Here is a 111473-nt window from a genome sequence, read left to right as displayed (position 1 = left end):
GAATGGTCTAGTTTGTATAAAAACTAGGAATAATTATGAAAATGATGCAGTGGCCTTCACAGTCACTGTGATAAGACCACTGAACATCTATAGGCTCTTTCAAGTGCATTCAATCATTAATAAAACTAATAGTACAAAGAAATTAAGGAAATATGAATTAAAAAGAGCAAGTCTCATGTTTCAAGTTTCATGGTGACATCTAGTGGTTAAAATGTGAAATACAACAACTTCCCCTTAAATAATATGTACTATCTATTGTTTATTATTTGGTCTTTAAAAGGTATTTCATTTTCAAACATTAAGTATTGTATTATTATTATATTATTATTATTGTTGTTGTTCTTGTAAACAATAACAACATATTTGTGTGTATATATATATATGTGTGTGTGTGTGTGTGTGTGTGTGTGTGTATAATATGTATAGAGTGAAAAAAGTTCTCCTCCCATTCAGTGTGGAAGTGGTAAGTTTTTGGCTTCTTTGTCCTTCTTCCCCACTCCGTTTGAAACCCTTTCTTATGTTTAGAATAAATAAAATGGAGTTTAGCTCAATCGCATGCTATGTGTTAAGCGGCGGCTATCTTTTGTGTCGCAGCAGTGATCTCGTAGCCTCAGTATTACGGTTGGACAACGTATTGTAAACAAAGAGTAATAGGAGTGTAAAGGGGACAATAGGGGTGTTATTTCATGTCTACAGGGCTCTAATAATGGTAAAAATCACATTTACAAAGTCAGAAACAGACTATTATTAAGAAAATGTTCAATTTATTAAAACTAAATTCTACTTTGCGGAAATTCACTTTTGCGGACCAATTAACTGTGATAAACGAGGGACTACTGTATATATTATTATTATTATAGAAGTATTATTTATACACACCTATTTTCTATACTGCTTGTCCTCGTCCTTGTGACCGAGTCCCAATGAAGCTTCAGTATAATGAGCAGTCATTTAAAGACGATTTACAAACATTTACATTGAATCGGTATCGGACAATTTCACTCATGGATGATCAGTATCAGAATTGGCAGCATAAAACCCTGCTCGGAAAATCCCTAATCATAATTAGGATTAACATCAGCAATAATAATACTAATAATAATTGCATTGCTGCGGTTGACCGCCAACCATTCGAGGGTGTATTCCGCCTCTCGTCCGAAGATAACTGGGATACGCTCCAGCATACTAGCGACCCTAGAAAGGACAGGCAGCACAGAAAATGGATGGATGGATGGATGGATGGATGGATGGATGTATATCTACATTGTTATAATAAAAATATGCCTAGTACAATAATAGTTATATATTAATATTACACAGCCTAAATAAATCCACAGATTCAGTTGACAAGTTGTCACGTTTACTTTTATTGTAAAGGTGACGTTATTCCAAAATATTAATACTGTATGTCAGAGGAAGAAAGAGAAAGAAAAAGGGAAGTGGAATACATCTCAAAAACATCTACACACCACTTTAGTAAGAATCTTAGGACACCTTCTCACCAAAAAAAAAAAAAGAATCCACAGAGAGGATTAAATCTTTTAGGAATGTTGCAAATGACTTCAATCCCAAATGCGGTGCATCTACTTACCAATATTTCTGCGTAAAATCAGCAATGTGTGACCCAGGGACAACAACTGAAGGCAGTACAAAACACTGGAATGGTTGGGTACCTGTGCTTGAAAATGACTACAGTGTAATACTAAATATATCACAAGATAGAATAATGTAGGTCTTTATTTATGAAATCAATTCAGAATATTTCCAAGATATATGGTACCACAACACGTTTACAGTAACCTTGCCAAAGTGTATCAGAGCTACAGTACAGGAGAATCAGTCAGCAGATCTCAATGTTCCTCTACTAACTTTAAAACAAACTTGAAAACACTTACTGTAAACCTCCAATAGGACCATGGAATGAAACCTAATCAGATTGAATTGTGTTACAGCACATGGAATGCCTCAAAAATGACCTGAAGAAAGCAGAGCGGACAGGAGAGGGGATTACTAGGACTTTAGTAACACCAATTCAAGGAGTTGGTCCAAAAATATCTCACCCACTCCTCTCGTGGTCGTCTCGTGAATTTCAATTTGTGATGTGAAGTCAAATGGAACATAATTTCCTTATACTGAGCACTTTGATGCAAGATGTATGGTAGGACTGACACATTGTACTAAGCGCCGTCAGCACCCTAAATAGAGTCCACTGACAGCATACCATGCCTGGTCTTTTCTTCTCAGCCCGCCCACCCCAAACTGCCATCCCACACTTGCTTCCTAACAAGGGTGGACGTTACAAGCGCGGATCTCCTTCCTGTCCTTGCAGCTGGACAACTGTGCGGTCTTGAACCTTTGCTTGACCGTCATGAGCCGTTCTTGAATACCTCCTCCACACACCTTGGTACATTCTGTCCAACTTGACCACGGCCTCATTTTACATCCTAGAAGAGAGTAATAGGTAAAGAATGATAGCTTGCTTGTCAACATATTTGACAGGTTGCCACTGAAGGCCATGTATCGGACAAACTAGGGATGGGCTTTGGCAACAACTTCCTGAGTCTATAAATAGTAAACTAACAATTAACTAGATATGTATGGTTATAGACTCCTGAGCATCCTCAAATTCTTTGTTACTGTAAAAAAACATCTTACATTTCAACATAAAGTACCTTGTTCTAACACAAAATAAAATGTCTTTGTAGTGGAACCTTGGTTAGTGTGTGCCCCAGTTAGCGTGTGTTTTGGTTTTGATTGTCAGTGATTATTTTGGTTTGTGTACATTTTCCAGTACAAATTGTCAATGGGTGTACAATACCTTCAAGAAGAGCAGGGACTTCAGGTGAGAAACATTACTGAAATCAAGAAATAACTCATAGCAAAACACCAAGGTGGTGTCCGTGTTGATCATCGCTGCCACATCGTGACTTTTGTCTCACGTCTTCAATAAAGGTAAAAGTAACATTGTTTGTTGATCCCTTTCATTTGTCATTTATATGTACTGTATGCATTTTGAAATGTTTTCTGCATGTAAACTATCATTGTAAATCTCTAAAAACATGTTTTGTGTTAACATTTCTGGTTTTCTGGATTGGATTTACATGGGAATGGGAAAAATTGATTTGTTTAGTGTCCGTTTCGGTTAGAGTCTAACCTTATTGATTAATGAGGCTAACAAAGGTTCCACTGTATCTGTATATCCACCAGTTTGGGATGCAAGAATATATGATATAAAGTGTACAGTATTGTTTGTTTTTGTTTGTCTTTCACTTTCGGCTTTGGCTTTGTTTTTACACTGATGCAACCCTGACCAGGAATCGAACCCATGCTCTCTGCCAAAAGGCAGAAGTTGGTTCCATTACACCAACAGGGAACATACAGTGTATATGTTATAGAAACAATTTGCATCTTTTTGGAACAAAGAGTATGACTTCCCATTTAATTTTTTTTCTGCAGCCTGTTTAGGCAGAAAACTAGTTGGTCCTGAATCCTCTGCTGGTTGCTGCCAAGAAGTGAAATCTAAAGTGAAATCTGCAATGTCGTTGTTGACCACACAACATAACCCCAGTGATCAAATTCCCCATGGCCACCCCAATGCCCAATAATAATAATAATAATAATAATAATAATAATAATAATAATAATAATAATAATAATAATAATAATACCGGTAATAATATAATTTCACATCATGTCACATAATATAATATTATATAACGTACCATTATGCTGCATATTTATATATGATATTTTAATATCAGGCCCTTCCTGAGTTTGAACAACCTTGTGAAAGTTTGTTGAAAGATCTTTAAAATCACCTGAAATTACAGACAAAGAAAAATATATAATTAGACATTCAAATGTAATTATTGCTTTTACGGTTCTGTACTGTTATTGTGATGCATTCATGAATGTAATCCAAGACGATGGAGGTGTTGGCATTTCCATATCTGAATGCGGTCTTTAGTGTTTGCATCCTTTTCATCTAACTTTTCTTGACGTGTCCTTGATTAAAATGTGATCAATGGAGTATAAGAGAAACACCAACCTGGATGCTCAGCAGCGACCTCAGTCCTGCTCTGTTTGCTCCTCCTCTTTTCCCGTTGCTCCTTGCGGCGTTTCTTCTCATCGCTGTTCCCTTGTCCTCCTCTGGTGCATTTCCTGACCTTACACTTCTTCCTCTGGATGCTTTCAGGACAGGGGTCCCCTCCGAACTGAGGCTCCATATTTACAGTGCGTGTTCGGATGGTGTGACCTTTCCCGCAGGACTTATTACACTCGGACCACTCGCTCCACTCTGACATGCCGCAGTCTATTGCTGAGAATGGAACAGGACATGATTTTGGCGGATAGATTTTTATGACACATCTCACCTTGAGAAGCACTTTACAGTTCATTTCATGCTCAAAACAGAAAAAAAACAGAGAAAGCTATTGAGAAAAAGAATGTGTAGACCACGTGCTGCAACCTCCTGACAAGAAACATGGCTATACTTCCTGGATTATGACTTTGAACTTTTGGGTCAGGGTCAAAGGCAAATATCTGTCGTTATGATACAGTTCAGTTCAACACTATTGCAAATTACACACAAAAACATATAAACCAAACACCTTTGTTTTTGTTCCTCTCAAAGATATTTTTTTTTCTATGTACACAAAATGCTCATTAGTGACCACTTCTCCCTTGCTGAGATAATCCATCTACTTCTTAGTTGTGGCATATCAGGATGCTGATTAGACACCATGATTATTGCACAGGTGTGACTTAGGCTGGCCACAATAAAAGGCCACTCCAAAATGTGCATTTTTACTGTATTTACTGTATGGTGTTTGTATTTTTGTATTTGTGTATAATCACAATAACAAACGCGTAGTTAAATTATACCTCTCTGACAGTCTCAATCAAAACTTCAAAAAAATGTAAATTCAGTGAGAGTAACTTATAACTTATATGTATAAAAATGTGTACAACTTACGACATTCAGGCAGCATGCACTTCTCCACCTGGTCCAACTCTTCAGTGCAGTCGCCGAGCTCAACAGGTGACTTGAGCATACGCTGGCGTGTTCTTAGTCCCTTTCCACAGCTGACACTGCAGTCACTCCAGTCAGACCACATGGTCAGCATACAGGGGATTGTATCTAGAAGCGACAAAACACACATTTGTACAGATGGGAACTGTTTTCTTACGATGTGGCTCTGAATTCTTCTCAATGTCCTCTCACACATGGTTACATATGGTATCTCACAAAAGTGAGTAGAGTATATCGCTCAAGGAATCATAAAAATTGATATACTGTATCTCATCATCATGCGGCCCAGTTTCCTAAAGGAGGAGATCATGCTCCGCTTCACAATGTTGGAATTCATTCATTCCTTCAATCGACCGCGGAAGCAACACTCATGCAGCCCCAGACCATGGTGTACGATCACCATACCAACAAATAGAATGATTTTCGTAATTAGAGCATGGAAAACCTGTTTACATTTTTTAACATAATTTTTAACATTATTAGAGCCCTCTAGACAATCACCTTTACGCTGCTATTACTCAATATGGTAGACATAAGAGTAAGTAAGCCATTTAAGACTTCAGTAAGACTGTTTCGGTGCTAGAGGAGCTGAGTGAGGGATGGATAGGAAGTGACGTCAGGGGTTCATAGTTGATTTCAGCTTGGCTTGGGTTATAGCCGCAACAGTAGCCCGTGTTATTATTAGGGATTTTTGTAATGCATTATTGGGCCTCTTAGATAATTGAAACCTGCCACAAAAGCCTGTCTTTGTTTGGACAAATATAACAATGACAACAAAAATATCTCATAAGAGTTCCATTTGTTGGCAGTACAATGCTTTAGCTATCCATGTAAGAACTTAAGTGATTTTGGTTATTATCAAGAAAACCACCGAGGTTCCTAGATATCAGATCTTAAATGAAACTCTTATGAGCTATGTTTGTTATCATCATTATATTTGTCCAAACAAATGTACTTTTAGTTGTACCTGGCATTAAAATGGATCAATAACCTGAAGAAAAAAGAGTGTTGTCATAATTGTTTCCATTACTGTAATTAAAGTGTCCAAGTTTAGTAGCTTTAGTGTTGAAGATGTAATAAAAGTGGTTGCTGACATGTCTGGCTTGTACTCACTTTGAGAAATACTACACTGATATGTCGAGTATTGCTTTTGCATATTGACTTACGACATTCTGGCATCATGCACTTCTCCACTTCCAGCACCTCGGCTCCACAAATGGAACCATCTGCAGGAGGCATCTTCACCATGCGTTCCCTTCTCTTCATGCCAAGACCGCAAGTGGCGCTGCAGGCATCCCATTCCCCCCATTCGGTTACCAGGCAGCTGCTGGGAACTGAGACCCAGAGGGGACGTTAGTTAAAAAGACACAGACACCTTAGTTTTTTGTGAAACGCTGCGTTTCCATCTTACAGCATTCCTCGTTGACCACACAGTCTTCTGTCTCTTCTGTGGGCAGAGTGCAGATTGAGCCGTCATCTGGAAACTGCTTAACGTAACGCTCTCGTGAACGTGTGCCCTGTCCACAGGACACACTGCATGGAGACCAGGTAATCCATTCTGACATCATACATGTGGATGCATCTAAAGAGTCAAGTACATTAAACCTTGAACATACAGAGGGCAAAGCAGATGTAAAAGTATATTTAACTCAACTTGCAATACATATAAAAGCCTCCCAGAAACAGTGTTCCTTCTAATTTATCTCAAACATTATCTATAGCCTTATTCTAATAAAGTCCAGTTATAAACCTTCACTTTGTGAACCGTCACTGCAGTGATGTAAGTAATGATACACAACTCTCAATAAAACCAAGAGAACGTGATTGAAATGGTTATAAAGCAGCATAGACAGGCGTCATCCTACAGGATTGAATATCTGAAAATATGACTTCATCATCTACGTGTAAATCTAAATAAATCTCAGTGAACTTCAGTTTTTATATACATACCCTCATCACTGCATCCTGGCCCCATGCAAGGCTCAAAATCCTGTGTGTGAGGACACGGAACGCTAAGGTCCAACTGGGCCTTGAGCATCCTCTGCCTCATCCGCTTGCCCTTTTCACAAGTGGCCGAGCTGCAGGCCGACCATGGAGACCAATTGGAGTAGATACATGTCTCGGGGGTGTCATCTGCAGGGCGGAGAAATAATAAATTCTCTGTGCTTTTAATCTAGTTTAAAGGAAAAGTGGTTTATATCCAGACCTTCTTCTTTCTCCTCCTGGGCAATGTCTGCCACAATGTCATCCACGTTGTCTGGCACAATGTTGCACTGCTCCCCCTGTGGACATAAACATAACACTCATTGTTTTGAACTTTTCTACGACCTTGGACAATAACGAGTGCAGGTACGTTGAATATGGAAGCATAAAATAATGTATTAACCAGCCTGAGGCAAATGGATAGGGCATAAAGTGATCAAAAATTCCCCACGCTGCCTCTAGATGACACTAAAGGACTTCTGTCTACTTGCTGTGCGTGTGAAAGGGTTTCACCTCCAGACAAATAGTAAAAAGGTTGCAGTGGAATTATATACCATTTTTTTTCTGTAAAGTTGCTCAGTTGAAAAACACCAGACACACAACAGAGCATGTTTCTGGTATTACCATGCTTTGGACTTCATTTTTCTTCAGCTCAAACTGGTCAAGGTGGAGGGATTTACAGTTAAAACGGAATATATTAATGTACCGCCCAATAATTGTTTGTTGAATGCCTGTCATTGTTGAATGTATCTTCTGGTTGGAAATTGCACATGAAGGTGTCAAAACACTATTAATGACAAATATTCACCATTTTCATCTGTTCTAAAGGATCCTGGTAACTTTTCGAGTTAGTAGTAAGCGCAAGAGTGATCAGACATAGTATTGTATGTACACAGTAGTTCAGGACTCTTCTTCCTCCTACTTTGTAAACATCAACTGCTTGTACTGTTTCTTGAAATGGCTTATTTTAGTGCATTGTTTGAGTTCTTTACTCTCCATAACTTGATTCCACATACTGATATGCTCAAGGTTTTTAGCGTCGTTCTCGCATATAAGTGTTTTCAGTTAGATTTTTCCCCAAGATCATATTTCTCCTCACTTGTTGAAAAGAACGTTTTTGGGTAGCAGCAGTGGCGGTTCTAGCTATGGGCCACATGGGCAATTGCCCAGGGTAGCATTCTCTAGGGGTACCACAAGGGGGGGAAGAAAAACGAAATCCCATTTACTAATGCTAGTCAGCTCACATATGTGGCAGATGGGCAACCTCTACAGGCACCCCCATACAGGTGTTGTACTTGAAGGATTTGTGCACTGTAAAAAAATAATTTTTCATTCTATTTGTGTTGTGTTTAATACTTTTTTCCCATATTTATTTATATATTTTCTAGGCATTTATGGCCATGTACAACGTAGTTGTGTGTGTGTGTGTGTGTGTGTGTGTGTGTGTGTGTGTGTGTGTGTGACGCCCAGGGCGCATTCAAGCCAGAACCGCCACTCGGTAGCAGGTTATTGTTTGCTTTCAGCAGATCAGCAAATTTTAATCATTGAGGTTTATAAAAGTAATAAAGGGTTTGTATGTTCTCTATAAGTGGCATAATGGATTTTCCTAAATGATCTTTTTTGTAGCACGGTTAGCGAGTTAAGCGTACTTTTACAGTTATTACCCCATATCTCCCCACAATTAGTTAGATGTGGTAATACCAAAGAACAATAGAGCGTATGAAGTGATTTTTGGTCAAGAACAAATTTCGCTTTATTCAGTATAGAGGTATTTCATGACACTTTATGATGTACATTTTTTATGTGAGATTTCCAGGTCATACTGTCATCTATTATGACCCCCAGAAATGTATTTTCCTTCACCCTGTCAATGTCACTTTATATTTGCGCATAAATATCCTTTCTGCTATTACCAAATAACATTATTTTAGTTTTCCTTAGGTTCAGGGATAACCTGTTTTTATCAAACTATCTTTTTATGTAGTCAATTCATCTGTGACTTTTTTTTTCGTAGCTCTTGTGTGCTTTCTCCAGAATAAAATGCAGTAGTATCATCTGCAAATAAGACTAGTTTTAGGTCTTTCATGACTTTACATATGTCATTAATATATAGGTTGAACAGTTTTGGTTGCGGTATATTTAAGCTCGCAGATAAACACCATAACGTCATACCTGCTCCTCTTCTCTACTTCATCTTCTCTGCTTTGATGGTGTACAAAAGTATATTAAAATGAAACCAGTTCCACTTTTATGTGACATCTAATGCGCTTTTAGTAGCAGTGGGATAGTGCATTAGGCATGGGTAATAAAACCTGTACCTGTATTAGTGTAGTCATAAATACTGCAGTGTGTTGTATAAGTTCAATTTCATGTACAGTAATAGATGAATGCCAACTGTAAAGCAGGTAAGCAATATGTGAAGTCTAGTTGCATGAAATGACCCGACACTCAATGCTCTTTACATTTATTAGCTGTGTTGGTCACACCATTATCTCAACAAACCAGTTTTTTAAAAATTTATTATTTGACTGTATGTCTGGATGATTACATTAGCCCTGCTCATTGTGGAAACAATTCTGAGTAATTGCAATTAGAAAATCAACTAAGCACTGATGTTTTCCTTCACACATGATGGAAGACATCAAACAGTGACCACACACAACAAATAAACACTAAGCTAAGAAAAGAATTGATGGCGACAAGATAGGATGGCTAATAATTAAACTGGTTAAATGTAAACTAAGATGATTACAGGGGAAATTGTTTTTTCCTCAGGATGACTGCTCCAGAGGGTCATTCGATTGTTTGAGCTGCTTTTTCATTTCTCGTCTTTCTTTCAGTTGATAACAATGATTTAAGAGTAAGGCCCTTTTTTATTGTCATGAACATGCACACATGACATTTTGCCTCTGTTCTGAAGCGCAAACCTTTTGATATGATTTATATATCTTACTTAAGATATAGAATTATATAGAATGTGGATAGCAATCTTACAAGGGGAAGCAGTATGTGCAAGTCAAGGTACGGTGTAAGAACCCGAAACCAAAATAGAAGCACAATCAAATATTCAGGACTTGATCCATCTATGACATCTGAAATTCAAACCTTGCATCATACGGCTACGTTCTATGTATTTTAGTGTAGCCTTGTGACTAGCATGTGACTAGTGGTAACATGGTACATGTTAAACTAGGGGTGTCTCAGAATAGTCGGTAATCGATTGAGAGGACTGTGATTCAATGATCAATCTCACCACGACTGCTGCTGCGCATAAATTTTTACAAAGAATGTCTGTTTTTGTTATAAATGGCTAATTTTGACATAAAAAAACGCCTAATTTGATCAAATAAATAACTGAATATGATGTGTGTGTTGAACAGAAGACCTACACTTACCCCACATTAATAAAATCACCCGCTTGAGTGGCACAAGCCAAAGGAGCGGAGGTGAGCACTAGCTTTGAAAGCTAGAAAGATCGTCGACATCGACAAACTTATTAGCTGGTAATGACTACTACAAAAATCATCCGAAGTGTGGAAGTATTTTCAAAAGGTTAAAAATGACTCCAGGAAGTGAAGTGCAATTTGTGGCAGCAGCTTCTTGCATATCACGCCACAACTACCAACATCACTGGATCTTCATTGAACATCATTTAAAACGGGTAAGGCTGTTACGCCAACTTCATTTCATATCCCGACAGTAATTATTACTATCGGTGTATAAGCCCATACTTTCTTCTCACACTTTGAACCCTGCAGCTTATGCAGTGATGTGGCTAATTTGTAGTCGCGACGTCTTGTATGTTTTGGAGGAGTCATTTTGCGCTTCGTGCATGCACCTTCAACATGGAGAACGTGTAGAGATGTCCATGTGATGCAGCTCTCAGGTTGAAGGCGATCAATCTAGCGGGTTTTGCTTGGGCTGGACCGCTGCACGGTGGGGAGGACAGCACAGGCTCAGTGCCTGATTTGCCTCGGGGTGGGGGTGGTGCTGGGAGAGACAACGAAAGACGGAGAGAGGCTGGCGAGCTGTGTGGTGAGGGAATTGTGGGGCTGGTCGGTTTCGACACTGAAGAAGACGACTTTAGTGTTTTTAGTGCAGAAGGACGAGGATGAAGACAGCGATGACAGAAACTTTTTTTGGTGGGCTACTGTTTAACCGACCGTGTTACACGCACTGTACGGCATTGTTAAGCATTTTCAAAATAAACTAAACCTTTACCATTTCCAACAACGTACCTTTCTGGCAATACGTTCCACCACTATCCTGGCCACAGGGCTGATGGCGCCCCCTTCAGGATCATAAAAAGGGCTTTGAGGGTGGTCCAGACTGGTCAGAGGACGGATCTTATCCTGAGGCACAGAGGGCTTGTTGGGAGACTGAAAGACGGAGACAAACATATGGAAATTCAGCAATGATAACTATAATTAGCCAACTAGAACTAGGCATCCATCTGTTTTCAAAACCCCTTGTTCCCATTACAGTCTATCTCAGCCTATCTCAGCTGAAGTTGGTCGGAGGACACATTGACAAACATTCACACTCACATTCACACCTGTCTACAATTTATTTAAAGTCTCCAATTAACCTAACATCTATATTTTTGGAATGTGGAAGGAAGCTGGAGTACCCAGAGAAAACCCATGCACAGGGAGAACATGCAAACGCCACACGGAGATGCCCAAACAGAGATTTGAACCGTGAATATCCTGGCTGTGCCTTCCAACATGGTAATCACAATGTGGCCCAGAGCTAGGCATAAAAATCTTAAATGTGCCTGTTCCACTACAGTCCTGTAGGTTTTTAAGTTAGAGCATCATAGACGAACTGCGGTCAACTTTGGCTGAAGTTCCACGGCACTATGAAGTTTAGTAGTAGTACTAGTTGAGTACAAATCTTTGCGAATGCATAACAACCGTGCTCTGTCGTAAAGAAAAAGAAGTAAAAGTATTCCTGTCTGCCGCCGGGTAAGGTAGAGAGTTCAGTGGGATAAACCAAGGATTTCATACACACAGTCAGAGTTTGGTCAAACACACACACACACACACACATATATATCTCAGTGCTGACAGAAGGCACTGATCACACAGAAGACAGCACCTCAAGGTGAGGGCAGGAGAGAAAATGTCCTCGTCAGTTTTAGGAGAAGCGGATGGCCGATGCTCTGACTTGATTTGTTGCAGACAGGCAGCGCAAATATGAAGAAGTGAGGGAGGTAGCAAGACAAGGCGTAATCACAAAGTCAAAGTCTGCTGGGTGTCTGTGTTGAGAGGTATCCAAGGGGAAGAAGTAGAGGGGAAAGTTTTTGTGACTACAACTATTTGAAGGTCTGAAAAAATGTGACAGAGGAGTAGACTGAAAAAAGTGTGCTGTAGGTGGCTGTGATGCATTTTGTGGATCAGAAATGTCACAATGATTAAGAATTCCTGTATCCTCTACAATGGGTAGATATAGATACTGTATAATAATAATAATAATATAGTACTAATAGTGCTTTTTTGCATTGGAAATGATCAGTTTTAACTATACTTGCCCATGCTGGCTTTGCATAAACATTGCACTGAATTAATACTCACCAGCCATTACATTTGGTACAGACAATTTGATCATATGTACAACCTTCCATCCATCCATTTTCTATACCGCTTCTCCTCATTAGGGTCGCGGGGGCATGCTGGAGCCTATTCCAGCTGACTTCGGGCGACAGGCGAGGTACACCCTGGACTGGTCGCCAGCCAATCGCAGGGCACATATAAACAAACAACCATTCACACTCACACCTATGGACAATTTAGAGTCACCAATTAACCTCACCTGCATGTTTTTGGAATGTGGGAGGAAGCCAAAGTACCCGGAGAAAACCCACACGCACACAGGGAGAACATGCAAACTCCACACAGAAATGCCCAAGGAAGAATCGAACCGATCCCCAGGCTGTTACTGTGTTGGCCAACGTGCTAACCACTAGACCACCGTGCGGCCCGAGATGTACAACCTATCCCAGATAATTTTGGGTGGGAGACGCGGTACAACCGGGACTGGCCACCCGTCAGTTACAGGGCGCATACAGACAAACAACCAGTAACACTCCCATTCCCTGTGGACAACAAGTCTACAACTAACCTAACGTGTGATTTTTGGGATGTGGGAGGAAGGAATGTAAAGTAGTAGAAAACATACGCAAACACGGGGAGAACATGTAAACTTCACACAGAGACGTTCAAACAAAGATTCAAACCCGAATCTTTTGATTGTATGGCATCTAAATGTAATATTAATAATAATACATTACATAAATATATGTTACTGACCTCATAAGACACCCCACTGTCAGTGCCTGCATCCCAAGGTATGAGGTCCTGGACTACTCTCTGAGCCCATCCACACTCTTTGGTACACAAGTCCTCTGCAGACAGACCTACGTTCCAGTCCGGACTGGGCCCCAACATGGTCAGGAATGACATGAGGTGACGTGTTCGATCCACTGAGAACTCAGCTGAGGGTGCGGCCCGCCTAGGGAAGAGTGACAATTTACTATTGGTTATATATATAACTAATATAAATATGACTATATAAGATTTGGTTTCAGTCGGCCATATCCATTCAGGTTTTCGATCAAAATTCAGAAAAGAACTTCTTCAAATAAAGCAATGTCCTATAGTAAAACGGAAACCCCTCCAAACTGTTACATCAAAACCGTAACAGAAGATCCAGCATTTATTGGCCTATGCCCTTCACACAGAACCCAGCAAAGTAGGATCTGATAATCAGATAGTTAAATGTGTCTGGTCTACAGGAGTCTTCTTGCATCATGGTGTGGAAAATTGCTGGGTCAATTCTGTTCTCCCATTCTGTGTCGGCCACGTTTACACAGACCAGCAACACAGAAAAAAAGCCAACTTTTATTGGCAGTGTGAAATGGGCTAGTGACTGTTTCACAGCATTTGTAGATGGTATATTGCATTCTCACAGCAGCAGGCATTTGAGAACAAATTCCATGTACACAAGATTAGAGCAAGACAGCTCTCAATATCCATCATCTGAGGCTATAAAACACTTTTTTCTGACTCATGATTTAAAATGCTGCTTATGGGAGCATTTTACGAGATGGAAGACATCAATGGCGTCTTATTGTTCAACACAAATATCTGCTTGTCTCTCTTGATCTATGATTGACAACTAAACTAATTACAAGGCTTTGTGCCTGCCAGTGCAAATTAGAAGTGAAACAATCCTTTGTGTCATATAGACAGTTAGCCAGACACACTTTTTTTGGACCTGTCATCATATAAATGCATTTGACTTGAGTGGATTCAGTCTTGCCCTTGAGCGCTCTTGCTAATGATGGCCCCTGAAGACAAGGAACAGCCCTTCTCCTTTGGGAATGTGCGAGCAGAGTCTACGTTCGGGTGGCTTTTTCTCAGAAGGTACCGGAACGCTGACATTTATCTCAAGCACCACCTGTGCTACAGAAGAAGTCACTGACAGCAAAGGAGAGACAGAGCAAGGCTGCTCGCAAATGAGAAAGGCCTTAATCACTGCAGATAACCTCAGTGAACTGCTTGTGTGATTCCACAATGCTTGGTAGCCTTGCCCCCTGGCAAGTATAAACGCGAGTAAAAAAATGTCTCATCGGTTTGTTGTTGTACGGTGAAACAGGGACAGTACACTGCTCTGCAGACATATTCACTGCAGCTTCCTCAGGTCTCCAGGTTTGATTATTAAATTACCTCAGTGCTAGACTAAAAAAAAAAATGTGTACGTGGAAAGGGATTCAAATGCCACAATTTGAATAAAATTGACATTCCTACTGCACCCACTTCGACAAATTGAAGTTCATTTGAAACTGCACTGATTATTCACCAGTGACTCTTTTAGAAGTACAGACTGGATCATGTGGAATGACCCCAATTGTTGCATAGTTGGATTTTTCATTTAATTTTGTATTCACTTTCAAGACCTTCTGCCTCCAATCTGGGCACATGGATGAAAAAAGTGTATACTGTTATACTATTAATTACTGTATTTTCTATATACTATAAGTCGCTTCAGAGTAAGTCACACCAACAGAAAATGCACAGTGAAGAAGAAAAAAACTATAATAAATAGCATTGGACAATAAGTCACATTTTTTGGGGGGGAATTTATTTTATAAAATCAGGAACCAAGAACAGACATTTCATCTTCGAACACAGTTATAGTAATAACAATAAAATGGAGAACAACAGGCTAAATAGGCGTCTGTTAATGTAACATGAATAGGTTGCATTGTCTGAACAGTTATTCAGATAACTATAGCCTAAACAACCCACAAAGTCATCTGTATTCATCGCCTTGGCACTTACCTGGGTGTGGAGACGTAACTGCACTGTTGAAAAGTCTCTCCCGGCAGCACGTTGTTCAAGCACCCATTTGTGAACTTGTTCCTCTAGCTGTGGCCATCTAGCTTTCAGCCCGCAATTAGCTTTTTTTGTTTTCTTCATTGCAGTTAGAGTATCCTCCCCTTTTCGCCAGTCCCTCACAAGTTTCTCGATCACTCCAAACTTTCTTTCTGCTGCTCGATTACCGTTTTCGGCTGCAGATTTCACTACTTGCAGCTTGTAATCTGCAGAATATGATTTTCTTTTGGGGGGCATTTGTGGTTGTCATGCGCATGCCAAAGTAAGGGGGGGTGCTGCAGCCAGAGACAGTTAAGGCAACTTTAACCAATCAGAGGCACCGATGATGTCATTTCCTTAGACGTATCATAACAAACATAGCGTTGTACAGTAGAAGCTACATGTGGATTGCTAGCGAAGTAGCATTACTTTTCAGTACATTTTTTCACTTTTGTCAGCAACATGTATTGAATATAAAACGGAAAATGAATTAAACATGCCCTTTATTTAAAATGTAGCAGATGTTGATTATCACAACAATGCTGTTAAGTGTAGTTCATTTTATCAATCAAGAATTCCATCGGCTGTGACAGTATCATTGCTGAAATAATTGTGTGTCTGGCAAATTGTCATTGTTTAATTGCCTCCATGACAATAGTTATGTAGAACAAGGCAGGCGTATATAACAGGGAAGCTTTCAATGCTCAGCCAAACACAATCATAAGCTTCTTGCCATGCTAACATTCCCACGCCATTCTTCCAAAATAACGACATGCTTGTGAAAGTTGTGCCACCGGATAAAGGTCCGATCGGGCCTTGTCCCAAATTGCCATCGTTGGTGGGGGTGCCGTAGCCGTTTAGCGAGCAAAACAGCAGCAGTATAGCGTCCTCCAAAGCCTACAATGGTGCATTTGTTCATCAATGTAAAGCGAAAGTAGGCGTATGTTTACTATTATACACACAAGAAGTCATTTCAGCATGCTTGAAAGCAGCAGTGTTATGTGTGCCATTGCTCACATTAAACTATATTTATCTAGTGTGGAAATAACTGCTCATAATTGTTAGCCAAAAGCTCAGTCTTCGCCATCCACACAAATACGCTGAAGCCGGAGTTTAAAAAAAATCTTCACCCTGGCCGGAGTTTTCCAAAAGCTCAGTTGTTAAGGACAAAAACATCTGTATGCGTGTGAATGAGAGGCCAAAACGCATAGACAAATATGCGTTTTTAAAATATCCTTCATCGTGTGGACAGGGCCTCAGTTGTCTTTATCAGTTGATGTTTACATTGTACGTTTTCAGTGGTACAGGAGTGATAGGAGTAGCAGATACTGACACACAAGCCTAGAGCGCCCTCTCGCGGCTGTCAGTGTGAAAATAAACATATATAACTCACTCCGGAGTACAAGTCTCAGCACCAGCCAAACCATGAAAAATAGTGTGACTTGTAGTCTGGAAAATACAGTTTATATTTGAAGGTATCAACTTCCATAAGAAATGGCCTGCTGTCTCACCATCTCTGTTTATGTCAGAGTTATTGTAATACTGTATGCAAATTGGTAACATATCAAAATCTGACTCATTATTTTCACATTTTCTGTATCTACTCATCATCGTCATGTTGACTCATGCTTTGACCTTTGCTGAAGGCATTATCTTGCTCATTATGACAAAATTAAACTGAGGGGCGAAGCTCACTGTTATAGAGACTGACGTTGGAGAACCAACAGACAGTACACGTTTTTCAATACAGTAAAAGTTGAGGTTAAAGTAGAATTGTATTTGTATTTGGTGGCTGTGTAGATGACTGCAATGCTAAGTAGACTGGAGTAAACTTACGACCGCACGGAGAGAACATGCAAACTCCGCACAGAGATGTCCGACAGAGATTCAAACTCAGACCTTCCAGATCTCCTGACTGTGCTAACCACTAGGCCAATGCACGGCCCATCTTTTTAAAAAAAGATAATAAAATAAAATAATACAATACATTAGTATTATTATTAAATAATAACAAAATAATAATAATAATGTATATAATAATTAATTAACTACATAAAACAGGTGGGAAGTAATCTAGAGTGTGCAGGAGTAGGGGGTCTATGGCTTCAGGTCAAATGTCTGAAGGCGTACGAGACTGTGAAAAGTTTGGGAACCACTGCTCTAGAATTGCTCTAGATCAGGGGTGGGCAAACTACGGCCCGAGGGCCACATGCGGCCCGCCAAGCGTTTGAATCCGGCCCGCCAGTTGCTTCCAAAGTATTTAAACCTTAATCATACAAGCTGGCAACATGACTTGCAAGTAGTCAGAGTCAGTCAATCTGAGACAACTTTTTGATGGTTTAAATAGCTTTTCAAACACAGCGATCCAAACAACTACCTCACCCAAACAAACACAAGTCAAAAAATATGTGACACACAATTTAACCTACCCACTGCCATGTCTGGGAAGTAAAAAGGGGGGATGTTCCACATTACTCACTGAGTTATCCAGGGTGTTATTATGTTGTTGGTTTTATTACAGCGACGGTGATATCAGCAGTACGACTATAGTTTTTTTTTTTTTTCTTTTTACAAGGATGTGTATTACAGTAATTTTCATTCTGTTCACTATCATGGATAATCATTTCATTACTACAATTATGTGTGACTGTTTCAATGCAGTATTATCATTGTGATCACTATCATAGTTCATCATTTCATGACTGCTATTATGTGTGCCTGTGTCAATGCAGTATTGTCATTGTGATCAGTGTCATAGTTCATCATTTCATGACTGCTATTATGTGTGACTGTTTCAATGCAGTATTGTCATTGTGATCACTATCATAGTTCATCATTTCATGACTGCTATTATGTGTGATTGTCATTGACAGCTTTGTCATTGTGGTTGTTGATATTGTTTTGTCCTTATGTCCTTGTTCGTCTTGATAGTTGTCACGGACATTTATTTGCTGATGTTGTCCTGCATGTTTCTGTTGTTCTATCACAATTGTTGTTGTTGCTGCTGTTGTCCTTGTCTCTTGTCTCTCTCTTTTTTTTTTTGTCCCCCTCTCGTCCCCCCCCGCCCCCCGTTTCCTTCTCTCTTCTTCTCTGTCCCCTCCTGCTCCGGTCCGGTCGCTCCAAATTTGCTTTATAACAAGCATCAAAGTCAAATAAATTTTGTATGACAGGGGAAGTGTATATCACACTTCTCCCTGGCAGAGTAAATCTGTTGAGCACTTGACGGCATTTAGATCTGCAATTCTATCTGCTTTAAAGGATGGTCAGGACAGGGGAAAAAAAAAAAAAAAAAAAAAAAAAAAGGGGGGATGTAATTTCTTAATAGTCAATGGTTCAGCGTTCATAGTTCACATTGTGTATCACATCCTTAATTCAGTAGAAAAAATGTAAAATTAAATTGTTGTTTGATGTGGTCTGATGTTTAAAGTGCTCCTGAAAAAAGGGACACAAGCACATATAGCAGATTGTATGACGCTGTAATTCCAGGTGGACTGTCAGAATTATAAGCGTAAAATAGTGTGCATGTATCAAATATATAGTCTGGCCCCCCCCGGCCAATTTTTTTAACTCAATGCGGCCCGCGAGTCAAAAAGTTTGCCCACCCCTGCTCTAGATTGTGCTAGAAATTCCCATAAATTGCCAGGGTTTAGAATGTTGCAAAAGATTGTGTTTCTTTAAAATGGTTTGATTACATTGGATACTAATGATTGTCAAAAAAAACTATACATGGTGTTGTTTTTATTTATTTCATTCACTTTCTTCCTACAAAACTATACCCATTCAACCAACAAAAAATCACTGTTGACTCATAATCTGCCCAGGGTATCAATAACTAAACTGGAATGACAGCACTTTAATTACTTGTTTTGTCAAAGAAAAAAAATCTCCAATTCTCGCTGAGAAAAGTAACTGCATTAAAACACACCGACATATAATACCTCCATCACCCACCTGTGGTTTAACTTGGCCATGGAGGCTTTTATTAATGTCAAATAAAAAATAATCAATAACGTTTATTCTCTCTGTCTTGTCACATCAAGTCTATTCTTTCAAAAAACACAGTCACACACACACAAAAACATATTAAGCCTGTCGGCATCACTGCACATATCTTAGTAAAAAACACACCCATGAATTGTGTCATTATGCTTCATAGCTAAATTAGATTTACGACTCCCTGTAAAACATAATGTTGTGTTTTTTTCTGTTTGGCATAATTGGTCAGACCATTATTTTGCTGTACAGTCGCAGGATGAAACAATTAATTGGCTGCACATATAGGGGGTAAGCTAATTATTCCCAGTGGATATCCTTGCTTCTATTCCTGGCAGTGTAATTCCCTTTGGAGATTAACGTCATTGCCCTTTTAGTCCGGGGGGAGACAACATTGCACAGGTTGTTACCGTTGGAGTTCTTTTCCTCAAGCAGAGCCAACAGGCATCTTGTTTTTTCTCATGAATAAGAGATTAAATAGCTACAAGAGCTAATGATCTCTGGAAGGATACTACAGTCGATGGCAGTTTCGGGGATGGGTTAATACTGATCAGCAATTACAGGTCCAACTTGGAGGGTGTTTAACTGACCGCAAAAAACGTAAATCATATTTTCTAGGATAAACTGATATTGGTTATTTTGGTGGCCCAGCCAGTATGCTGAGTATGTTAAGGTCAATCACTAATGATGTGCATAGCTGTGAAAAAAAACTGGTCGATCAATGAAACTCCCGCCGATTGGTCCTCGTCTGGGTTGAAAATGTTTCTACTTTCTGGGATCACGTCGCAAGCCAGCGCGCGCCCTATCGCTCGGGTTCCACTGAAAATGAATGGACGAGAGGCGATGTCGCCTCCTGCGTGTGGCGCCCATTTTAGCTCTGCGCCTCGTGCTTTTGACTTTCATTACGAAGGACCTTGGTTCCAGCCCAAAGCAGTGTGCAGTGTTGGCTGAACTAGGCATGTTACATTTAGACATTTCACTGTACCGCCAACATATGTAAACGCTCTACTAGGGGTGTCTTAGAATAGTCGACTATTCAACGATTCCATTCGAAGGAGTCTGATTCGACTATCAATCTTGTCAATGAATCATATAAAAATGGCATTTGATCAAGATTGTACCATTCTGACTAAATGGGGGTGACGTTTTTACAAAGAATGTCTTTGGTTTTGTTAGAAATAGCTTATTTTGATTAAAAAAAAAAAAAAAAAACACAGCCATAACAATGAACTCACACAAACTTCCACAGTTTCATCTGAAGGTTAGAGTGAACATTTACAAATTTGATCTTCTATACCTCCTGAGACTTCCACTGTCCAGAGACCCTGATCAAGACATGGAACCCGCTGTTGCTTCTACTGTGTCATGCTTATTAGTATCTCTTCATGGCAACATCTTCCATCATCATTAGGTGAATGAGGCAAGCGTACAGCTCTTTGACAATCTCCACGGTAGACGGCTGCTTCATAAATGCACTAACCAATTACTTCGGTAGGTTGGCTAGCCTGGATGACTGCTCCTTAATACTACAGTGGCTCACTATCTTTTGGCAGAAAGCTCCAGAGAGGTTGTTAGTTTACTACTTCAACCCCATCATAGCACACGGTTTAGCGGCTCACTGCTGCCTCTTGAGGGATAAATTGGTGTCATGAGACAGGAGGAAACACCGCTTGAATGTTCAGATACAGAGAACGTATCGATCTATTTAAGTGCAAATGTGCAAATGACATAAGGGTACTTACACATTAAGCGGTTGCCAGGCCGGCCACTGAGCTTTCATTTTGATGACGGTCAGGACGTCATCACCCTACAAAGGCAAGAGACACACCCTTAAACCAACATGTGGTGCACAGCAAGTCACAACAACACTATGATGAAAACATATGTTGCAGTATCACATGAATCGCTAATGTTCTAACTTATTGAATTTCCCTGCAACAAATGTGACAGTTTGGAGCAAGCATGGAAGACTAATCCTATTTCAAATGTAAGAGTTTTACCGAAGGCCCTGTCCCCCAGTGAGGGAACTGAATTTATTGAGACGAGAGGAAGGTGATCTCACAAATCCATCTGGCTAAGCTATAAAATGATGCAGTAATGGGCCGTCTACAAGAAAGTCTAGACCAATCAGAAGAATCAGCTGCAGGCGTGGTTTTTGGGATAACTGAAAATGAGCTACAAGCTTATGAGTCCCTGAAGAGAGCAGTTTTATCAGAAATGGGAAACAGAAGAGCAAAGAGAAGCGCTGATTATTTAATGGTGTGATTGCTTTCCCCCTTCTCTTATGATTGTTTATCTGATTACCCACCAATGAATGTGACACAGATGTATTATACATGCAAATGCACCATACACTAAGACAAGAAATGCTGGTGAGGACAATTATGTGTACTGTACCATGCTGTATCACAATTTGTTAAGGTTCATGTGATTTTCCAATTAATTACTATTGTCTCTTCCTTAGCTGGATTTGGTATGCCAGGTACGGTGATGTGAAATGTTTTGTTTTCCCAGGACATGTCCTGTTTTAACGTCCTGTCCTGGCTGTCCTGTTTATTTTTTTTTTTTTAGAAAGTGATAAAAATGTCCTGAGTTTCATTGTTTTTCATCAGGCCATGAAATTGAGCGGCATTAGGGCAATGTTGCCAAAAAGCCAAAGAAAAAGCAAGAGAGTTGATACAGACTTAATCCTTTGACACTTGAAGTCTGATAAAATTGGGGAAGTTATGCACAGTTTTTACGACATTAGAGGGAACATTTTCCTGAAAAATATTTGTTACATTCCAAAATTTAACAAGCATTTTACCTCAAGTTCAGGTCCTTCCTGTTTTGGGAATCATTTTTGTGCTGGTTTATGAACGTTTTTCATTTGGAGTTTGTGTCTTTGGTTGTAGATAATATTTTGTAATATAAGAATTTTCTATCCAGGATTCATACTTTAAATGTATTGAAATTATAAGGCATCTTTGAGCAAACATCACATATCATTTGAGTATATAATCGCCAGCCCGAGTGTCCTCGTTTAAAAATATGGCCTGTAACTCCTGGTCAGCAGTGTACAAAAGTGTAAAGAGGAAAAACGTAGTTTTTTTTTTTTTTTAATATAATGCAGATATGCTATTTAAACAGTTTAAAACTGGCTTTCCCTAAACTGGGGTCGGCAACCTTGACTATCAAAAGAGCCATAGTCTGGAGCCACAAACGTCACACAAGTTTTAGCCTTTTTAAATTTTACCCATTACAACAACAGAATGCAACAAACAGAAGTGCGGTTTGTGAGGCCTTTTTGAGTCTTTCCTGCATTAATTTACATAAAATTAAAATAAAACGTAGTCCACTTTAATATGATAAAAAAAAAAACATAGTTGCAGTTGTAAAAAATTAAGCTTAGATTTAGGAAAGTTTCTTGCCGAAGATATGACTTTGCTCTATACACAGGACTGTAGGCTCTCATTTGTGACCAAAATTGTTTTGTTTTTTTTGTGATGTATTCATGGTTAGCTTACCGCGGCTCAAGAAGGCAAGGGCCATACATAAAAATTTCTTTGAATTAGTTAAAGTTTCACTTCAAATTCCAAAATATAAAATAAACCAAAGTAAAATAATATATAGATACTAATTCTATTAATAAATAACCTTTACATAAAATACAGTAAAAATGGGCATATTTAACACAGTTGCAAATGCAGAAGAATCATGATTAATTTATTTCAAAACTATGATTAATTTGATTAAAATGTTTAAAGCCCTAATATGTAAACAAAACATTGACATCTGAGCTTTGTGTTATAGGTGACATAGCAAATTAGTGTAACATCAAATAATATATCTCATTAATACTAGGGCTGTCAATCGATTAAAATATTCACTCACAATTAATCAAATTTTGTCCATATTTCAATCATAATTAATTGCATTTAATCACAGATGATTTAAAAAAAAAATCTATAATAAGTAGGGATGTAAATATCTTTGTGGTAAACGATTCGATACACAACGATAATTACATCAAATTTTATGTAAAGGGATATCAATTTTGGAAATATGGGCAATTATTTCATTAAAAAATAATATACAGTTAGAAATCCCCCAGTTTTTGAGTGTTTAATGCGAGCGGCAATTTGTCCCACTTTGTTTGAGGGTCATTGAACGCACATTCTCACACGCTGTAGAGTTAGATACTTTATTTACCTCCAGGAGAAATTCACACAAATAGGTCATGGTCACATTGACAGAAGCCCCCACATAGCTGTCCTTGGTTATGCCTGCCGTTAACTAGCAGCTCGTACCCAAATTTTAGCTAAAATTTCAATGCAAAAAAATCAGCCGAGAGATGGCTCGCATCTAAAAAAGTAACACTCGTTAGTTGGGACACTCGTATGCTAAGGTACTACTGTATAAATGACAATAAAAAATAGCGGCAGTGCTTCAGTTCCTTTTGGCTTCTGTCTGGCAAATCGACGACAATGTAGTCCGTGACAATTCCAAACACAACGACAGTAGATACAAATAACTTTGGTCTTGTTGCAAGAGCCATCTGCCAGGGCTTTGAAGCTAAATTTAACAGTCAAAATACCCCTTTCTTTTTCCATTTCTGCTCATTATTTGCTCCCGCTTGTAGCTCCACAGTCACCGCTACTTCCTCAAACTACAGCATATGCCGAGGGTCAAACAGGACGTGTGCATGTTAATCGGAAACAAAATTGTGCCCTTAAAGGAAACTTCACGTTAACTTTGACAGCCCTAATTAATACTGAATTCATTTGACTTTTACAATATGCCAAGGGCCATTGAAAAATGAGCCGCGGGCTGAAGATGGCCCCCGTTCTGCAGTTTGCTCCCCAACATAGATTCTCAGACTGTGGTATGAGCACCACTGGTGCACTGGTGGTGCGCAGGCTCCATCTAGTACAACTAGATATTTAACCATATATTTAAAAAAAACCTAACTAAAATTCTACAGGTCACATATACATCAATTGAAATTGAATTAATCAATTGAAATTATATTCAATTTAAAGTTTTTGCTGAAATATTATTTGGCCGCATGGTGGCCGAGTGGTTAGCATGTTGGCCACACAATCAGGAGATCAGGAAGACCTGCGTTTGAATCTCCGTTAGGCTTCTCTGTGTGGAGTTTGCATGTTTTCTCCGGGTACTCCGGTTTCCTCCCACATTCCAAAAACACGCATGTTATGTTAAATGGCGACTCTAAATCCATAGGTATGAATGTTTGTTTGTCTATATGTGCCCTGCGATTGGCTGGTGACCAGCCCAGCGTGTAACCCGCCTCTGGAGCCAGGTAGAGTCAGCTGTGATAGGCTCCAGCATACCCACGACCCTAGTGAGGATAAGCGGCATAGAAAATAGATGGATGAAATAGTATTGTTCAATTCACTTCATACTCCACAAGCCAGTTACCTGGCAGTACAAGCCAGTTATTCAAAGCTACAGTACAATGTGATGCAAGTGGAGGTAGCCAAAATCATCATACTCATATATGGATATTTTTGAGGTGGTACTTGGTGTGAACCTTTTTGTCTCCTTGTCGGTCAAAGCTTATCTCCATTTCTGGAAAACACTTTGAGTGCAACCACGGATTTAGATGGATTTCACAGCAGTAAACATAATAGTTCTCCTGCACAAGATGACATCTCTTTAGAGAGAACCATGTCTGATATAAAAAAACATTCTGAGAAAATGATACCGTGCCGTAAAAGCCTTTATGACAGTGACAAGAATAGTTATTTTTATCTTCAAGCAGCCACTCACACAACAAATTCAACTGTCAAAGGACATTCAGTCGCTAACAGGGGACTCATTTCATGTTCTGCACTTGTCTTACAACAGTCATTTATATGTCAACATGTTTTTACAGCAACTTAACACTTACCGTGTCATACTTTGTCATCATATTTTACCACAATTACACATGACATCAATCTCAACAAAATTTCACCACAATTTATGATAAACTCTCACAAGTTCTTATCACGTCGATCATAAATGTCTGCAGTAAATCACATCCATAAACTCACTTCAACTACGTTACACAAGTTTGGCATTTCATTTAATGGCCGGTATCATAGAGATTTATTCGCTTAACGACAGACTGTGAAATGGATCATTACCTTGCACAGACTATAAAGCCTCTGAAAGCATTTCCCATTTAAGTATTACTGTCTTTGAGTCCCTTCTTTTTCACAAACACCATTAATTCCATGAAACTTGCAATGGTGAAATTATTATATAAAAATTATATTGTTTATTGGCAGATGTTTCCGTCACATGGAATGACAAATCGCTTGCAATGCCAAAAAACAATGTCTTTTGATTAAAATTGTTCATGAAAATACATAAATATTCTGCAAACACAATTCATTTGTTTGAATAACCCCATGAGAAGAGTCATGGAGGCAAACATTTCACAGCCACTTTACCTTGTTGTTCTACATCATTAAGGTTCCCTTCATGAAAATATATTGGGCTTAATATGCGTACATATACCAAAGGCATTACTTTCCAACAACAAATCAACAGTGTTTACAGGGACTAATGCACCATTCTACCACATATTCTTATGCTCGTAATGATGAAAGACATACTCGTATGTGTTTTAGACTGTGTGGTGTTGAAGTGCTACATCACGGTTTGAATATTGCTCCCTCTTTATGTTGTGTTTTAAAAAAAACAATGAATAAATGATTACTGTTTCGTGGTTACCCCTAGTTTTCTGGTCACTATAGGCATCAGTAATGTAATGAGACATGAAGTTAGATTACATTACCTTTCACACTGCATGGAGACTGGCAACTGAGCCAGCGGAGCCGAGCTGACATGCCATGGCTGAGATGGACATGTCACGGCTGAGATCAAATTAAAAAAAAAAAAGGTTCGCCTCTCATTCCGTGTAGAAGTGGTAAGTTTTGGGCTGGAACAACAGGCTTTTATTGCAGGTTTTAATTACCTCACAACAGGCACGATAATAATAACAACATAATCCTAATAATAACACAGGCTACTGCTGCGGTAGTAATCCATACCAAGGTAAAACTTAACTCTGAACCCCCGACGTCACTTCCTGTTCTCCACACATCCCGAACACATTTATTGAAACACACATGAGCATGTGTTAGGAATTGTGCGCTGCTCTGCTCTCTCTCTCTCTCTCTGCTCCCTGTTGCAGCGCACCTCCTACCACTAAGATCCTAATTGGCACACCTGCAACTCATTGGAAGACGCCCTTCTTAAGCAACAAGCTCCTGCATAACGACGCCAGATTGTTGCGTACCTTCACCACAACTCAGGCTCTACACCTTCCTCGTTGCTTCATTCAGCATTCCGTCCCAGCTTTACGCTGCATCTTCTGTTTATTATCCCCACACTTGCCTTCCGCAGCGTGTTGTTTCTGTTTCCAAGCCTGCCTTGTGTTTTTGCAGTGTTGCCTTATTAGACTAGTCTTTTTTTTATTAGACTAGTCTTAGTGTTGTCGTTCTACCTCTCCCCTTTTTCGGTAGCTCCTTTTGTTAGCCTTAGTGTTTTTTTTTCCCCGTGATTTCTCCGAGTGATTTTTAGTTACCCTTTTCTTGGTTGTACTTTTTGCTGCTTTGTTTGCATTCAGCATTTTTGTGTGTAATAAATATTATTACACCACCAATCGGCTCTCGCATCTTGGGGCTCTAGGTCCGGCCCTGGGCCTACACCTGACACCATGAGTCTTGTTCATGTCTTATTTTCTCTGATTATGTCTACTACATTGTGTAATACCAGTGTAAAGGTGATTATAGTGGTAACTTTCATGTCGAGAGGGCGATAATAATGTTAAAACTCATACTTAAAAGATTGTAAAACCGTTTTTTCTGTGTTCTAACTACAAAAATATTCAATTTATAAATAAGTAATCCTACTTTGTGGAAATTCACTTATCACGGCCGTGTCTGGAACCATTTAACCACAATAAACAAGGGATTACTGTGTCTGCAATTTCTATTCCATTGCCTTGACTTGATGGACATAGTCAAAAGCTACATCGCTAGTAACTTTATGGCGGCCTTTGACCTTCAGTGGGAATTAAGTAAACAGAATGAGGTAAACATTTGCCACCAGTTGGTACTAAAATAGTCGTACGTGTCATAAATTAGTGCATAAATGTACTGTACATCTGACCACAGCCATGGAGGGGGCTCTTTGGCAAGATACCCATTCACCCTTTGGGTGACTAGTTTTATGGTCAGCCTGCTTGTTTTTGTTATTTCTGGGAAGCTCATGTGTTTTTGTTGAAATTATCAGGATATTTAGGCAAATGTATGCTGTTTTTGTCTCATTTGTTACCTTTGGGCTGTTTACTTTGCATTCATTTTAGCATTGCACCACATAAAAAGTGCATTGTTGACTGACAACAAACACCCCCTAATTAGGTGTTTTACTCTAAGTGTTATTATGTCTTCCTTCCCCTTGTGTCAGAGGTAGACAGGGATATGTTTTCAAAGATTAGATGTTTGCAGATCCTCAAATGGAGTGCATTTTCACTAATGACAGAAGCCCATAGCTGTGTCCCTGGCTTCTCTTGCCAAACACATAATTATCAGCGTTCCGGAGAGCCTATCATTTGCTTCCATCAATATAATATCCACCCAAGTCAATATATCGCTTGGTTGCATCTTCTAAGATGATGCATTAGTACACCAAGCTTTACCCTTTACGTCTTTTTAATGATTCACTTGCAGTACTCCATAATCGTCATTAGTTTTATTATTTAGGATTGATTTAGTAGTTTCATGTCAACAAACCTTTTTTTTGTCAACAATATACTGTAGCGCACATTATGACACTCTTGAAGATGTGCATCTGGGAAACAGAGCAGCTTCAAAGCGTGAATAAGTGAATACTGATGCACTAGTTGATCTACACAATATCTGTTTTTAAAACTGTAATATAAAATCTATTTTTAAAAACTGCTTTCACATTTCATAGAAAACTATTGTGACTTTTTTGCACTTTGTTTGCTTTGGTTAATCATTGTTAGACTAGAACAGCAGCCACACATTGTATATCTGACCAACTGGACGGGTGCTCATGACTAACAGATGCACTCTATATTTGATTCACAAAAAAAAAAAAAGAATGCAATAAGAGCGCAATGCAAGAGTATTTGTCAATGTCAGGGTTGTGTGAATTTGGAATAATCTTCAACATTATCTTCAGTTTTGTCATACAAGGCTGCAACATTTACAATCATAATATTTCAAAGCTGGCAGCGCATCATCGAGCACAAAGTCGTCTTATTATTTACCCAAATCAAACAAAACCTAGACCAGATAAATCAATATATTCTGGACAGTAAACAACTATGATGGATTTCAACACCGTAACAATGACAGTATTAAACAGTATGTGATTGACTAGCCATATTAAATCAAGGCACTGCTTGGGATCAGATATACAGTACTTTTTATTGCATTCATGCTTACATTGAGATCAATTTAAAAAAAAAAACAAAACACTGGACTGCACCAGTATCTTGATACCAAAACAGCCGAAAAATCACACCACTCTGCTGGATACTACAACTAAAGTACATTACGACAACTTAAACAAATTGGTGGTTATTAAACACGCAATTATCAGTGTGCAAAATTAGGGTCACGTCCAGCTTTACTTATGACTGGCCTTTGGTAACTCTTTTTGTTGAGAACAGTATACTCCGAGTAAAAATATTACTAATTGTTTTCCATTAACGCATAATCTACTGAATTACTATTTAAAACGTTACAACGCCATTACCATCACAGACAATGAAATGTGGCATGTCATTATTCACTGATATCTAACAGCTGTTATCCACTCACCGGCTCGCTCAGCAAGGCACAAAACAGAAGCTGCAAATAAAAGGTGTTTTTTTTTAATTGTCTTTCTTTGGCGAGGAGTGAGGGGTGACAAACACATAAGTGATAATGATTGGCTAAAGGTGGAACACAATTTTATGATAATCCAATCAGTGCCAGAGTGGAGGCAGGTGAGTGTTGTTACAATCCTCAATATGACGCTTCCACACAAGAGAGCTTGATGCAAAAATGGCAGGGCTAAAGTGGTCTGTTGAGTTAAAGCTGGCATTTTCAAGATGGAAGTACAGACACTACTACTTCAATGTCATTAATGTAAAAGGCAAGAACATGTGAAGGGTACATTACGCCACAGAGTAAAGTGTTTGTCCGTGTCTGTTGTGAGTAACAATAATGCCATGAAATATATCTCAATGGCACACCGCTACAAAGCTAAATCTGAATCATTTTACATATTTGAAGGTTTTTCAACGAAGTAACACAATAATTACTTTCCCAGGTAACTAATTACATTTAAGAAGAAATACTTAACATTACTAATTCAACTACTTTTTACGGTAAGTAACTACTAACTATGACTAGTTTTTTCAAGTAATTTGCCCAACTCTTGACCTGAGTCATTTTATGTCTGATTCAAACATAATAATAATATTACTATAATAACAATTCAACGTGAGATATACAGTACAGTATCAGTGGTGAGAACATCAAAGCATGTGTTGTGGGTAGTGTGTTTTGACATACAAAGCTAAGGTAAACATATTTAAAGCAATACATTCATGCATTTCCATGTGTGTGATTTGTGTCCGCCACATCTGAGCCTTTTATTGACACAAAGGCTGATGATTACAAGCCTGCTTGTGCATTAATCGCCTTTCCTCCAATGCCTACCTTGTCACACACTGCGAGTCATTCTGAGCATTATGTCTGTTTGTTACAGAGGTGCAGCTCTTTTTATGCAGTCTCAAGCGTCACAATGGATCACAGAAAGCTGGCAGACAAATAGACTCATCTCAAACATGCGCTGTAAGTGTATGAACACTTGGGACTGGTTGACCGTTTTCATTTTTTCTTGGTTTGGGAAAACGTAAAGAGGATTTGTGAAAATGTACTGTCTAACATTATTCCTAACAGCATTGGAACGGGTGCTATCTGCATCTGCGATCGGTCTGCTAACATTATTATATATTAATATTATTATATTATAGTTCCCATTCACTTTAATTGGTCTTGGATCCGTAAAGGATCCGTATCCGGACCGAGGTGATGGCTGCTCTAGAAAAAAAACACCCTTGTAGTCACCTTTACACTCATATTAGCCAATATAGTAGACATAATTACAGAAAATAAGCCATTGAAGATATAAATAAGACTGCTCGTGTGTATTGCTATAAATGTATTCTGGTGCTGGGGGACATGAGAGGGGGCCAGACAGGATGTGACTTCCAGGGTTCAGTGTTGAGTTTTAGCTTGGTGAGGGTTACAGCCATAACAGTAACCCGTATTAGGATTATTGTGCCTGTCGTGAAATGATTCAAATCTGCAATAAAATAAAAGTTATTCCGGCAATCAAGTCTGGTGCTTGTGTATCTCACCGAACATTACAGTAACATTATTGGACACCTAGGGACCAGTTTAGAATTGTCTATGTCATCACAATGTATTTGGTTGTCCTATATTGTATTTTTATGTATGTAAATGCTAAATTTAGTAATATGAAATATTTAATATGTACAATTTGCTTAAATATATATATATATATATATATATATTTGATCAACAATAGGCTGTATTCAACCATGAAACAGCATGATTTATTCATTAATACACTGTACTTTTGAAAAACCGTGATAGAGTTAAGACAGAAAATTTAAAGCGCAAAGTGGTGAGGGATTACTGTATTCCTGTTTCCAATGGGAAAAATTAAGAACGGTCTACTTCCTGGAATGGATTATGTTCAACCTTTAGAGGTCAAATTGTGTAATAAGAAACACAACTCAAAAGTAATTGTACAGTCAATGTTATTTTATGATCATGATCTTGGTAGGGGATTTGCAGCATTCTGCAGTCACCAATTTTACACAAATTTGAAGCGGTTATCAGGGACTGCCTGCTTATAACACCATTATTTAGGTAGTGTTACATTTTTAGGAGTAGTAGTTAAAAAATAGCATTTCCTGTGAACTATCAAATAGCGGTATTATAAACAGATATAGATTATAAACAATGCACTCAGAACCCCAACCCCAGACCATGAAAAAACATGCAGCGCGTGAGCGGTGTCACCCTTACAGGAACATCATTATCACAGCTCAGAGTGTTAACAGAATAATTTTGTCGTGTGAAAATTGAGCCTCAAACTCAGACCTCCAAATGATTGCTCAATTTAACGTTGTTATTTTACATATGTATGTCACTGATGGGGTTGATATCCATGTATCCTATATTCACACCCGAAAACCTGGCACTTACATGACAATGGTGAGCAAGACCAAATGAATGTGTGATTAGTTTTATTGAGCAAATGCCACTACTGAGAAGCATTCCCTTTGTTTATCATGTGTCTTCAAGCCAGTGGGTCTTCATCAAGACAATGTTGCATGCTGCATGACCTTGCATCTTAGAATCAAAGCAACTATTTATGCGAAAAGTTTTATTTCACTGACATGATGATGGCTTTGTAAGTAAGCTTCCACAATGGATAGTCTGCAAAGGTAACAAAAGCCCATTCTGGCTAGATTTCAGGCAGATAATGGCCAGAATCAGATGTGGCCGGCTGGTCATTATGTGCCCACATGACACTCATCTGTGATGCGCCAACATCCCACTGCATTCTCTTTACAGAGACAAATAACTTCTACAACGACGCATTCTCACTCTGAGAAATGGGTCCCTGTGATGTACTGCCGAAAAGCAGAGGTACGAGGTAATGTTTGTTCATCACCGTTTTAACAAATATTACCAAAATATTACCCGAAAAACGATGAGAAACCACTTAGTATGGATTTTAAAAGTTTGGGAATTTACTACAGAGCAGAAAACATGTGGCAAATTCACCCTTATTCCTCAAACACAGAAGGGTGTGACAAAAGTATCAATATTACAATATATTGCATCACTATCTCTCACATTTCAGTAATGATACACCAGCATCAGATATCATTACTGTACAGTATTCACAATTATGTGCTTAATGACAAGTTTGTTTTTTTTTTACTGCATCTAAACAATGACTAGACAATGTTTTTGTACGTTGTGTTTTTAACAGATGACTGGTCTGCTACCAGCTGCTACTTTGATATGGTTCCCTCTTCAGTTACATAAATATCATGGCTGTTTTTCTGTTTTTAATATATTAATTATGACTGAATAACTGTAATGGGACATTACCAAAGTTCTTCTGTGATTCTCATAGCAGTCGCCTCAGTTAGCATGTTTTTTGGTTAATGTAAAGAATGTATGCCTACATTTTGCCCCAGTTTGAGTATATTTTCTGGTTTTCTGGTACAATATGCCATGTCATGTTATGAATATACTGCATGAGACCAACTGTGGTCTTAATGTATTTTATGTATTTTTATCACAAACATTTTTGTTAGCTTAGCTTCATAACAAAATGGCAACCGGAACCAGGAAGTCAGCTTTGTCGCTTGTCAACGATGTCATCAGTGGTTGGCTCAAAAATGTTAACAAGAACACGTTTTTATAGTTTGTAATTGTAGTTCTACATTCCTAAAATAAATCTAAATGCATATAAATGATGAATGAAAGGGCTAAATGTGCATTGAAACTTACTTTTCCCTTTATGAAGACGTGACTGCTCCCAAAAACACGATGTGGCAGGGAGACAACACACAGACACCATCTTCCTGTTTTATCATGAGCTATTTCTTGAATTCAATAGTGTTTCTCACCTTCATCAAAATGCTGGCACTTACAACTTTTTTGCCTCCATTTCAGGGTATTGAGGTGAGAAACACTATTGAATTCAAGAAGCAACTCATGGCAAAACAGGAAGATGGTGTGTTGTCGCTGCCACATCGTGTCTTTGGGAACAGTCACGTCAAGAATCACATCATCAATGAATGGAAAAGTAAAGTTAAATGTTCATTTATCTCCTTCATTTAGCTTTTATATGTATTTATATGCAATTGTAAGTGTTTTCCGCAACTAGAATTGAAAAATGATAAAACATGTTTTGTCTTAGCATTTTGGGCTTTCTGGAATGGATGAACTGAGCGAATAGGCTAACCTGGCATTACAGCTTGCTAAAATGCGACTATAATGTTAGCACTGTAGCTCACATAGCTACACATAGCGAGGACATTTGTGTCCTCCTGTCCCACTCCTTAATGTTACGTTCTTGTATGTGATATATGGCATTTATTACGTTGGACAAGCACTGAGTTAAGGCCTCATTATGCTCCAGCATCACAGCGCCCGCGTAAGCCACTCCGGCTGGCTCATTCCCCTCCAAAACCATATTCAAAATAGTTGAAAAACAGTATAATATGGGACCTTTCAGGTAATGTTAAGGACAATGAAGGGCAGGATGACTTTGTAAAACTGAGTCCTGAAGCCTCCACCTAGCTGCACAGCATTTAAAAATATCAATTTTTAAAGCAAGTCTCTCTTAGTCAATGTTGCATCAGGCATATGGAAATCAATTTTTCTGTATAACCTTCATGGGAATTATATGCAAGGCAGGAAAACTGCTTCTTCTAGATGAGACACTCCGTGCAGTGTAAACGACATACTCTCTTATCTTGTAGGGAAAAGATTCATATTGCATGAATAATTTGCATCTAGTCCTGACAAGCGCAGTGAACCTTAATTTGCAATGCTTGATTTAACATTTGTAATTCCCTCTTAGGCGAGCGGCGACATTCAAACTGGCATCATCACAAATAGGAAATGGTTAGGAACGGATATGCGATGTTAATGTGGTTTAATAATGTCCGCTTGTTCGGCTGACACTTAATAGTTTTAATATGAGTGCGGGTGAGAAGGAGGCCATTGTTGATGAGAGATGCATATCGAAGAAGGACAAGCTAGTACATATCTATCATGCAAATGTACACAGGGCTCGCAAAGACAGTGATGCACAGTATGATGCAACAAAAACTTCATGAATATGGCAGACATGTTGTACTGACATGCTGTACATGCCAAGAATTCAGGTATTTTGTGGAATTGATTGTTGACTAACTGTGTCTTGAAGCAATTGAGAAAAAAATGACTACTTGGCTAAAACAGGGCAGATGAGCTGTTGATTGATTCTCGACTTGTTTTCTCTCAAAAGAACATGACGTCAGCTATGGGAAGTGAGTTACATCTATACAGACCTCCACTATGGCACAACGCCTCCAGTTTCAGCTCACCAATGGTTCCTCAAATTTTTTTTATGGCTTACATTGCTTTCTTACCAAAATATGTGTAAAAATGTAATTATATCAAATGTTTTTTTTATTTTTGTGGCTTTATTTGTATACCGTAATTTCCCGTATATAAGCCATTACTTTTTTCTTAAACTTTGAACCCTGCAGCTTATACAGTGGTGCGGCCAATTCATGCGATGTTCTAATCTTGCTGCAATGCTGCCTCTGTCCACCAGAGGAGACCAGAGCCCAAAAGGAGGCTGACATCACTGCAGCGCCCCGGAAGCAACAACCAATGAAATGCTTTACTGGTACGATTATGCATTATAGGATGAAGTTAAAATAGCTGTTTTTTATTTTAAACTCGTATTCATACTTGCCTTGTACATTTCTTACCTACCTTGTAAGTGTTAAGTGATGATTTTATTTATACAAAAACAGCCTAATTTGTGTTACTAAAGAATAAAACATGAGGTGTGTGTTTAACTTTAAACAAAATACCTATACCTAGTACACATTAATAAAATCATCCGCGGCAGTTGTGCAATCCAAAAGGAGCTGAGGTGAGTGCAAGGACGATCTTCAGAATCGACGTACTTATTGGCTCATAGTAGCTACTAAAAAAATCACCCAAAGCGTGAAAGTAATTTGAAAAGGTTAAAGATGACTCCAAGAAAAGGAAGTGCAACTTGAGTCAGCAGCTTCTTAAATATCACGCGACAACAACCGACAAGGCGTATAGTTTAAAACAGGCAAGGCTGTTACGCCAACTTAATTTTAATTGCAGACTGTGGATTTTAGTCCAATAAATTAGGATGCTAATTGAGAGTTTTGGCAAGTTGTTGTTTTTCAAGATATGTTGTTCCTATTTTATTTGCAGTTTTCTGATATGTGATATGCCCAATTGCGACCGCATTTCGGTTTTGTTCGTCTGTGTCATTCTCTGTCACTAATGCGCTATTGTTGCTCACCTACCATGTTCATTCGTTTATCTGAGTGTTTTGGCCTCTTTCTTTGAGGTGGAAAAAGTCGCAAATGAGATCTGTTTATTTGTAGGAATCCCATTAGCTGTGCCCCATAAAAAAGGAATAACAAAAACAAAAAACAGTGTTCGACAATTAGTTGACCATGGACAAAATCTAATGAATCAGATTTGACTATGAAAATCCTTAGTCGTAGACAGCCCTGCTGAAACAGTCATTGTTCTCTTTCATCAATAATTGTCTTCAATTCATATTGAACGGTTGTAAAGTGATGTTCTCTGGCATTTTAGACAGTGTGAACAAGTAGTCTGCCAATGTATGCGCATCTTCTTTAGTCCCGTTTTTTGTTGATTAATGTCAATGCATCTTATAGGAATGTTCAATGTTCCTATAAGCACACGAGCGATGGTACATTTGCCATGTTGACAACATGGCTGCTGGCCAACAGTGTGACATTTGTTTGTCCTCTGTGTTTTGTGTGGGGTGTGAGGAAGTGTTGTAATTTATTTTTCAGTGCTGAGTGAAATTCTATCTTCCAAAATTTTTCAAAGTTTTCCACATGTGGTTTGTAGTTTTTTTCTATTTAACAGACTTCAACAAAATAAATCTGTTGCAAAAGGCAGTGGCATCGAATATGTTGTGTCTTGTGCATTTCAATTTTGACTTAATTAGCATTAAAAGGATTCCAAAGACACACAAGCTTGCCATGAAATATGTACGGTCTCTCAGACGGACATTGTGCAGGTTTCTGCATTACACAGATGAAGATAAACTTTCTCCAAATTTTGCACAGCAGCACTCGAGTAGCGGGACCGTAATGCAAGACTGAGGAACATTCACATATATACTTGGGAAAATGATATTAATGACTTCCTCCTCTTGCATGAGGAATGGACATAATCAACAAGATTTCCTCACTTTTTTCTATGACATCCCCTCACTTAGTATGGTCGTAGTTCCACATAAAGCAGTGACAGCTGGAGCTTTTGTCTTCTCACATCCCCCGTGGAACATCTGCCTCAGCACATCCTCATAGAATCACCATGTTAAAAATATCATTAGTGCTAATTACCATGCAAATACCTCTGTTATTTCTTTCTTGCTCACTTACTTGGAGAGGTTGTTACCTTTGAGCGCAGCACTATGCAAATAAACCCTGCATAAAAAGACCTGACATCCTTGTTCTTTGTGGTTTACTGCAAAAAACATACAAACAAATAGTAAAGAAATACAGATTTGTGTGCACTTGGCAGGACAACTGACATGTTTTGGCACAGCCTAAAGATGGCAGAGTCCTTATTCAAACTGTTCAAATATCTCTAAGGATGACACAATTATGTGGAATCATGGGCTATTTTCTGCCCATGAAGTCTCACTTGGTCTAAAGATGTCTTTCTCTGGATGAGATAGAAGCTTCTCTGATGCTGTGATCAAAGTTCTGTTCGGGCATCTCTGATCTGTCTGTCGCAGCCTAGTCTCCTATTAATAGACACTAAATTGGTTCAAAACTCTAACGGTTGCATGCTGGCTGTTATCGGCGCCTGGCGCAAAGGTTTGCACAGCCTTCAGGTGTTAATTAAATCTCCACTGACATTCCCTCATCCTGCCCTGCAGAATAAGCTGTAGTTAAATCGTGCCAAGGTGCTCTCATCACACTGATTTTGCTCAAGAGAGGAGAAAAGAAAAACAATGTTCTCAAGTGGCAAGAGAACCAGCCGCGCTTAAGGCAGGCTGGTCTGTAAGCGGCAACTACTTTTGTGGAGGGGTGGAAATTGATTTTCTGACTGTGGACATCCTTGGTGACAATTGCTGAGCCTTGTTGTCCAGATGTCTGTACATGGGGGCCTCACAACCTGAACCACTGCACACACACAGTCCAGCAGACACATGGTATTATCCATCCATGCATTTTCTACCACTTACGGTCAGGGTTGCAGGAAAGCTGTCGCCAAACCCAGCTGACTCTGGGTGAAAGGCTGGATTGGTTGCCATTCAATCAATCACAGACCACATTTAAACAGACAAGTTTGTACACTGACATCCACCGCCATGGTCATCAACTGCATCGGCGACCAGTGAGATATTATTGCAGAATAATTGTACAAACTACCTTTAATGACCCAGTTTACACTGTCTGCCACTCTATGGTTTTCCTTCAATTTAAGAATTTCCTATTTTTCTTCCACAACCCTTCTTAAAGCAGGAGAGCTACTGGTACTCAGATTGAACCTTGAAGTGGTACTCCACGTATGTATCACACACAAGATGCCCTCTGTAAAAAGCCTCTCCAGTACCGTGCAACAGAAAACATAATATTCTAATTCAGTACAAAACTCACAAGAGACATAAACTCTACTTTACCTTTTATGAGAGAATATCAACATAGATAAACAAGAAATAATTACTTTGCATAAACATATGCAAGACTACACAAATGTGCAGAGATTATTCAAGTCACACTACTTCCAAAACCCTAATAAAATGATTTTCCAAAATTGCCAAAATGAAATGGACAATGACCAGTCCAGGTTCTACCCTGCCTCTCGCCCATAGTCAGCTGGGAGAGGCTCCAGCATACCCCCATGACCCGTGTGAGGACAAGCGGCATAGAAAATGGATGAATGGATGGCAAAGGAAGACGTGATGGCTTGAAAGCATTCTAACACACACTAAAAGGACTTTGTTGGCTGATTACATCAATCAAGAACTTTACTACAGAACTGTAGATCATAAAACAGCTTTTACCCACAGGCCATCAGGCTTCTCAACGAAGCACTCACACACGCCGCACGCAACACACGCACACACTCCTAACACTATATATATATATATATTTATTTATTTATTTATTTGTATTAATGTCTCTTCTGTTGTTGCTTAATTTATTGTTATTAATGTTTCTTCTTTTATTGGTATCAATGTTTCTTCTGTTCTTATTCATTTTCTTGTGTTTTCTTTCTTTTTTGGGAGAGTCAGTCAGTCAGTCAGAGTCAGTTTTTGAGTCTTGAATAAAGTCCTGCTTAACCGGCAGTTAAAGATTGTCAAAATCTGACTTACAAATTGCCTATGTGTATGTTATAAATCTTTATGATGGTAAAACTTTGACTCTGGAACAGATTGTTGAGGAAAATAGGATAGTTTGGATTTTACATGAAGTTGCATTACTGTTTTCAATGCATATTGTTTTGAGAAGCCAAACTCTTTACTTAAATGACCCAGTAACTAAGTAGAACTACGTTCCTTGCTATGGAAATCTGACCAGAACTGGACTTGCGGGACCAAATGGGGGGGTAAGTCACTGTTGAAATAGTCCACTGCTGATGGGGATGTCATACAACTTCATGTCAAAAAATCCGAACTATCCCTTTAACCAGCGTCAACCCGAACTGGATTGTGTTCTAATGGAATTTTTGAAGGAATGATTGGTAATAATCAAATAATGGAAATGCAAACAGTCATACTGAACTGAAAAAAAAACAGATATATCAGAGCAAAAAGACAACAAAAAGGCTTTATGTTCACATTTGTTGTGCTGGTCACTTGTTTATGTTTGCAACAATCACACACTTTCAGACAGTAATTGGTGGGTAATTTCAGGAATTTTATAGGAGATAATGTTACAATATATATAAATTTGAGTTACCTTAAAAAACATCTTTACAATCAGTTGGTACATTGTCTTGTTTTCACAACAAAAGCAATGTTGTTGCAAAGGTGATCTAGGATTACCTACTTAAGCGTAGTATACAGGTATGTGTTAATATTGGTGGGCCAGCATGAACACCTTTCATTAGAAGTACCATTCACTACGGTGCATTATTATCTATGTAAAGAAAGAATCTTTGATACAGCTCCTGTATTGGATCACTTCATATTGTGCACTTGTACCAGTTAGTCTTTATTGTATATGGTCATGACTTCAAACTCGACTATTTGCTCAACTGTCAATCCTAGTTGATTTTCATGTTTGACCCATACCAGGAATGATCTTCACAGTCTCCTAGCCAACCAAATGACATGGAAATTGTAGGGAAGAGATATGTTGGGGGGTGTTTGGAGGAGACAGAGCCCATGGTCTCCCCCATGGTCTCATTTACATAAGGACAAGATAACAAACCCAGACATCACCGGAAACAGATTTATCAGGGCTATCTCATGAATAAAAGATCACACAGATTTATAATGAAGGTTTATTGTATTTACTTGGCCTTGATCTTATAAAGATCTGACAAATATATCTCCTCCATATTTAAATAACCCATCCTGGAGAATCAGGAGGTCTAATCTGAGATCTCTGGCTGCGTCTTCTCGATTTGCTGTGGCAAAAAGCTTAAAACAAAAACATTTTATTATGCCGCAATTAACACTGAACAGACCGGATGTATGTTAAGCAGTTGGATGCAGCCGCTACAGTCTGTAGCAGATGGGATGGAAATGACACACAGTAATTGCTGCTTCTTTCATTGCATAATGCTCATTTACAGCATATGGCCTCATGCCTATGTCTTAAAAGGTGTATACAATATCCCTTCTCATCAGATATTTTTATGTTTGCGGCACTAAAATAGTTCCCATCACTGTTTTCCACCACTTCTTATAAGGCATTTTTGGACCACGCATATGATATTCGTGATTCACAGATGTTATTGTTCACTTTATAAGCCCACACTGTCCGGCCATCCAGCTGCAATGGCCTTCAATGCATTGTACAGACGGTCCTCGGTTTACGGCCTTCTGAGTTATGATGTTTTGTGGTGACGTACGCACTGCCATAAATTATTAATACTGCACAAAAACAAAAAGAAAACTAGTTACTTAGAAGAACACATTGGCGGACTGGCAGAGTAACAAATTTACGATGCTACACTTGGAGGTAGAACAACTTCCTAAAGGACAACTTAACTAAAAAGACAGTCTGTTCTTTTTAGTAAACTATATAAGTTTAACCTCCACTATGTCTCCCAAGGAAGTGAGGCAGACTTGTCTGGTAGTGGCAAGACAACCACAGGGATAAAAGTAAGGAGTTCTCTTTTTTTTTTTTTTTTTTTTTTTTACTACTATATCGCTTGATTCCTGTATTTAATCTTTTCATTATCGTATTTTATATGTTCTGTGTACAGTGTGAGTGACTTAACAGTTAATTTAGGTATTTGAGCCAACTTGCTTCAAAAGTCGTATACATCACAGTCGAGGAACGGAAGTACGTAAGCCGAGGAGCAGCAGCTTTGGCCACCAACCAAGTTGGCATTGACTCAACAGTACCCTCTGTTGGTCGCTGTGCTTCTATTGCTTGAGGAAGTTCAACATCTGACTACACATCAAAGTTGTTAGTACGGGTGCTAGATCAACAAACCATTTTTATGTCCATCCTTATCATTGAGCTAGCAGTCTATGGCCTTCCAGTATACACTACCGGTCAAAAGTTTTAGAACACTCCAATTTCTCTGGCGGAAAAACCTACATTGTTAAGTGTTAAGATGGCCTGTCTCTCTACCATTATTAATTCCCTTTTTTCTTGATATTTTTGGAGCAACAAATTATTTTCTCCAGTACAATGCTGTTCAACAAATGTCCACAAGGGTATAGCACCACAGTGTGTTCCGAACACTGTTTTTATGCAGACAGAGGAAGTAGTAAATACTCCAGAACTTGGAGCACCTGTTGGAATTAGTTGCACCAACTGCCAAGGCTTGATCAACATCCATTTCTGCAGAACAGAATCGTCGACCACATTTTGTGGTCCCTGAAACAGGCCTTTTTGTATAATTCTGAAATACGCATTATTTTTCAGTTTTGGGTAACCATACCTTTTTTAACCTGTGGCACTTCACCACTTGCCTTTGTGCCATTTCAAGCTATTCATTGGGCTTGAACAACATAAATTTCAATAAATAACTGGAGAAATTGGTGTGTTCTAAAACTTTTGACCGGTAGTGTACTCCGTCATTTAGTCAACATGTTCATGTAGCCTTTAGCTGCACTTAGAAGCAATTAGTCACGCTTAAAGACCAATCAGACACACAGACACACTGACCTGACAACAGTAAATCATGCAGCCTGAAACATGCCGACATGGGAATCTGTTGTAACATGCCTTTTAATGAGACATGAAAAATATTATGAAAACATACTGCATTGTATTATATATACTCTACATACAATGGAAATACGTTTTACATGTGAGCAACAATACAAATGTGCCAACAAAGGACATGTTGGCTCCCTCTTCCATTGCAAATGGTGCTCGCCTCTGGCTACACTGCCCCATGCGAGCAATTCTACTACCTGTCTTGAGATGCACAGCATGCACGTAGGCTTTTGGAGTGCTTTGTTTTCCCAACCAGGGATATCTGCTGGGTTCATAATGCAAGTTACCAGAGGAGACTTCCAGCTCAGATTAAATAATTATTCCATCCTTACTTTAATTTCCTTTTTTTTTTTAATTAGATAAACAATGACGCACGGCGAGTGATAATTAATAAAGGAGGCCATTACACTTCCATTACACTGAAAGAGATAGACAAAACAGGTTCTGTTCTGTTTGTATGCAATTTTATGTGAATGCCACAGACTGATGTTCATTTCAGTCAATGGGATAAGTGTTGTGTCTGTTAGACATAAAATTTGTTTTAGCTGCAGGAAAATCTCATGTTGATTGAGAGTTCGAATCACCATTGGAGCATTTCTGTGTGGAGTTTGCGTAAGTGGGTTTCCCCCGGGTACTCCCGCATTTGCATTCCCACAACATGCATGTTAGGTTAATTGGAGACTCTAAATTGTCCGTAGGTGTGAATGTGTGTGTGAATGCTTTGTGACCTGTTTTTGTGACCTGTAAATGACTGATGACCAGTCCAGGGTGTACCCTGCCTCTCGCCCAAAGTCGGTTGGGATAGGCTCCAGCTCACCCATGACCCTAATGAGGAATATAAAATAAAGAAAACGAATGTAAATCTCATGTCTAGACTTTGTCATATTTTGGCAATGTTAATAGTTCTGAACAAACTTCCACATATTCTCCCTTGAAGCTAAACAAGACAAATAGTGGAACTGTTACAATACAGTATAACCAGTGTGGACCACGTCCAAACAGAAATAACAATTTTTCACTCAGCATATTTCCTTCCACTTTTCTGTGGCTTGAGGTTTTTCATGGTCTAACTTCCCTATACGCTGTATTGGTCTCCAGTCACTCACAGGGCACATACAGTCTCCGACAATATGTTCTTGTAGGGTAGCCAAAAGTGGCTTGCCAAAAACAGCAGAGTCCGAAATTATTTTGTAGATGTCATCGACACAGATCTGCACTTCTGTCATTTTCAATGTCTATTTTGGCATCAATTTCGTTTTGTCATCACAAAAAAAGCACTCCACGGTGGTCGTAGTCCATCTGAGGTCTTGGCCCTGGTGTCTGGTCTGTGGAGAAGGTCTCATTAGACTTCTCATTACAGACACAGCGACACGGCAAGCTCCTGTAATGACTGCATACATTTACAAATCACCTCACACATGAAAGGTGGGGGACGACAGCAGTGGACGCAGGCAATCTCATTGATACCAACTCCTCTGATTAGAGCATTTGAACAATAATGCCCATGATTAAGAGCTGGGGACAATTAAAAGACATCCTTTATGTAAATCCCCTAACAATGCTGCTGCATGCATTCTACCTTGAGACATCTATTTAACATGAATTACTGACTATGAAATATACTAAATAATTTCAAATGGGGGCTGTATCGCTGGTGGACAACAGCTATGAATGCTGAATCAACAATGTTCTGCAACATGCAACACAGTGGCGTGAGAATGTAATGGGTCGGCTGTGTTGGGAAGGGTTCTGGCATGCAATATTATATTTATTACCACCGGGCCAAGCAGCTTCTACTAGAAATACAATGTTTGTACTGAAAGGATGCACTTAAGGAAATTATGTTTTGGAGAGTAAACTCTAAAAACAGCATACTACTGAGTGTTATTTCTATCTAATTTGTATTTTATTGCGATATTCTGTAAGGCACCAGCCTAAAGCGCCATATATATATATATATATATATATATATATGTAATATGGTACCATGAGCAGCAAAGGCAAGACAAATAGGATCATCTGACCTCCTCCCAACATTACTGGGGAACACCAGGTGGAAAACAAAGCCATTGCACTGAATTGGAGGAGGTAAATCAGACACACAGAGTAATGGATGTGCATGCTAGTGTGTGTGCACGTGTTTGCACTGTGTGCATATCTGCAAATGAACACTCTGATCAGGTGCCCCTTGGCTGAAGTGGAGCATGGCTATGAATATCAATTTTGCACTCATCATTTGGTAGCCCCCCCTCCCCAGTACCTGACACAAAAGCCAATCAGCTTTCTGTGTGTGTCAGCATTTGCTAAGAAGCTGAACGGCTCAAAAAAGAGGGAGCCTCCCTGGACCAGGCTCCTTCACTCAAGGGCATTGACAGATGTGTGTTGTGAGTTTTTTTTTTCTTTTATTGTGTCAAATTGAAGTGTGTGATCAACATTTTTAGATTCAAGGTAGCAAAGCAGCTTTGCATTATAAACTAGGCAGAGGCGGCGGTGTTTCCACATGCAGAAAAAATGGGAGGGGCCATTTAGCTACATTTAGCTACAACTTCTCAACGTCTTCGATGGTTTGTGGTGTCTGTTTTGTTAACACCGTTACTCCTTTCGCAACATTCGCTCACTTGATTACATTGTTATTCTTCAGGATGGTACTTACTTTTGGTGCGGGCTTCCAGTACATTGAGCGAGATCAACAACAAGGACGCCATCTTCCAACTTTGCGATGACTACTTTTATGAATTCAGTAGTGGTCTTCACCCTCTTTGGAATGTTGCTGTCACACTTGCAACCTTCTTAGGACTCATAGTGGTTTATTTAAAAACAAACCAAGCACAAATACAACAGTTTGTTACGGCCGTCATATTGCTTATGCCATGCTAACAAGGCAGTCAAACGCACACCAGTCAAACGTGACCTCGGCCGCCCCTGGTCACTCTCCGGCCACCCCACTGGCCATCCAGACATTTCAGGTATAAACTTATTGCCACCCCTATGACAGCAATGGTCTCACCTTGGCCACCCCAATGAAACATTTCTGGCTCCGCCACTGTAACAGAACAACAACTGAAAAATGTTTGACGACTTCTCATCTTAGACAAGAAATGGAGGCAAAACATTTGCTTGCCATCTACAAAATCTAAATGTATGCAAAACATTCCTGCACAAGTAATGGGGAAGCAACTGAAAAATCTAACTCAGGAGGCAACACAGCATTGAAGCAACTGCAGACGCTGAATTATAGATGACAGTAAAATCTTTGAGAATAAGAATACGGAAAAAGTTATAAGGGAATTGCTTGACAACACACTCTTATAAACAAAGATATCATGTCCACATTAACAATCCATCAAATAGGTACTTACCCATGCACCAATAAGTCCAAAAATTGTCTTTCTTGGCCATAATGCCTAATTCGTGGACCCAACCAGATGTAAAGAAGCTATGTGTCTCCATACTTGTGTAGAAAGTCTGGGCCACCAGATAGTTTGAAATGGTGATTAATGGTGATGTATTGACAACTGCCCACCAAGTGAAGCCCGGAAGTAACGAGGACTGCCTCTAGGTCACACCCAACAATTGTGTGAGTCGGGTTTGTTTGAGTTGAGCATGAGTTTTGGAGGCATATTTTTCCCAAAAATTTAGGTTGTACTCCAACAACTTTTGGACATTCCAAACTGGAGATTACAATTCTACATTAAGAATGAAATACCAATATGAAATATAAAAGGTGATATCTTCTGTGGAGTTTGCTAGCAAATATGGAAGATGCACATGTGCACGGGTTCTTTCAGGCTACGAATAATAACACACAATTCACAAATACTGAACTACTCAATCTTTACATTGATCCTGTGTATAATGATTGCCCTGCATTCATGTGTCCACCAGTCCCACTACATTACAGGGCAATTTCTCCTCACAACCCCAGCATGAGTTGCAAGATATAAAGTAGGTCTATTTGAAAAAGATCCCATTTCCTTTCTATCAATTCAGCTTATTTTCTAAAATACAAAGGGCCATAGTCAGTCCAAACCACCTATAATGCTCATTTAAAAATAATGCCTTTTCACTCTCTCCACATATGAATAATATGAAAGAAGAGTGGGGCAGCCACAATGACACAAAGACCCCATTGTGCACACTGTGGTCTCATTATCTGCTGCGTCATAAGGGCTTCAATATTAACCAACAATAAGCACTCTGCAGCAGCGGTCCCCAACCTTATTTGACCCGTGGACGGGGGGCGGTGGGCGTGGGGTTTTTGTACGTTAAAGCAATCTAATTTATTTATTATGTATTGTGTAAAACTAAGACATTTACAACATCAAATTAAAAGCACAAAAGGAATGCAAACCCAGCATCAACGGCTTGGAGTTTGTTTTTCAGAGAGAAGATTATAACTTCGCTGTTTGATGTGTGCGGAAACAGGCAGTTTGCTAGCATGAATTAACTTGACGTTGTGCAAAGAGCAAATATGCACACTCGTACTCAATAACGTCATCCAAACTTACCTTAATGCATTCCCACATAGTATCAGCATTTGAGACCAAACATGAGGTGAAAGAAAAACAAAAAAATACAGTATAGTAGTGCAGTGTGGGATAAAGTTAGCACACACACAATGCTGCATTCAAGGGCTGTAGAAGTGTGACGTCTCGCTGCTCGCAACAAACACACACGTGCAAAACTATGTAACTGTATATTATTTTAGAAATATAATTATAGCCCATAGTTCCAAAATTGATATGCATTTACATACAATTTGATGTCGTTATTTACAAATGTATTTTTTTAAAGTGTATGTTTTTTGTATCATTGCACTTGAACGTTTCCCGCGTCCCGGTTCGACCTCGCCCACGGGCCAGTACCAGGCCGCGGCCCGGTGGTTGGGGACCCCCGCTTTACAGGACCATCTGCTTTGCCAGCACCAGTTATTTTAGGACTGGGTGGGAGAGACAGCCGTGGAGAGGACGGAAAGGAGGAAGAACATAACATGCTATTTCCGGAGATAATAATAATAAATGAAACCATGAAGTGGAGAGAATACAAGACTCTGAAATTGCTATATACTGTAACTGCATGCTGGATGAGACTGAAAATGCTTCTTGAGCAGGATAAGGGAACAGTCCACCAGTAGATGTTCCCAAGACATGCCAAACTGTGAAATTCAACTGATATGCAAACATGTATGTTGAGACCTCTCTCACAGACACACACCATTGTGTGCAGTCTTCCCAATAGCTAGATTGTGGGTTCAACTACATACGTTGTGACGTCATGAAAGTGTAATGGCTGTCCAAATACTTTTGCCTATATATTTAGTAACAGACTGTTATGTCATGTTCTTGGAAAAACGTAATTCTTACCTTTTGTCTGATCTCCTCTTCCATTTTGACTGGGGAGCCCAGCTCAGCTACCTGTCTGACTCCTTCACTGGCCAAGCCTCCGTACTCCCACAGCACGTAGCTCCTTGAATGGGATGCACCAATAATGGCTGACCAGTGATTGGCACGACCTGTTAAGACAGTCATTTCATTAGTGGAGCACACACAAGGTTTGTTTGTTTTTGGTCTTCCCTTGTGCCATCCAGTCCAGCTAGTTATTTCCTTTGCGGCACGTCCTGGACCTCAGAAGTCCCACAATAGCGTATTTGAAGTGTGTTACCGAAAATCTAGCCTTGATGCTGGAATTTAGACAGTTTAAAGTGCTTTTAGTAAGCCCTACTTGCAACAAGCCGTTTTGTGCATGTATCTAGCTAGGGGCGGGTCAAAGGAGGTATCATGTCCATGACTTTAGGGATACATTACTGTTATGACATCATCAAAAGTCAATTTTGCATAACAGGGGACATTTAAACAGCTTGCTGGTGCCAATGTATTTAAGTTAAGTATCATACAATAGCTGCAAGAACCAAGGCTAACCAAGTAGTCGCACCTTCAAGTTGCCACAACCCCTTCACCAATTCAGATTGATATGTTTACACTGATGTAGATGCCTGCCATGCAATGTGCTAAGTAACTCATTATTCAAGCTCATGCACACTTGCGTTGCTGTGGAATGCAAGTGGCAAAGGATCTGCATTTTATGCCAATTTACCCTTTTTCTCAGCACTACTGCCGTTATACCACAATCTAAGCATCCCGAAATGGGTCCATATATCTTCTGGACCCTGAGTGCCAATAGCATGTCTTGAGAGCCATCAGGCCATGTAATGTTGCTCCCAACCCCACAACCTCAGTGCCCACTAAGCATGTAGCTCTGCTCTTGTAGGCTCTTTGGTTGTCTGTAATAGTTGGTCCTTGGGAGTTGACTAATCCTTCTGAAGAGCTCGAACCAGCCTTGCTTATACTACTGCCACTCACAAGATATCACTCCTCAATCTTTAAACAGCAACTGACGGTCTCTGGAATACTCAAAGTACTAGGGGTGCAACGTTACACAAAATTCACGGTTCGGTTGGGTTCGATACGTTTGTGTTATGGTTCGATATTTTTTCGATAGAAAAACTAAATTACCTTGTCTTTTTTAATTTACATTTTATAGAAATGGCCAACAATTTTCACATTTTTCAACATTTTCAGCATGGTATGAATGTGGGATGCAACCTAAACCAGAGTAGTTGATCGCAGATACACTGAGCTTTCAGCACAGAACGGCGTCTGAAACTGCGTATTGTTCGATACAGGGGTCACAGTTCGGTACGCACGTGTATTGAACGGTTCGATACAGATACAAGTATTGTTACATCCCTACAAAGTACCATTTGCACAATAGTTGTCATTCAGTGAGATGTTTGCGAAGTTGAAGAAAGTATATGCAGGAATAATTAAAAGTTCTTAAACCGCATAATTCCTTGCACCTGTGTCAATAAAACCAATGTTTTCCTAATTAACACAAGTAAACATCTTCCCATTGGCCATAAAAAGGACATGAGACAGGGTCCCGCTTAAAGAAAAAAAACTGATGTGAGCTTTTGATAAAAATTTAATCTGATCCCAGAATAAAAAAATGATAGCAATGAACATGGAGCAACATGGGAGAATCACTTCCATACCAACTAGCCCCTCCATAAGACAGTGAATTAGAGTTTACTTCGATCTCAGGGTTTATCTTCCACCGCTCTCAACCGTATATTGATCCACTTGGTAGGAATTTGAACAAGAGAGAGGCACAGTAATCCTTGAATACATTCACATCCTGATAGTGAGGCACAAGGTTATACACACACATCTCACTCGAGTGGCAAACTTGCAGTTTCTGAGTTGCAGGGCCGTGATCAAGATTAAGGTTGAATCCCAATTCTACCCCTTACCCCTAAGTTTTTGCACGCCCACGAGAATCAAGTGGTGTCCAAATTCACCTTAAACCAAAGGGTAAGGGGTAAGTGCTAAGGGGAGCAAAGCCCTAGAAACCAAGTGTGGTCAAGGACCAGACTTGAAATGAAGGGGTAGGCAGAGACTACTCGGGTATCAGTTATCGGAGTGGAGACCAAAAAATGTATGTAAATGTATGTATGTAAATGTAAGTAATTATGCATAATTATTGAATTTCACAGTGACTTCACTCATGTTTTATTAGATACTCAGGGGATATGCAAGGGGAATCAACATTACTGACATTCGCGTTTTATATTAGCTATATAATCATTCAAGTAACGCATTATAGCCACCCTCGTCCACCAACGATTCTCATGGTGAGATATGTTTATTGTATTCAGCATGCAGTATAGATGGTCGGGAAGTGAGCTAAATAAAACATGTAAACAAAATGGCCATATGTGGACAGCACACCACATTATCAATGTTTATTCAACGTATTTAACTTAACTTTTATTATGAACAGTTTTTATTATTATGTTATTATGAACTTCCCCTTGGCCCCAGGTTTTAAGGGGTAGGGTAAGGGTACGATGAAGGGGAAGAGCTAAATATATAGTAAAGCAGTGGCAACATAATAAAGAGTAGGCGAGGTTTTGCTTACGTGGGTAGTCTTTGGGATGAATCTTCTCTGACCAGTTCCCATAGAAGGTAACTCTGTACTTGGCTGTTCCACAGGCACAACAGTCCAGCAGAGGTTTATCTGTAGCATCGCCATACAGAGATTCTGCACACAAATGAGAAATTTGGGAGTTGAGGTAAGGATGAAAGATTAAAGACTCTCAAAGTTATATTAGGAGTTCAGTGTGGCTGCTAGTATATGCTATAGAAGATGTCTAGCTTAAAGGAAAACTGCACTTTTTTTGCAATTGTGCCCATCATCCACAATCCTTATGTGAGACATGAACACATGTGTCTCTTATCTGTGCGTTCTAGAGCTATAAACACAGCTAAAAAGATGCAGCTAGGAAGGCACGTAATGGGAAAAACTTATTCTGCCTATAAAACCTTCTGAAAAAAAACTCCAAAAAGTGCCAACGACACTCCATTTACATATCATGTGACGACCATATTAACCAAGCTACAGCGACATTGTTATTATTATTATGATTAACATTGTTACGCTGAAGAAGTACTTTCCTGGAGTATTGACACTTTGCCACACCACCTCGGCTAACTACTAGCCAGCTTGTGACTAGCTTCACCACACACTATCCCGCAGCGCATTGGTGCCACGCTCACAATGCCTCAGGCCACTACCGAAAGGTAAAGCTACAAATTGGAGCTGCCGCTACTGCTGCTGTGTTTACTTTTTGAGTTTGGAAAAGTTAATGCTAGGTGTGGGCGTTAGTTTCTATGTTGCTATGTGAAATCAACGCGCCCAGGAAGTTTGGGTAATGCTTAAAAAGGACCAAAATGCAGCAAAATATTGTAAGTATTACATGTTATCATGAATGTGCCTGTTACTACATGGTCACAGCATATATATAAAACCATAAGACCTTGTTGGAGGTTTTTGGAGGCGTTTTAACAGCGGCCGTTGTAGGCCACATAGGTGTGTTCCATTACGAGCAGTAATGAGCTGCCTCATTTTATATCTAAGGATTGTGAATGATGGTCAAAATTCCAAAAAAGTGCAGTTTTCGTTTAAGTATAAATGGGGAGCCAGAGAGAGAGAAGAAGTTGGGCATGGGAAGGGGAGGGTTGCTCATTGTAGCATGTCACAATGGCAAAATGGCAAATGGCAAATGGTCAATGGCAATCACAGTCATTAAAACCAAGAATGAAGCAAAATGAAATGTGCGGCCAAAATGAATCTACCCGCAGGTATATTCGAGGATCCAGAAATTGGCGGGAAATCCTACCTTTTTCACACATCATCTTTGTGAGTGAGCCTTCATCCTGGAAATAGATGATCCTCTTCTGCACAATGCTTGCCCTACACAAGCACAATAAGATAGGAGGGCAGTGAGGAGTTTTTCAGAAGCACCAAAAGGTGTAAATCAAAATACGGAAATATTGTAAATGAAGTGACATATATTTGGGAAATAGTGGTAATTTTGACAATGACTTTAAGCCAGGGGTCTCACTCATTTTCACTGAGGGCCACTGCAGGCCGAGTCTGGGTGAGGGTGGGTTTTTCTCTGTGAGCGTGGTGACAAACGAGGTTGCTGTTCATGTCTGTCGTGCCGCCCGTGTGTGTCCTATTTTTATCAGATACTTCTTCCATACTCCACACAACACTTCCTCAATTTCCACCTACCACATGTGAGGTGCATTCACAGCCATCGGAACTCCGAACATCAACCCAAACCAAGAGTAGGTTGTTGCATGTGCGGATGGTAAGCTCTATTTGAAGGTTGTTTTTTTTTTTTTAAGTAACAATTATTACTTTCCCTGGTAACTAATTACATTTGTGAAGGAGTAATTCCGTTACTAATTCTGTTGCTTTTTGGGGGAAAGTAACTAATTGCTTTTTTAAAGTAATTTGCCCAACATTGCATTAAATAAAATACTTGTAGCTCTGATAGACATGAATTCCCAAGTCTACTTCAATGTATGCGGTGTGCGGTGCAACAGTAGTGCTCCCTGAGATGAATGTAGGGACACTGTACAGACTGAGCTGTCAAAGAGTTTTGTTCTTCTGACTGCTGGAGTCTTGACATGTAAATCAGCTTCAAACAAAATATTTTCAGAGGCCAACTCATGAGGCCAGAACACACGGCCCCTGCTAGCAAACATTGTAACATAAGCCCTTCAGGCAGTGATAGCTGCAGGCATGTTTCCTTGGGGACCCAAACAATGTGGTGGGTGAATATTAATAGAGGGGCTGTACTTTAACGTCAGCTGGGAATGGTGGAGATGGACTGGTCACATACCAAATTGTGGAGTATAAACTAAACTGAGGTTTACACAGCCAACTTCGTGGAAAGAATTGATATTTATAATTGATATATATAATTGATAGCACAGAAGTTATATGATTCTTTTGTTAATTAATGGGTATCTTTAAACTGGCGATGACACAAGAAATTAATTAAAAATGGAACCAAACTAGGAATCAGTGATGCATTGAGAAGGTGAAAAAAATACTCCAACTAATCTGAATGTCCTTACACTGTAATCTTTACTTGACTCCAAACTCGACATACTAATCTAATTGTGATGTGAGCCAGTAGTTTGAGTTGGCCCCTAATAAGTACAAGACACAAACATATATTGGTCGGGAGATATTCTTTCAACAGTGAATGCCTTGTGTGTGTTTATTTTCTGTTTAATTTTCAGCCTTTCACATCAAGAAGATGAGCAAAGCGGTGATGGTGACCTTCCTGATATTGACTTCTGAGTTAAATATCCCTCCAATAAGCCGAAAAGATATTGGATTTGATTTCAATAAGACTGTGAGGCACAACATTTCTTCCTTTAAAAAGGCAAAGAGCCTGAGCATACACAAAAATGACCTGCGCATTCCGTGGATCTCGGCGAGCGGCATCAGACGTACACACTGTAGTATACTGTAGCACCTGTCCAAAACCTGAGAGCTGAGAACTTCCATTCTGTCATATTTTGTATATGAGTGGTTTCAAACAGACGGCAAGGAGGATTCCACAATGTAGCTTTCTTTATTTTATAACCTAGGACAAAATAAGCCATGGTCTCATACAATTAGCCATGTGAATCTTGTAGAATACCCCTAGATTATCTTTTTATTTTCAATTTATTTTCTTTTTTACCATCTATATTGTGAATTAGGTACACTTTGATTTCCTTATTTTACTTTCACTTTGTTTTAAAGCAGCCTGTTGTGGCATTATTTTATCCTGGAAATTTACTTGTTTGTTGTATATGATTACTTTTTATTGTCATTAACATTGTTACTCTGAAGAACTAAATTACTGGTGTATTGACACCTTGCCATACCACACCGGCTAGCTACAAGTCGGCTAGTGACCAGCTTCACCACACACACGCAATGTGTCAGTGCCACGCTCACAATGCCTCAAGGCCACTACCGAAATGTAAGGTTGAGTATCTACCTATCTATATTGGAGCTGGCGATACTGCTGCTGTGTTTTTGAGTTTGGAAAAGTCAATGCTAGCTGTAGAATTAATTTCTATGTTGTCATGTGAAAGAAATACACACAGGAAGGAAGTTCGGGTAGTGCTTAAAAGGACCAAAATATGGCAAAGTACTGTAAGTATTAAATGTTTTTAAGAATCTCCCAATTACTGCATGGTCACAGCATGCATATAAAACCATAAAACCTTGTTGGAGGTTTTTAGATGTGTTTTAATCGCTCATTTTTATAACTAATGCCTTACATTGTTGCATTAGAGCCAACAGTGATAATTACTGTAATTACTTTACGCCCAACAGAGCAAACTTCAATAAGTGCTCAATTTAACAATTAATGAGTAAGAGCACCATCTAATGAAAGCATTATAAGACTATGTGTGTGGACTTAATGTTGTGGCCAATATCAGAGATTAAAAGTTTGAATATGAAGACAAGTGGTTTCTTGCCAAAACAGCACCAGTAATGCAGATTAAACGACTCAAAGTAAGTAAGTGACGCCACCAGCACTCTTCTAATTGTTCACACTTTAATTCAATCTCACCCCAATTTCATATATCTCATTGAGTGTCGCTCACACGGCTGCACTGCTCGCCCACTTTGCTGGGCTGGCCAGGCAATCAAGTGCAGCAATGCTTACTTAACATCCAATTTAAATTCTATCTCACTTTGCCGGGTCCACACCGCAACCGATCCCAATCACCCTTAAAGTGCATTGATTTGAAAGAGAGCGTGTGCGTGCGTGTGTGTGGGGGAGATAAAATAATATATTTTCTTACAAAGCACTTTCAATTTAAAGCTCAAATAGATGTGAAGAAGAAAAATTAAAATTCTCATTTGGCCTGCTCAGACTCCAACCAGATATTACTTGAATTTATTTCTGTCAGCTCCTCTTGCATATTAAAAAAAAAAAAAACACCCAACAACTTTCCAACAATGCATTGGGAAGAATCCACAAAAAGCAAATGATAATGGCACCTACGTAGATGTGCTGTCATTGTTTGAAAGAGTTTGACACCTGCATGTGGTAGTACATTCACGGATACACCGTCTCATTCAAAACGGCCATCAGAAAGCGATGCACATAATCTCACACCGGCGGGAGATGAGGAATAAATTGCTTCCCACCTACAAATGGAGAGAAAACTGATGGCGGCAACTTCACTCGTGACTGCTGTACTCACATGACTTACTATGGCTTTATTGTACAAGATGAATAAAGTTTGAAGGTTCCGCTGCTTGTGACAAAGTAGAGTGTACACATTTACACATCACATTGAATTTCATTGGTTACCCCCTGGTGAACAGGATGTAAGGCCATTATTTACAATGCAGTTACACAAACAAATTCTGGAGACTCTTAAGTTGGATTGTTTTTTTTTACTGGCAGTGAACAGAACATTTAGATTTAAAACACCACATGTTACTCACCTTAGGATAGTGGCTTATCTTTAATATAATATCTTTTAGGCTGTAGCTGCAAGCATTATAGTCCTTACTGTATGAAACCTGAGAGTCAAAGATTTACTATCCAGCATTAAGAAAACATTTTGAACATTGCATGAAAGCATCAGCATTTCTCGATGGATTCAAAGTCATTAAAATGATTTGTGATGGGTACTTTTGTCAGACCAAAACTTCAAAAGTTCTGAATAATTGGACAGTTGAAATTATGGACCGAAAAGCAATTATGTCGCAATGCCGTCATAGTCATAAGGTGATAACACACCATCATCCAAACAGGATTTCTCGAATTTACATCCCTGTGCCGCTCACAACATGGTATTGCTATGATATCCTTCATGTATTTACTAGCTGGGTAAGAGGTATTGTAGTGGCATACAGCCGACTTTCATGCAAGGTTGAGTTCTAAAATAAATACAAAATCTGGTGTACGGTAGGCAAACACCAAGGTTCTGTTCTCATGTTTTTTGTACGGTGTCATGCATGTTGTGAAGATCACATGAACCAAGGCAAAGACAAAGGCAATGTGAGACTAAGTCATTTGGCTCGCTGTGTCAAAACTCTACACACAAGTAAGATAAGACACAACACTTGTTGTAATCAAAACCCAACAACAACTTCTAAATGTCATTCGAGCCACAAAATGATACACACTAGTGGTTGACGGATTATCGGCCGGGCTGATAATTGATAATGATAATGATAATTGGGACGATATTTGGAATTTGACGTATATTGGTATCAGGCTTTATTTAAATCCGACGGGCCGATATGAAGACATCAATTTAAAACTGTGTTATTTTGGCTCAGATGCAGCTGCGCCTCTCTCTCTCTCTTGAATAACTTTTCAATAATTCTGGAAAATTGTGGAAATTACGAAACTGGGTGATATTTTGTAAATTGATGTTTGTCTCCATTTTTGAAAATTGGAACGACTTTAGCTGTTTTCATTTTGTTTGGAAATTTACCGGTCTGAAATGATAAGTTACTGATGTATGTCAGCGGTTCCATATCGATTCCATTACAATCAGTTGTATTTTTACATTGTTTTACATTTTTTGGCAATTTCTCTCAAGGGACAGTGCATATCGTAGAGCTTCATATCAGTATTTACAAAGTGTTCATATGGTTCATCCATATCATTTCCATCATACACCCTCTCCCATCTTTGTTCTTCCAGATCATTCTTAAAAGCGTTGATGCTGTTCTCTGTGCATAGTCTTTGGAAAATCCTTTTGTCTTTCATATTTCCCTCCCTTATTATAGTTTTTGTTGCAAATTGTCAACACTGGGAGACGGTCAATGATGTTGTTGATTAGCAGACCACTAGTTAAATTGTTACCAAAATCACTGGTGAATATATTATCAATTAGGGTGGCACAGTGGTCTGTTATTCTACTTGGTCTGGTGATTTTAGGATCTAGACTCAAAGTGTACATTGTTTCTATGAAGTCATCTATCATCTTGTTCTTGTGTGGATTCAGAAGAGCAATATTGAAGTCTCCACATACAAAGATTATTTTTTGCCTGGTGTCTGTGAAGGTTGCTTTGATCCAGTCCTCGAACATTTTGATGCTTGACTTAAGTGTTCTATATAAACAACTTAATACGTTTTTGCTTTTTTCTTTCTCTTCATACTGTACATTTCCACCGCCTGCTGACCAGCAGTCTTTGGGACTCTTTGATGGTTGTTGGTGACAGCTACAGGATTTGAAGAAGTCCCCTGCTGCTAAGTCAGGGTTGATTCATGTCAACATTGCTCTACCCGAACCACTCCACTATTTCTTGCATGCTATTTATACATCCTGTCTGACTAAACTGTACATTTTCTCACCACGGTTGGATGATGAAATAATACCAGACATACTGGGCATGTGCTTCAACAACAGACTGTACAGTTATTTCAAGATCTGTCTTGCCTAACCAATACAACCACTGCAATAAGTGCTGTGTTATCATAAAAAAACAGTGTGTAACAACAAAAATAATACATAATGCTATAACTGGATGCTAGTTGAAAATGTCATTGCTCCGGACTTAGGGCTAGAATGAGCATCTTAGGCTGACCCTGTCATCAGGAGGCAACCCTAAGGCCAACCAAACCACCAAGCACAGTCTTTCCATCTGAAAGACAGCGACTGCCCATCAATTATACTGCAGTAAACCATTTGGGAGGGGCAACATGTGAGTCACAGGAGCAGACACACTTCTAATTTCAACGACATATGTTCTTTTTATAATGCTATCTTAAGTATATACTGACAAGCAATCAGCTCTGTTTAGAAACAAAATGAAATTCAAAATAAGTATTACCTCATCTGAGGCTAAGCAAAATGAATTATCTGCCATTATTACTATCATTGTCAAGCGTGAAAGTGCAAGGTGTGCAGTACAGCTTTCACTTCTGTTAGTTGTGATCACGCAAAACTATTACAAATTTCCATGAAACTTTGTGGATATGTGGCAAATTTGCACAGCAATAATCACTTGGAATGTGGTGTGCATCAGAATAAAAAAGTGGATAGAGGAATGTATTTTTTCTCAATGTTGATTGCTCTAAATGGAAGCATCAACCCTTCCCTCCCCAAAATGCAAATCGTCTCATTCACACTCACCCACACCATCGACACACAATATCAGTCACAATTTCACATGACTTTGTGTAGCTGCTTTACAATTTAGTGAGATGTTAGATTTACCTTCAGTTTGTGCTCACCTGGCGCAAAGAAAGACTCAAACAAAGTCGGATTTGATAAACTGTACAGGTGGATTTGTCCTTACCAAATATCATGACATCACTACTTTTAAGAAAACATAAAAACAGCGGTGGCTCAGAAGTACAAATCATGGTTCCAAGGGGATTACTAGCTGACAAAAGCCAGTATCTTCAATGATGACTTTCATGATCTGTGATTTCCATGATGAAATCACAGATCACTTTAGCCCTCGGGTCATCTCTGGCAAACTACAGTATTTAAACACTGTAGCGATAGGAACAATCCCCGAACCGTCATAGCGATGCTGCTGTTTCAGGTGGCTCATATGATGTGTTGAAGCTTAGTGTCTTTTTCCTCATTGTGGAATGTTTGCAGAGCAGTTGGAGCATTCAGCAAAATGTCTTCCTCTGAAACAGGTAAGCCCTACACGGTCGACACCATGTTTGTATGTGAGGTAAAGGGAAGTTACGACAGGCATGTCACCAAAAAGGAGCGCTGGATTTGCTCATGCTAACCCACCTACAGCACAATACGGGTAATTCACCTCATTATCTCATTGGAGCTTTTTTTTATCGGTTATCTGAGCTATTTTTTTTATGTTATCAGATTTATCGGTATGACATCATAATTCCTTATGGCTATTGTGCACCCCTAGTAATTGTGGTTGTATGTCTTGAATACAGTGACAATGAAGCTTTCTTCTGGTGGCGAACTATTTAACAAAACAAAATAAATGGATGCATTTTGTTAGTTGCTGTGTTAGAATGGAGGTTAATACTGTCAAGCTTTTATTTTGAAACTTACTTTGTAGTGAATAGAAAGTCACTGAGTGCACGTTTTATTGCTGTGTAACAAGACAGTAGTTGGTGTTTCACAGTGTTTAGTGATACTGATAAAGTTAACAGTACTACAACACATCAACTTAAGCAAACCGATTTTTTATAAAAAATGATCTGTTTGGGTCTCAAATTTTATGTCTACAAAAGAGGTCGACCGTGTGGAACGAATTCCAGCTGGTGTAGCTGTGCGAGAGCATGTTGGTAAAACTCACTCGCTTAACGCCTTAAGAAATGCGCTGGACACTGAGTTTACAGTCCCGACTTTTAGTTAGATGGCTGGCGCTGTCGACTCTCATTCTGCAGATCATAGTTTGAGCCCGGGAAAACACAAGGCTGGCTGAACCACGCTGTATACTGACGTCGACTTGTGCTGGCACTTTTTAGTAATAAGAAGAACACGGTGGACCAGGACTTGATGTGTTGGATGACATAGACAGGTTGTCACCATATTGCATAATCAAACTGCTCTTCGTAGACCACAAATGCACGCCTTTCTACTTTTAAATTGGATGCACATGTACAGTATGTACAAATATCCAAAGTATCCTCTTGCGTATTGATGTTGGCTGCACCCTTCATTCAATAAGCATAAATATCTCTCGTCTATGAATAGCTCTCAAATTATAAGAAAGAAGTCACGCTTGTGAGACAGTTACAGGTGTAGCACTTCTTCAATCAATACGACTTTATTAAAACTTTTGTTGTGTTGCAGCCCAGAGGCACACAACAACCTTCATTTGGACATAAGCAGGTAAAGGGAAGGAGCCAGGATAAATACCCACTGCCAGCCTGTGATCAGGATTTTCCGAGGTATCTCTTTTGAACTGTAAGTTTTTCACACTCTCCCTCTTTCCCAATGTCAGTGCTCTGGCATTCTGTCTTCTTTTAGAATACCTCCTTCCAGGCAGTACACTTGCTGCCGAAGTATGTATTTAAATAAATGCCCAGCAAGTCCTTTGAGAGACATGGCGGATAGTCAGGGGTGTAGTCTACATTTTGACATCAGTCACCTGGGATAGGCTCCAGCCTCTACTAAGAGCCTGAACAGGACACTTGTTGGATGCATGGTGTTAAGAATCAAGAAATAAAAACCCCTGTTATTCTGATATGAGCAATACATTTGATCACCACCATGAGTATATTCTTGACATTCTGAAATTCATTTTATCCCAACAAACAAATTCACCACAGGGATTCCAGCAATGCAGTGAAATTGAATGGAAGAATTTTTCAGCCCCGTGATTTCATTTAGCAAACTTCCTCTCAATATTTCCCCACAGTACTGGATTAATAAAAGGATATCTGCCATCATCTGTCTTCAGCTAAACATGAATACAATTGTCTTTCAGTGGGCCTGGAGGGCACACAACAGAGGCATTTATGGGTGTCAATCAACTGTAAAACCAATACAGGTTAATGAATAGCTTGAGAGGCCAAGTGGGAAGGAAAATGACATTCTGCTTTTTTCTTTGCTTAGCTTGGGGCAGAAGGTGCTTGGGTGGGGGAGCGATGTGATGAAGCGAGAAGAACTGTGTCTATACGTGATAATAGCAGAGCTCACATGAAAACTTGGACAGACAACCAGATACCTTGATATCCGTTCAAATGGTTATTGATGGGGTTTGACACTGGTGCGTTTAAATCACAACAGTGTTGGATTGATGACAATTGATTACATCCGGAATATTTTGGCAAATCTTCGAAAAAAAACTTTCAGGGAAATTGGTCACGTACTTATAGTGTACTCTGCTAACAAACAAACCCGCTCACCTTTGGGCACGACCAAGGCAACAATGTGCTATGACAGGGGTGTACAAACTTTTCCCATCGAGGGCCACATACTGAAAAATGAAAGGATGCAAGCGCCACTTTGATATTTAGTAAACCAACACATGTAGATATGCTAAGAAGTTACTGTATATATACTTCAAGAAAAAGGGTATCATAAGTATGAATTTCGCTCTTTGCTCTTTCCCCATTTTTGCTGTTATTTATTTATTTAATTAATTAATTTTCCAAATATTTCAACATTCTTCTTTGTAAAAAAAAAATCTTTACATTATGACTTTATTCCCATAATATTTTGACTTTATTTCCATAATATTTTGAACTTATTTCCATGATATTATAACTTTTTCCCCAACCAAATTTTCCAAATATTTATTTCCAAAACTTTATTTTATTTTGTTTGTTTCTCATAATATTACAAGTTTAAAAAACTCAACTCCATGTAAAATTACATATATTTTCCTCATAATACTACAAGTTTATTACAACTTTATTCATTATTGTGTTTGTTTCTCATAATATTATGACATTATTTTCAGAAAATTAGTGGTAGAGTGGTTAGCATGTTGGCCAGGACATCGGCAAGACCTGGGTTCGACTCTCCGCTTGGGCATCTCTGTGTGCCGTTTGCATGTTCTCCCCTTGCGTGCGTGGGTTTTCTCCAGGTACTCCGGTTTCCGCGCACATTCCAAAAACATGCATTAGTTAGTTTAATCGTCCATAGAATTAATGTGAGTGTGAATGATTGTTTGTCTGTATGTGCCCTGCGATTGGCTGGCGACTTGTCCAGGGTGTACCCCCGCGACTCTAATGAGGATAAGCGGCCAAGAAAATGGATGGATGGATTTTGACTTTATTCTTGTAAAATTACTGCTGATTTTTAAAAAAATTTGTTGCTGTTGTTTTTTTCTTTCTTGTTAAATGATATTTTTAGACTGTGCCGCGAGCTAGTAAAAAAAACAGCAGTTGGCTGCAAATGGCCCTTGAACATCTCTGTGCTATGAAATGCAGCCTGACCTGAGCACTCACACTGAACACTGTGAAGAAATCCAGGTAGGAAACGCTCTGTAATCATGCCCAATAATGATAAGGTAGCAGAACTGAGCTGTCGGACTCACTACATTATTATATCTGAGCAGAAAAAAGGCACAGCTAGTACACAAAATTACACACAACACCGAATCTTGTAAGCCAATATTGCATAGCAGTAATCCTCAGTGGCGGGCATACAACCAGAGAACCACAGAGAAGAGACAATGTCCTCTATTATGGCCACTAGAGGACTTTGGAGAATAACATAATTTGAATGTCCAATCAGCTTTACTTTTGGCAAAAGGTCAAGATAGAGACGCCCACAAAAAAGTAGACATGGGCAGTCCAAAAAGAATACCATATCGTTGGAGAGATACAGCATGTGTACTGAAAAGGAACTAAAACGAACAAATGGACAAAAAATGCAGGCCGTGTTTAATCACAACATCACTCAATGCTTGATAAACATTATATCCTTTTAAAGACAAAGGCTTTAAACTGCAGTCTTTCTGCGGTGGGGAGCAAACTACCTTAGTTTAGAGGTGCAACTGGGCCTGCTAATAGAGGGTGCACATCGGAAGTCTTTTACTGCTGCAGAGTTCCACACAAAGCATCATGGGACTGACAAATGGTGGCGACATGTAACCCGCCTGCTTCACACGGCCCGCCCCAGGGCTCGAATGCAGGACCTTCATAATGGGAGTTGAGAGTGCTGACCAGTCCAAAAGCCCGGACTGTCGACCGTGCGTTCAGCGCCGCTCTTAAGGCCGAGGGAGTGAGGTTTTACCAACGTACACTTGCACAGCCTGCCATCTGTTATACTCACCCCCTCAAACCTCACTCCATCTGGGCACCAATGTAACCCGCCTGCTTCACGCTGCCCGTTCCGGGGCTTGAAAACAGGACCTTCATAATGGGAGTCGAAAGTGCTGCCAACGTACATTTGCGCAGCCACACTGGCTGGCATCTGTTACATACACAAAGTCCTCTTTATGGTGAGAATTCATTATCATGTAATAGACGTGGCTTAAATAAGATTTGCTTGATTATTAGTGTTGTGCAATTACACCAGTGTAAACATGTGATGTTCCTGAATGTAACTTTTAACCATAAAACCATGACCACGACGATACTTAATGACCATACATACTTGAGTAGTACACAACCAGATCCACTTGGGGGCGCAGTCCAAAACACCTGGATGCTGGTGCGTCGGCGAGGAGTCCCCTCTGTCACTGCTGGTGGGCAGTTGATCATAAACTGTGTTTCCTCCTCATCAATTATCTATCCAGATGACAAAAACACACACACGATTATTTCATGACTTAGCATTGGACTCAATTATTGTTACATTTTTTGCATTGTAATTTTTTGTGTCAGTGTGAAATACTCCAAAGCAAAAAATGTGCTTTTCATAAAGTAGCTATAAAGAAAATCTTCTGGCATATTTTCCAAAAATGTCCAAATTCAAAAGCTAAAGGCATTCAAGTTTTAGGGTTCCACTGTTACGATAACGTGTGCATGGTGAAAGTGTGTTTTTGTGGACTTCCCCTTGGGAAGCACACTCATGAAACGTCACCGGGGAAGCTCTTTTAGTGAAAGTGAGGACCAAGGTTAGTCTCCATTCGGTGTGTGTGTGTGTGTGTGTGCAGCCTGTCAGACTACTCCCCGCAACCCCCCAACCCCTTGTCTCCATGGTTTCTAACAGGAATCCTCTGGTGACCTGACATCCAGTCAACACATGTTAAAACCAGTGAAGCTTCATGGGAATCAATTAAACACCATCTATACTTAAGAAAAATAAAAAGGAAGAAGCAATCGGTTGGCTAAACAGTGAACTGTGACCACTTTTTATACACTTTCAGTAACAAAAACACATAATAGAACATCAGGGGAAATTAGTGGCAGATATATTCATTTGGCTTTAGCAACCACCACTTTGGGTTTAAGTATGTTCTGTTGTGTTTGTGCATGTCACATCCCACGCTGTGCTTAAGCTTCTTGAGGCCATGTCAACATTTGGCTGTCTTGTCCTTATCCCCTCCATCCTGCTGAGATGTATTGTCTTGTCAAGATACCGCCCACCGGTTTAGCCGCTGTCTTGCCAACAAGCATGCATGGTGGCAGCTGAGGGCTCAATAAAAAAAGTGCTTCTCATGAAGTCAAGATGCGTCCTGAGACGACAAGATGGTGCGCACTCAGATTTCCAATGAGCTCTGCATTAAATAACATCTTAAAAGCTTCTTCTCCTTCCCACCCATGGCTCTTTTACAGTAGACGAATGAAGTGTGCGTGTGTGTGAGAGAGAGAGTGACAGAGAGAAAAGCTCTGACTGGCATGGGGAGAAGTCAGGCTCCACCTGTTGGTTTGCATATATAAATCTCTAGACCCCGAATGTAAGACAAGCCACCTTTTTCAGATTTTTTTCTTGGGGAAAAATACGGCTATATTTAGGTCAGTATTATAATATGCCTTAAAACAGCAACATCCCCTGTAGGTGGAACCTGGAGGTCGGCCAAAATCAAATCAGAAAATCTCAAGAGTATCAACAGCACTAACGCCACAAGAAAATGTTATTTTTGTTGATTCCACAACGGGAGAGTGCCAGGGACGGTAGTGCGATGCTATCCATAGACCTCTGTCTTCGAATTGCATACAGATAATACATTTTACCAAGCAGGTGCTAATTGAAATTATTCAAAAACATACTGAGTAATGGCTTCCATGGCCAAAAAAGGCTAATTTGGGACACTAGTTGAAATAAGTGTCACCAAACAAATTCACAAAGGCCAAAGAAAAAGCAAAGTTAATCCTGTGGTGTGGATATTTTGTTACTGTCTTGTCCTAGTATGGCATGAAGACAATAAAACACAGCTAAATGTATGAAAATTTAAAGACCTACAATTTCTTGACATCGTTTTTTTTGCATCTTGTCAGAACTCCAGGCTGGGAAGTACGACGAGAATAGAAAGAATGCTGGGCAGTGAGATGCAGGGAGTCTGCTGGGCAAAAATAAAAGTTGTGTAGTTTTTTTTATTATATGTTCAAAATTCAGGGGCCAAGTTCACAGTGAATGCCACTGCACAGCAGTGTAACTGCGGTATATGAGGTCACTGTGCAAACTCAGACTGTGCTGCAGGGCCAATAAGTCAGTCAACTGGGGGTAATAACGTGGGAATTGCAATGTTTCTAAATTTGTCTTGTCAACAATACTGTACATGCAAGATTATTTTGAGATTTGTGCACAAACATGTAGTCTAAATAAATGGTTTGGTGCTGTATGCTTTGGTTAGGTACTGCACAACTTCCGAATGTGCGCTAAGCATTATAAACCTGCGCTCTTCCTACTCTGTCATTGCAAGCCACGCACATGTAACCCACACAACGTGTATTAGTTATGTTTGTTGGCAAAGGTTAGCTGTTAAAGTTGGCTATCATTGAATGTAGAGTTCTCCCCCTCTCTATCGGCGTTCACCTTTTGATTCCCTGTTTCGCAGAATTTTTTAGTGCTTTATTCAGTGCTTTATTCTAGTGTATAAACGCTGTTACAGGCATAGCCAGGCCCATTAAGAAGAATTACATCGTGGGAAGTTGAGTGTCTATCTCTTCCCTCTCTCGTCTGTCTGCACCGCCCATTGTTTTCTGCGTCCTGATTGGCTTTAGACCATTGTCAATTGATCCCCTTCGTGCCGTCCTGCCATGGCTCCTGTGTCATCGCTAGCTTGCTTGCAAATGAATCTTCGGATAGTCTGCAGCAACAAGGATACAAAAACGCTACAGTACAGTGGAATGGCGCCAGGACAAAAAGGCACGGTCACTGGAGTGAAATATGTGTGAGTGACTTAATCATTTCTGGTGTTGATCATTAAGGTTGATCATTACAATTGAAAGGTTTGAACTTTTTTCAGAGTTTTTAAACAAGAGAGAAATGTCAGAAAATGTTATTGCCTGTCTGAGAAAAGTATATAAAGTGTAGGGTGAGGGGTTTTACAGCCTTAAAACATATATAATCATTGTAAAAATATGAGGTTGGCTACTTTGTCACTTATTGCGGGCTATTTTGGGAACCTTTTCCTCGCGATAAACAAGGGAACACTGTATAGGCAGTCATAACCACAATGACTCCAAGACTGCCTCTGTGTGACATGTACCTGTATATCAGACAGTGGTGAGTGAAGACATGAATGCCAATGATTTTATTCTGGTTGAACAAACATTTTTACAAGGTTTCACTTTGAATTGTGACATATACAAGCCGGTGGTGGTATATTTTTTTGGTGTAAAAAAGTGTCATTTGGACTGGAAATGCACCGACAGCACCTTTTTAATTAAAAAAAAGCTACGTTTTATATATTAATTTAACAATATTAAATTTATTAATGTTTGTGATGTAGACATTTAGAAACAAATGTAATGCAGAAACACCTCTCAGTATGTCTTCAGTGAAGTTACTTACAGCCAAAAATAGAATTATTATAATAATATTATAATATAATTTAATATTTAATATTTTAATATTATACAATACAATTCATTATTACTGCGATTGGCTAGCGACCAGTCCAGAGTGTACCCCGCCTCTTGCACAAAGTCAGCTGGGATGGGCTCCAGCGTGCCCCCACGACCCTAGTGAGGCTAGGCGGCATAGAAAATGGATGAATGGGACTTATTATTATTAATTATTAATATATATTATGAAACATATTTTTACATGGCTCTTGTATTTAATTAAACAGTTGAGGTGTACTTATTGAGGTGTAATTTTAATTCATTTTCCTTCCAGCTCCTCACACTGACAATTGTTTCAATAAATAATGAATTTCATTGTGACGCTCCTCCTCTCCATTTCCCATGCACATACAGTAGATCATCACGCAACGTCCTCCGCCTATTTGCAGCTTGCATTGCATTACAACTACAAAGACTTATTCTGACTCTTATGCACGAGTGTGCATCCATTTCACCATCGTCGCATGTGTGTGACAGCGCCCTGCTGTCTCTGTTAGCCCAACACGTCTCTTCCTCAAGCTGGCTCTGCCTGCCTCAATAAAAGGCTAATTGGCCTCTAAACGCCGCCGGTTTCTAGGAGTGTACATTGAACTTGCTTGTACACATGTGGTTCCGCCCAAAATTATTCATACGCAGCCCAAATTTTGAGTTAAATTGAATTTCTATTCATCTTCTTTTGGAAATAATTCAGGAAAGAATGTTAAACGTGATATTTTTGAGGAAACTAGTATCAAAAATATCAAAGCTTCAATACAACGTGGTATTTTAGGCAGAGCTCATTGCATATCTGAGTGTGCTCCATCCTGTCGTCTCAGGACTGATCTTGACTTCATGAGAAGCACTTTTTTTATTGAGCCCTCAGCTGCCACCATACGCCATTGTTGGCCAGTAGTCTGGGTGAGGCTAGGCCACATCAAGTAGTCGCTCCGGAAGCATGCTGCCAGCCGGCATCACTCCCGTCGCTGGGAGTGCTTCCGTCTTCCGGCTTCCCAGCATGCTTTACGGTACTTGTTTTATAAAAAGTTGTTAAAGTTAGTTAAGAGTTACAGTTGTTCATTATTCCCCACAGAAGTAGTAGTTGCCCTACGTGTGTTTATTTACCTGTTACATGTAGCTACTCTTTGATGTCAAATAGGCCCCAAAATATGATCCTGTGGCCTGTAAATGAGATCCCTGCCCTAGACCCTGTTGATGAGCACCAAACAAGATAAAAATCTATCAAAAAATATATAATCTCTCTCACTTGTTTGCTCAACTTTTGGGAGAAGACGAGCTCATACGGTCGTTTTGAAGTTCTGGGTCATAAATGAAAAACCTCCTTCCTCATTGACATGGTACTGCCTTGAACCCGCTTCCAGCTAGATGAGTCCGCCCCAAATATATGCCCACTACTACACGGAAGAAAAGTTTTGTAAAAAAGCAGGCTCCGCTACACATTTAAAATAAAGCCGGGTCAGCTATACATGGAAGTTTTATTTTGTTTAATTTTTTTTTTTTTTTTAGCATTTGTTGTGTCATTTTGATTTTTTCAGCAAATAAACTAACTTAGCATCATGTTGCTGTCAAAGTATGACATTAATGGTAGCGCTGTAGCTTAAATAGCTATGCTAGTTTTGCTAATGTTCATGTCCTCCTGTCCCACTCCTTAATGTTCCGTTGTTGTATGTGTTATATGGCATCTATTACGTTGGATAAGTGCAGAGTTTACAGTGCATTGTGTATGTAAAAAGTGGATAAAATGCATAATAGCACTTCTTAGAGCCACACACTCTCAGAGACAGGCTCATTAGCATTAACGCTACAACGTGTTCCCAGTAGGGCTTACTAAAAGCACTTTTAAATTGTCTACTGTAAATTCCAGCATCATGGCTAGATTTTGCCAAACACACTTCCAATACACTATTTTGGGACCTCTGAGACTCATTTAAGATTGTTCAAAAATAGTATATAGTATGGGACTTTTCATTTCTGACTATATAATCAGTGACATCTAGCTCACCTGGAAATGTCCAATGTAGTCCTCTTCTTTGTCTCCTTCTGCACCCTCTTTCAGGGCGATGAGGGTGAAACCTCTGAAGTAGGAGGGGCTGGTTGCAAACAGAGTCACTGCATGGAGGTAAAGAAGAGCAGCACAGAGCATTAGACGTCAGGAGACAGATGATTTTCAACCAAGTATGAAAAAACGATGCTCACATTTACCGTTATGTCAATTGTGCCACTATTGTGCCACTTACAATGTAGGTAACCTGCACAAAAATGGCTGTAACTCCTAAATGGCGAATGTCATATTTTTGTGAAGGCCCTTAAATTAACGCTGAAAGTCTACACTTCGATCACATCTTCATTGTTTTCAGATCGATTGTGACAAAGTCGTAAAAAACTCTGTCACTGTCCAAATACTTGTGGACCTATCTGGATAATATTGTGATGCAATTTACATTCTATCCTTGCAGCATCCAGATTAGAGGTGCATGATAGTGTTTTGCATAAATCAAAATGTTGCTTTATTCAGAAATACAATTTATGAAGGTGAAAACAACAGTCCGTCTCAATCATACCAATGATCTATCTCCACCCATCCATTTTCTACGCCGCTTCTCCTCATTAGGGTCGCGGGGGTATGCTGGAGCCTATCCCAGCTGACTTCGGGCGACAGGCAGGGTACACCCCAGACTGGTCCCAGTGATCTATCTCAGTATGCAAAATGAAGTTAGTCATGGCTAAATGATAAGAATGACTGCAACATGGTACAAACGAAGCAACATGGCTCGACCTCGCTTTACTTCGGACCAAGCAGCATCCAATGTGTGCATTTCTGATTGGAATCTCGTGTCCCCGTTTATTCGTTCACTACAACATGTTGGATTTATGTTCATACGTGTTAAACACTGAACAAAAATGGAGGAAACAAATATTAAAAAATACAAATTGTTTAATCAACCAAAAATTTCACAACTCCTCCTGAAGTACAACCCTTGTTGAAGACCTCATTTTAATCTGACCCCATAAAAAAGGGAACCCAAATTTGGGTGACAAGTCAAATCAAGTACATTTCATTTTAGATAACACCAGTTCACGTCAAAAGTTATCTCAAGGCACGCCTCTCATACATTAAATAAAACCAACTGAACCCTCCCTTGAGCTGGCACTTGGCAACAGAGACAAGGAAAAACTCCGTTTAGGACAGAAACCTCAAACAGAATCCAGGCTCTGTGGGGTGGCCGTCTGTCTCGACCAGTTGGGTTGAGGATGAGCGGGACAGAGTAGGGGCAGAAGGTAGAGCTAGAGAAAATAGAGGGGTTGAACGATTGCAGGAGGGATGACATAACTAATGTGTATAACAACTGCAACAGTACTACAATGGAAGTCTGTTCCCATGCTCTCAATTTTGGGCAACCTCTTTCCCCTTGCAGGAGTAATACTGTAATTGATTCAAAATGGGGGAATAAAGATATTACAAACTATGCTTGTTCATCTGTGCTTTACATCATATTTCTTAAAATGTCATTAAGTGTTTAATTTTTGTTGACCTGTTATTGTAATGTTGTTGTGCTTTGTTTTGAGCAATTTTTTTATATTGCAATCGCATTTCTTGTGTATAAAATAAAAATCAAACTTTCGTTTAATTTCATTAAGGTCAAGAGTCTAAAAACTTAATTTCAACTGCGCATAAAGGACCCCCCCATACTAACCTCTGTAGGTGCTCCCTGGCTGGTATCTCTCAGGGTCTCCTTCTACGCGCAGCCGGAACTCATTGTTGCCGTCCCTCCTGGTGCTTTGAGCCCGCAAGATGCGGCTGCAGTAGCCGTCCGACTTGGCGGCTGTGTCGGAGGGCTCCTCGGTGGACATGAACGTGTTACACGCCGCCGTGGACACCAAGCACAGCAGGAGCATGACGCGTCGGTGCATCCTGCTGGATGTCATCCTGACAGCTTTAGACACTTGGGAGGAGAAAGAAAAGGCAAACAAACTTCCAAACAGGGTGTATTTTACTCCGAGCAAAGTGCTGTCTGCTAGGAGGCTCGCTCCATGTTTGACGTGTGGAGGAGAAGGTGATGACCGGCTTGGGTGAGATGTGCACCCTCCGACGGAGACACGCACACTGGAAGCGGCTGCTGGTTGTGAGAGTGGAGGTGTCCGTGGTGAAGGAATGAGCGTTGTGCGGCTGTCTCCGCGGCCACAGATCGTCCTATTGACCAACCAGCAAGCAAAGACAAAGACAAACATTCCGACAAAGGAGGCATGCGTTTGACATGCTGAACCCTGTGTGTCCGTGTGCGTGAGGATGCGCACACACACACACAAAGGTATTCATAAGGCATTCTAAACGGTTGCCAGAGTGACTAATTACCCATCTTTGAAAATAACAGTAATTTGTTTCTACTCTGTTGATTAATTAATAACTGAAAAGTATTTTTATCGTCTAGTCAATAAAAAAATTATATGTATACATAATGGACATGGTGTCCAAGGTGCATTTTCCTTCCGATAGCTAGAAATCATATCATAAAGCTTAATTATTTGTATGTACTGTATATCTTCAGATTTCTAAACTATTTTCCCCTAGGAAATAATGGGAATAGAAATAAACTATCCCCCGTCAAGCTATCACCATCACAAAGCCTTTTGTTCTGACACAGTAACATTTGTACATTCTTTAAAATCATAATCATACCAGTATAAAAGTAGATTTTTTGGTATTTTACACATCAATCCATTTTCTATACCGCTTGTCATCATAGGGTCACAAGTGCGCTGCATGAGTCCATCCCAGTTATGGGTGGGTTGCACCCTGGACTGGTCGCCAGTTAATCACAGGGCACATATAGAAAGACAACTATTCATATTCATACCTGTGGACAACTTAGTGTCTCCAATTAACCTAACGTGCATGTTTTTAGGACGTGGGGGGAAGGACCAGTTATGCCACAAATCTCAGAAATGTTAACACAAAACAAGTTCTCTATAGTTTTCCACTTGCAGTTTTACATGCAGAACACAATCCGAAATGTATATCAATTAATGAAAGGGATAAATGAACAGTTAAGGTTACTTTTACTCTGATTGAAGACATGATTGTTGACAAAGACGTGGCAGCGATCTCAAGGCGGACACCACCTTCATGCTTTGTTAGGAGTTATTTCTTGAATTCAATAGTTTCTCTCCTTTATCAAAATGCTGGCATTTACAACTTTGTTTGGCTCTATTGTGAGTTATTTTGCATCTGTAATCAAAAGAAAAGCAGTGATTTGACTGTCATTGTCAACTATCATGTCTTCAGTTAATGTCAAAGTAACCGTAAATGTTCATTTATCCCTTTCATTCATCATTTATATGCATTGGAATTGTTTTCTATGTGTAAAACTATAATTGTAAAACTATAAAAACGGGTTTTGTGTGAATATTTTTGGCTTTCTGGAACAAATTAACTGGATTTACATTCTTTTTAATGGGAATAATTGATTTGGTTAGCATACGTTTTGGTTTGAGTCTGACCTTTTCGAACGGATTAATGACGCTAACCAAGGTTCCATTGTATTTAGCTTCCTGGTCGTAATAGTGAACAATGGCGACTGGAATTGCATCCAGATCTCCCATTCTCATTTAGATACTCCCAACACCGTTAACCACTGTGTAATAAAACTAAAACAACGTAAAACTACTCATCCAATGAAGACGCCTGACAGACACGTATAGACAGATGGAGCAAGAAAGTGTTTGCAGACCTAAGTTCCATCTTCGTTCCATGGTTATCATCACATATTTTCTCTCTACCATCATTGGTACCCTTCTGTAGTGGCATCATTAAAAAAAAGCCAATAAATAAGCAAACACATTTGTGGAGGTCACTGATGGTCTAGTGCAGCTCCCACGCCTGGCTCTATGATTTTTTTTTTTTAACACTGAAGTAAGGAAATGTGTATTTTCAAAAAGAGTCCCCGGTATCCATAACCATGAATATGTCCCTAAAAAGAAAAATCTCTAAAGAAAATAGGTTAATTCTGAATGCACATATTCCTTTGCCATCACTGTCAATGACGCTGGCTTACCCGTGTGCTTGATATGTGGCGAAAAATTAGCAAACAGCAGAAAATGTAACGTTGAAAAACGTTTTCAAAACAAGCACTGAGCGTGTTCCGAAAAGTAGCCAACTGCAGATGGGTGTGAGAGAACAATTTCGGAACTACTACGGAAGGTTGAGCAGAGCAAACATACTTTCAAGAAGTGGATGAACGCTCCAAACTCGATCGCAGCTGCGAGTGTTGCGAGCTGCACACACTATACTTGAAAGAATCGTTCGTATAAATCTCACAGCATCTATTCTCCGAATTAAAAAAACGAACAGGAAATGATTCAGAAAATGAAAGAAATGCCTCTCTCTGCAAAGACAGTCAAGGACAGGAACACTTGAAAGGCAGCAAACATCACCAATAGGCAAAGTGATGACATTAATTCAGCGCAAGCATATTGAATGTGTTAAGTCACTGTGATGAGTCAAGTGATGTAAATGATATTGAGCGATCATCACTGATATACAGATACGCAAACTCTGATGGGCTTTTTAATGTTAAAGTTGGCTACGTCGTGTTTTCATTTTACACAAATAAGGGAACGACTCAAAAAGGTCTACAGAGTTCAGTGTTGAAATTATTTCAAAGTAGGCCTACACACGCGCTCTGCACGTCTGTTAGTTGAATTCTGTTGTTGGAGCAGGTACAGATTTTAAAAAGATTACAACTTTTGAAAGGATAAAAGCTGTTTAATGTTTTGCGGCTCCTAACTATTTTTTATTTACTGGAAAAGGAGGCAAAATGGCTCTTTTGATGGTAAAGGTTGCCGACCTCTAGTCTAGTGGTTGACTCGCCTGATTCCAGTAGCATACAGTAGCAGGCAGTGTGGGTTCAGTCCCCACTTAGTGGTTGTTTGTCTATATGTGCCCTGTGATTGACAGGCAGCCAGTTCAGGGTATAGTCCGCCTTTCATCCAAAGTCAGCTGGAAAAGGATAAGCGGAAGAGAATCGATGGATGGATGGATATTTATGGAGTTAATATGCCTAGCAGATGCTCACTGAGCAGAAGTCTATAGAGACTTGATGGTTCAAGCAGACTCAAGTGCAACTCCTCCGGGCCAGATTATTCTGCTCAATACCACAATGGAAACAGGAGTTCAGAAAGTGGTTCCCCCATTGCTGATGAAGGAAATGTAGTTAAATGCCCATCTCTATTTAAACAAAAAAACTGGCAACCCAGAACAAAATTAAATAATATGATCAGATCGGCAACATAATGTTTACTAAAACTATGACAGACACTGTTTTAATCTCATCAGTAAGTTTTAATTTTACACCTATTCACGTTAACAGCACACAAAGATGCAGAAATCTGTGCAAAGTAATCAAATGAAACACTTCCAAAGTAAGGGTCGAGCTTCAGGAAGTGGGCTACATTTTATCCATGGTGACATTTTCTTGTAGCACCCCTGCAGTTTATTACAGTCATGAACACTGTCAGCGGGATGGAATCAGGACACAACCACTTCTTGGTGAGCTCTGACGAAGCTTCTGTTGTCTCTCAATACATACTGCTGGGCTAATGGAGAGATGATGCACAAAGAAAGGGAACGAGTTGTAGAGGTAGTAGAAAACAGGCAACAGCAGGTGTCATGAAAGCATTTTGTCTTCCAGCCCACGCTGAGCTGAAGATCTTCTACGCCTTCAGGTTATTCCCTACTGCTGTCAAAATATAGTGTACAGTATGTGTGTGCAATGATATGTGCAAGATCTCGGCATTTCTTTTTACCAGCGGAGACACATTTGAATGAATACTAATGTGCTGTATTGGCAGCTGGCATGATGAGATGTTTGCATGATATATTTTATGGAAGAACATTATCACAGGAAAAATAAAGCAGGCCAAAATACAGTCATTTAAGCACGACTACTTTCAAATTGGGCACTACACCTGCATGCATTTCTGCATGTTTGCATTTGCTCTGGTTATTTCTAATTACAGTAATCCCTCGTTTATAGCTATTAATTGGTTCAGTCGTGATAAGTGAATTTCCGGGAAGTAGGATTCCTTATAAATTGAATATTTTCATACTTAGACCATAGGGATGCTCCGATCAGGGTTTTATGCTGCCGATGTCGGAATCGGGGGGGGGGGTTCCTTTTATTTTTGTGGAACCATTTTGGTACTATTTGACACAAACCTGAATTTAATTTCATGCATGTTTTGGGGTAATGTGGATCCATGGAAAATAATTTAACATTTAATATAAACATTTAAAACATAAAGAACATTTGTGTTCATGTGTATGGCTATAAATGTGTCCCCTAGGGGAGCTGAGTGGTGGATGGACAGGAAGTGATGTCGGGGGTTCAGAGTTGAGTTTTAGGTGGGCATGGGTTATGGCCACAAGAGTAGCCTGTGTTTTTATTAGGGATTACTGTGCCAGTTGTGAGATAATTCAAAGCTGCAATAAAAGCCTGTTGTTCTGGCGATTGAATCTGGTGTGTTTGTGTCTCACTGAACATTAAAGTAGCATTACTCACACCTAGGGACCAGTGTAGAACACTACATATCATTCACAGCGTCTTTGAATGGGTCTTCTGGATGCCTTATTTTTTTATTTTAGTTCATTTCGCCATTTTTATGCCTTAAAATTATACATTTAGGCCAAAAATATGTACAATATGCTTCATAATAATAATATTCAACCATGAAACGGCATGATTTATTAATTAATATATTTTTGAGTGAAGTTACAAAATTCGAACAGCAAATTGACGATTGCACACCAAATTAACAATAGGCAACAAGAGAAAATATTTTTTATTCCGATTTACAGAAAATGTAACTGGTTCCTATTCTGTACAAGTTTAGTTTTTGGAGTCTGACATTTTTTTTGTACCCGAAAGAGAGATCAGTCTTGCATCACATTCAAATTTGGTTGTTTAAAATTTGTAACAGTACTTGAAATCTAAACATTTTTGAGCGGCGCAGCTGCACCTCTCCATGTCACTGTGACAAGAAGAACATCTCTGACTGGTTTGGGGAGAAGTTTGGCGCCATCTATTTGTTTGGATGTATTTTCACTGTTGGAAATACTGTAGGATGCTCAGCGGGAGACATTGTTGCCTTGCTGGCGCTGGTGTAAAAATGTGTTATAAAAGACTGTCATGTGCTGCTGCTGTGATAGATCTGTTTTAATATAAAGAGCTTATAGGAACAGGCCATTGTCGTCTGTAAAATACACCCACGCTTCAAATGATCTTGATGCGCAGGTATTTCAACTGCAACTTACTGTTTTCCAGTAAATCGCTGGTTTGACAGCTAACTTTATGACGTGCCAATGTCTCTGTTTTATGGTTTTGTGATAGAACACATACAATTTATGACTAAATGTATTACGTTATCACTGTAAAATCATTCGGATCATGGTTTTGTCATATTATCAAATAAGTGGTAAAATTTTGCAGCCTCAGACTAATATTGTCCAAAACAAACACTGCAGTAGCAAGGCTGAAGGAGCTATAAATCGCCATAACCTCAAAAGTTAATCTTGAGTGGGCCACTTTGTCCTTAACAGCTCCGGGGGAGCGACGAAGACGCAGCAGCGCTGTCAGTGTAGTGTGTCGGAGCTGTCTGCGCACAGCTTTGTGGTCCACAGCAGAGCTGAAAATAACCTTCACTTTTAGCTGACCTTTTTCTGGACGAAAATAGGATGGCACCCAAGTATATCGGCGTTATGTAGAAAAGTTTGGGGCTGACTGTGTTGATAAGAGTGAAATAATAGAACAAAAAAGGGCCAAATCATCATTAGATTTTCCACTTTTCTACATGCTATGCTCTAACACAGTGATCCCCAACCCCCGGGCCGCGGCCCGGTAACGGGCCGTGGGTCATTTGGTACCGGGCCGCACAGAAAGAAAAAATAATTTCCATGACGTTTTATTTTGAAAAGTGGCCAGATTCTCTCTGTTACATGCGTCTCACTTGACGCATGTCCATTGTGCGTGTGCTAACTTTATCTCGCCGCACAGATAGACTACTACTGTATTTTTAGCATTTTTCTTTCACCTCATATTTGGTCTCAAATGCTGATACTATGTGGGAATGCTTTATGGTAAGTTTTGATGACTTATTAAGTGCTAATGTGCACATTTGTCTCAAGTGAATTCATGCTAGCACACTGCCTTTTACCACACACGTCAAACAGCGATGTAATAATCTCTCTGGAAAAACTCCAGGCTTGAACTGATGGATGGTGGGTCGGCATTCAGATGTTGTTCATGTCTTCGTTTCACACAATACATAATAAATAAGATGAATTAGATCGCTATAATGTACGAGGACTCAAATGTTGAAATATTTAGTGTTTTTTACACTTTTCTTCACTGATACCAGTCTACAGAAGTGACGTTTCATCGAGAACCCTCCCACCCAGAAATGCCCTTGGATCATATTGGTTTCTATATTGTTGTGGTGCAGTTTTGGTTGAATTTCTGTTGTTATATATATATTTTTTGATATTATGCCCACTTGTTATGTGGAAGGCTTGCGCTAAAACATTCGAGGAGACGGAGAAAGCCAGGGCACATTTCGAGGGCGGTTGTTTTGATATTGCGCCTCAGATAAAAGGAAGTTTGGGACTGAACGTGTATTACCAGAGATTGCTTCTACCATCAGCTATCCCGACTATCTTTCTTAGACCCAGACCGAGTGCTACTCTTGTCTTATACGTGAGCAGATATGATGTGTCCTCCCGTGGCGCTAGGTACATTGCATAAGTTTTACGTAGGGTCACTTGGGAAATTGCTGGATATTACACACTATTTCTGCTAGAGTTTGCCTCTGGACTTCATGAGAACCATGGTACACTGGCACCTTTGTGGCCGCCTTTAAGTCATCATAGTGCGTGGATCCCCCGACAGATGCACGTATGTGTCAACAACAAGATCGCTGCACAAATTCCAATACATCCCCCTTTTTTTGTTTTCATTCAACACAACAGGCTTTGCAATCTTGGCGATATAGTTATGATGTTTATTGAATAATCCAAATCCAACAACGTTTTACATTTGATTTTAGTATAAATTATGCTCACTGTAAACTGCATTGTGCGCATGCATAACAGGCTCCACTCAACAAGAGCAGAGACTTAGCAAACATGTAAAAAATGGTGGCTACTCTGCATTGTTTGGTTGTTTCCTGAACGTTTTTTTGCCCTTATGATGGAGTATCTAAGTAATAGCGTTTTCCGAAATGCATATATACACGATTCGTAGTAGTTCCGAAGTATAGGGGATGTCACGAGATTAAAACATGACCAAACCAAGCATCATGGGAAATGTAGTTTTTAGCCATAAATTAGCCAAAGTTTGACAAAAAAGTAGCGGCTTATACATCGGAATTTATGGTAGTTATTTAGTGTGTGATAAAGCGTTATCATAGTGACAGTTGTGAGCGATTATTTGTCATTATTTCTTACTAGAACATTTGAAATCTGAGCAAAACCGAAGGAAGAGTGATTAATGCTGTGTTCTTCCTGGGAACAAGCAGAAGTCACGTCTTGCACAAATAATAAAGCCGTGTGAAGTAATTTGTAAGGAAAGAAAATATAAACACTATCCCCATCCTTATTAGCAGCACCCTCAAAATTATTCTGTGGACTAAAAACATTGTCTACAAATAAGCAGAGAAAATTAAATGATTGTGCACCTGTAAACCTACAAATACACATGCAAATAACCATATCGGAACAACACTTGCTATGTTTACATGAATAGCCTCATGGTAATGGTAATGGTAATGATTTAATTTGACTTGAAATTGTATTTTAATTGTATTTGAACATGCTTACAAGTTCCAATGGAATACATCACATAGTTCACATAGTTCAATTCGCAGGTCCACATGAATGCCGTTGCTGTTTTTTGCTTCTCTGAGCACAACCTCTACAGTAGAAAAAACATCCTGCACTTCGCTGTTTTGTGAGAGAAATAGAGGTCAAAAAGGGAAATCAAATTGGGCCCTCATTTAATCACGGTGAAGCTGGAGAGAGCGCTGATTAGACAAGCGAGCCCCCCCACTGCAGTCATTAAAACTGTATTAACCATCTAATACCACGATGTACGGAGAACTTTACCATTCTCACTTCATTTGAAGGACCAAAGGCAAAAACCTTTCTGCTTTTTTATTACCTGCAGTCCTTGAAAGGTGGTCTTATACATACATACATACTCACACTATCTCTACTAATGCTGCAGCATGAATGACTGTTGATAATAGAAATGCATTTTTCTACTTTTATAGAGGATGTACAAAAGACTACTAAAAAAAAAAAAAACACTTATGAGGATAAAGTACAGTAGTACTTTTGTGAGAAAACAAAGTGGGCAAGACACATGATCCTACCAGAATAAAGTTGTAATATGCAAGAAAAGAAGTCATGTGAGGAGAAAAAAAGTCATTTGCAGTAATTTTACCAAATGAATTTCAAAATTCCCATATGAACCTGAACACAACAGCTGCTGTGTCTCCAAAGAGGCTTGCCATAAATCCATCACGTAATATCATTAAAGGGATAGTTCCGATTTTTTGACAAGAAGTTGTATGACATCCCCATCAGCAGTGTCGTGCATCAACAGTGACTTTCCCCCCCGCTTTGTCCCGTGAGCTGAGTTCTGTCCAGATTTCAGTGATGAGGAACATACTGTAGTTCTGGTTAGTTGGTGGGGCCACTTTTGACTTCATTGCAGTTCAATTGTCCATAGGTATGAATGTGAGAGTGAATGATTGTTTGTCTATATGTGCTCTGCGATTGGCTGGCGACTAGTCCAGGGTGTACCCCGCCTGTCGCCCGAAGTCAGCTGGGATAGGCTCCAGCATGCCCCCGCGACCCTAATGAGGATAAGCGGCATGGAAGATGGATGGATGGATGGGCTGCTGGGTGACAGAGAGGCAGAGGCCCTTTGGTCTCTGGTCTCCTCTGGCTCCCTCTAGTGGACATGATTTCTAGTGCCATCATTGCAGCGCCCCGGCAGGCATGTCCAATGAAATGCTTTCCTGGGACGAAATGCATGATGGAGGCCATTAAAATAGTTGTTTTTTTTTTTAATTTTAAACTTGTATTGGTACTTGTATTGTATATTTCTTACCTACCTTTTGAGTGTTAGGTTGCTGTGTGATGGTTTTAGCCTTCTTTGTAAGATGACAGCATGAGAGCGTGAGTAATGACCTCCTGCGATTTCCAGTGGGTTGACTAGCTCATCGTGAGTTCACTTATAGCTCGTAATTGGCTCCTGCCAAAGAAAGAGCTCCTCACTGACTCGTGAGCCGCACAGTATTTAAACAATTGGTAGTAGTTCTGAAGTAAAGGAGATGTCACGAGATCACAACATAGCCCTAAAATAGTCAAACCGCTGTATAAGCCACAGGGTTTTAACTGTTTTTCCTATTATGACTCTGTGCTCGCAAAAAATACATGTTTTTTTCTGTAATATTATGACTTTATTGTGATTATATTGCAACTTCTTCTCATTCAGGGTGACTATGTGTAACAACGCATTATATTTGGCATGAGTCCCCTCTAAATCCTTGTGAGTTCAATCTCCTCCATTAGCTCGTGCCCGCCTATGCATGGGTACAGGATAAACATTACAATGAAAAGTGATCTATTATGACATTATTCACTGGTGCCTTGAAAACACTGTGATGGTCATCCATTATTTACTGTATATCTGTCACCTCAAAACGGCACATCACGTCAGATCCAGCATGACAACCAATGTATTGTAATTCCATGTTGCCACACAACAATAAATCAGTCATCAACAATATTTTCTCGACTCAATCATTTCTGGCAAGATACTCCAGCAAATTATAACATGTAGAAGAGCTGCTGCAGAGCTTCTTGACAAATACAATATTTGTCATCAGCCTATTCCTGTGGTTCTCAATAATATTCTAGCATGCCCCCCGAGGGGCCAGAAATGCTTTGAACTTTAAACTGAAACCACGAAATGCAACAAAATGCGTACCTGGACAGTAGCGGAGCATACAAGCGCATTCAAAGGTCAAAGTGTATGCTAACTAAGAAAAATTCTTACATGTGGGTAGGTTTGCACGAATATAGTCCTAATAAGTCCCCACTGCCTCTCTCCCAAAAGTTCACCGCACCTCCCCCAGGGAACCCGCCCCACTATTTGAGGAACACCGGCCTTAGCTAAGGGGCTGTCCACATGGGAACGTTCTCAGGTTGAAACAGCAAAGTATTTTTTCGTTTCCATACGCAACAGCGCTCTGGGTGCCCTGAAGCAGTATTTTTTTTTTGAACGGCTTCCAGAGTGGAAAAATCTGATAACACCGGCTTGCCGTTGCCGTGTAGACAAGCGACTGCTACATTCTGACAACAATCAGACCAGAAGTGAGCGCTGCCGACGTGTCAACATAATTTCTGAATATCAACATGACTAGGATTGCCAACCGTCGCTTGAAAAACGGAATCGTCTTGTATTTAAAAATAATGGTACACGTCCCGTATTGAGTTGACAAGGGATGCACTTTGCCCCTTGTTACCGTGACAATTAAAAATAGTCTGTAAAATGTGGAGTCAATTGACAACAGTTTGTCACAGGCTATGCCTGTCGATGCCAGCATGTGTGACCGCTCACTTTTCAATCTCATTGCCATTCGACTATTCTGGCATTATTGTTTACACATTTTGCCTGGCTGTCACTCTGCTTCACTGGCGGCAGCTAACTAGCTAGGTGGTTTTCACCTAGCCTCTGGTCTTTGGACTCCAAATGTGACTTTTTCTTAACTACAATGACATTTAGTCTTTAAAACATACAAGCAATGTGGTTAGTTCGGAGCTCGTTTTTGTCCCACGGGGAAGCTACGAGCTACGAGCTATCATGTTCATGGGGTTTGTGCTAACTTACTTTTTTAAAGGGTCAGTAACCAACCTTGCTCTCTTGTCATCATTATAATAATTATGTCTTGTCTTCAAAACACTAGCTATGTCTCTAAGTTGTTTAACATCAACATGTAGTGTATGCAGCTTTAAGACAATGCTATCACAGGGATCTTATCTATCCAACAGGTAGCACGTGACCTAGCAGTAGATTGCCAACTGATGTGAATAGCTCAACTTAGTATTTTTTTTTTATATAATTGTTAATATAGAATTATTTAGTGGAGATCTGCTTTGTAAATAAAGTACAATTTAAATGTCAAAGTCACATAAAAACCTCCCCCTTCTTTTGATCAAAGTAGCTTTATAGTGCTGGAAGTGCTCATAAATCTGGACACTGAATTTATACTGTTTTATAGACAGATTTCTATAATAAAAATATTTAAATTGGTATTTTATTGTTAATTGTGTTATTTTGAACTAGAAAATCTATGATTGAACAACTCATTTCCCATGTATTCATATTGCTCTAAAACATGCATCAAATTCAATTCAGGTTATGTGTCAAACAGTAAAAAAAATTGTTTCACACAATTAAAGGGGAAAAAAACAGTCGGGTTGGCTGGCCCTGTCAACTAGGTGTCCCTTTATTTTTCCGGAAGTTGCTAACTCTCGGCATGACTCACCCCAGTCGACATTCCCCTTTTATTTTTTTGTCTTATCCTCCAAAATGACTCGCAGAAGTAATTCCGCTTTGTCGCCAGTCTCGACTGGGGTCGGCCACCTTTATTATTAACAGAGCCATTTTGCCTCCTCTTCCACAAAAGAAAAATAGGCTGCAGCCGATAAACATAACACTGCTTTTAAACTTTTAAAACTGTTAATCTTTTTTTTGTTTTGTTTTCCAATTCTACCAGTTACAACAACAGAATACAACAAACAGAAGTAGAGTTTGCATGTGTAAGCCTCCTTTGAGCGCAATTAAACACTGAACTGCGCAGGCTTTTTTGAGTCCTTCCTGTATTTGTATCAAATTAAAATAAAATGTAGCCCACTTTAATATAAAAAAACACCTATCTGCAGCTTTGCAGTTTGTTTTTTTTTAAAGTACACCTAAAATTGGGATTTTTTTTTGACAAGTCCATTTCAGTGCACGCGCTTTCTCTTCGGGTTTGTTTCTAAGCCAGCAATCAACAAAGCACTTGTACAATGAATGTTACATCAGCTCCAGCTCTGAAATAAATGGTTTTTTCCTCAAAAATAATAGTCTATTAAATGCTAGTATGCGCATCTGTTTAATGTGACCTCTGCTTCTGAAGATTGATGCTGATCTGTCCTATGTCAGGGCTGCAAGATACGACTTTGATCTTCACACAGGACGTTAGGCTCACATTTGTGAGGCGAGAGCAGTATTTGGATTTTCTTTTTCTTTTTTGGGATGTATTCATGGTTAGCTTACCATGGGGGTGGCGCACTGAAGAAGCCGGCTGAAGAAGCCGATAATCCCTATGATTACCGCAATGGCAAGTACTGTATTACACTAGAAAGCGCAGACTCTCTTCAAAAACCAATGGAATAATTTGTATAGTTCAAGATGTATGATCATTTGAAAATAGCATTGCAATCCCATATTGCCGGCTACAGCTTCAATGTTAAAAGTTTAAAAAATAATAATTTGAATATATATGGTCGGCGGGTCGTGTTTTGCCCAGTTCTGTTTTAGATGCTCACTCAGCTGAACTCCTGTGTGACGTCATGCACTGCGATGACATGTAGACTGGCCAATGACTGCATGAACAGGGAGTGAGATGCCAGGTGATGACAACATACAGACGAGGCAAGAGGGCGGGACCCCTGGAGAAAGATGTGTCGCAGTACAGCAAAATAACACATACCAACTGAAGTCAGAAGGCGCTTATTTTTGGCACAAAAGAGGCCATATCTGAAAAGAAGGCGGCAACTGGTCAGCATTGATTAGGACTACATACTGTACATGTTGTCTTTTCTCTGCACTGTCTCTTTCCTCTCAGGCTGTCCCCTCTCAAAGAATGATGTCACTGTCATTGTTGCTAAGGTTGCCATTGCTACTGCTGATGCTCTTGATTTTGCTTTTGTTTTATATACAGATCTTTTACTAAGACCTGATGCTCCCGCCATTATTATCCAACACACTCCAATAAGTTTAGTACAGTTGACATCCATTTGAAACAGTAGTTTGCATGTATCACAATGTCTGATAGTGAGTGGAAATACAGCAAAGTTTGCCGGCTAAACTATTCTTTTATTCCATCTACTGTTCATGCAATAATACTAGTAATACATGTATTTAACATTACAGAAGATGTCACTATACTCTGCAAATTTTGTCCATGTTAGGTCAGGCTTGTGAAAGGCGGACGTTTAATTTTAATTTCTTCCATGTAAGTGGGACACAGTGTCTATATAAACGTGAAGGCCAAGACGCCCAGCTGTGTGTTTGGCTTAAATGTCACATTAACATTGATGCTGCCTTTGCCATAAGTGCTTTGACATTTTCCAACTAACTTCCGGGCAACAGACTCCAAATGTCCATCCTACTGTAAAGGCTCTCACTGGAACGCCTCAAAGGTACACTTGGTCATGTGTGCACATGGAACTAATGGTGTTATCCATGTGGTCAATGGTTCAAGTGTCTGAAGTGTTCCACTTGTTTATGGTAGTGACTATTTTGTTATGGGCTTTTGGAGAAGAGCTTCAACCTTTTCCAAGCTTTCCACTCGCTGCTGACCTTTAGCAACGGAACCGCATGTGTTAGCGCAAGATGCTTTTGTAAGTTTTTGGCCGTAATGTCTGGGAGCACTGGAGGCCATGCATGTTGCATCTAATTGCGCAAACTGCTCCAAGCAGTGCCACAATAACTTATCCCAAAGCCACCCAAAAACAGCCAATTAGAAAGACTCTCTCAATACAGCATTTAATGCACAGTGAAGTTCTCCCTGAGTTCCATTCCAAATATATAGCAGTCGAAAACAAGAGCTCGAGGCGCACTGATTGAAGAGCTAATGCAGTGCAGTGCGCTCATAGCAAAGTGGTCTGTTAGCAAATCACACAGATAGATAGTTACAAACTCAGTATAAAGCTGAGAGCAACATTTTTACAAATTACTTTCCAGGTTATTTTGTAACTCTAAAAAGACTTTCATGTTGCAGACCCACCACTATGAATCTCACCTGCCAATGCAGTTCCTTCTTTATAACAATGTTCTCTTTTGATTGTCTGTAGAGAGGTATTCATTCACAGTAATTATGCTTATTATTGTGGTGACAGTAAAGTACGATGGGTAATTTCCTATGTGAGAGGGGCAACATATTGGAAATACCTCTCAGCATTCTGCAGTCACACACACACAAAAACTCAACCCACAAAAATAAACAGGGTGTATTTAAAGCAGTGATGTGTAGTCAGGGCCAGCAAAGCCAGAAGTACTGACCTACATTTACAACTTCATTGTAGTATTTGTTCCATGATATTGTATTAATTTATTCCCAGCAGTCTACTATCTTCATTTTGTAGCGTGTTTCCTGGCTACACTGCTTCCAGTAGCATATGCATAAGTTAGATGTCGATGCACTCTGCCCAGGTCCTTTCAGAATCAGGTTGATTGAAAAGTTGCTGCCACATACACACTATTGGCAATGGAGCTGTTTTTTTTAGCCAATCTGACTTCTGATTCGACTTCTGAGTCGCCTCAAAGCCAGCTTGCAGGCTCCCAGTTCTAATTGGTTGATCAGAGCAAAGCCAGCTTGCAGGCTCCCAATTCTAATTGGTTGATCAGAGCAAAGCCAGCTTGCAGGCTCCCAATTCTAATTGGTTGATCAGAGCAAAGAAGGAGGCCCCCTGTCCTGATTGGATGATCACAGCAACAACATCAGTTACACTGATCGCTAGTGAGGCTGTTGCTCTACACAGCCAGCCGTGGCACATATTTACTGTAAGTATTGTTGTAGCTTCTATGTGTTGCCATGTCAATGTAATGTAAATAAGTCACTCACTCGAAGTTACACGCAGGAATCTATGTCAGTCGTATCAGTGACAATACATAAAGGGACTTACATAATTTACATCAGCGATACAGTTTTGGTATCATGACAGTCTAGCAGACACGTATTGTGCTGGGGTTCTCCCACAATGTGCCAGCATGGTGCAATGGTAATATCACAGGCGCTCAACACGGGTGAGTGTGGTTTGAGACCCCCGCATGGGGGTCTGTAACTCCCATCACTGTATAATACCCATACTGCATTATAGAAATTGCACACAAAAGATAAGCCAAATGCAAGAATTTACTTGAGGACTATAAATTTGGTAATTACATCACAAGACATCATATCAATGTCCAGATTCCATGCCCACAGACATCGCAAGACGTGGTTATTGGACTCTTATGAAACTGTTCAGTATTTTCAGACTTGTAAATGTTGATGTTGATAAAAGTAATAGGTCACCCGTCCTCAACAATCTGCACATAATAAAATCCATAACAGGAAAATATGTAGGCTATTTGTTTGTGGCACTTGTTTTTTTACAAATAATTTGGGCAGACAGTAAAGTTGTACAATAAAAATGAAATTACCAAGTAATTTAATTCACAAATATGATAATTTAGGGTTATATTGGATATGTATTGTTATTATAGCTGACATTTCAATGTACCAACAGCACTTCTTAGCTACATCTAAAACATATTTCATGGACTAAAGCCAAATTCTGATACATGTTATCGTAAACATAAATCTGGCACACATGCACGAGATTACAACAACCTTCAGGCAAGATATGTATCACTCTCTGATATGTACTCTAAGACATATCTGTAGGGGGTTGGCTCTTACTGTCACATTTTTTAAAACCATTTTTCTTCCCTTTCCTACTTCTTGTTAAATTCTTCGCTTGGAGCAATTTGTGTGTGTGTGTGTGTTTGTGTTTGTGCGTGTGTGGCACATCAGGATACTTCTCACAGTAGTGTGTTGAACACTTTAGCTTTAATTCATTTAAAATAGCTGATGATTGTGACAACTCAACTCAACATTTAAATTAGATTCCAAAGAAATGTGACGTTTTTAAGGCGATATGTAAGTATCTGCACGTTGTCAATGCAACAGTGACCATGAATGTCCTACAAAATATATGTTCTGTTTTCAACTTATTGTACAAATTCTATGTGGGTTTGACTAACAGAGTCAGAACACAGAAAGGCAGACAAACTTATTGTGTGATTAGTGTGTGACAACTATCCTGGCTACTGAGGTGGCTCCTTTGCGGAGTCAAGTCGCTGTGTGGGATGTGGGCCAAAAAACACAGACAAAAATGGTCTGTGATGGTAACAGTGCAGATTCGATACGCAGTAAAGCTGCTGTCTCTCAGCTCTGTGCTGCAAAAAACACATTTCATGCATACGCTTAAAAAGAAATGGGCCAAAAACTCAGCTGTGCATCTGTGGGCTACAAGGGCAGCGGGAGCACATACGTTGTCAACTGAAGACAGCAGAGATATCACTATGCTGTTATCCATGAGTAATAAATTAGTCAGTTGTTTAACAAGCAGTAATAAGCAGAAGAAGCCAGACACAAGCCTCTACCAAAAGTTATGGAGAAAATCTTCATTGTCAAATCTACCACTGTTAACACTATTTTCAATATTATTTTTAAACTACCTAATGAGTTGTATCGGAAATAAATGCTGCCATTTTACTAGGGATGTCCGATACTGGCTTTTTTGCTGATATTCGATATGCCGATATTGTCCAACTCTCAATTTTTGATTCCGATATCAACCGATATCGATACAGATATGTGTAACATAACATATCTCCTGTTGTGGAAATAGCACATCATACCTAATCAGGCACATAGCAAGCAGGCTTGTTACTGCAGCCACCCACGTTTGTTTACACGCTTCATGACACGGTTTGATGAGGTCATCATAGGCGCACCAGTATTATCTCGAAAGCCCATAGGCCTATATAAAGCATTTTTAAAAATAATTTTTTATTACTGATACACTGATATTATCCCGACATTTTACTCAAGGACTCACCTGAGACCCTGGAGTAAATGACTGACTTTACCGCCACCTACAGGATAAGATTGTATTGTTTTAAAGATGTGTCCTGCTTTGTCTTTTTCATATATGATCAAATTTTAGGTTTATTATTTATGATGAAAATGATGATGAAAAACGCATTTGTCGGAATCCGTTTTCTTTCAAATGTGGATAAAAATCTGATGGCGGTTAGATATCTTCCAATGTGACTGCTGTAAATGTACGAATCAATCGATGAGTCAGCTCGATGACGTATAGATGCACATTTACCCAAACAACACTGCCGTGGTGAACAAAAAACATCCGAGGTAAATCAAAACGACAATGAAAGAATTGACTTTCTCCGGAGACATGAGGAGAATTGGAGATAATAAAAGATTTTTAAAGATACAGCAGTTTGTTGACATACCATTTGTGCAGATTTTCATTTACACCAGTGGTCACCAACCTTTGTGAGAGCAAGATTATATATATATATATTATATATGTATATCATATATGTCATATATATATGTCTGCCGAGAATATGAGCAAACCGCAACTATTTGGGTTGTTGGCTAAGTGTGGTGTGCGAGCGATGCAGATTGAGGAGAGAGGGGCCGGTCAAAGCACTACAACGGTCAGCCCTTAACGAGCGGCTTCGTTGCGGCTTAAAGATTTTTTTGGAGGTGTACTAGTGTACGTCCGGCCAGGTGTTGGGGTCTGTGCTCCTTGCTGGGGCTTGCAGGTTACTGCCTGGATAGCGGCGAGGCGTACGGGCGTGTTCAGTGGACAAAATGCGCGCCTGTTGTTCGCTCTCCAGGAGGTGAGGGCACTGATGTGATAATACATTTTTTCAACCTGTTCTTGCCATCGACCAGCAAAGTCCCAAAGATCGACTAATAGCTCACGATGGACGGATTGGCGACCCCTGATTTAGACTCTTCTGCTTTCATATGCTATCTTATACTGTTGTCTAGGAATATTACAGTTGCTGCGGTAATTTTGTTGTATGTCTTGACTGCAATGACAATGAAGCTTTTGTACACACGCAGATCTTTCTTCATATGGCATAATCCAGGTTAATACTGCCGTGCATTTATTTTGAAGCTTCCTGTGTACATTTTAATGTATAAACTAGACAGTAGTTGTGTTGCTGTTGTCATTCCACGCTGCTGAGCGACAATAATGAAGTTAACAATACTGCAACACGTGTCGACATAAACTGACCGGCTTTTCATAGTTTAGGTAGTTTTTTAATTTTATTTCGATAAATGTGGTCGACTGTGTACATCGACGTTGGCATCACCCGCACATTTTAGTAATTGCAAGATGGTAGGCCAGGAGTTGGTCGACATAGACGGGTTGTCGACATAAACGGGACAGACTACAGCAGGTTCTACTGTAAGGAGATGACCTGCATTTAAACATACTCTATAGCTATTTGCAACGTTACAACTGCAAGAGAATAGAGTTTAGAAAGTACCAGACGCTTAACAAAAAGTGTGTGGGGTTGACTACACCCCCCCGAGACTAGAGGCATAAAGCTCCACGGGGAGCGTAGAGTTGGTTTGTAGCTGGAAAACACAAAAGCTAACGCGGATCAGAAGAGGCACAGGTATATTACGTGATATATATTTCCCAAACCTTGGGATGTGTGTGTGTTTGAGCATTCGTGTGTTGCTTAGGAACATACCAGCATCTCTTTTAGACCAGGCTCGTTTGATGTGGAGTTCGATTGCCGACTCCCACTGGTGCTCGCTGCACTCGAGAGCATCGAGCACGATTGAGCTGATCAAACTTTGATGGCAGTAAGGATTCATGCTGGTACATACCGGATCCACTTCTAAATCAAAATAAAAATATCTGTCAATGTCTTTTAGCTACCATAACAAAACTGTGTTGCTTTCAGCCAGCACAAAACTCTGCAAAAGCAGCAAATTCATTTCAGAATTGTAATTAAATGGTCCCCAAATTAATTATTTTTCTCTTCCTCTCCCTTCATGAACTCAACCTCCACCAAACATCAACCACACAGAGTTTGTGTTTAATTTTGCCAACAGGAAACTAAGCCATTTGCTGAGGTACTAAAGTGTTTTAATTGTGGCACAGTGTTCGCTAATGTGAATGAATGTCCAGTGGAGCTGCAAAGCGCTTCATTAATGCAACGCGGCCACCCGGTGAAGAGATCCCAAGTTTACAGATTAAGAGTAGATATAAAAGTCATCCCATCAGCTTCCTCCCACAAACCTCCAATGGCATTCATGACAACCAGGTCAGAGCTTGCTAACTTGCTAACCATATATACTCTTGTTGTTCTTGTTTCAGCAATTTTGTGAATGTTATTAAATTCAAATCTAATGTTAGTCAAGAAGTCTCTAGAAGAGACAAGACAGAGACATTGGCCATAGCCTGCTATGGCGGAGGTTTACATGGTACCATATGATGTGGCAATGCCACAAAAAGCGAAGTGTGGTCATCCTTCGCCACTTTGCGGTTCAAATTTCGCTGCTTCACTCTATCACATTTTTAAAAAATATACTAATCAATAAATCATGCTGTTTTGTGATTGACTACGGCCTATTATTAATCAAAGCATAAGCATATTTAAGCTAATGTTGCGTATTTTTTGCCAAGCATTTTCAAGCATAAAAATGGCTAAATCAACTAAAATACATACATAAGGCATTCAAAAGACACATTCAAAGATGTTGATGAAATGTAGTATTCTAAGCTGGTCACCAGGTGTCAGTAATGTTACTGTAATGTTTGGTGAGACACACAAGCATAGGCTTGATCGCTGGAACAACAGGTTTTTATTACAGGTTTGAATGATCTCACAACAGGCACAATAATAAAAACATTATAATCATCAGAATAATAATATGGGCTACTGTTTATAGCAACGCACATGAACACAAGTCTTATTTATGTCTTAAATGGCTTACTTTATTTGTATACGATACTACTTGGGTAAAACAAGTGTAAAGGTGACTTCAGGAGTGTTAGTTCATGTCTAGAAAGATCTAATGATGTTAAAAACCATATTTAAGGCTGTAAACATGTTTTCTATGCTTTAGTTATGAAAATATTCCATTTATAAATAAGGAATCCTATTTTGCAGAAATTCACTTATCATGGCTTATCAAGGATTACTATAGTAGCGCTGGTCCAAGAAACTATTTAGGCCCCTATAGATGTAGTAACCATGAACAAATTTGACTGTCTTACAAGTGAAAAGTCACAAAAAAAATGGGATGGGCGATACTGCAAAATTTGGCATTGATCCGATACCAAGTAAATACAGGGCCAGTATTGCAGATACCGGTAATTTAAAATGTTCAAGATTATTGAATGATTTCATCATTTTAATTTGTTGATCATGATCTGATTATAGGGAGGATTTTAGGATTGTAGGCAAACAAAAACAATATTTTTATCAAGAAACTAATTTGTGAATATTTTAATGATACTGTATATTCCTATTGGACTATATAGACTTAATAGACTATTGAGCACACCTGAATACAAGCTGCACCCACCAAATTTAAAAAGAAAAAAAATGTGTACATATATAGACCGCACTTGTATATAAGACACAGGTGTCCCCAAAACATGGGATATTTACACAGAAAGAAACACTATAAATCTTCCGTTAGCTCCGATGACTGAAACGTGAGAACGTGAGACTGAAACGAGAGACGCTTATTTGTCACGGTCCAAGCAGTCCAACCAGAAGCTGTAGTAATTCTACACTTCATCAAACTTAAGATTTGTCCGATCAAAACACCAAGTGCTATACTAGCCATGGTATCTATACTACGGGTATTTGGATCTATCCTCCCACCTCTACAAAAAACACCTGAACTTTGTCTTGTCTCTTGTTTCACAACCAAACATGTTGATTATACAATTTATTGTGCAACCACAAAGCTCAAGATGTATTTGTTGGCGAAGATTCTGTGGTGCTGTCTGGTATGATTTTGGCTACATGCTATTTACATTAGCATCTACGTTCTGCGGTTACTTATCCCCTTTGAGCAATTTGATGTATGACAATGGTTTGACGTTTGGGGCATATCTTTCCTGTAACCACTTTTTGGTGTTCAACTACAAGGTAGAAAAATAAAATAGCGTAACTAAGCAACAGTCTCGAATTGCAAGGAAAGGAACATCAATCATTTCAAAGTGTACACCTTAATCACTATTCTTCATGTTAGCACACATTTCCACGCGTACGTGTTTATTTTTATGTAAGAATACTTGAAATTTCTAGTCTAAAAGTTGCCTCTGGACTAGAGTTAAATTTACCTTAGCTCCAGTGTAACATTCGGCTCCACATAAAAAAAAAAATCACATATGCAAACCCACAATTAACTTTTAAAATGCAATTGCAAAAAAGGTACAAAGACCTTTGACAGTGTGAATGGAAAAGGCTTGATAAATCCCAAGGAAAGCCTTTATTAATTACAGTAATTTTCCGAGTCACTCTCTCACTCATTGTCCTTCCAGTAATGTAACTCATTACATCAGCACTGACAAAATCGCTCCCCATCAAGCAGGAGGTGAGGGCGACTGTCCTTTGATAACACTGATGTCATTTTCAACCGTAATGAAGCGCAGTTATCTCTGAGTCTCAGCGATACAGAATCATGTTAGACAAGGTGACACGATGTCACACAAAGTTATCAAAAAGGGCCACATGGCAGAAGATCAAATGCATCTAGAAAAGCGTGTGATACTCTATTCACAAAACGCTAGCTTGCTCTCAGTTCTAGATACATGACCCTCACGCTGACTTGTGCTTCATTATATTGAGCATTCTGATCTGTCAATTTCGTACATTTGAGGATTAAAACACAAGCTCATTAAGTTTCACAATAGGAAAAATGTGTCATATTCACCCAGGTGGATGACCCTTCAAAAACAGAAAATGTTAATTTGATGGGTTACATAATTTGGGACACTTCAATCACGGTGTTCCTCACATTGTTAAAACACTTCATAATTTTTATAGCCATAGAATTCCAACCAGTAAAAGCAACAACAAAAAGAAAGGGCAGTTGTGTCCCACAGATCACCTTGGATTAAAAACTAAAAAAGCCTTATCTTTGTTAAACAGCACAACTTCATTTACAATACCTTTTTCTTTCTTTCGTCTTTTTTCAATCTAGCATGTGGAAGCAACCGTGACGCCACAGAACAATCAATAGCCTCTTTGTCGGGGAGGTGAGACCATTAATGAGATGCATGGGAATTCGTGGCTTTCAGACACTGGCTTTTTTAGTGCGAAGACGCATTTTCTAATGAACCTGAGAGGGTTGCTGGTATTCGACAAACACGATGGAGGTGCTTTCTGGTGTGCATCAAATAGGTTGCTAAAAACATTGGAAGTTGAATGCCCCTAAGGTTGTGAGATTTGCAATACAACCACATTTTTGGGAAAACCATGCCCTAAAGTCATACGAAGTATAAGAAAATTAGCAATCAACATCCAATGATAAACTTGGTCATGTGATTTGCTTTTTCTTTGGGTTTTCTAGGTTTTTTTCACACCAGCCTCAAGGGTAGTTGAGAGAGGAAGTGTTTTAGTTTCTTTTTAAAAATGATGGTTGACATGCACATATTCCCCATTTTTTTAAAATTATATGTGTTTTCCAGTGTTCCAGTGCAATCATTTTTTTCATTCACTACCACTTTGGGACCCATTTTGTATAGAGAAGCAGCCAAAACAAGAAGTTTTTAGTACCTATCTCAACCTAAGATGCCTGCTTCTCCATACATCGTCACTGGGTATCAAAGTTAACTTAGTATTTTAATGTGTTACAATTGGTTAACTTTGTTTTACACTTGCATGAGAATAAAGAATGTTAAAAATTAGATGTTAGTTAAGTTAGTTAAGGCGTATTTTGTTGTTTTACGTGTTAATATAAACAATGGGTAACTCATTTTTACACTTCATTGACAATCAAGCGTGTTAAAATATAAGGGGTGTCCTGATCCAATATTGATATTGGATATCGGTCCAATATCAGCAAAAAACGAGTATCGCTTATATCGATTTGCATCTAAAATCTCCGATATTGACACTCTGGTACAAGCAGTCCATTCTAGACACCACGCCAGCACTTCTATTGAACAGCGCCATGATAGAGCCCACGTGATGACAACAGCGTGTGCTAACATGTTAACAATACCAAGGAGTAGGAGAAATTTCCGCCGTGTGGCAGTATTTTTCGTTAAAGTCAGAAGAAATATTGAGTTCAAAACTTGTCATGCACAAGTTTCCCGTGGTGGCACAGAACCACGTAAGTCTGACACAACCGACGGCATCGTGCATTAAAAAACAAAACTACACCAGAGATGCACCAAGAAGTAAATGGGTCAGTTTTCCTCACACCTGCTGTTGCTTACTATTGTTCTCTGTTTGAGTAATATCACCTGATGAAGCCTTTTCTAACATTCCACATTACAAAATAAGTATGTATGATAACGATATCGGCTCCATATCGGACAAAACTCAAGGCTGCAATATCGGTATCGTATTGGAAGTGAATCCCAATCCCAGTTAACCTAAGACACATGTTTTTGGAATGTGAGAGGACACAGAGTACAGGAGAAAACCCACCCAAGGTGGGCAGAACATGCAAACTCCACACAGAGATGTTTCAGAAAGATTAAAGTGAAATGATCAAACTAGGCAATGACGCATGGAGAAGACATCAATCAGAGCTAAATTGAAATAACTTGGAACGTTTAAAATCACGTTTTGCTTTTGGTGCCTGCAGTAGTGGCATTGAAGTGTGTTTGGAGTGCTAAGTGGTCATTACATAGCCTTTTTGGAGCCAAGCTGTTGTTGCCCTGCTGGGTTTGCTGTGGGTAATGCTCCTTCAAACAACAGGGGGGTGGTGAGAGACTTTATGTATGGTGTATGTATGTATCACTTTAAAAGAAAACCTCGACAGGAAGAAAGTTTCTTTGGGTCATTCGTATTTTTAAATGTCTGTTCCCTCGTGCTTGTATGTTCACCTAACAGTCGCTGGATGACGCTCTCAGCTAATTTGCATATGATGTTGTAACAGATGCTGTGGGAAAAAAGCATAACCTTGTAGAAGAGAGAGAAAAATGATTAAAAACAGCTTAATTATGTTTACAACTACAAATAAACTTGGTTAGTTCATTTAAAATTGGCCATCACTTCATCAAAATAAAATTATTTTAATATTTTATCTTGGCCTTTTTGTCTAGACAGATTAATAATTACATTCGGACTAGGACTCAGCCCTTTATCTTGCAATTAGGACTACTTAATTTATCACACAACGTTCTTCCATCACACGTTCTGACACACTGACAGGTAGGTGTAATGAATAGTAATTTAATGAAGATTAAGATTTAAATCCCTCTCTGTAAAAGAGGGCGAGATCCACCCCGGCGGCATCGCTCCTCGTGCATGCATGATTCGTGGGTGCGTAGAGCTCCACTATGCTCTTAGTGTGCGGCGGGAGTTGACAACGCACTGACCGCTTGTGACTGCTTTGGGGCAGGGCGGACCTCTCAGCAACACCCGCTGCTGCTCAGTGAGAACAGATACGTGCTTCCACTTTTAAATAAAAAGTCACTAGATTTGTCGCTAGTCGCTTTTCAGAAAATATGTCATCAAGAAGGTTTGGAAAATCACCAGATTTGGCGACAAAGTTGCCAAGTTGGCAACACTGTTCCTCCCACATTCTAAAAAGATGCATGCTGGGTTCACTGAAGACTCTTAATTGTCTATAGATGTGAATGTGAGTGCGAATGGTTGTTTGTCTGTATGTGTCCTGCATTGGCTGGCGTGTACCCTGCCAGGGTGTACCCTGCCTCACACCCGAAGACAGCTGGGGTAGGCTCCCAGCATAACAGCAGCCCGAGTGAGGACAAGCGGTACAGAAAATGGATGGATGGGTGTTCCCTCCAGGGACTGTCTTGGCCAACTACCAATAGTCACCAACGTACAAACTGATGGGAGAATATCTCCAGATATTCAAGTGTGTTATTAAAGATAACAATTCTGCCAGGAGTGGTTCTATAGCAGAAGTTTACATGGCTGTAGCTTAACTTTATGCTGTTCTTCTTGAGACAGCAATCTGAATACAAAATGACCCCTCATTTTCAAGACCTGGTTTTGGAAAAAAAAAATTATAAGACAAGATAAAAAGACACAATTATTTTTAGGTCATGTGATGGTGTTTATTTCGCTCGATCATCATTACCTTAAAATTGGTATCATAAATCGTCCTCTGCTGTCTCCTAATTGTCCCAACCTTTGTGCCACTTTTTACTTTCGACGTTTTCCAGCATCTCTGTGTCGCAGCTGCATCTCTCCAGGTCATTGGCTTATGTGGGTGGGCGAAAAGAAAAAAACCTCTACGGAGAAGGCATTTGGTGCCACCTGTTGATTTACATTTACTCCTGATCAAAATGTTAAGACTGGCTGAAAAATTGCAATCATTTTCATTTTGCACTGTTGGATCTTAAGGAGGTTCTCCGTAGAGCTTCAAAATGCAAAAAATAAGAAATGGGAGTGAGACTACAAAAACTTTTAGTAAGCATTTTGCAAACAACCATTCAAGTGAAGTAGGCTGTTCATCAGCTGATCAAAACTTTAAAACCATCGACCTTCAGGACCTTTCAAAGCCAAAAGCTTGGCAAAAATGTGGATTCAATGTCATTTTCTGTTTCACACTGTTATGATCTCTTGATGGCAAAGGCAAACAAGCTTTCTCTCTTTGTATGTGGTCTGATTGTTGAGCCGCATAAGCAAGGCCAGGGGGCGCCATCATGATCTGTGGTGCTTTTTCCTTCAATAGAACAATGGAGCTTCCGGTTGTGCAGGGGCGTCAAATAAACTTAAACTTTTGATTAGCAGATGAACAGCCTATTTCAGTTTAATGGTTGTTTGCAATAAATTGCTGACTCAAAAAATGTTTTGTCTCACTCCCATTTCGTCTTACTGCATTTTGAAGCTCTACCAGGAACATCTCTAAGATCCAACAGTGTAAAATGTAAATTCTTGCAATTTTTCAACTGGTCTTAAAATTTTGATCAGGAGTGTATAAATCTCTAGACCCCAAATTTAAGTTTTGTTCAAGTCAATACTTTACTTGAACCTCCATCAACAGCACCTCTGCTGGTTACACAACTAAATAGTACACTCCATTTTGTCTCAGTTGCTTCAAGACAAGGTAAAGTTTAGACAATCAACAAAATCCAATTAAGAGCATCGTTTTGTCTGAACATTAGTTTTTATAGCAGCCTTTCAGGTTCTCACAACTCAGATAAGGTTTCGTGAGGGCTTCTGTGACCACTTTGTCTTCAGAAGGCCGTGCCTCAGACTAAAGTTACTGCAACATGACAAGGTGGATGCTCTGTCATTTCTCATCTTATAACAAAGACAGCAAATGAGCAATAACTTAACCATCTTCTACAGTCTTTATCCTTCACTACACTTCACCTCTAAGATCCTAATTTAGATTCCTGAGAAAATGAGCAGAGAAGTAATCAACGTTTCCAGCTGTTCCATACTAACTGTGAGAAGTAATGTTTGCCTCAGGTTAAATTGTATCATAGGAAGTATGCCTATCATGATCATCATTGTGACCTGGACTACTGACAGAATGGACTCCTAGGTTAATTAGAATTGAGTTCCAATGATCAGCTTCCAAATCACTGCAGCTGTCTGTCGATGAGAGATAGGCCCATTTGGGGAAAAATGAAGTATTAAAGCACAATCCCAACAATGACAAAATTGAACTTTTGAGTGTTTAAATGACAACTGCATAAAGACCATGGTTGAAACTGGTTCCTGTTCTTCCATGTATTCAATCCATTGTTTCACTTACCATTGATAAATCTCTTGGAAAAGGTAAGATGATTTATGGAAGCATGAATAAAACAATTCAGCAAAAAAACACAAACTAAACAATCATATTTTGCCTGACATAGAAACCATTACACGGTCTAATTAGTGCTTTAGGTACATCCAGGCAGAGGACTATCCAGAGAATCACATAGTCACTGGATGATAGAGGTAAAGCACATAAAAGCAAGCATCCAGAGCTTTGCAAGGACAAGGCAGCATCCTTTATTCCGTTGATAAAAATGTGTACCGCACAATCTCTCGTAGCTGCATCTCCGCTTTCGCTTTCTCGCTCTAGTCTGCACTATTCAGCAGGGTTAGTTTGTTTGAGTGTTAGATGTGGGCTTGTCAGCATGCACCAGTAAGATTGGTGGTGTGATACTGCTGCAATTTCCAGGCTGCGGACTCTCTGGAAATTAGAAATCACCCTCCTCACCGATGGCAAGCGACCTATTGTAAGAATCATGGCTCCCTCCTGTGAATGAGGGTCTAGCTGAGAGGGAATGAATATATTCAGATGGGGAATAAAACACCTGCTGAGAAGATTATGTTTTTTTTCAAAGTCAAAAGAAATGGAAATGGATGAATTTGTGTGAGATTAAGATGATGGGCTCTTAAGATTCCATTTAGATAAAAGGAATATATGAAATAAAGAAGGAGAAGCGGCGGTGCGTAGAAACATTACTTTGAGAGTGTCGCATCTCTTGCATTACACTATGGAGAGTGATCTACATGGACAACATCTCTAAGACTCATTCGCAAGGAAGGTCTGGTGAAGGTCTAATAATAGACAGCATGACCACATGGATTCATTTGCCAAATGTAGTAGGCTAGTTATGAGGGCATAATTAACAACTAATTGATCGTGCGGACTGATTGTTGATTAATGGCACCTTGAAGCAATTGAGGCTTAGTGTGCACTGTATTGTTGCAACCACCAGAGGGCGCTGTTATTTAAGAAGGACATCATGATTAGACAAGGGTTACCTGGTTTCAAGGTATACAGCGGTATGAAAAAGTCATGGTTTCAATAACACTAACATTGTTCGTCATAGAGTTCCTGTGATATGAGAGAAAGTGGAGGTCCAGCGTGGCCACTATGTGGAAACACTTTTGTCACACCCTGTGTTATTCCTCGCAGTCGAAACTGGGTTTCGATGTGTTGAAACCACAGGCATTGGGCGGCGCCAGTACAGCCGAGCTGTTGTCGGCCAACATACGGTACAGACCAAAAGTTTGGATACACCTTCTCATTGAATGCGTTTTCTTTATATTTATTATGCTGCTTCTCCTCATTAGGGTCACGGGGATATGCTAGAGCCTATCTCAGCTGACTTCGGGCAACAGGCGGGGCACTTTTATGACTTGGTCTTGGACTTATGGTCTTTTTTTCTTTTTGCCTTTGCCCTAAAAAAAAAAAAATGTGTCTTGAAAAATACGATTCGTCTTTTTCAGGAGAATATTGTACACAGAAGGCGTGCCCATTACGTCGGTAGATCGCCAAGGTAGTGTAGCTACAAATATCACTTTGTAGATGTCATATGACGTCAGTCAGCTGACATTAAGCTCCCCTCCTGATTCGCTCTTGCACCCCCGCAGTGTTTCAAGCCACACACGGAGATGCAACTTTCATCTTTATTGTTCTGACTAAAGATGAACTAACTCAGCGGTAAGATGCTTATATCTACAGCGTGTATCAAAAAAAAGTAGACTCTCCAAAAGGTAGCCACTAAAGTTACAGTTGAATATTTTCATGAAATTTCTTTATTTTCAAATGTTGGTATGGACATCATCCTTTGGTCCATACCAAAATGTATTGCATAATTACACGCATGACTGAACGCAGGTTAAAATTTAAGGAAAAGTCTTAAACTGTGATGCAAAATGAGAAAGGCTAACTTTTCTAATGGGATGTCAGCCTCAGCACATACTGCTACAACATCTTCAACAAATTGTAATACCCGTGCTAGTGATTAAGGAAGATGTAGTCACACATGTAATTCCACCTCACTAGCTTCCATTCGCGCTCTGTAACAGAGGAGTTTCCAAGGTTTTTCGCTGCCGTTTTTGACATGTTTAGTAGTGTTTGTGCTCAGAGTTACGAACATGATACTGCAACCGGATCGGTCCGATCTCGTGATCTTTAGAAATACAGCGGAATCGGAAGCCGATCACGATCCTGAAGATCCGATCGGGACATCCCTATTTTATGATATTTGCACTGGGGTAATAGATGTAAGTTTTTGTCAAATTAGTCCTCAAAATGACCTCAATTTCTTTGGATGCACAGTTACGCTGTCCTCCGCATGTCCTGCACTGCTCACCTGATAATTCCTCTGTCCCTCCAGAGGATGTTAACTTCAGCTCTGATTCGCTGTTCAATGTCGTCGAGGCCATGTGGGGGTGTCACATACACTTTTGATTTGAGATGGCCCCGCAGAAAAAAGTCCAGCGGTGTCAAATCAGGTGGCCTCAGGGGACATTCCACTAACAAAGCAATAACATGGTCAGCAAAAATGTCTGTCAGCCGGTCAGTTACAGTTCTCCTCCAGGTGTGGTGGAGCACCATCTTGTGCCCGCCAAGCACGTGCCAACCGACCATTTCCTTGAAGACGAAAACGCGGCATTAGTCTGAGAGTACGAACAACATGCTCATTCAACATTCGTAGAAAATCGTCACCGTTGATGTCGTTGCAGAAAAATCAGGGAATAATCTGGGCATCGCAGTGTAGAAGAATAAAAATTCTCATTTAATTTCATTCCATAAATTTTAAACCTTAAATTTTTTGGAGGAATTTTTTCTTTTGCTCACCGGAAAACGGGCCCGTGTTCAGTCATGCATGCAATTTTGAAATAAATTTTGGTATGGATCGAGGGATGATGTCCATACCAACGAATACAACTAAATAAATTTCATGAAAATATTGAATTGTAACTACTTTTTGGAGAGAGTACTTTTTTTTTAATACACCCTGTATGACAAAATGTATCACTTCTATTTATTATTTGATGGCTTTGCTACGCGTCATGAACGCCACTGGAGAAATCAGTGTTTTCTACACGTCCGCTTCTTAAACTATTATTTCATGATGAAATGAAAATTATATCCATTGAGGAAACCTTTTTAATATGTTGCCTTGACTTTGGCTGCATTGTCTTTTGCATACTCATTTTCAATTCTTGTATATCGGTAATGTTTGATAGCAAATGCTAACTGGATACATGAACTGTGTCTCCTAATGAACGTTACGTAGCTATTTTGATTGTTTTATAGAAAGAGGTAGATCATTTTGACTTGTAACTTGCATGCTGAAAAAGTGCATGTACCCCTGATATACATGTATAACATAAATATGCACACATTTTTTAAAAATATAAATATATATTTTTCTATATTTGATGTTTATTTAATAAATATAACTCAGCAGAAAATGCAGAACATACATTTCTGAGGGACTGTGTAGATTCTTCAAATTGATTGATTTGTGACAGTGTGCTTTGTTGGTGAGGATAGTGCACTTATGCAAGCTGTTATAATATTTCCTTACCCAAATTTGTCCAAAAAATGAATGTTTTCCTGAATTACTTCTAGCAAAAGAGCTTCTCCTTCTCCTTCTATTGTCTGTCATCCATGCAGAAGAAACCAAGCAAAGTGACAGCCAAAGGTGAAGGGCTTTTAGTAGTTAACTAGAGAGAATTGGGCGTAAAGGCAATATGTCAGATGCGGTCATGGGGTCAAAGTTCATTAAATATCCTGCTTCTCTTCTAATGAAGCTTTTTCCAGCTGAGGGATTTAATCAATTGCTGCAGTAAGGGCACTGAAGCGTGAGGAGTAGGGGCGGGGGGGACCAAAGTCACCCATCACATTCTTTTTTGAATGTAAAACTGTGCCTGTTAAAAAGTCTTGAACAAACCTCTCTGCCGCATGAGTGCAGTAACGGTTAAAAAAAGGGGATTGCCCTCCAAGCATAATCATCTCTCCTCCCTTCCCTCTTTGCAAAACTTGGTACAAGTGATGTCAACTGTTCAACTGTCCATTAATTTCTCATTTGCGTTTTTCCATAATTTTCTGCATGTAAAACTATAAATATTGTCTATAAAATATGTTTTGTGTTAAACTATTTGCGTGTCTGGAACAGATTCATTGGATATACAGTACATTATTTTGTATGGGAAAACTTGCCTTGGTTGAAGTACATTTTGATTTGACTCGGCCTTCTGGAACAAATTAATGACACTAACCAAGGCACCACTCTATAATGCATTTTTACCATTATTAGAGCCCTGTAGACATGAAATAACACCCCTATAGTCACTTGTACACTCCTGTTATTCTTTAATTACACCACAATGCTTTTTTTTCTTTGTCCTGTCCAGCCATTAGGGCAGATAGTATTGTTGATCTAAATGCCCTTACGTTACACCACATTGCTAATGCGAAGGCTACGGGATTACTGAAGGGATACAAGAGATGACCACGGCTTTAAGCATAGCAGGCTAGTGAGCTAACTAGATAGCCTCAAATGTATTTATTCTCAACTTAAGAAAGGTTTTCAAACAGAGTGGGCAAGGACAAAGGACAGACTAAGAAGTCAAAACCTCACCACTTCCACACGGAATTGGAGGAGAACTTTTTTTCACTCTATCATGTCAGACATGCCAAGGCTGACTTCATGCAATGTTAAGGTAATGTCATGTCATGTCATGTCTCATCAATGTTTTGTGTCATTACTAATGACAATGAGTGACCAGAATACTACAAATGACTTGACTAATATGTTTTGACTAATAATAGACAATAGTCAACCACAACAGCGATCATATATTAATTAATTAATTTTTGAAAAAGCGCAATAGAGTGAGGGAGCGATGTTCGAACCGCGATGTAGCAAGGGACGACTGTACTTTGTTTTTGTTACATGTCGCAAGCAGCTTTTTGTGGACACAGAACTCAACTAGCTAGATCAGATTTTTCTAGGGGCCTTTGAGATCTGTTCTGTTTTTTCATAAAATTGGGTTTTATTTGTTTTTTTTGGGGAAAATACGCAAGATTCCGCATTTAACAGTACGTTTTTATTGGCCAATTCCACAATTGCGTCCTTGATTCCGTTAACACAGAAATCATAGGGCCTTAGTTTTCAAAGTGTGAGGCGGGCCTCCCCTGGGAGACACCAGAACACTTTCAAAAAGGTGCAGCAGCCTGAATAAAATAAATAAAAATCTATTTTTCAGACCAGCAAAGTCAGCTTCAGTTATATCAAAGGCCAAATTAATTGAGTCGTAGTGCCTATGGCGAGAAATAGTCTGGATTGGGAAGAAAATACCACAAAATATGCTCCAGAAAATAATTTTTTCAGGGAGTATTAAATTATGTGCCACACTTGCCTCTGGGATATATGCAGCTGTAGGCGGCTATGTTACATTCTCGCCACATTGTGCTTGTCACTTGTGATGAAAAGGTACCATTTTAAATGCGTGTGTTACAGTTTTAAGACGTTGCATTACAGTAGTGGTTCAATTGTATTTTACTTTTTACACAAAGTCTTTATTCTAAAGATAAATAGATGTGAACGATTGACTGGGGTGAACATGTGTAAATGTCCATATACAGTACAACATTGATACATTAGCATATAAAAGGCACACCTCTGTCCAAACCTTTCAGATTGTGAACTTGAGGAAAAAAACATGAATTTAGATTAGATTTTCCTCCAGAAGTGTCAACAGAGAAGCCATCGCTGGAAACATGAAACTGCATGGTCAGGTATGAACTTTTGGTGACTTTGCTGAGTTAGTGCCAATTTACTGAGAGACAAGACATGCAGTTAGCCAAACATTGCTTGTTTTGCAATTCTCTTTGAACCCTAAGTCCTCACTAGCGAGAAAATGGAAAACAGCAAATAATATCCTCTATCTTTCCTCCCATACGGCTCCCCACTCAGTGAAGTATGCTTGTGTATGTGTACTGTGATTTACGCAGCCGTAGCAGAGACCCATTAGCAATGACATAGCATACCCTCCATCCAGGAAGTGATTTACGTGTTCAATAAGCCTCGCTGGCTTTCATTTGCGTCTTCCTCTCATTTCACTCCCTTATTCTTGACAGCGACAGTAGGAAAAGCCATAGCATGAAGAGTGGAACCTGGGGGTATTATGCTGCCGCAACACTGTCATTGGACACTATTAATGCCTTTCCATGGTACAACACCTCGATGTAAATAAGTAACTATACTGTAACTATCTATCATCTTTACATACGTCACTGCATTTTTAACACTGGAGTACTACAAGGATCTGTCCTCGGGTCCATTACATTACATTACATTACAGCCACAGAGTTCCATAGCTGCTTTTCACACATCTCATGCGAGGTAGTGTTTTAGTAATTGAGTGTTTTATTAACAGCGGTTAATGTTTCCTTTCATATGTATTACAGTTAAATCAAATGTTACTTAAAACACTGCAACAATTGAAGCTGCTCTACGTCACCAGCTCAAGATTACATTTTTACAACCAAAAAAATAAGAACACTACCAGCGGCTAGCATATGTTAACTATAGTGGTTTAAAGGAGCAGACAGGACAAAAGACTTAAACGCATAAAAATTGTTGTTCGGCCCACATAGGATGATGCTAATGTTGTTGTTATGATAGGCTATAAATTGAATGATGGCTAATGTTAATAGCTAAACTGTGCCAAATTGCTACTATTACTGTAGCTGACGACAAACATAACTAGTGTCAGGCATAGTTTAATACTCAAAGTACAATACTGTGGCAGTGCGTTCGAAAGTTGGTGCCCTCGAGGCAGCCGCTCTCCACGATATATAGAAGCTTTAATAAATACATTTCATGATCGTGACAGTTAAACAATGGAACTGATTCATTCAATTTCAGTTAATTCTTAAGGAAAAAATTGTACTGAAATTCAAACAAATTGGATTTTGACCAATGTTCAACACTTGAGGTGGTGAAACATTTTTTATGAGTTAAGTTGACAGTATTACAAAATGTCCAAAAATGATTATCTCTCAGTGTTTGTTCTTCTCTGTACATCAACATCAATGAAAATGCACACACATCTACCATCTTGGCTTGCTCATGCTGCTAGCCAGTATATTGTACCATATATATATATGTGTATGTATGTATATATATATGTATATATATATATATACCATATTATGGAATGCATGTGATTCTATAAGCTAACATATGTGGTACTACTATTTCATTTCTTGACTGATAGTTGTGTATGTAAATAATATACCATATTTTAAATGCAAATTAAGAAGCACATCTGAAATATTTTTGGAGCAACTTCTGCAGTTCGGATGAGGATCCATCTACAACGCACACTGGCCACCACAGAAATGACTTTGGATCCTCAGCATCTGCAGATCCTGCTTCTATACAGCACTTGGTGTGTGTGTGTGCGTGTGTGTGTATGTTATGATCAGCGAACGTAGCTGTCTCCACACATGCATGGCAACCATCCTCCTCACACACACTATTGCGGCCACACACAGCAGTCTAACAATCTACACTAACAAGCTACACAACACAAAACATCTGGCTCGCTGCATGTGCGGAGACAGCTACATATCCAGATATTCTTTTGCCATGGTTGCATATTAAAGCAAACAGCATTCTGGTATCAGGATTGTACTGGTATCGGCAGATATCCAAATTCAGGTATCGGATCAGAAGTGAAAAAATGTGGATCACTGCATCCCTAGTGTGAATTTGTGCAGGGAGGCAGTCCGCCCAGGGTGTCATATAAGCCAGAACCACCACTGCACTAAATGTACTGCACAATCTAAAAGAATGAAATTACAGTAATCAGTCCATTGGAGCAGAGTGTGGACTGGAGGTGATGTAATACACCAACCAGGGTAGGCAAAAAAACAAATCAATAGAATTACACGACACATACTGTACACCTGTTGTTAGCCAAACCCTGCTTATTTAAATGTGAACTAACTAAGAAAAGTTTCCAAGTTCCAAAGTCCTGATTCATTTCAGCATCTGCAGCAGAGACATGACATCTGATCATATCTTCTGTCTGGATAATGTGCTAATGAGGCTCAGTCTGACTTTTTAATCCAACGCTCTCTTTCACATATGCATCTTGGACACATTGGTCTTACACCTACGGAATGTGATAATAGCAGAATATATAGAGTCGGCCACACCTTTCTTGCAGATGTAACAGCTTCCACGCTTCTGGTAAGGCTTTCAAGGTGTTGCCGTGTGTTTGTGGGTATTCTTTTCCATACGTGAAGTCAGACGTCAGCAATGTTGGACCAATCCATGTTCTAGTCTGAGAGACGTGCAGTCCCAATAATTTTGTCCATAAATTCATATTAAAACTACAAGCCTTTTTTCCACCCAAAGGCAAATGACAAGATAAGAAGAAAAAGGAGATCGCTTGAGTGTGAAGTTATTAGCGAGGGCTCCGACTCACTTGAATACCACAAAATCATTTCACGTATTACATCCGACCCTCAGCTTTCTAAAGCGTGCCCTCAATCACAATACACTTTGACAATGATGTGAAAGTTCAGTCCAACCCCAGAGGACCATACAAGGCTAAGATAACTTTTTAAACTCACATTTTCTATTTACGATTGTGTTCTCTCGACCTGTCCTTGCCCACTGCATTGTGCTATTTTTTAAAATCTCTATGCTGATGTCTGTGATAATTACTTTAAGTGGCTTTTATTAAAGCTAAAGAGCGAGATCACATCCAATTACGCCTCTGACTAAGTGTGCTCTACCTGGGAGGAAAGAAAGACAAAATGGGCAAACATGTCTCTGCCAGCCAATTAAAATAGGGGATCACCAGTTACATGCGGTGAGGTTCATGGTTGGTGAGGCACTTATTCTCTTGGAGTTATTTTTTTTTTATGTTGATACAGGCTGGTCACTTAGAGAATATCCCAAAACCAAGAGAATGATTCACTTTTGTTGACAAAAATGCCCTCAAATTGTTTTCATTAACTGTTTTTGGTTTGGTTTGGTTTAATTTTATTTGAACATGCAAGCAAGTTTCAAAGGAATACATCACATGATTCAATTCACAATTCCACATGTCCAAAAGGAGTAGGAAGAAACAAAGCTTATTTAATCCTACCCCCCCATCCGTTCCACATCTTGTGCAGTACATATTATTCACTTCCTGTATTCCATATGTGATTTTGAATACATAGAATAATGGTAATGTAACAATATGATGATGTAATATTAGACTCTTCTGCCTCGTATTCAGCAAACATCAACTGCTTCTCTTGTTTTTGGAATTCGCTCATCTTGGTGCATTGTTTGCGTTCCTTGCTCAATCTGTTCCATAATTTCATTCCACAGACTGAAATGCTGTGGGTTTTTAGCGTTGCTCTCGCATATAAGTGTTTCAAGTTGAGCTTTTCTCTAAGATCATATTTCTCCTCTCTTATAGAGAAGTATTGAATTACATTTTTGGGTAGCAAGTTATTGTTAACTTTACGCATTATTTTAGCGGTTTGAAAATGTACTAAATATACCCGGCGTTATGAATTATCCTCACCAATCTTGTTTGCAGCACGTTTAGCAAGTGAAGATTGCTTTTATAATTATTACCCCATACCTCCACACAATAAGTTAGATATGGTAATACCAGAGAACAGTAAAGAGTGTGGAGTGATTTTTGATCGAGAACAAATTTTGCTTTATTCAATGTTGAAGTATTTCTCGCCACCTTTTGTTGTATATTTTTGATGTGAGATTTCCAGCTCATTTGTTCATCTATTATGACCCCCACAAATGTATTTTCATTCACCCTTTCAATGTCCACTCCGTCTATTTGTATTTGGTCGTACGTATCCTTTCTGCTATTGCCAACTAGCATCATTTTAGTTTGACTTAAGTTCAAGGATAATCTGTTTTTATCAAACCATTATTACCAGGAAAACATTTGTGTTCTTATCTTTTACCTCTATACAGTATAAAATATGTGCCGCCTTTCCTTCTCCAAGAAAAGTTCTAATACTTTGCTGTAAAAGCCTGATAACCTTCTGGTGGGTTTGTCTATATAATTGTCCATCTTGGCAGTGTAATTTATTAATTCATTCATTCATTCATTCATGCTCACGCACGCCTGGCCCCTTCAGGATGCAGCGGTACTGCAGTGCCTCCCTTATGACATTTCTATGTACAGTAATACAGTGTTCCCTCGTTTGTCACGGGGATAGGTTCCCAATAGCCCGCAATAAATGAATAGCTGAATAAATCCGCGAAGCAGCCAACTCCATTTTTTTTTTACAACGATTATATATGTTTTAAGGCTGTAAAACCCCTCACTATACGCTATACACTTTTCTCAGACAGGCATTACATTTAATGACATTTCTCTCTTGTTTAAACACTCTCAAAGAAGATCAAACCTTCGTTTGGATTTTAATGATCAACCGACAGGTAGGACACATTAAATTATTAAGTCACTCACGCGTATTTTTTCTTCTGTGACCGTGCCTTTTCGTCCTGCCACCGTTCCGCTGTACTGCAGCAGTTTTGTATCCTTGTTAAAACATTGCTGCAGTCCTACGCCTTCGAACCGAAGATTAATTCATAAGCTAGCAAGCAAGCTAGCGATGACACAGGAGATTCGGAGGGCAGAACAAAGGAGATTGATTGACAATGGTCTACAGCCAATCAGGATGCAGAAACAATGGGCAGTGTAGACAGAAGCGAGGGAAGAGAGATACTCAACTTCCCACAATGCAATTCTTCTTAAAGGGCCAGGCTCGGCCTGTAACAGCGTTCGTACACTGTGATAAAAAAAAGCACTAAAAAAATTCCGCGAAACAGCGAATCCGCGAAAGCTGAACCGCGATAGAGCGAGGGAACACTGTACTCTGTTGTACAACTAGCAAAAATAATGATGTCACACTTAAATTAAAGACACATACGGGCTGTAGGATGTCATGATGTATCATAAATGTTTCTGCAACATTATATTATTGGCGACGTGCTGAAACAGAAACTGATAAACTGCACAAACACAGTGTGCAGTGTGACGGTAGGCAGGCAAGCTCATAGCAGCTTGACTTGAGCAAATGTGCAAATTCAGTGATTTTTCTTGTCAAAAAATGTTTAAAAAAAACAGATGACCCAGAATGTAGGGAAAACTTTTTTTCTAGACCCTTTGTTTTTTTTTTTAAAGACAAGATTCTAGTATTTGTTCCATGAAATTATATTAATTTATTCCCAACAGTCTATTATCTTCATTTGGTAGCGTGTGTCTTGGATGCACTGCTTTCAGTCCGTGTATGTTTCTTTAACCAATCAGATTTCAGATTCACCTTACATGGCCAGCTAGCAGGGGCACAGTAATGTCAGCATTTTTCCATCCTCTGGTTGGTTGGTCAGAGCAAAGCAAAGGCAGGTTGGACAAGCTTAATAGTCTGTAGTGATTTGCACACCATGGCTGGCGCAGGAGGATGAGAAATTGACTTGGGACATTCTGAAAAATCCATTTTCAAGGCAGACTTTTCCAGAAAAGCTAGACATTGTAAATGTAACAGATGGCGCCTGGTGCAGCTGTGCAGATGCATGTTCGGAACGCTTACTCCCTGACACCTTAAGAGTCACACTAGACATCGAGTTGACAGTCTGGACTTTTAGCTCGCTAGTGCTCTTAACTGTCATTTGGTGGACCTTTCGGAACGTGGCGCTTGATGAGCTAGGCAGGTTCCATAAGGAGACGGTAACTCCAAAACTAGCTAGCTTGATCTCAGCCCAGGAAATGGTTCCTACGCCACATTCAGACCAGTGCTTACGAGCAATACAGCTGGCATACATCTAAAAGAAGCATAGACTGGTAGTTACCTCGTCCAAGCTCAGCGCAAAGCGAGATAGGACCATTTTCGGCATTTGTGCATATAACTCCACAAAAAATAGTCATAGCACTTGGGAAAATAATACGGGACAAGTTAACAACAGCTTCTACAAAATACTAAAGACTGATTCAAAAAATGTAGGATTATTATTTTGGTGTGAATCACAATATGGGGAGAACTATGGCGCTTGGCAGAGGCCTCCGCTCTCTGAGTGCTTCTCTAGTTTTTGTCATGTTATTAGATTAGAACATTGGGCCTCATTCACGAACATCTTCTTAAAAGTCTTCTTAAGAACTGTACTTAAGAAGGCGCGGGTTGGAAACTGCGCCACATTCACGACACGTTCTTAAGTAGGGATAATCGTTCGCACCGGTGTTCTTAGGTTGATGAATGCCAACTGCGATGCCCGTGCATGTGAGCCCTAATTTGCATAGGTCACCGCCTATTATTTCCTATATAAGGTAAAAAATGTGCCGTGCGCAACAGGCAGCTGGAGGCGGAGATGGCAACGCGCAAGGGCAAGACTGAGGAGCAGCTGGACAACAAACAGAAGAAAAACTTCAATTCTACAGAAATAGAGGTGCTTTTACAAGGAGTGACCGAACACAAGACCGCCTTATTTTCACGTGTATCCACCGGTCATCAGGCCATCCAAAAAGAGTCGGCATGGAGCACCATTGCAGGAAACATAAATGCCGTTTCCACGGAGAAACGCACCACTGCAAAGGTTAAAAAGAAGTGTTTTGACTTAAAATAGACTAAAAAAAAAAGATTAGACTGCACCGGAGGGATCTGGAGGAAACGGGAGGTGGGCCATCAATCAGAAACCAAACCATTTCAGAAACTCTAGAAAATATTTACACAATCATGATGGAAAAATAAAGTCAAAATACATAGTTTGTGTGTGACAATGTATTTTTTCTGTGGTTACATTTGATTAGACGCTGCCTAATTAATATAGCAGCCCCGTGCTCTGGCTCAAGACGTGGCTGGGGGCGCATGTCGTTATCTGGGGGTGCTACGTGCGCAATAGGCACACCACGTTTCATTGTGATGTTATTCTGATGATCCTGCACACCTGCAAGAACAGAGAGGGAAGCCTGAAGCCTGAAGCGGGACATCAAATGTTGGTGGCTTTCAGCAAATAAATCTAATGGTCCCTTTACATTCTCTCTCTGCACAGCGCATGTCCAGCCAGCTACTTTTTTTTTTTGATGAATTGGGATTTGAATATATATTTATCCATGGAGTATATTTTAGTTGTTTTGATGATAAATAATTGTTGGGATATTTTATTCGCACTACATTTTTTGGGATCAGGTTGCAAAATCCATCATGAGGGCGATTGCGCATTGAAAGTACAAGCTTTGCTTGTGCGTAAGAGTCCTCCTGAGCGTTCGTAGAATTTGTTCCTAGATCTAAGAACTGTGAGTTAACAACACGTTTCATGAATGCCAAAAATCTTCGTAAGAAGGCTTTAAGAACACATTTGTGCGTAAGAACGTTTCGTGAATGAGGCCCATTGATTGTGAACTGCTCCAGATGATGTTGTAGTGTAGAAGTTTGGAGTTCTCTCTGTAATACCAAGCATTGTTATATTGTGTTTTTGTAATATTATCGATGGTTTGTAAAATTGCAACATGATAGTGGTGGTATGAAGAGGTGGATTCAGCCGCTTAAGTCCCCACTGAATGCCCCGGTACCAAATGCAGTGCCCACCACAAAGTGAATATGATATTTCTTTGCTTCCCGACAGTTTTTGAAGACTCTGCTTCATTGATCACCATTATCATTTGTTTATTAAGTTGCCTCTCTTCAGGTCACTGGAGTGCATTAGTGACAGGAAGAAAAGCGCTGACTGGCTTTAGGAGAAGTTGTTTCGCTTTCATGTGTAAATCTCTCCATCCCTAAATATAAGCCTACTTGTCTTTGTCAGACATTTTTTCTTTAGGGACAAAAAAAAATAATGGTAATTGTAATGATTTAATTTATTTTGAACATACAAGTTACAGAATGCAGTAGTATAGTCTGCAAATAATACTAGCTTTAGGTCTTTTGGGGAAATACGTTCTATTTATTGTTTTTTTACTTAAGCACATATCATCCACTCCCTTCCTCTCTTAGCAACAAAATCTAATTAGCCACGCTCTTACTTCGGTAATTCTTTCTGTTGCATGGTGTAAACCTTGCCGGTATCTCCTTATATGGTGCAAGGCTGAGCCCTGGTGGGGAGATGATGAACTACACATTCACCGTGCACAACAGGAATGAATGAAGAATAAAATAATACAACGCAGCTTCACGAGAAAATGGAGCTAATGTGTCTTTGGGAATTTCGGTCCCTTTGAAATCAGAGGTCACCGAAAGGCGCAACTACGATTTGTCATTGGACATGAAGTCAGAACAGTGCAAAACTGATCGTGGTGACTCTTGTTTACCTTCGCTGCTTTCCGTTCATTACTTGGTATCATATGATGACGTGCCTGTTTTTATGTTAACATAAAAAACGGCGTCTCAATCATCTCAACAGTATAACACTGAAATGATTTTTCCATGATAGACCCATAACGTGGGAATACCTCATGTGTTCCTTCCTATTGGCCAATTTGAAATTGTCCTTCCCACTTCTATTGGCGGTAAGATTTCCAATAATATGTCACTCATTCAGAAAGGATGTTGGACACAGCCAGCCATACATTATGACAAGCAACGACAAAAAATATTACTGGAACATTGCACATGTTTGAACAACACACAATTAGTTAGTGACCAAATATGTTATTGAGTGCTTGCGCGTGTTCAAATATGTTATAAATAAGTAATTGACATGTTCCGCTCGATAGTTGGACGATGGTACTGGTCTTCCATGCCTCCGTTGTGATTTCCTGTTTGGGTCCCTTATTTTGTAGTGTTATTTCCTGTTTTTCTCCATCGGCGTCATCTTTGTTCAGACTTCAGAGCGCTTAGAGCACAACTGATGTTGTTGCAATTAGCGTGTTATTTAGTTCATGTATGTCCTCATGTTAGTTGCCGAATCATTAGCTTTTCAATATTTCACACTTGCTGGACGTTTGTAGCCATGGACGTCACTAGCTGCCTGCGTGCATTTTGCATTCCGGTAAGCATTGCTAATAAACAGCCCCGTGTGTGCATTACACATTTTGACTCGAACTACTTCACTTCCTGGAAGCTACACTTTTTTCCCCTTAATTACTATATTGTTTACGCCTACCACAATGTCTACGC

The 111473-nt window shown here is 39.5% G+C and overlaps 1 protein-coding gene across 1 annotated transcript; it reads right to left on the bottom strand.

The window, feature by feature from the left end:
• Positions 1-1383: 1383 nt before the first annotated feature.
• On the bottom strand, positions 1384-69736 carry spon1a (spondin 1a). The gene is made up of 16 exons (XM_054771868.1): positions 69167-69736; positions 67474-67580; positions 62116-62249; positions 50916-50989; positions 49655-49777; positions 47041-47189; positions 21129-21193; positions 13327-13528; positions 11254-11394; positions 7239-7314; positions 6983-7165; positions 6444-6614; positions 6199-6366; positions 4976-5140; positions 4049-4318; positions 1384-2444 (listed from the first exon to the last, which is right to left on the bottom strand). The coding sequence occupies exons 1-16, from the start codon at positions 69699-69701 to the stop codon at positions 2281-2283; spliced, it is 2727 nt and encodes a 908-aa protein (XP_054627843.1). The 5' UTR covers positions 69702-69736; the 3' UTR covers positions 1384-2280.
• Between the last annotated feature and the right edge of the window lie 41737 nt (positions 69737-111473).

The sequence above is a fragment of the Dunckerocampus dactyliophorus genome, chromosome 3 (genome assembly GCF_027744805.1).
Source record: "Dunckerocampus dactyliophorus isolate RoL2022-P2 chromosome 3, RoL_Ddac_1.1, whole genome shotgun sequence".
Taxonomy (NCBI): Eukaryota; Metazoa; Chordata; class Actinopteri; order Syngnathiformes; family Syngnathidae; genus Dunckerocampus; species Dunckerocampus dactyliophorus.
Note: the sequence above shows the minus strand (reverse complement) of the source record. Positions and strands in the feature narration are given on the sequence as shown.

Excerpts from the sequence above, each read along its gene's own strand:
- spon1a (XM_054771868.1), bottom strand. The coding sequence starts at position 69,701 with ATGTTTGTCTTTGTCTTTGCTTGCTGGTTGGTCAATAGGACGATCTGT. Across the intron at positions 47,190-49,654 it reads TCATCCCAAAGACTACCCAC|GTCGTGCCAATCACTGGTCA; the intron begins GTAAGCAAAACC and ends CTGTCTTAACAG. Across the intron at positions 7,315-11,253 it reads TGGAACGTATTGCCAGAAAG|GGGGAGCAGTGCAACATTGT; the intron begins GTACGTTGTTGG and ends TTATGTCCACAG.